Genomic DNA, 124,122 nt, shown 5'->3' with positions numbered 1-124,122 from the left:
AGTTCAAAATGTGTCATAAAGCAGCCGAGACAACTTGCAACATCAAGAACTCATTTGGCCCAGGAACCGCTAATGAATGTATAGTGCAGTGGTGGTTCAAGATGTTTTGAAAACAAGATTAGAACCTTGAAGATGAGGAGCTCAATGGCCAGCCAATGGAAGTTGACAACGACCAATCGAGAGCCATCATTGAAGCTGATCCACTTACATGAGAAGTTACCCAAGAACTCAACAAAACCATTTTATGGTCGTTTGGTATTTGAAGCAAATTAGAAAGCTGAAAAAGCTCTTAAAGTGGGTACCTCATGTTCAGTTCAGTTCAGTTCACTCACTCAGTCATCTCCGACTCCTTGCAACCCCATGAACCACAGCAGACCAGGCCTCCCTGTCCATCACCAACTCCTAGGGTCTACCCAAACTCATGTCCATTGAGTCGGTGATGCCATCCAACCAGCTCATCCTCTGTCGTCCCCTTCTCCTCCCACCCTCAAACTTTCCCAGAATCAGGGTCTTTTTAAAAGAGTCAGCTCTTCATAACAGGTGGCCAAAGTATTGGAGATTCAGCTTCAACATCAGTCCTTCCAATGAACACCCAGAACTGATCTCCTTTAGGATGGACTGGTTGGATCTCCTTGCTGTCCAAGGGACTCTCAAGAGTCTTCTCCAACACCACAGTTCAAAAGCATCAATTCTTCGGTGCTGTCTAGGTTGGTCATAACATTCCTTCCAAGGAGTAAGTGTCTTTTAATTTCATGGCTGCGATCACTATCTGCAGTGATTTTGGAGCCCCCAAAAATAAAGTCTGTCATTGTTTCTACTGTTTCCTCATCTATTTGCCATAAAGTGATGGGACCAGATGCCATGATCTTAGTTTTCTGAATGTCAAGCCTTTAAGCCAAATTTTTCACTCTCCACTTTCACTTTCATCAAGAGGCTTTTGATTTCCTCTTCACTTTCTGCCATAAGGGTGGTGTCATCTGCATATCTGAGGTTATTGATATTTCTCCGGGCAATCTTGATTCCAGCTTGTGCTTCATCCAGCCCAGCCTTTCTCATGATGTACTCTGCATATAAGTTAAATAAGCAATGGGTGACAATATACAGCCTTGACATACTCCTTTTCCTATTTGGAACCAGTCTGTTCTTCCATGTCCAGTTCTAACTGTTGTTTCCTGACCTGCATACAGATTTCTCAAGAGGCAGGTCACGTGGTCTGGTATTCCCATCTCTTTCAGAATTTCCCACAGTTTATTGTGATCCACACAGTCAAAGGCTTTGGCATAGTCAATAAAGCAGAAAGATGTTTTTCTGGAACTCTCTTGCTTTTTCCATGATCCAGCGGATGTTGGCAATTTGATCTCCAGTTCCTCTGCCTTTTCTAAAACCAGCTTGAACATCTGGAAGTTCATGGTTCACGTATTGCTGAAGCCTGGCTTGGAGAATTTTGAGCATTACTTTACTAGCGTGTGAGATGAGTGCAATTGTGCAGTAGTTTTGAGTATTCTTTGGAATTGCCTTTCTTTGGGATTGGAATGAAAACTGACCTTTTCCAGTCCTGTGACCACTGCTGAGTTTTCCAAATTTGCTGGCATAATGAGTGCAGCACTTTCACAGCGTCATCTGTCAGGATTTGAAATAGCTCAACTGGAATTCCATCACCTCCACTAGCTTTGTTCGTAGTGATGCTTTCTAAGGCCCACTTGACTTCATATTCCAGGATGTCTGGCTCTAGGTCAGTGATCACACCATCGTGATTATCTGGGCCGTGAAGATCTTTTTTGTACAGTTCTTCTGTGTATTCTTGCCACCTCTTCTTAATATCTTCTGCTTCTGTTAGGTCCATACCATTTTTGTCCTTTATTGAGCCCATCTTTGCATGAAAAGTTCCCTTGGTATCTCTAATTTTCTTGAAGAGATCTCTAGTCTTTCCCATTCTCTTGTTTTCCTCTATTTCTTTGCATTGATCGCTGAGGAAGGCTTTCTTATCTCTCCTTGCTGTTCTTTGGAACTCTGCATTCAAATGGGTATATCTTTCCTCTCTCCTTAGCTTTTCGCATCTCTTCTTTCATAACTGTTTGTAAGACCTCTTCAGACAACCATTTTGCCTTTTTGCATTTCATTTTCTTGGGGATGATCTTGTTTCCTGTCTTCTGTGCAATGTCATGAACTTCTGTCCATAGTTCTTCAGGCACTCTGTCTATCAGATCTAATCTCTTTAATCTATTTGTCACTTCTGCTGTATAATCGTAAGGGATTTGATTTAGGTCATACCTAAATGGTCTAGTGGTTTTCCCTACTTTCTTCAATTTACATCTGAATTTGGTAATGAGGAGTTCATCATCTGAGCCACAGTCAGCTGCCAGTCTTGTTTTTGCTGACTGTATAGAGCTTCTCCATCTTTGGCTGCAAGAATATAATCAATCTGATTTATATATTGACCATCTGGTGATGTCCATGTGTAGAATCTTTTCTTGTGTTGTTGGAAGAGGGTGTTTGCTATGACCAGCGTGTTCTTTTGGCAAAACTCCTAGTCTTTGCCCTGCTTCATTCTGTACTCCAAGGCCAAATTTGCCTGTTACTCCAGGTGTTTCTGGACTTCCTACTTTTCAGTCCCCTATAATGAAAAGGACATCTTTTGGGGGTGTTAGTTCTAGAAGTTCTTGTAGGTCTTTATAGAACTGTTCAACTTCAGCTCTTCAGCATTACTGGTTGGGGCATAGGCTTGGATTACCATGATATTGAATGGTTTGCCTTGGAAATGAACAGAGATCATTCTGTCATTTTTGAGATTGCTTCCAAGCACTGAATTTTGGACTCTTTTGTTGACTATGATGGCTACTGCTTTTTTTCTAAGGGATTCTTGCCCATAGTAGTAGATATAATGGTAAATTCACCCATTCCAGTCCATTTTCATTCACTGATTCCTAAGTTGTCAATGTTCACTCTTGCCATCTCCCGTTGGGCCACTTCCAATTTTCCTTGATTCTTGGACATAACCTTCCAGGTTCCTATGCAATATTGCTCTTTACAGCATTGGACTTTACTTCCATCGCCAGTCTGAGTGTTGTTTTTGCTTTGGCTCCATCCCTTCATTCTTTCTGGAGTTAGTTCTCCACTGATCTCCAATAGCATATTTGGCATCTACTGACCTGGGGAGTTCATCTTTCAGTGTCCTATCTTTTTGCCTTTTCATACTGTTCATGGGGTTCTCAAGGCAAGAATACTGAAGTGGTTTGCAATTCCCTTCTCCGGTTTTGTCAGAACTCTTCACCGTGACCCGTCTGTCTTGGGTGGCCCTACACAGCATGGCTCATAGTTTCATTGAGTTAGACAAGGCTGTGGCCCATGTAATCAGACTGGTTAGTTTTGTGTGATTGTGGTTTTCATTCTGTCCACTCTCTGATGAAGAAGGATAAGAGGCTTATGGAAGCTTCCTGATGGGAGAGACTGACTGAGGGGGAAACTGGGTCTTGTTCTGATGGGCGGGGCCATGCTCTTTAATCCAATTTTCTGTTGAAGGGTGGGGCTGTGTTCTCTCCCTGTTAATTGATCTGAGGCCAAACTATGGTAGAGGTAATGAAGATAATGGTGACCTCCTTCAAAAGGTCCCATGCAGGCAACCCTACACTCAGTGCCCCCAACCCTGCAGCAAGCCACCACTGACCCATGCCTCCACCAGAGACTCCTTGGACACTCACAGGCAAGTCTGGATCAGTGGCTTTCGGGGTCACTGCTGCTTTCTCCTGGGTCCTAGTGTGCACAAGGTTCTGTTTGTGCCCTCCAAGAGTCCATTTCCCAGTCCTGTGTAAGGTCTGGTGGCTCTGTGATGGGGTTAATGGTGACCTCCTCCAAGAGGACTTGTGCCACACCCAGGTCTACTGCACCCACAGCCCCTTCCCCTGCAGCTGTCCACTGATGACCCGTACCTCCTCGGGAGATACCAAACACAGTTCTGTCTCAGCCTCTGTGGGGTCTTTGGGTCCTGATGCACACAGGTATATTTGAGTCCTCTGAAAATTTCTGGTGGGTATGGGGTTTGATTCTAAACACAATCTTTCCCCTTCTACTATCTTAGTGGAGCTTCTCCTTTGCCCTTGGACATGGGATATCTCCTCAAAGTCGCTCCAGTGCCGCCTAGCCACTGCTCCAGCACCTATCGTCTTGCTGGAGCTTCTCTGCCCTGGGGTGTAGGGATCTCCTCACAGTTGCTGCAGCGCCATGCAGCTGTGCTGCGTTGGTCATTTAACTAGACTGTGAGTCTATTCTTTTTTTTTTAATTTTTATACCTCTAGAGATAGCATCATACATGAAATATTCACTTGTCAACATATATTTATTGAATGCCTACGATGCCAATCTAGGTGCCAATCTAGTTTCTGGAGATCCAGCTCTCATGGATGTTACATGTTAGTAGAGATAGACAATAAACAAAATAAAATTGTAGTATGCAGGTAATAAATGCTATTGTCAAAAATAAAACAAGGAAAAATTAGAGGTGTGAGGAGAGAAATGGAGAGGGTTTGCTACTTTATAAAGGGTGGTGAGGAAAGGCCTCACCTTTAATCTATGCTTTTTTAAATATATTTATTTGGCTGCACCAGGTCTTACTTGCCACTTGCAGAATCTTTGATCTTTGCTGCAGCGTGGGCAAACTCGAAGTTGTGGCATGTGGGATCTAGTTCCCTGACCAGGGATTGAACCCCGGCCCCTACACTGGGAGCACAGAGTCTTAGCCAATGGACCACCAGGGAAGTCCCTGTTAAGGTAGCCTTTGAACAGATATCTGAAGAAGCAAAGCAACATACTGTGCAGGCATGTGGTGGAAAGAGTATTTCAGGCAGTACAAAGGCCCTAGGTGGAGAGCATACGTACAGCCGTAGGATGTATAAAAAGCAGAAAGGAGGCCAGTCTAGCTGGAACGGCAGGGAGAAAATAGTAGAAAATGGGGTCTGAGAGATGGTGGAGAAACTCATCATGGAGGACTTGTAAGCTTCATCCGAACAGACTTTGTTAGTCTGTATGAGATGAGAAACTACAGGGAGGGCTTCAAGAAGTGACATGATCTAATATCTTTTCAAAAAAGCACAAGCTGCTGTGTTGAAGCAATGTGAGGGCTAGGATTAGGAAGAAATCACTTAAGAGTCTATTTTGAAAATTCAAGCAAGATATGATGATGGCTGACATGAAGATAATTGAGATGCTGAGAACTAGATTCTAAGTATATTTTGGAGCTAGAGCCCGTACATCTTGCTAAGGGGTTGAATGTTCATTGTATGAAAAATAAAGAGGAGCCAGGCATAAAGCCAAAGTTTAGGGCAACTGAAAGGATGAAGATGTCACTTAATGAGAAGGAAAAGACTGCAAGAGAATTGTTTTGAAGGTGAGACAAAGAAACTGGGAGTTTTCTTTTTTGATATGTTGAATTTGAGATATTAGTGATCTCCCAAATCTCAGTAATGCTCACATTGCAATGGTTATGGGTTGGTTGTCTTTCTGTTCCATGTGCCTTTTTCATTCAGGAAACCAGATTAAAATAAAACAGCCCCTATCTGGAACATGCCATTCTCAAGAAAGAGGGAAAACAGCTATGGTAGAATCATGCAATAGCTCTTAAAACATCTGCTCAACTAACACAACACTTTAAATCAACTAATCTGCTCAGACATGGCATATACCACTCATGCTCACAATATATTAGCCAAAGCCTGTTGCATGACAAAGCCTGATGTTAATGGAAAGTACTGTAGGTCTTATGGCCATGGGATAATTATTCAACAGGGACGTGTAATGTTCTTTCATAAAGGCAGTGAATAATCAGGACCAATCACCTAATTTACCCAAGTGGAAAGTCAAGCTGGCAACTGGGTGTATGAACCTAGGGTTCAAGATATAAAATTCAGATTTCAATAAACAGTGGTTTTTGAAGGCATAGAATTGAGTCACCAGTGAATGAGTGTGGCCGGAGAAGAGATGTAACCCTGGGACATGCCAATTCTTGGAGGTAAGGGAAGTGAGGAATAACTTGCAGAAGAGACTGGAAAAGAGGCCACTGAGGTAGGAGGAGAACTCAAGAGAGTGGGGTTCAGAAAGTCAAAGATTCAGCATCACATGTTGCTGGGTAGGTCAAGTCAAATGATCACTTAAGACTGACCATCGTATTTAGTAGTATGGAGGTTTAGGAAGGGGTTAGCAGGAAGAATGAAAATGGGAAAAAAGAAGAGCAGCAAATATAGATGACTCCTTTGAGCTTTTTTCCTGTAAAGGGAAACAGAAAATTGGGAAAGTAGTTGAAGGATTTTTTTGTTTTTAGGAATTCATGAGTATGTGTGTGATTGATGTTTGTTTTAGTTCATTTTCTATGATGGGAGACATAAGAGCATTTTGATAAAAATCCAGAAATTTTGTGAAGATTTCATACATTGTCAAACTTAGCAAGACTGGCCAAAAGTTTGCACCGACTAGCCGGGTTGTGAATGCAAAGGAAAAGTCCTTGAAGGAAATCTTAAGTGCTACTCCAATGAACAGATGAATGATAAGAAAACAAAAGTCTTATTGCTTATATGGAGAGAGTTTAGTAGTCTGGCTGGAAGACAAACAAGCCACAACATTCCTTAAGCCTAATCCAATGCAAGGCCCTACCTAACTCTCTCCAACTCTGTGAAGGCTGGGAGAGATGAGGCAGCTGCAGAAGAAAAGTTTGAAGCTAGCAAACGTTGGTTCATGAAGTTTAAGATAAGGAGCCATTTCCATAATATAAAAGTGCTAATATAGAACTTTATATTAGCAAGTGTAATGGAGAAGCTGCAAGTGCTAATGCAGAAGCTGCCACAAGTTATCTAGAAGATCTAGCTCAGATAATAAATGAAGGTGGCTACACTATGTAACAGATTTTCAGTGTTGACAAAGCCTTATATTGGAAGATGCCCTCTAGGACTTTCATAGTTAAAGAGAAGTCAATGCCTGGCTTCAAAGCTTAAAGGGGCAAACTGATTCTTTTGTTAGGAGCTAAGGCAGCTGATGACTTGAAACCAATGCTCTTTTACCATTCCCCAAATCCTAGGGCCCTTAAAAGTTAGGCTCAATTTACTCTACCTGTGCTCTATGAGTGGAAGAGCAAAACCTTCAGAAGACAACATATCTGTTGTTGTCACACACAGCTCAAAAAAAAAAAATTTCCTTTCAAAATATTGCTCTTGTTCTATGATCCAATGGATTTCGGCAATTTGATCTCTGGTTCTTCCGCCTTTTCTAAATCCAGCTTTTATATCTGAAAGTTCTCAGTTCATGTATTGCTGACGCCTAGTTTGAAGGATTTTGACCATTACTTTTCTAGCATATGAAATGAGCACAATTGTGCAGTAGTTTTGAGCATTCTTTGGCATTGCATTTCTTTGCGAATGGAATGAAAACTGACTTTTTCCAGTCCTATGGCCACTGCTGAGTTTTCCAAATTTGATGGCATGTTGAACACAGCATTTTAACAGCATTGTTTTTAGGATTTGAAATAGCTCAGTTGAATTCCATCACCTCCATTAGCTTTGTTCGAAGTAATACTTCCTGAGGCCCACCTGACTTCACACTCCAGAATGTCTGGATCTTGGTAAGTGATCACACCATTGTGGTTATCTGGGTCAGTAAGATCTTTTTTATACAGTTCTGTATATTTTTGCCACCTCATCTTAATTTCTTCTGCTTGTTAGGCTCTTACAGTTTCTGTCCTTTATCGAGCCCATCTTTACATGAAGTGTTTCCTTGGTATCTCTAATTTTAAGACCTCTGGTCTTGCCTATTGTTTCCCTCTATTTCTTTGCACTGTTCACTTAAGAAGGCTTTCTTCTCTCTCTTTGGAACACTACATACCTTTCCCTTTCACTTCTCTTCTCTCAGCTATTTGTAAGGCCTCCTCAGACAACCATTTTGCCTTCTTGCATTTCTTTTTCTTTGGGATGATTTTGGTTACCTCCTCCTGTACAATGTTACGAACCTCCGTCCATAGTTCTTCAGGCACTCTATCAGATCTTATCTCTTAAATCTATTTGTAACGTCCACTGTATAATCGTTAAGGGATTTGATTTAGGTCATACCTAAATGGCCTAGTAGTTTTCCCTACTTTCTTCAATTTCAGTCTGAATATTGCAATGAGCTCATGATCTGAGCCACAGTCAGATACAGGACTTGTTTTTGCTGACTGTATGGAGCTTCTCCATTATTGACAATGTACCTGATCACCCCAGAGCTCTGATGGAGATGTACCACAAAACTACTATTTTCATGCTTGCTAACACAATATCCATTCTGCAGCCCATGGACCAAGACTTTCAAATCTAATTATTTAAGAAATATATTTCATAAAGCTGTAGTGATTCCTCTGATGGATCTGGGTAAAGTCGATTGAAAACCTGGAAAGGATTCACCATTGTAGATGTTATTAAGAACAGAAGTGGTTCACAAAAAGAGGACAAATTATCAACATTAACAGCAGGTTGGAAGATATTGCCTCCAACCCTCATAACTTTGAGGCGTTCAAGAACTTCAGTGGAGGGAGTAACTGCAGATGCGGTGTAAACAGCAAGGAAACTGGAATTTGAAGTGGTGCCTAAAGATGTGACTGAATTACTTCAATCTCATGATAAAACTGTAATAGATGAGGAATTGCTTTTTATGAATGAGCAAAGAAAGTGGTTTCTTGGGGTGGACTGACTCCTGGTGAAGATGCTGTGAAGAATATTGAAATGACAACAAAGTACTGAAAATATAATATAAATTTAATTGATAAAGCAGGGCAGGGTTTGGGAAGATTAACTTCAATTTTCTACTGTATAGAAAATTGGAGGAGAATCTACAAAGTTCTACTGTGGGTAAAATGCTATCAAATGACATAGAAACTGTTCAAGAAAGCAAGTCCAATGATGTAAGGAAACCATTATCTTAAGAAATTGCCACAGCAACTCCCAATCTTCAGCAACTGCCACTACCCTGGTCAGTCAGCAGCCATCAACATGAAGACAAGACTCTCTCTCCATCAGCATGAGGCCTCTCAAAAGGCCCAGATGATGGTTAGCATTTTTTGGCAATAAAGTACTTTTAAATTAAGGTATTTACATCATGCTGTTAGGCATAATTCTAGTGCACACTAAATAGACTACAGTGTAAACAGAACTTTCTTAACATTTCTTTGGCTGTGCTGGGTCTTCATTTTGGGCATGTGCAATCCTTTCTTAATTAAAAAAAATTTTTTTTTTTAAATTTTTAATTTTTTTTTAGCTGCGGCATTGGGGAACTTTAGTTGCAGCACGCAGACTCTTAAGCTGTGGCATGTGGGATCTAGCTCCCTGAACAGGAATCAAACCCAGGCCCCTGCACTGGGAGCACGGAGTCAGCCACTGAACCACCAGGGAAGTCCAACATAACTTTTATATGCAACGGGAAGCCAAAAAATGTGTATGACTTGCTTTAGTGTTTGCTTTATTGCAGTGGTCTGGGACAGAACCTGCAATCTCTGAAGGATGCATGTACATAAAAAATGGTACTTGGCATAAACAGCTCAAATTATCCTGTTGATAGCTGTATTATACAACAGATTTTTTTTTTTAACTTTTGTCTATTTTAAAACTTCTACAAGCTCTTAAAGACACACACATATTTTGTATTTTGCTTCACAAATTCTAAACTGTATTGCTTTTATTTTCAATATGTTTTGATTTGGAGGGAGATATGCCCTCTCAAAATACCAAATTACTTTGAATAACTAATATGGCTCAGTTTCTTGTGAAAAAGGAAACACAGTTGGGCTTCCTGCAGGATTAGTACAGAATTCAACCTGGATCACACTGCAGGCTGGCTCTAGGCTCAATCTTTTGTTGTTTTAATTTTTGTACTTTTTTCCCCCTAAATATACTATATAGGTATATCTCAAAAGACATAAACCAATTAACATGTTCCAATAATCTTATTTTGTTAAAATGTAGTGATACAGTATGTGTCACTAAGAAATATATATGTTTTAATTTTCACCTTACCACGCACATGATATTCTAACAGTATATTAATAATAGTTCTCTTTATACTGAAAATGGATTATAAAACAATTAAGGGTTTTTATATCTTAGTTTTGTAAAACTGAGGACACCCACAAATTAACAACCATGCTCAAGAAATAATAAATTGTTTGGAAACAAAGGTATGATATTTAAGGTTAGCACAAGAAGTATTTAACAAACATTTATTTATCAGGGGGGAAAAATCCCAAACTAAGAAGTAAAACATTCTTATTTACATACAACATTTATTAAGGAAGAATGCATCCTGAGGGACCAGGGAAATCTAACCTGCCACAGAGATCAGCAGATGAAATACAATGTAATAGAAACAAAAATTTTCTCTTTTCCATAAAACCAAGTCTAGAGATGCTAGTAAACTTAAATGCAAATATAAAGGCTGCCAGACCAATCTTCTATATAAATGCTTTCCAAAGTTCCATTTCAGAGACAAAGATGAGGGATTTAGGGGGGACAATCTTTGAATCAACATTTTACCTTCAATTCTTTGCTTCAGTGACTTCTGACAGTTTGGCAAATTGGGGGTCATCACATTTAAAAGAAATGCCAAAGTTTGACAAATGCAATCTAAGAAAAATAGTATAAATTCCAAATGCCTGTGCAATTTTCTGTAGTTTCCAGCATTCTCAAAAAGTTATCAGATTTAAAACTTAAGCCATTTCCTTTAGATGGTATAATTTTACCAAAAAGCATTACCCAAAGTACAGGATAATTAAGGTAACACACTGAAGTCATATACCCAAAATTCAAATCTAAAGCCATTTTGTTGTTCTGGTTTATTTGGTGTGTAGGAGGATGTATGCAGAGTTTATTTTTTTTAAAACTTGAAGGTTTTCCAATCTATCTTACAGTTTCCTAAGTATATGTTCAGGAATCTCCCTCTTTGGAACTGAGTATTACTAACATAATAAGTGGACACTAACATAGTCCACTTAAAAACAGATCTCTACTCCTCATCCTCTGCTGTGGTCTGAGAGACATGCCACCTTCCATAGTCTGAGGCCTGTTACTAACAAGTACATTTCACCTTTGCTACTTTCCAGATTTCAGCTTAATACAAAGAGAAGTAGTGGCCTTAACTGACCTCTTCTCTGTCCAACATTAGATATCATCTTATTTTTAAAGAAAGGGGATCAAATTCCCTGATTTCAAAATTCAAATTTGACTCTCATTTAAAAGAAAAAAAACAAAACAAAACAAAAAAAGGACCAGTGTTGTTATACATTAAATTCCTAGACAGGCTGTACTTCTTTATGTCAGATTTCACTTAAAGTATCAGTGCAGGACAAGACCAGGAAGAAAGGACAGAAACATAACCTTCAATTAGGTATTACTTCAATCAAAATCAGATTAGAAAAGTCAAAGAAGTATCAGGAATTGGCTTCTTTCAGGGAGTCCTTTAAACAAAATCTACCACTTGGAATAACTATTGCACATCAACTTGAGATTTTTTTTAATAAGTTAATATTCTTGTCTAGCTATGTGATATTTTTCCGAGTAATTTTACTAGGAGGAAACTGGATATAATTTGGTACCTTTCCATATGGCATTGACATGGAATAACAAAATGGCAGGTGGGAAAGGGGAGGGAGGAAGACATAGAAAATATAGAGTGAATTATAATGGGTAAAAAAAGTTTCTTAAAAAGGGTGAAGAATTTGAAACTGTAAGAACAAATTGTGGGTGTATACAGGTATATGTATAAAAGAGTTTAATATCTTAAAAAATAAAATTGGAATGTTATTTTTCTTAAAATATACAGCATGCAAAATGCTACAATTGTAATGGTAAAAAATGTACAGAAAACTAGATTTTCACAATTTTCCAGTAAATGACAATTCTGGGTCAAAAAATTACCACTACAAACCCTTTAATCAAATGTTTATTTTTTGTTTCTGGCATTACAATTTGCTATAATTGGTAAACTTCAATCTAAATAAGTTTATAGACACTGACCTAGGTCCTTAAACACCCCCTTATCCAGCAAAGAGATTATTCACCAGCTATCCCTCTTGCGTGGACAACGCTCACCGGTACCTGAACAACTTAAAGTGCGTGTGAACTGGTTTGATGAATGGAGAGACACAGCTGTAGTTTTGCACTCAGTTTTTAATTACTGAATTATGTTTTTTCACCTTGATACTTTATGATCATCAGAAAGCTACTTACATAATTTATAATCATACTTTATGCTAAATGCCCATTTGTAACTGCAAGAAACTCATGTTACACTATTGACTATGATATTAAACAAAGTCATGGTCACAAGTTTTTGTATAAGAGGTTTATGTCTCTATCTCTTAAAGCAAGAAATATCACACAGTTCAGATTTACATAAGTAGTGCCTCTTTTAAAATAAATTAAAAATAAAATGCTGTGGTGTCTGTAAAATTATAAATATTTCTAGTCCACTTTACAGAATGTTAAAATACTTATAAATGCATTATCTCCTAGTAAATACACATGGCAGCATTGGAGCCAGTTAAAAAAAACAAAAACTAAAAACCAGTCATCACACTGGCCCATGGAAACATCTAGGGTTATTTTATATTTCCTACCATTAGGAAAATTAAACTAAATAAGGAAAAAAACAAAGGAGAGAAAAGAAATTTTACAAAATGGCAACTAGCATGACCTAAAAGAGTGTACTGAAGTTATCTTCCTTCAATTCAGTAACAGAGTCCTATTGGAATGAACATTTATGGATAACCAAGTTATTACGACAGTGTTCCTCTTAGTGCTCAGGTTTGACAACCTATGTCAAAATAATTTCTACATTCTGTAAGGAAAGACAGACTTTGAAAATGGAGTGACTGTTTCAAAAACCAGAATACAAGATTTAGCCAGAATGTTCAAGATTGACAGGTTTTGATGGAGTGAAATCTTCACTGGCCACAAAATAAAAAATCATAATCTTACGGATGCTGCTTATTTTTACCCATGTGAAGGAAGGAAACATGATTGCAGGTACAATACACACTGACAGGCTAAAGTAAGAAATTATGAACAATTTAAGTAACTAAAACGTTTCCATTGAAACATAAAAACATGATTTCCAAATTGATTCAACTTGTAATAGGTCTCTTAGAAGAAGCTGTTTTAGTTCTATGGACTGTTGAATTGCCCTTTTCATATAAATACTTCCTCCATCTTCAAATAAACGGCTTCTGAATGGCATTGACTCCCTCAGGGTGGGAAAGTAGTCTTGGCAAACTTGGTTCCAAGGCTCCCTCCAAGGTGATTCATCCCATCAAGTTTATAAAATCTCTAAATCTACATGTCGAACTTCAGGATTTCGTTTCTGGAAGGAAAAAAATCACCGTTACGTTATTAACAGCAAAAGACAATCTTCTATTTCCTTTATTCCTTTTTAAAAATTTTATTTATTTTTAAATTTAAATTTATTTATTTTAATTGGAGGCTAATTACTTTACAATACTGTATCGGTTCTGCCACACACCAACATGAATCCGCCACGGGCGTACACGTGTTCCCCATCCTGAACCCCCCTCCCACATCCCTCCCCGTTCCTTTTTATCAACTTTACTTTATTTACGTAGATGCACCATATGGCATGTGGGATCTTAGTTCCCCAACCAGGGATCATACCCATGTGCCTCCAGCATTGGAAGCTCAGAGTCTGAACCACTGGACTGCCAGGAGAGTTGCTCTTTTTATTTCTTTTGCTCCCTAAAGCCAATGAAAACTTTTGATCAAACTATTTCGCTGTAGCATAGTATCAAGAGAAATATTTACATAGGGAAAAACACAAGATCAATAGATAATGACCAATTATACACTATAAACAGTAACAGTAAGTAGTCCAACCTCCCTGAGTTTTGTCCATATGTTCATTAACACAATAATGAATTAAGAATCTAGTACATGCAAAGTATTGCAAAGCAGTGCAAATACTCATTTGTGGTGAAAATCACTGCAGAACAATAATAATCAGAATTAAGCTGATATTAACTTATTTTACATATTCCAGTAACGGTCCATATAGTCTTGATCTAAGACTGTTCTAGAAAGTAGAGCTATGGTTATTAAATAAGACTCTGCTTCTAACCCTGAGGGACTTAGTTTACTCAGAGGCAAGTATATGAATAACCTTTATGAGTTAAAGCATTATAACTAATAATAATAATCAGTTAACCTTTAATGAGCAGTTACTCTTGTGTCAAACACTGTGTAAGAGGCTTCATGGAATAGTATGCACTTTAAAACTGTCATAATAACCAATTATTTCCATTTTACATATGGGAAAACTGAAGGTTAAAGAAATTAACTAACCATCCAAAGTCACACAGCTAGTAAGTGATGGAGGCAAGACAGATTCCAGGCCTGACTCCAGACCCCAAAGCTCCTAACTATTTTTATGTACTAAATAATGATTCTGGTTATAATAACATGAGATCTATTACTTTCATTCACGAGATCCAGAAAGAATTCACTGAGGATATAATATCTAACCAAGGTTTGAATACAGTGAGTTTTCCAGACAGATGAGGAAAAGGGTCTAGACAGAAGAAACATGAGCAAAGTCAGACAGCCTGCGAACTCTGCACTGGCAACACGGTGTGATCAGCACAGAAACTGCAAAAGGGCGGGTTAGTGATAAGGCTGGAAAGATAAGCAGAAGTCAGACTGTAGAAAAATCTAAAGAAATTTCAACAACAAAAATTATTATAGGCCTAGACTGTAGCAAGCACTGAAGTATACAACAATGAACAAGAAACAAACAGCACTTGACCGGAAAGAACTTATCTTTAGTGAGGAAACACACGTTAAGTAAGCAGACATTATAACGTTATGCTACTACAGAGCAAGTTAAGATTTGGGAGGATTTTCCCACTATGGATATGATACGTAATGCAAGAACTTTTCCTTTGACTTGAGATTAATTGTACCTTATGACCACCTTCTCCTCCTCTCCTCCTACAGGAGGAGAAGGGGACAACAGAGGATGAGATGGTTGGATGGCACCACCAACTCAATAGACAAGAGTCTGAGTAAACTCCAAGAGTTGATGATGGACAGGGAGGCCGGGCATGTTGCTGTCCATGGTGTCACAAGCAGTCGGACACGACTGAGCGACTGAACTGAACTGATGACCACCTTAGTAGCTATGCTTCCCTCATAGCTCAGTCTGTAAAGAATCTGCCTGCACTGCAGGAGACCTGGGTTTGGTTTCTGGGTTGGGAAGATCCCCTGGAGAAGGAAATGGCAACCCACTCCAGTATTCTTGCCTGGAGAATCTCATGCACAAAGGAGCCTAGGAGGCTGCAGTCCATGGGTTGGCAAGAGTTGGACACAATTTAAGGGACTAAACCACCACAACCACATTAGTCAGGGATATCTGCACCTAAAAGGGTAGGCAAAATGTGGCATCTTGGTTTGAAAGACTTACATAACTCAAAAACATGAGATAATTCAGTCTACTAATGATTTCAGTTCGGTTCAGTCGCTCAGAGTGTCCAACTCTTTAAGACCCCATGGACTGCAGCATGCCAGGCTTCCTTGTTCATCACCAATTCCCAGAGCTTGCTCAAACTCATGTCCATCGAGCTGGTGATGCCATCCAACCATCTTATCCTCTGTTGTCCCCCTCTCCTCCTGCCTTCAATCTTTCCCAGCATCAGGGTCTTTTCAAATGAGTCAGTTCTTCGCATCAGGTGACCAAAGTATTAGAGTTTCAGCTTCAGCATCAGTCCTTCCAAAGAATAATCAGGACTGATTTCCTTCAGGATTGAATGGTTTGATCTCCTTGAAGTCCAAGGGACTCTCAAGAGTCTTCTCCAACACCACAGTTCAAAAGCATCAATTCTTCAGCACTCAGATTTCTCTACAGTCCAACTTTCACATCCATACATGACCACTGAAAAAACCATAGCTTTGACTACACAGACCTTTGTCAGCAAAGTAATGTCTCTGCTTTTTAATATGCTATCTAGGTTGGTCATAGTTTTTCCTCCAAGAAACAACGGTCTTTTAATTTCATGGCTGTAGTCACCATCTGCAGTGATTTGGAGGCCAAAAAAATAAAGTCTATCACTGTTTCCCCATCTATTTGCCATGAAGTGATGGGACCAGATGCCATGATCTTAGTTTTCTGACGTTGAGTTTCAAGCCAACTTTTTGACTCTCCTCTTTCACTTTCATCAAGAGGCTCTCTAGTTCTTCTTCACTTTCTGCCATAAGGGTGGTGTCATCTGCATATCGGAGAAGGCAATGGCACCCCACTCCAGTACTCTTGCCTGGAAAATCCCATGGACGGAGGAGGCTGGTGGACTGCAGTCCCTGGGGTCGAGAAGAGTCGGACACAACTGAGTGACTTCCCTTTCACTTTTCACTTTCATGCATTGGAGAAGGAAATGGCAACCCACTCCAGTGTTCTTGCCTGGAGAATCCCAAGGACGGTGGAGCCTGGTGGGCTGCCATCTACAGGGTCCCACAGAGTCGGACACGACTGAAGCGACTTAGCAGCAGCAGCATCTGCATACCTGAGGTTATAGATATTTCTCCTGGCAATCTTAATACCAGCTTGTGCTTCATCCAGTCCTGCATTTTGCATGATGTACTCTGCATATAAGTTAAATAAGCAGGGTAATAATATACAGCCTTGACATACTCCTTTCCTGATTTGGAATTAGTCTGTTGTTCCATGTCCAGTTGTAACTGCTGGTTCCTGACCTGCATACAGATTTCTAAGGAGGCAGGTCAGGTGGTCTGGTATTCCCGTATCTTTCAGAATTTTCCACAATTTGTTGTGATCCACACAAAGGCTTTGGTGTAGTCAATAAAGCAAAAGTAGATGTTTTTCTGGAACTCTCTTGCTTTTTCCATGATCCAACAGATGTTGGCAATTTGATCTCTGCTTTCTCTGCCTTTTCTAAATCCAGCTTGAACATCTGGAAGTTCATCATTCACGTACTGTTGAAGATTGGCTTGGAGAATTTTAAGCATTACTTTGCTGGCATGTGAGATGAGTGCAATCGTGCAGTACTTTGAGCATTCTTTGGCATTGCCTTTCTTTGGGATTGGAATGAAAACGGACCTTTTCCAGTCCTGTGGCCACTGCTGAGTTTTCCAAATTTGCTGACATATGGAGTGCAGCACTTTCACAGCATCATCTCTGACAGTTTGAAATAGCTCAACTGGAATTCCATCACCTCCACTAGCTTTGTTCATAGTGATACTTCCTAAGGCCCACTTAACTTTGCATTCCAGGATGTCTGGCTCTAGGTGAGTGATCACACCATCGTGATTATCTGGGCCGTGAAGATCTTTTTTGTATAGTTCTTCTGTGTATTCTTGCCACCTCTTCTTAATATCTTCTGCTTCTGTTAGGTCCATACCATTTCTGTCCTTTACTGAGCCCATCTCTGCATGAAATGTTCCCTTGGTATCTCTTAATTTTCTTGAAGAGATCTCTAGTCTTTCCCATTCTATTGTTTCCCTCTATTTTTTTGCATTGATCACTGAGGAAGGCTTTCTTATTGCTCCTTGCTATTCTTTGGAACTCTGCATTCAGATGGGTGTATCTTTCCTTTTCTGCTTTGCCTTTAGCTTCTCTTCTTTTCTCAGCTATTTGGAAAGCCTTCTCAGACAACCATTTTGCCTTCTTCCATTTCTTTTTCTTGGTGATGGTCTTGATCACTGCCTCCTGTACAATGTCATGAACCTCCATCCATAGTTCTTCAGGCACTCTATCTATCAGATCTAATCCCTTGAATCTATTTGTCACTTCCACTGTAAGGGATTTTATTTAGGTCATACCCAAATAGTCTAGTGGTTTTCCCTACTTTCGTCAATTGAAGTCTGAATTTGGCAATAAGGAGTTCATGATCTGAGCCACAGTCAGCTCCCGGTCTTGTTTCTGCTGACTGTATAGAGCTTCTCCATCTTTGGCTGCAAAGACTATAATTAATGATTTAATGGCTTCTAATTAAATCACGTGCACCGTCAGTTGCATCCAACTCTTTGTGACCCCATGGACTACAGCCCATCAGGGTCCTCCGTCCATGGAATTTTCCAGGCAAGAATACTGGAGCAGGTTGTCATTTCCTACTCCAGGGGATCTCCTGATACAGGGATTAAAACTGCATCTCCTGCACTGGCAGGTGGATTCTTTACCACTGAGCCACCTGGGATGTCCCAATTAAAGCAAAATAAGCTTAAAAATAATAAGCTTATATGATTATGATAAGAATAAATACACTTAAGAATGGCCAACTTGTTAAGTATTCTCCAGTCCATACTGTGATGTGCTGTTTCCAATAAGAGTAAAGCCAAAATTAAAAATTAGTTTTAAAAATCCATTATTTTCCTTGCCAGGGACATAAAAGCAGATAGAACGGAAATGTAACATATATTCATTCACCAATTACCCAGCATAAAAAGAATCATCTCACATTTTATTAAGAACAATGGTTTTCAAAGTTTGGTCCAAGGATTACTGGGTTACGGAGATATTTTCAGGGGTGACTCCAAGGTCAAACTATTTTCCTAATTACATAAGATGCTTTTTGCCTTTTGTATTATGCTGACATTTCCTCCAATGGCATAAAAGCAATGGTGGATAAAACTGCTGGGACCTTCATACAACTCAAGACAACTTACACCAAACTATACTGACATTCATTTTGCTTCTTTACTGCCACTCCATTGGTTTTTTTTTTAAGCCAGTTTCACTCTGAAATGTCCTTCATGAAGCAGTAAAAAGTACTAATTTATTAAACTGAAATTGTGAATACAATTTTTAAAAAATGTTTTGTGATAAAATGGGAAATATGTATAAAGCCCTCTAGTGCCACACAGAAGTCTGATGTCACAAGGAAAGGAACCCCCATGACTGCTTGAATTATGAGCTCAATCAGATGCTTTTTATCTGAACACCATTTTTACTTGAAAAAATAACTAACAAACCATGGTTATTAAAATCTGGTTATTTGGTAGGCACCCTCTTGGGAAATAAACAAAATGAGTCTACTTCAAGAAAAACAACTAATAGTATTTTGTTGCTAATAATAAAATGCAAGCTTTCAGGTCAAAATTAGGATGCTGAAAAACTCATATCCACCATGATGAGTCTGACAGTTTCCCAATATTTAGAAATGTATCAACATTTGAATGATGTGCATAAATTCAATGAGCCAGTATTTTCCAAATGACCAATTCATAATGCTAAAGAATTATGCATGGGTTAAAAGATCCCATCAGACAGAGAACAAAGACAGGCTAACAGATTTTAATATAATAATGTATAGGACAGAACTTATTGTACCCAAAGAGAGGTCTGACAGTTGCTCTTGGCTACTGGGAGATAATCTTCAGGCCCTTGGAAATCCTGCCTGATAATTATGTTTTTATCTTTGGCCACATGGTGGCTGCTGTATCTCCAGAAAGGGGTGGAGACTAGAGGTGTCAGCTCTTCCTTAGAGGGGCTGGAGATGAGAGATAGGCTACTCAAGCAGTCAACTACAGAGCCCCGAGAAAACTCCTGGATACCAAAGCTCAGCTGAGCTTCTCTGGTTGGCAGCACTCCATGCAAATTGTCACACATCATTACCATGAATGTAACACTGTCCATGACTCCCCGGGGAGAGGACAGAGAAACTCCAGGTTCAGAACTCTGCTCTATACACCTCTTTCTTTGACTAGCTTTAATCTGTATCCTTTCACTGTAACAAACCATTCAGTGAGTTCTGTGAGTCCTCCTAGTGAATTATCAAACCTGAGGATAGTCTTAGAAACTCCTTGAACTTTGCAACTGGTATCACAAATGAAGATGGTCTCCTGGACTGTGCCCTCTAACTTCAAACACTGTATGAAAAGTTCATTGAATGGTTTCATATTTCGCATCACAACTAAGCTTTAAGAGGTTACCAATTGCCAGGTTTTGATATAATATTAAAAGAGAATATAACAATTTAGCTTTTTAAGTGAATGCTGCTGCTGCTAAGTCACTTCAGTTGTGTCCGACTCTGCGACCCCATAGATGGCAGCCCACCAGGCTCCCCCGTCCCTGGGATTCTCCAGGAAAGAACACTGGAGTGGGTTGCCATTTCCTTCTCCAATGCATGAAAGTGAAAAGTGAAATGGAAGTCGCTCAGTCGTGTCCAACTCTTCGCAACCCCATGGACTGCAGCCTACCAGGCTCCTCCATCCATGGGATTTTCCAGGCAAGAGTACTGGAGTGGGGTGCCATTGCCTTTTCCGTTTTAAGTGAATAAATATTCTTAAATTTCTCAATTGTAATTTATAATTTGCTAAGTATCAATAAATATAACCTACCAAAAAAAGCTCAAGTCCTCAATAATATTTAAGACAGTAGAATCCTAATATCAAAATATGTGACAATTACTCATCCAGAAGTTCTGAAAATCATGCCTGATAGAGCTCATGAACTATAATATTAACATTAACAAAATCATCAAAATTAAAACAAATACATTAACAAAATCATCTTTTTTTGAAGTGCTTTGATCACATACGTAGATTCTAAAAGATAGTAAAATAGTGATAAAAATGTTTCCCTTCAATTTGTCATTCCTCATCAACTTTTAACAATATTAAAGATTGATCAACATCAACTGAAGAAAATTCACTGCCTTCAACAAGCTATAGATGTTAACAATCATTTACAAGTTTTCTTCATTGCAAAGGATTAGAACTCCAATGTCAACAAATGACAATTTCAGAACACAGAGGTATTTTTAAAGGCAGTCTGGTTACGTAATATTTTAGTTAAAAAAACGATAGGTTGTAATGCTATCCAACTGAACAGAAACAAACAGAAAATATAAATTAATGTCAGACAGATTAAAGAAAGATGTATATACTTAAAGTCATTTTCTTTAAACTTTTGAACAGAATCTAAGGTTTCCCCTTTACCTTTCTCTAAAAATATTAGAGACCACTTCTTAAAGACAAACCTCTGACTATTTTAGAAACTAAGCAATCAGTATAGAACAGGGGTTAAAAATACTGAATCTTAAACTAAACAATAAAGGTTCAAATCCCAAGTCCCCTGTTTCCTTGAGTATATTATCTAACTTCTCTAACCTGGTCATTTTGTTGACCGTAACTACTGATACGTTATGAGGTTACTGAAAAGATAAAAGCACACAAGTAATGCAATTAGCAAAGTGCCTGACACACATAAATATTCAAAAAATAGGTGACACTGTTAGCATATTATTATTATGAATATATCTTACTTTCAGTTCCTTCTCAAGTCTATCTACTTCAGCTCCTAAAGTATCAATAATATTTTCTCCATGTTTAAGCATAAAGGTCTCTAGTTCTTCAGGAGTCTTCACTTCTTGAATTTCCTATAAAAGAAAATGATAGGATAAAAACAAAATAAATTCTTAAAAAAAATCATAGTCATACATTGATAATTTCTTCTAAAAATTATAACAAATACCATTGAGTTTTATGAAATATGGAAAACTTTCAAGCCATAAGCAATGGACCATCTATTTCTAAAAAAAAAAAAAATCAATCTCAGAAAAATTGAATACAATGCCCCACAGAGGTAATACTGCAAAATCAGTGAGAAATAAATGGACAAATGAGTAAGTAGTGCTGAGAAAATTATTTTTTAATAAGAAAAAAAGCCTAAATCCCTTAGACTAATAAATAATTCCAAGTGGACTGAAAACCAAATGTACAAAAGTAAACCATAAAATTTTTAGAAGAAAAGAATATTTTATGATAATGGGATACAGAAAGGTTTCTCAATCAAGATAATAAAAAGCATTTCAAATTTGACATAAAATTAAAAACTGCATTAAATCTTCTGTAAAACAACAAAGTGGAATGATAAGTTACAAACTAGGAAGTTATCCACATATACGTAACTGAGGAACGATTAGTACTCAGCGTATTAAAAATAAAACATTTACAAATCTGTCAAAATAAGAGAAAGTAAATGAACAATGAAGTAAGTAGAGGGAATTCCAATGGTCAATAAATTTCTATGCTTATTATCCTTACTACTATCACGGAAATATCAACTAAATCAACAGGATAGTATTTTATATCTATCATAATGACAAAATTTTTTAAACTCTGTCAATACAGTCTACTGAAAATGTAGCAATAGAAACTTTGCTACATTGATGATGGAAGTTAAACTGACATACTTTGGAGAACAATTTGCCAATATCTAAGGAAGCTGAAGATATGTTCAGCCCATTGCTCACATATTTTAAATCGAGCTATATAATAATGCCCTAAATTTCTTGCACATGTGCCCTAAAGTTTTGCACATGCAAACAAGGAAACATGTATAAAAATGCCATCGTAGTGTTGTTTCCAATAGTTTAACACTGAGGCCAATATAATTTCCCATCAAATGGGGACTGGATAAATAAACTGCAGTATGTTCATTTATACAATGAAATACTATATAGCAAGTAAAAGTAAATTAATAGGGTATATATTACCATAAAACACACTGCTAAACAAATTATAGAGATAATCATATTATACCATTTATAACAATTTTCAAACATCTAAAATGTTATTCTATCTTGTGCTAAGAAAAATATCTTGAAAAATATAAAAATCTGAATGGAAATCACAAGTACTAAATTCAAGATAATTGTTAGTTCTTGGAATGGAAAAAAGAGAATGAGATCTAGAAGGAGAAACAAGGACTGTAACTATTTTTGTAATGATTTCTTTTCGTTTTTTACAATCTTAAGCAAATACAGTATGGTAAATGTTAATATTAGACAAAGGCAAGTGGTAACCTCTGCTCTCGGAGAAGGCAATGCACCCCACTCCAGTACTCGTGCCTGGAAAATCCCAAGGATGGAGGAGCCTGGTGGGCTGCAGTCCATGGGGTCACTATCAGAATGACACGACTGAGCGACTTTCCTTTCACTTTTCACTTTCATGCATTGGAGAAGGAAATGGCAACCCGCTCCAGTGTTCTTGCCTGGAGAATCCCAGGGATGGCGAAGCCTGGTGGGCTGCCGTCTATGGGGTTGCACAGAGTCGGACACGACTGAAGCGACTTAGCAGCACCAGCAACCTCTGCTCTATTCATTATACTATCGTCTATAAATTTTCTTTTAAAGTACTCCTAATAAAAAAGCATGGATTCTGGAGTTACAGATATCTAAATGAATATCTGACTCCATATTACGGCTCTGAAATTTAGGCAAGTTATCTAATCTTTCTGTGTCTGAATTTGCCTATATATAAAAATTAAGGGGCTTCCTTTGTGGCTCAGTGGTAAAGAATCTGCCTGCCAAAGCAAGAGATATGGGTTTGATCCTTGGTCCAGGAGGATCCCACATGACATGGAACAACTAGGCCCTTGGGCCGCAACTATTAAGCCTGTGCTTTGGGCTTCCCTGGTGGCTCAGAGGTTAAAGCGTCTGCCTGCAATGCGGAGACCCAGGTTCAATCCCTGGGTTGGGAAAATCACCTGGAGAAGGAAATGGCAACCCTCTCCAGTATTCTTGCCTGGAGAATCCCATGGACGGAGGAGCCTGGTAGGCTACAGTCCACAGGGTCGCAAAGAGTCGGACATGACTGAGCGACTTCACTTCACTTTGGAGCCCAGGAGCTGCAATTACTGAGCCACTTGCTCCAACAGCCAAAGACCACACACCTTAGAGTCCGTGCTCCGTAAGAGAAGCCACCACAATCAGAAGCCCATGCACCACAACTAGAGTAGACCCTGATGCTGCAACAGGAGGAAAGCCCACATAGCAATGAAGACCCACTACACCTAAATTAAATAAATATGAATTATTAAAAATAAATAAAATAAAAATGAAAATATTAATTCTTCACCTCACAGGTTGTTGAGAGTAAATAAAATAACATATATAAAATGTGTGGCACCAACAAGCACTTTAATAATAAATTACCTTTTCTGCTGTCTCCTTTGAAACACTCTTACACTAAGTAAAAAGGTCTTTGTCAAATTTTAGAACCCTAAGAAGCTGAAACTTGAAGTGACTTTAAGACTTACAAAGAAAAGCTTTTATTTTATTTACTCAGGAAGTAACTCTTCAACCCTTGGCTATATTAGAAAAAAAATTAAAAAATACATAAACTTACTTGTAGCATTTGGTCAAAATCTTGTTTTTCCAAATATGATCTCGTAACAACTCGTCCATCGAAATCTACTTCTGCCTTAAATCTCACTTTCCCTAATCCCAGGTCTGTGGCTTTAACATCATGAATTGCCCTGTAATCAATAACAATGCATACAAATTTATACACACACACACACGTTTTAGTGGCAAAAGTCTAGAATTCTTTTTTTTCCACCAGTGATGAAAATGGACTAAGATGGCTTCCAGAGTGCTCACCATTAAGCACCACCTACCATTTTCCAAAAAATTGCTCGTTAAGTTTTTTTTTTTTGTATAATGCCATACAAAGGTGCAAACAATACTATTTTACAGTAATTTTAATATACATTAATTACATAGTTTGTAGATTAAAAAATCAACTCTAAATTGCTTTTTACAATACTGTCATTTTATCTCATAATCTTTTTTTCAATAGCTCCTTTTTCACACAATGCCCAGAAGTACTGTATTAGAATGAGCTTAATAATAACTACCTAACAGGACGGATTATAGAGTTTTGCCAAGAAAACGCACTGGTCATAGCAAACACCCTCTTACAACAACACAAGAGAAGACTCTACACATGGACATCACCAGATGGCCAACACCAAAATCAGATATATTATATTCTTTGCATGCAAAGATGGAGAAGCTCTATACAGTCAGCAAAAGCAAGACAGAGAGCTGACTCTGGATCAGATCATGAACTCCTTATTGTCAAATTCACTTAAATTGAAGAAAGTGGGGGAAACCACTAGACCACTGAGGTATGACGTAAATCAAATCCCTTACGATTATACAATGGAAGTGAGAAATAGATTCAAGGGACTAGATCTGATAGATAGAGTGCCTGATGAACTATGGATGTTATACATAGTTTGTGACGTTATACAGGAGACAGGGATCAAGACCATCACCAAGAAAAAGAAATGCAAAAAAGCAAAATGGCTGTCTGAGGAGTCCTTACAAATAGCTGTGGAAAGAAGAGAAGCGAAAAGGAGAGGAGGAAAGGAACGATATACCTGTTTGAACGAAGAGTTCCAAAGAATAGCAAGGAGAGATAAGAAAGCATTCCTCAGCGATCAATGCAAACAAATAGAGGGAAACAATAGAATGGGAAAGATTAGAGATCTCTTCAAGAAAATTAGAGATACCAAGGGAACATTTCATGCAAACATGGGCTCAATAAAGGACAGAAATTGTAGGGACTTATCAGAAGCAGAAGATAGAGGTGTCAAGAATACATAGAAGAACTGTACAAAAAAGATCTTCATGACCCAGATAATCACGATGGTGTGATCACTGACCTAGAGCCAGACATCCCGGGATGTGAAGTCAAGTGGGCCTTAGAAAGCATCACTACGAACAAAGCTAGTGGAGGTGATGGAGTTCCAGTTGAGCTATTTCAAACTCTGAAAGATGATGCTGTGAAAGTGCCACACTCAATATGTCAGAAAATTTGGAAAACTCAGCAGTGGCCACAGGACTGGAAAAAGGTCCGTTTTCATTCCAATCCCAAAGAAAGGCAGTGCCAAAGAATGCTCAAACTACCGCACAATTGCACTCATCTCACATGCTAGTAAAGTAATGCTCAAAATTCTCCAAGCCGGGCTTCAGCAATACATGAACCATGAACTTCCAGATGTTCAAGCTGGATTTAGAAAAGGCAGAGGAGCCAGAGATCCAATTGCCAACATCCACTGGATCATGGAAAAAGCAAGAGAGTTCCAGAAAACATCTATTTCTGCTTTATTGACTATGCCAAAGCCTTTGACTGTGTGGATCACAATAAACTGTGGAAAATTCTGAAAGAGATGGGAATACCAGACCACCTGACCTGCCTCTTGAGAAACCTGTATGCAGGTCAGGAAGCAACAGTTAGAACTGGACATGGAACAACAGACTGGTTCCAAATAGGAAAAGGAGTAAGCACATCAAGGCTGTATATTGTCACCCTGCTTATTTAACTTATATGCAGAGTACATCATGAGAAAGGCTGGGCTGGAAGAAGCACAAGCTGGAATCAAGACTGCCGGGAGAAATATCAATAACTTCAGATATGCAGATGATATCACCCTTATGGCAGAAAGTGAAGAAGAACTAAAGAGCTTCTTGATGAAAGTGAAAGAGGAGAGTGAAAAAGTTGGCTTAAAGCTCGACATTCAGAAAACTAAGATCAGTCTACGGCCATACCACCCTGAACGCGCCCGATCTCGTCTGATCTCGGAAGCTAAGCAGGGTCGGGCCTGGTTAGTACTTGGATGGGAGAAAACTAAGATCATGGCATCTGGCCCCATTACTTTATGGCAAATAGATGGGCAAACAGTGGCTGACTTTATTTTTCTGGGCTCCAAAATCACCACAGATGGTGACTGCAGCCATGAAATTAAAAGATGCTTACTCCTTGGAAGGAAAGTTATGACCAACCTAGACAGCATATTAAAAAGCAGAGACATTACTTTGCCAACAAAGGTCCGTCTAGTCAAAGCCATGGTTTTTCCAGGAGTCATGTATGGATGTGAGAGTTGGACTATAAAGAAAGCTGAGCACAGTAGAATTGATGCTTTTGAACTGTGGTGTTGGAGAAGACTCTTGAGAGTCCCTTGGACTGCAAGGAGATCCAACCAGTTCATCCTAAAGGAGATCAGTCCTGGGTGTTCATTGGAGGGCCTGATGTTGAAGCTGAAACTCCAATACTTTGGCCACCTGATGCGAAGAGCTGACTCATTTGAAAAGACCCTGATTCTGGGGAAGCCTGTGAGCAGGAGGGGAAGGGGACAACAGAGGATGAGATGGTTGGATGACATCACCGACTCAATGGACATGAGTTTGTGTAAACTCCGGGAGTTGGTGATGGACAGGGAGGCCTGGCATGCTGTGGTTCACGGAGTTGCAGAGAGTCAGACCCGACTGAGAGACTGAACTGAACTGAACAGGATGGATGTGGGAAATAATGAACCAAAATACATAAAATGTTTAATATGGCACCAATTACACAGCAGGCTTTTAATCAATGACATTCGCAAAGTAGATTAAGATGGCATGTTTAATTTATAGATAAAAGAATCCCAGAGGGATATGAGAGACCTAAGGTAATTTATCTAGTCAACAGGAGAGCCAGGCCTCACCCCAGATCTTTCGATATCCAAACCTAGTGGCCTTCCCATTATACCATTCTGCCTTCCAGAAAAGGAAGCAGACGCTCAAGCATAACTGATTTTTATCCTTCCTGCCCTAATCCTAGGCATCAATCTTCCCTGGAACACTACTGATAAATTCCCTTCTTTTTATGGTAATCACTATAATATCTTTTGTTTACAGGATACATAAGAAAACTAAAACCCCTCTGAATTCTAAGGACATTGAGATTTTCTACTGGGAAAACAAGCCTAAATGAGGCACCAAGTACTCTTAAAACATCTGCCTGAGAGATCTTAAGCAAGTTACTATGGAGTCTAAAATTCTTTATCCATATGAATATAGATTTATAGATGAAAATAAGAATTAGTGGCTGAATATTTATAAAGTTATATATGTCCAAATTGAAACAGAACTTGTCCAGATTTGTAAGAGGCTATATAATTTATTCATTTTAGAAAAGTGTATCTAACTCAGTCTTAACAAATTATTTAAAATACTCATGACTTGACTAAAATTAAACAGCAGTTAAAAATATTGATATACTTTCCCCTTATACTCTTAGTTAATTTATATATCTTAACTGCAGATAGAAAACTGTGATAGGCAGTGTTTATCATGGTTCCAGCGATCCTCTCCTCTTGTGTTCAGGCCCTTGTATAACCCTGTCTCTTTCAATGCAGGCTACCCCTGGTGATTTGCTCCTAACCAAAGAATATGGCAAGATGATGAGGTGTCATTTCAAGATCAGGTGACTGATCTGTGACTTTTATCTTGTCCACACTCAATATCTATTGTCTTCTCTATTTGCATACTTTGATTAAGCAAACTGCCATGTTGGAGAGTTCCACATGGCAAGGGAACTAAATTCTGTTGATAATTGTGGGAGTAAGCTTAGAAGCTGATCCTTCCCCAGGAGATGACTGAAGTCTCAGTCAATACCTTAACTGCAATATGTGAGAAACCCTGGAGTGGAGACCCAGGTAAACTGTGCTCAGATTCCTGACCCATAGAAGCTGTGAGGCAATAAATGGTGTATTAAATCACAAAGTTTTGGGGTAATTTGTAACAGACCAATAGAGGTAACTAATACACTGCTTTAAAAACTGTATAAACTTTCTGAAATAACTAACATTTATTTTTCCAACAATTTAATATATAGATCTTCACTATTTCAGTTCAGTTCAGTTCAGTCTCTCAGTCGTCTCTGACTCTTTGTGACCCCATGAACCGCAGCACGCCAGGCCTCCCTGTCCATCACCAACTCCAGGAGTCCACCCAAACCCATGTCCATTGTGTAGATGATGCCATCCAACCATCTCATCCTCTGTCGTCCCCTTCTCTTCCCGCCCTCAATCTTTCCCAGCATCAGGGTCTTTTCAAATGAATCAGCTCTCCACATCAGGTGGCCAAAGTATTGGAGTTTCAGCTTCAACATCAGGCCCTCCAATGAACACCTAGGACTGATCTCCTTTAGGATGGACTGGTTGGATCTCCTTGCAGTCCAAGGAACTCTCAAGAGTCTTCTCCAACACCACAGTTCAAAAGCATCAATTCTTCAGCACTCAGCTTTCTTTTATAGTCCAACTCTCACATCCATACATGACTCCTGGAAAAACCAGGGCTTTGACTAGACGGACCTTTGTTGGCAAAGTAATGTCTCTGTTTTTTAATATGCTGTCTAGGTTGGTCATAACTTTCCTTCCAAGGAGTAAGCGCCTTTTAATTTCATGGCTGCAATCACTATCTGCAGTGATTTTGGAGACCCCAAAAAATAAAGTCTGCCACTGTTTCCCCATCTATTTGCCATGAAGTGATGGGACCAGATGCCATGATCTTAGTTTTCTGAATGTCGAGCTTTAAGCCAACTTTTTCACTCTCTTCTTTCACTTTGATCAAGAGGCTCTTTAGTTCTTCACTTTCTGCCATAAGGATGATATCATCTGCATATCTGAAGTTATTGATATTTCTCCCGGCAATCTTGATTCCAGCTTGTGCTTCTTCCAGGCCAGCCTTTCTCATGATGTACTCTGCATATAAGTTAAATAAGCAGGGTGACAATATACAGCCTTGATGTACTTACTCCTTTTCCTATTTGGAACCAGTCTGTTGTTCCATGTCCAGTTCTAACTGTTGCTTCCTGACCTGCATACAGGTTTCTCAAGAGGCAGGTCAGGTGGTCGGTCTGGTATTCCCATCTCTTTCAGAATTTCCCAGTTTATCGTGATCCACACAGTCAAAGGCTTTGGCATAGTCAATAAAGCAGAAATAGATGTTTTCTGGAACTCTCTTGCTTTTTCCATGATCCAGTGGATGTTGGCAATTGGATCTCTGGCTCCTCTGCCTTTTCTAAATCCAGCTTGAACATCTGGAAGTTCACGGTTCACATATTGCTGAAGCCCGGCTTGGAGAATTTTGAGCATTACTTTACTAGCATGTGAGATGAGTGCAATTGTGCGGTAGTTTGAGCATTCTTTGGCACTGCCTTTCTTTAGGATTGGAATGAAACAGACCTTTTCCAGTCCTGTGGCCACTGCTGAGTTTTCCAAATTTGCTGACATATTGAGTGTAGCACTTTTCAGGAAATTTCAAATTTGTCACCATCTTTCCTTTTACAGTTCTTCCCTAGAGTTTAATTATAAACAACATATACAAATTATAAACACATTATTCCTAACAAATGGGTGCCAAAATACATGAAGTAAAAACTGACAGAAATGAAAGGAGAAATGGGCAATTCAACAACAATAACAGGTGACTTCAATATTCTACTTTCACTAATGGAGAAAACAATGAGGCAAGAGGATCAATAAGGAAACAGAAAACTTGAGCAGTATAAACCAACCAAATCTAATAGACATCTACACAACACTCCTTACAATAGCAGAATAAACATCCTCAAGTACACATGGAACATTATCCAGGATAGATCATGTTAGGCTATAAACTAAAGCTCAGTAAATTCAAAAGGACAGAAATAATAAAAAGAGTGCTTGACAACCATAATGGAATGAAATAAGAATTAATGAAGACATTTGAGAAATTAAACCACACACTACTAACCAACCAATGGTCAAAGAAGAAATCTAAAGTGAAATTAGAAAATACTTTGAAGTAAATGAAAACGAAGACATAACATAATAAAATTTATAGGATGAAGTGAAAGCAGTACTTAGAAGGAAATTTATAACTGTAAAAGCCTATATTAAGAAAAGAAGATGGGTATCAGATAAAAAATGTAACGTATCATCTTAAGACACTGAAACAAGAGCAAACGTAAATCAATACTAAACGTAAACCAAGCAGAAGGACAGATATAATATAGATTAGACCAGGATTCAAGAAATAGAAAAAACTACAGAAAATCAATTAAACCAAAAGCTAGTCCTCTGAAAAGATCAACAAAATTGATAAATCTTTAGCTGGACTGACCAAGGAAAAAAAAAAAAAAAAACCAACACTTAAATTAGCAGAATCAGAAATGAAAGAGGAGACATTACTACCAATCCTAAAGAAATACAAAGGAAAACCACGAACAGCTGTACCAACAAATTAGATAACTTCGAAGTAATGGACAAATTTCTATAAAGACACAAACTGCTGAAACTGACACAAGATGAAACAGACAATCCGAATAAATGTGTAAAAAGAGATAGAGCAAGTAATCAAAAACTAACCAAGCAGAAAGCCCATCCCCAGATGGCATCACTGCTGAATTGCACCAAACATTTAAAGAAGAAATTATAACAAGTTTTTTTACAAACTCATTAAAAAATTAGAAGAGGAGGAGAGGAAACACTTCCCAACTCATTTTATAAAGTCAATACTACCATGATACTAAAAGTAGAAAAAGAAATCACAAAAGAAATCACAAGAAAAGGATATTAACATGGAGAATCTCACATGAAGTCACTAAGCCTAGTATTGATTCTAAAAATGCTCAACTTCTAATCTTGATCTAGCAGGTAAGTACTTTTTAAGAATAAACATGTAGGGCTTAGAATATAAATATAGTAATCACATACTCATTTGTTTTAGTGATGTAGATACAGAGGTCATTCTTAAAAGACTGAACTTAAAGATTTTAATTATAACACAAGAAAAACACATTCTTAGAGTTAAATATGTGTGTGTGTGTGTGTGTGTGTAGATTAGTAGAAAATTAGAATTTTAAAGGATTGTTCCTTTCCCTTCACTCTGAAACTACACTACTGCTTAAGTTCACTAAGTTCTATTAGAACACTTTATCTCTTCTGATTATCTATTAAATCTTCAACTCTTTATCATTTAATGATAAAGATTATAAGGAAAAACATTTAAAATAAGCTAAAATAAGATGTTTATACTAAAAAAAGTATAAATTATATTCAATTTGGTAGTCATATCCCAATGAATAAAAATCTTTTAGGTTCAATATATTCAATTTGTGGGGACTTCGCTGGTGGTCCAGCAGCTAAGACTCCAAGCTCCCAATGCAGGGGTCCCAGGTTCAGTTCTGGTCTGGGAACTAGACCTGACATGCTGTAACTAAGACCCAGTGTAGTCATATAAATTTTTAAAAATACATATTCAATTTGTAATTATAAATATAAGGCAAATATAAATACGAAGATTTCATATAAGTGGTTCCACATTGAAGAGGCAAATACTTAGCAAACTTCTGTTCCCATTATATGATCTAACTGTTCCTTATTTTTAGAAAAATTAAAGATATAAAAAATTTAAAAGGAAATTCAGGGAGTTTGCTAAATGCTTTCACTTGCTTTCTTGTAAGGTTGCAATGCTGCAAAGTAATAGATTAAAAAGTTCTGAAGGGTAGGGATTCAAAACCTCTTTTGGAAGAACTTATAAAACAAGCATTTCTATTTCTCTAAACTTTAACAGCATCACTGGAATAAGCTGACCTTACTGACGGATCGTTCTCCAGGAGCTCAGTAAGCCGTTGTACTTGCTCTGGCTGGATGGATCGCCCTAAGAGTGCTTCCGTGTTAGTGTAGATGAGGAATGCTGAGACCACGCCTAATAGGGTGCCCACACCCAAAGAACCGAGGCTGTCATACAGTGGGTTGCCTAAATAAAAGCACATAAGAAGTCAGTAAATTAACATGTTCTATTTCAATGAGCTTTAGGGAGCAAAGAACCTGAATTAGTAAATCAAGGGACCTGAAATTCATTCCTAATTCCTTTAATGACTTTCTCCTAATAGTTTTACTATTCTACAAAATAAGAATGCTACAACTTGCTGCATATTACATAAAGAGTATTATGCAGTTTAATTACTTATGATCCATTACTTGCACGTGGTTACATGGGTTAGGGTTCAGAGCATTTTCAAATTAGAGACATGATATATATACGAAAGTAATAAGAGTCCATTTCTTTTTTGATATGTCGGTAGCACTTTTCCTAGTTGACAAAATAATTGTAGGATCAACAGCTAAAAAAAATTTTTGTGTTTTGTCTTATAAAGATTCTGTGAAAGATTTAAGCCATATAAAAAAATACATATGAGACACTTTTATCTCTTTCAACCAAGAATGATAACATAGGTAGTAACATTCTTAGATACACAAAAAGAAAGCAGAAAGCAAATGGAAGTTCATTTGCATCTAACGGCTACCTTAAAGCAGTGGTTCTCAAAATGCAGTCCTATGACCGGCAGCAGCCGCAGCATCACTGGATAACGTGGCAGTGATGCAAATTCTCAGGTCTCGCTCAAGACCTTCCAAACCAGAAATCTGCAGCAGGGGCCTAGCATTCTATGCCTTCCCAATCCCTCCAGATGATTCTGATTGTAAAGTTTGCCTTAGGCTGTTAGGGCTTTATTCTCTTCCAGAACCTGTAAGAGTTGACTTATTACCTATGAATGTATCAATAAATATTATACTTTAAATCTTTAAAATAAATTTTACACACAAGGTTTTTATAATTAAGCATTTATTCCATAGATCAAATGTCAGTATTAAATTTAACTACCTTAATGCTTGATAAAATATGCATGTTTTACTAAAAAAAAAAATCTCAATTTACATTAGTTTTATTAACATATGGTCAAAATATAACACTAAAAAGGGATGACTTATTTTGTACTACTAAAGTATACAAATATGATCCATTTGTAAAACATAATCCATTAGGAAGTTTGTAATTATAGAGTTTCAAATCAAATACTGTTCTTCTTTAGAAATCTAAACTTAATTATTTTTATTTTCAAATATACATTTTTAATAACTGAATGACAATAAAAATGAACAGAATTATTAGCTGGAAAATATTTTATTTCCTGGCATGTCATTTAATGTAAATGACTTAAGTAATTAAATAAAAATTAAGGTGAAACTTTAATAATACATACTTGGTAGAAAGAGATCTTTATCTTGATTTTTTTTCAACCTTGTTTTTTTTTAATTTATTTTTAACTGGAGGAAAATTGCTTTACAATGTTGTATTGGTTTCTGCCATACAATAACATGAATTAGCCGTAAGTGTAAATATGCCCTCCCTCATGAACCTCCCTCCCACCTCTGATCCCATCCTACCCCTCTATTAAAAGTTGACCTATTCATCAAGTCATACTTTCCTTAAGCCTTACATTTTGCTAAGAAATTATTTATGTCTGCTGCTGCTGCTGGTGCAGAGTCGCTTCAGTCGTGTCCGACTCTGTGGGACCCCAGAGACGGCAGCCCACCAGGCTCCCCCGTCCCTGGGATTCTCCAGGCAAGAACACTGGAGTGGGTTGCCATTTCCTTCTCCAGTGCATGAAAGTGAAAAGTGAAAGTGAAGTTGCTCAGTTGTGTCCGACTCAGAGACCCCATGGACTACAGCCTACCAGGCTCCTCTGTCCATGGGATTTTCCAGGCAAGAGTACTGGAGTGGGTCACCATTGCCTTCTCCGTATTTATGTCTACAAAGTGTCTAAAATGGTAAGGTCAACTAGAAAAACAATCAAAACATTTAGGAATATTTTGGATCACAGTGAAAATCAGAAAATGATGGTTTAGTCTCAATATGCACATTCAAAATGAGAAAAATCTATTCATACTTCAGACTATGTTAATACTGCAGAACGGTGGAAGCTCATTACCTAAAATTATTTTAAATATGCTAGGACAAACAGGAAAGAATGGAAATACCATTCCAAGAGAATTCCAACCTCAGAAATTTAGTTTCTTCATAATAATTGGTTCATTTATTTTAGAAAATAAAAATAAAATGGTTTATCTGTCTTATTCACCTGTGCTGCACTGGCCTTCAAAACATTTAACTAGCTGCCAGAATAAGGATGGAAGCAACTAAAGAATCAAGGAAACAGGAAAGCAAAAGCAGTTATTATTGGCACTAACAGTGGAGAAAGACAAATGAATGAGCCACAATGTATATTTATTTTAAACTTTAGAGTTTATTAAAGTTCTCTGTCGTATATTATCTCAAACCTGTAAGGTCACTAGGACAAGTATCACCAATATCTACACATAAAGAACTTAAAAGCTCTGAATAGTTGTGTAATTTACTAAGTCACAGCTAGAAACATTTAGAGCATTATAGAAATGCTCTATTAGCAGCTTTCTTTATTTCTAAGAGAAATTTCTAACTCAGAAATCTGAATACTTTTACTATCTTGTCTTATACAAACAATTAGTATGAAATTCACATTTAACAATCTATTGATTTAAACTTTTTCAATGATATAAAGGAAAATTCCCACATATTAAAGGATTATTTAAGTAGTACAAATAAATCACCCATAATCCGAGAAATATTTACCTGTTATGGAGGTAAGGCCCATACAAGTGGCTGCTATTGTCACTCCCAACACAGCTGCAGTATCCTCCAGTAATATAACATTTGTACTAGGATCACGACTTTCCATTACTTAGTCATTGGGGTAGAGACAAGAAAAGAAAATTTTGAAATCTTAATTTGATGTTTTCAGGTAACATAAAATGTCCATTAATTTAACTTAATTTAATTTGAATTAAAAGGGAGTTCCCTAGTGGCCTAGTGGTTAGGATTACAGGTTTTCACTGCTATGGCCCAGGTTAAATCCCTTGCTGGGGAACTTAAATCCCATAAGTTGTGCCCAATGGCCATTAAAAAAATTTTTTTTAATGTATGCCATCCTGACTTTTAAAACTGTTCAATATAAATATAGTTACTTGATTTAAATGTTAACAATAACTGATATGTAAAGTCAAATTACTTTCTCAAGTTACATAAGCATACACAGAAATATCCAAATATAAAGCACTCCTATTCAAATTACACTACATTTTTCTTTTTAAAAGAGCTAATATATAACAGCCATAGGGAAGACACTGAGATATATTTTGTACACATCTATGTGGAACAAAGCAACAGTACTCGGTGATTTTAGGCAAATAACGATGATGATATAATACACCTACATTTCTAAAATACATACCATACTTGTAAAATGACATTCCTTTGGCCCGAGCACTCCTACGAAGCTCATTTACAGCAACAAGAAGTGTTGCTGAAAGAAAAGCACTCATATCAGATGGAAGAAACTTCATGCCTCCAAACTTTAAAGATGGCATCTCAAAAGATAAATAAATAGGCACAATGCTTTAATGCTAAGAGCTGTCAATAGGAAAAGTTCTATATTAAACTAGCCATTATCAAGAACCCCAGTTAATCATTATAATAAAATGAATCCCATATTTTTAGCTACCATAATTTAAATATCATTACCATCACAACAGCCTTAATTTATTAGAAAACGATTAGTTGTCAGGTACCACACTAAGCACAATCATTTTTGAGACTCCCAACCTTTTGAGGCAGGTGGTATTATCAACATTTTACAAGACTGTCAAAGATGAAGTGATAATGCATAGAAAACGACAATGTTTCAAAAGTAAACATACTATAAGTAGAGCAGCAGATAAGGCAGTTTCATGCATGGTACTAGCACTTCTCTGTCATATTACTTCTATAGCTGAAACTTTCAAAAACTTAAAAATACTTGTTCTGCAAAAAGGGACAGCCTTCCCAGGTTAACATTACTAAAGCCTGATTCTTAAAAACTCGCTATACAGTTATGTATTTATACTCCATTTAAAATGTTCTGAGCTTAAAAATACTTGTTCTGCAAAAAGGGACAGTCTTCCCAGGTTAACATTACTAAAGCCTGATTCTTAAAAACTCACTATATAGTTATGTATTTATACTCCATTTCAAATGCTCTGATACTTAAGAACAAGAACAAAAAAAGCTTTTCCAAATTTGGCCTCATCCATTACAGGAATCAACATAGTACATTATACAAAGAATTTCCTCCCTCAAAGGAGACAAAACTTTATTCTTATTTCTACAGTTTTCTTTAACCAAGAGAACTTATTATTAATAGCAAACTACAAAAATGGAGTATAGATTATTAAGAATAACAAAATTCTGGGATAGTACGTACCTCCTTCAGATACTAATGATCCCGCTAAAATACAGTATGCCTAGGAAATAAATATTAAAATAAAGCATAAGTTAATATTTCACTAAAGAATTATAAAAGTCCATGCATAAGCTTAATGGAAGGAAACATCAATTCAATCCTAATCAGATAAGGATTTTGATGGGAAATAGTTCAAGTGAGGACAATGAGACACATGGTGTCTTCATAAGAAGAAACAAGAGTTAAAATTTCATGACCATCTCATTTTTTAATACCTGGAAGAGTAATATATACACACACAGTAGAATGTTATACCATGACCTAAGTTAATTCATGATATAAAAGAATTATTACTTAACTGGTAAAAAAAGTTTTTGAACTTCAAAATGAACACAAACATTTGAAATCTAGGGTTGTGGATACAGTATGATCCACAACCATACCCAGTTATATCTTAATTTTCTTTGGACGCCCAGTACCAAGAGAATTCTTTCTCGGTCCTGATTCAGATGGATCAGCAGTTATACACAGTAATCAATTTGGGGGAGGAAGACAATACCATTTTCCTTACAAGCCCAGACACTCTTGAATTAGATAAAAATATCAAGAGGTATCACTAAGAACAAAGCTAGTGGAGGTGATGGAATTCCCAGTTGAGCTATTTCAAATCCTAAAAGATGATGCTGTGAAAGTGCTGCACTCAATACGTCAACAAATTTGAACTCAGCAGTGGCCACAGGACTGGAAAAGGTCAGTTTTCATTCCAATCCCAAAGAAAGGCAATGCAAAGAATGCTCAAACTACCACACAATTGCACTCATCTCATATGCTAGTAAAGTAATGCTCAAAATTCCCCAAGCCAGGCTTCAGCAATATGTGAACCGTGAACTTCCAAATATTCAAGCTGATTTTAGAAATGGCAGAGGAACCAGAGATCCAATTGCCAACATCTGCTGGATCATCAAAAAAGCAAGAGAGTTCCAGAAAAACATCTATTTCTGCTTTATTGACTATGCCAAAGCCTTTGACTGTGTGGATCACAATAAACTGTGGAAAATTCTGAAAGAGATGGGACTACCACTCTACCTGACCTGCTTCATTAGAAATCTGTATGCAGGTCAGGAAGCAACAGTTAGAACTGGACATGGAACAGTGGACTGGTTCCAAATTGGGAAAGGAGTACATCAAGGCTGTATATTATTACCCTGCTTATTTAACTTATGTGCAGAGTACATCATGCAAAATGCAGGACTGGATGAAGCACAAGCTGGTATCAAGATTGACAGGAGAAATATCTATAACCTCAGATATGCAGATGACACTACCCTTATGGCAGAAAGTGAAGAAGAACTAAAGAGCCTCTTGATCAAAGTGCAAGAGGAGAGTCAAAAAGTTGGCTTGAAACTCAACATTCAGAAAACTAAGATCATGGCATCTGGTCCCATCACTTCATGGCAAACAGATGGGAGAACAATGGAAACAGTGACAGACTTTATTTTTGGGGGCTCCAAAATCACTGCAGATGGTGACTGCAGCGATGAAATTAAAAGACGATTACTCCTTGGAAGGAAAGTTATGGCCAACCTAGATAATATATTAAAAAGAAGAGACATTACTTTTCTAACAAAGGTCTGTCTAGTCAAAGCCATGTTTTTTCCAGGAGGCATGTATGGATGTAAGAGTTGGGACTATAAAAGAAAGCTGAGCGCCGAACAATTGATGCTTTTGAACTGTGGTGTTGGAGAAGACTGTTGAGAATCCCTTGGACTGCAAGGAGATCCAACCAGTCCATCCTAAAGGAGATCAGTCCTAGGTGTTCATTGGAGGGCCTGATGTTGAAGCTGAAACTCCAATACTTTGGCCACCTGATGTGGAGAGCTGATTCATTTGAAAAGACCCTGATGCTGGGAAAGATTGAGGGCAGGAGGAGAAGGGGACAACAGATGATGAGATGGTTGGATGGCATCACCGACTCAATGGACATGAGTTTGGGTAAACTCTGGGAGTTGGTGATGGACAGGGAGGCCTGGCGTGCTGCAGTTCATGGGGTCACAAAGAGTCAGACATGACTGAGCGACTGAACTGAACTATCAAGAACACATTTGTGCTTTAGTCCAAGACATACAGAAAGAAATAACAGATTTTAAAAAAGTTTTATATGAAATTCAAATGATAAATTTTATATGAAATTTAAAAATTCAAATATAGAATTTTTGGAACCCCAGCCTTCCCTGAAATAGAGGTTTAAAAAATTTGAACCCACTTCAACTTTCTCCTCATCCTGTTAAGGAAAGTTAACATTTCCCAAAGCTACGTGATTTGCTTGAGTATATGGAAAGGTTATTGAAATAAGAACTAGAATACAGGTTTTCCTATCTCAATTTTAGGCTCCTTCCACTGAATCTTACTGGCAACATCAGCAGAAATAGTCTGGAACTACACCATGAGATACAAAAGCTGACAGGGGTGCCACATGACCACTTTGCACTTCTCAAGGGAGCTATGGTCACAGCTGCCAAGCAGGGTAATCTCCAAGAAGTTCCCATGAGAAGAAAAAAGACAGCTTTAGGTACCTATGAAGGCCAGCGGATACCAGTGCAAGGTGATGCTGGTACCCGCTGCTGCTGCTAAGTCACTTCAGTCATGTCCGACTCTGAGTGACCCCATAGATGGCAGCCCACCAGGCTCCCCCATCCCTGGGATTCTCCAGGCAAGAACACTGGAGTGGGTTGCCATTTCCTTCTCCAATGCATGAAAGTGAAAAGTGAAAGTGAAGTCGCTCAGTTGTGTCTGACCCTCAGCGACCCCATGGACTGCAGCCTTCCATGCTCCTCCGTCCATGGGATTTTCCAGGCAAGAGTACTGGAGTGGGGTGCCACTGCCTTCTCCCACTGGTACCCACAGAGCAGTACTTTTCTGCTCCCTATCTCTACCTTCAGTGCCGCCAGAGGCAGCCTAGGGAGCAGGAGAGAAGAGTACAGGCCCTGAGGTGAAAAAACACAGAAGGGAACCACACTCCCATTCTCCCAATGTAGGCTTCCGACCAGAATGTGGGAAAAGAAGATGCTTTAAGAAAAATTCTAATATATGACTGTTACAAGGGAATGGATATTTTAACTACTGACAGATTATTCTTAGTACTAAAACTGAACAGAGGTCTTCTGGCCTTTCTGCTTTTAGTAACAGCAGAAATTAATAGAACTGTCCAAAATTTTAGCCAAGGATGCAGTGCTTAACAACTGTACCTAAAGAGATACTCTTGCTCAACATCATTGAATCACATGGATCTAGAGGTCAGGTTCAGTCACATCCTAAAAAACACATACAGGTGTTTTTATGTGTAATATAATCCTATATTACCGTCAAGAAGGTATATTTAGTCCCAATCATTAACATTAATATAACAAAGGTATTCTACTGTACTTAATTGTTATTTCATATTACTTTAAAACTGAGGAGGGAAGGAAGGAGAAAATTACCCATAGAAGAGATTCTATTGGTTGAGGATTGAGCAATCCCATGATTCCATGGTACCAAGATAATCCTGCACCCATCATGAAAATACCAACACCACTAATCAGTGAAGCAATATAGCGCATATTTGAAAATCCATACCTGAAAAATTAAAAACAGTTTACAAGAAATACAAATTATTTCCTCCCAAAATATGTTTAATAGTTCAATGAAGAAAAACCTCTTACAATATCAAGATGTTATGATTTTATAGTTAAGTAAAAAGTAAGTGCCAAACTCAAATCTAATCAGAAAATAACATATAAAGTGGTAAAAACTGCAAGATCTTTGAAACTATATAAAAATAAAGTGAATATGATTTAATTCAGGTTTTTGCTAATCCCTCTTTCTTATAATTTGCTTTGATTTACTACAGCGACTTTACTCTTAAATACCACAAACACAGATAAAATTTATTTTTTTAATGTATTCAAATGTTTAATGAAGAGTGTAACATTTCAGTTTCCTTGTAATGAAGTTTCTAATTAAATACTGTCTTACATAATTTATATTACCTATAATTTGATGCTAGATACTTTTTGTGGATTCTGTAGAATTTAACACACAGTGACTGACTACGATTATTAAAAGACTAAGAGCTTCAGTTTTCTGGGTGTTTTGATAATTTTTTTGTTAAATTGCAATTATATTTTAACAGTGTTTGGTCAACATGTGCATTACTTTATATTACTGTATGTACCGATAAAATAATGAGTAATAAATTTAAAAATATGAGATAGTGTAAGAGGGAAAGAATCACGCATTGATACAAAAGTTTCTGGGAAATTTACCCCCAAATTCAAACATGGTACCCCTAGAGTAGATGCAACTTTAAATAAGAGTTCTTAATTTAAAAGGGCTTCCCAGGCGGTGCAGTGGTAAAGGATCTGCCTGTCAATACAGGAGATGCAAGAGACACAGATTCAATTCCTGGGTTGGGGAGATCCTCTAGAGTAGGATATGGTAACCCACTCCAGTACTCTTGCTTGGAATCTTAATTAAAATTGTTTTAATTCCTTTTGCAAATATGTAAGCTTACCATAGGAAATTATCAGTTTATAGATGTGACAGTCTTCTATAAGCTTGATTTAGAAAAATTAACATTCTTCTCAAGTTTTTCCCACATAGATAGACTATATATATTTAAGATAATTTAAGATCTAAAGTAAATAGCATTACTTTCATTTTATGTGTTTTCAAGGAACGTGTATATTCTTACTGAAATTTTTAATTATGTAGATCTGCACTATCCAATATGTCACTAGCTACATAAGACTATTTAAATGTAAATTAAGTAAAACTAAATAAAATTTTAACATAATTCTTCAATTGCACCTGCCACATTTCCAGTGCTCAACAGCCACATGTAGCTAGTGACTAGCATATTGAATAGATATACATAAATAGTCCTATTATTATAGAAAATTCTATCAGGCAGCACTAACGCAGACTGTTGAAAATATCTTATGAAAGCTACACACCTAAAAAATTTCAATTTCACCCTGTTTTAAAATTTTTGGTATATAAAGGCTTCCTGACAGTTACAGGATATTCAAAATATGCTATTATTTATAAGAAAACAGGAGTGCCTGGATTTCAAGATATATAAAGCACAGAAGCAGACTCCTATACAGAAATAAAAGTGTACTTCTTTTGCCTTAAGGCAAATTTGATTGCTCAAATTCTATTACTGAAGCTTGTTGAAAAAAGAAAAAAATACATGTAGAATCCAAAAATTTTACCTGGTTATATTAGTAGAAGCAGTAGCAAGTCTTTGTATCAAATAACTAATATAATTCAAAACAATATGTGCTAAAGAGCACATTTCTTTTAAAAATAAGTCATTTTGAAACATTAACAATATTATCTCCAAATGACAAAAAGGGGATTAAAATACATTAAGCATGAATTTAATAGAAAATTATCACTAAAATTTAAGAGTGGCCTATTAGTCCAAATGTGAAATATATGTATTTCCTTTGACCAAATAAAACAACTCCAAGATCAAAATATGTGCTTTGTTATTAATTATCAAATACAAAGAGGACAAGATTTTTATGTTGTATTACAAAGAATAAAAATAATTTGAACTCCATTTTCATATTAGATCTTGACTTTACTTTGACAAAGGAGTTGAATCCTGCATTTTAGATACTACAGCAGAAGAAAGGACCAACTCTTTAACACAAAGCTGCAGGTATATAAAACTTCAGGACATATCGGTAATTCAACGACTTCCTGCCAAAACAAATGAAAACATAATAAAGACAGAGTCCTTACGGATGAGTAGGATCTGGTGTCTGAACAGACTTACTGATGCCCAATGCTAGTAAGGCCTATGGAAGAAAAAAAGTAAATAACCATTAGCAAGACAGGGAGTACAATGAGGTAAAGCCAATCTAGAGGGCACAACCTGACAACAGCAAAGAAACACTTAACACATGTATGTCCAACAACCCAGCAGTTCTGTTCTCTAGTACTTACCATCGAGACATAAAGATGACCAGGAAAGGGTTTAAAAAACACTGCTTATAAAGCTGAGAAATAAGAGAGCAACCTAAACCTTCTTCAGTAAGGAATGGCAAAATAAATCATGGTACAACCAAATAATAAACATCCTCTACCTCAGTGTAAAAGAATAGAGTTGGGATACAGCTCTCTGTGCTGACATGGTGAAAGCTCCAAGACATAACATTCAGTGAAAGGGAAAAAAGCAAGTTTAGAAACGGTATGTATAATACAAAAGAACTTGTGTTTTTTAGTTTTTGTAAACAACATATAATGTAAAGCATAGGAAAAAGCCTGAAAGAACTCACATTTAACCTCTGAGGAGAAAAGTAGGATTAGGGTAGCCTGTAATACCTAATTTTTTTTACAGGAAGAATAGCTTGTATAAACTGAACAAATAAAAGATTTAAAGACTACAAACCGTGTATACACATGATACATTTGGGCTTTGCTGGTGGCTTGGAAGGTAAAGAATCTGCCTGCAATGTAGGAGACCTGGGTTTCATCTTTGGGTCAAGAAGATCTCCTGGAGAAGGGAATGGCTACTCACTTATTTTCTTGCCTGGAGATTTCACGGGCAGAGGAGCCAGGCAGGCTACAGATATGGGGTTGCAAAGAATTGGACATGACTGAGCGACTATTCTATTCTATGACACATTTACATTTTTAGTCAAGCTCCAAACCTATGTGCATGAAGTATACATATCAATGTACACACAGCAGTGACTATCTGGAGTGTGGAAGGAAGAAATAAAGATGGAAGACTAATTACAACAAAAATTTTATTTCTTTAGGGGAAAAAAGTCATGACAAAATGACAAAATTTTGCATGATAAAAATGCAAAAATGTCTTTTATATTGGTTACCATCTTTCTTTCCTTCCTCCTTTGCCTTCATCTTTTCTTCCTTTATTTCTGTTTATTTGATATTTTCGGTCATATCTTTTGTTAAAAAAGACTGATTCACTGGAACTGCTCAGTATTATGTTTGCACTAAGTATCTTTTCTATTAATTTCATGTAAATTTAGAAATCTGAAAAAGATTACCTTATTAAAATTATTTATCTAATAAAAATACAAAGCCTCTGAGTGAATATCCTATGTAATTTTATTCGACTAAGCTGGGGGTTTTCCATATTTTCAGTATGGTATCAAATAGGTAAACTTTCAAGATAACCAAATTCTTTACAGTTGAGGTTTCTCTGTAGGTTACCATGCATTTAATAGAAAACATTTTCTTTTGTAAAATATATGGACATTATACCACCCTGAAAATTACTAAAACACATAAATACCAGACTTAAGTTTTGATATTGGAAATTCCATCCTAAAAACAAAGAACATTTCAACTTTTTTTCCTACTTGATTACAAAGGAAAAGAGGGTCAAACTACCTAAAACAGATGATGGCTTTTCAATAAATTAAGAGAATGAGAGTAAATTAAGAACATACAATTTTAAAACTTGTATACTAAAATTAAAATACTCATTATTGATTCACACTATATATGTCTGTGTTTATAATGTTTACAAAATAGTCAATGAGTGTTCAATCATTTTTAAAATACTTAATGTTCAGGTTGGCTGTGCAATGAAGTGTGAGGTATCAGAAGTTCTATAAATTTAATATGGGCCATATTTATTCTTATAAAAATAAGATATCACTAATGCTGTTCTCCAAAGATTAAAGTCAAAGTTCTAGAATTTAATGTAAATGGAATCATGCAATTACTACTCTTTTGTATTTGCCATCTCTTGTTTAACATACTGTTGGAGATACATATATGCTGTTACAGATAAGAATTTCATTTTTTCTTTTTATTGCTAGGTAATATTCCATTGTATGAATATACCACAATTTGTATATTCCACTGTTGATGAACATTTGTGTTGACTCCAATTTTTTGTCCATTACAGCACCTTCACAGTGCTATAAACATTCTTATACAAGTCTTTGTGGACTTTTGTTCCCACTTCTCTTGGTTAAATATTTAAGAGGGGAATTGCTAAGTCTAACAATAGACACATGTTTACAAGAAACTGACTAATTTAAGAGTGGTTGTAACATTTTACACTCCATCAGCAATATCTAAAAGGTTTGGGTGCTCTACATCTTAACCCAACATTTGACTGTCAGGCTTTTAAATTTTAATCATTATAGGGGATGTGTAGAGAGGCCCTGTTTGGGTGTCAATATACATTTCCTGATGATGAATAGTGCTGAACACCTCCTTGTGTCCATCAACTACATTCATGTATCTTTGTGAAGTACATTTTCAAATCTTCAGCCTTTTTAAAAAAAACTTAGATTTTCTTTTTTAATACTGAGTTATAGCTCAGTACTTTGGCCACCTGATGCGAAGAGCTGACTCACTGGAAGAGACCCTAACACCGGGAAAGATTAAAGGCAAAAGAAGAGGGCAGCAGCAGATGAGATGGTTGAATAGCATCACTGACTCAATGGACATGAATGTTAGCAACTCCGGGAGTTGGTGAAGGACAGGGAAGCCTGGTGTCCTACAGTCGGTGGGGTCACAAAGTCACATGTGACTTAGCAACTGAACAACAATAACAAAATAGAAGTTCCTTATTTACCCTGGATACCAGTCTTTTGTCAGATTATAAGCTTTACCAATATTTTTTCCCTATCTGCAACTTGCCTATTTACTGTCTTAAAAGTGTCCTCAGTAAGAATATTTAATTCTGATGCAGTTTTTCTTATTTTATGGTCCTATTTCTGTGTCCTATTTAAGAAATCTCTGCTTACCCAAAGGCCTAGAAGATATTCTCCTAGGTTTTCTTCCAGTATTTTCATAGAGTTAGCTGGTACTTCTGGGTCCACCTTAAATTTGTATGAGGCATGAAGGCATTTGTATAAGTCGAGGTCCTTTGTTTTTTATCCATGTGAATATCCAATTTTTCCCATACCATTTGTTGAAGAGTTTCTTTTCTTCACTGAACTGCTTTGGTGCCTTTGTCTGTTGGACCCTCTACTCTGTTCTCCTGATTTGTCAGTCCTTGAGCCAATACCTTGAAAGTGTTAGTTCTTCAGTTATGTCCGACTCTGCGATTCCATGGACTATAGCCCACAAGGCTCCTCTGCCCATTGAAATCTCCAGGCAAGAATTCTGGAGGGGGTAGCCATTTCCTTCTCCAGGGAATCTTCTCCACCAAGGGATGGAACCTGTCTCTCCTGACTGCAGGCAGATTCTTATGATCTGAGCCACCAGGGAATTCCCTACTGTCTTAATTATTGTGCTCTGAAATAAGTCTTAAAATCCTCCAAAAATTTTTTTAGATTGCTTTCAATATTCCAGGTTCTTTACATTTGCATATAAGTTATAGAATTTAATGAGTCTGTCAATTTCTAACAAAAAAAAAAGTCTGCTGGATTACATTAAATTTGTAAATTAATTTAGGGAAATCAGACATATTAATGCAGTAATCCAACCCATGATCATAGTATCTTTATCCATTTCCTTAGGTCTCCAGTTATATTTTAAGTTTTCAGTGTTAAAGTCTTACACATCTTTTGTTAAATTTACTGAGTATTTAATATTACAAATGGAATTTATTAAATATTTCATTCTCCATTTGTTTGTTGATAGTAGAAATGCAATAGATTTTTGCATATTAATCTTCTACTGACTTTGAATATTTAAATTTGCATTCCTAGAATATTCACTGGATCATGATCTATTATAATGTTTCTATATTGCTAGATTCAATTTGATTATATCTAAACGAACATGAACTTCCTGATGTTCAAGCTGGTTTTAGAAAAGGCAGAGGAACCAGAGATCAAACTGCCAAAAGCCACTGGATCATGGAAAAAGCAAGACAGTTCCAGAAAAACATCTATTTCTGCTTTATTGACTATGCCAAAGCCTTTGACTGTGTGGATCACAATAAACTGTGGGAAATTCTGAAAGAGATGGGAATACCAGACCACCTGATCTGCCTCTTGAGAAATTTGTATGCAGGTCAGGAAGCAACAGTTAGAACTGGACAAGGAACAACAGACTGGTTCCAAATAGGAAAAGGAGTATGTCAAGGCTGTATATTGTCACCCTGTTTATTTAACTTCTATGCAGAGTACATCATGAGAAACGCTGGGCTGGAAAAAGCACAAGCTGGAATCAAGATTGCCGGGAGAAATATTAATAACCACAGATATGCAGATGACACTACCCTTATGGCAGAAAATGAAGAGGAACTCAAAAGCCTCTTGATGAAAGTGAAAGTGCAGAGTGAAAAAGTTGGCTTAAAGCTCAACATTCAGAAAACGAAGATCATGGCATCTGGTCCCATCACTTCATGGGAAATAGATGGGGAAACAGTGGAAACAGTGTCAGACTTTATTTTGGGGGGCTCCAAAATCACTGCAGATGCTGACTGCAGCCATGAAATTAAAAGACACTTACGCCTTGGAAGGAAAGTTATGACCAACCTAGATAGCATATTCAAAAGCAGAGACATTACTTTGCCAACAAAGGTCCATCTAGTCAAGGCTATGGTTTTTCCTGTGGTCATGTATAGATGTGAGAGTTGGCCTGTGAAGGCTGAGTGCCGAAGAATTGATGCTTTTGAACTGTAGTGTTGCAGAAGACTCTTGAGAGTCCCTTGGACTGCAAGGAGATCCAACCAGTCCATTCTGAAGATCAGACCTGGGATTTCTTTGGAGGGAATGATGCTAAAGCTGAAACTCCAGTACTTTGGCCACCTCATGCGAAGAGTTGACTCATTGGAAAAGACTGTGATGCTGGGAGGGATTGGGGGCAGGAGGAGAAGGGGACGAGAGAGGATGAGATGGCTGGATGGCATCACCGACTCGATGGACGTGAGTCTGGGTGAACTCCGGGAGTTGGTGATGGACAGGGAGGCCTGGTGTGCTGCGATTCATGGGGTCGCAAAGAGTCAGACACGACTGAGAGACTGAACTGAACTAAACTGAACTGAAAGGATATCTTGCTGTTTCGATGATCCAGTGGATGTTGGCAATTTGATCTCTGGTTCCTCTGCCTTTTCTAAAACCAGCTTGAACATCTGGAAGTTCACGGTTCACATATTGCTGAAGCCTGGCTTAGAGAATTTTGAGCATTACTTTACTAGCGTGTGAGATGAGTGCAATTGTGTGATAGTTTCAGCATTCTTTGGCCTTACTTTTTGGGATTGGAATGAAAACTGACCTTTTCCATCCTGTGGCCACTGCTGACTTCTCCAAATTTGGTGATATATTGAGTGCAGCACTTTCACAGCATCATCTTTTAGGATCTGAAACAGCTCAACTGGAATTCCATCACTTCCACTAGCTTTGTTCATAGAGACGCCTACTAAGGCCCACCTGACTTCACATTCCAGGATGTCCGGCTCTAGATGAGTGTGAATGATTACACCTTAGTGATTATCTGGGTCGTGAAGATCTTTCTTGTACAGTTCTGTGTATTCCTGCTACCTTTTCTTAATATCTTCTGCTTCTCTTAGGTCCATACCATTTCTGTCCTTTATCAAGCCCATCTTTGCATGAAGTGTTCCCTTAGTATCTCTAATTTTCTTGAAGAGATCTCTAGTCTTTCCCATTCTATTGTTTTCTTCCATTTCTTTGCATTGATTGCTGAGGAAGGCTTTCTTATCTCTCCTTGCTATTCTTTGGAACTCTGCATTCAAACGGCTATATCTTTCCTTTTCTCCTTTGCTTTTGCTTCTCTCCTTTCCACAGCTATTTGTAAGGCCTCCTCAGACAGCCATTTTGCTTTTTTGCATTTCTTTTTCGTGGGGATGGTCTTGCTCCCTATCTCCTGTACAATGTCATGAACCTCCATCCATAGTTCATCAGGCACTCTGTTTATCAGATCTAGTCCCTAAAACCTATTTCTCACTTCCACTGTATAGTCATAAGGGATTTGATTTAGGTCATACCTGAATGGTCCAGTGGTTTTCCCCACTTTCTTCAATTTAAGTCTGAATTTGGCAATAAGGAGTTCATGATCTGAACCATAGTCCACTCCCAGTCTTGTTTTTGCAGACTGTATAGAGCTTCTCCATCTTTGGCTGCAAAGGATATAATAAATCTGATTTCGGTGTTGACCATCTGGTGATGTCTATGTGTAGAGTCTTCTCTTGTGTTGTTGGAAGAGGGTGTTTGCTATGACCAGTGCGTTCTCTTGGCAGAACTCTGTTAGCCTTTGCCCTGCTTCATTCTGTACTCCAAGGCCAAATTTGCCTGTTACTCCAGGTGTTTCTTGACTTCCTACTTTTGCATTCCAGTCCCCTATAACGAAAAGGACATCTTTTTTGGGTGTTAGTTCTAGAAGGTCTTTTAGGTCCTCATAGAACCGTTCAGCTTCTTCAACATTACATCCGTTGGATCATTGGAAAAGCAAGAGAGTTCCAGAAAAACATCTATTTTTGCTTTATTGATTATGCCAAAGCCTTTGACTGTGTGGATCACAATAAACTGTGGAAAATTCTGAAAGAGATGGGATACCAGACCACCTGATGTGCCTCTTGAGAAACCTATATGCAGGTCAGGAAGCAACAGTTAGAACTGGACATGGAACAACAGACTGGGTCCAAATAGGAAAAGGAGTACATCAAGGCTGTCTATTGTCACCCTGTTTATTTAACTTCTATGCAGAGTACATCATGAGAAATGCTGGGCTGGAGAAAGCACAAGCTGGTATCGAGATTGCCGAGAGAAATATCAATAACCTCAGATATGCAGATGACACTACCCTTATGGCAGAAAGTGAAGAAGAACTAAAGAGCCTCTTGATGAAAGTGAAAGTGGAGAGTGAAAAAGTTGGCTTAAAGCTCAACATTCAGAAAACTAAGATCATGGCATCTGGTCCCATCACTTGATCGCAAATAAATGGGAATTGTGGCTGACTTTATTTTTGGGGGCTCCAAAATCACTGTAGATGGTGACTGCAGCCATGAAATTAAAAAGCGCTTACTCCTTGGAAGGAAAGTTATGACCAACCTAGATAGCATTTTCAAAAGCAGAGACATTACTTTGCCAACAAAGGTCCATCTAGTCAAGGCTATAGTTTTTCCAATGGTCATGTATGGATGTGAGAGTTGGACCATAAAGAAGGCTGAGCACCGAAGAATTGATGCTTTTGAACTGTGGTGTTGGAGAAGACTCTTGAGAGTCCCTTGGACTGCAAGGAGATCCAACCAGTCCATTCTGAAAGAGATCAGTCCTGGGTGTTCACTGGAGGGCCTGATGTTGAAGCTGAAACTCCAATACTTTGGCCATCTAATGCGGAGAGCTGACTTATTGGAAAAGACCCTGATGCTGGGAAAGATTGAGGGCAGGAGGAAAAGGGACGACAGAGGATGAGATGGTTGGATGGCATCACTGACACAATGGACATGGGTTTGGGTGGACTCCGGAAGTTGTTGATGGACAGGGAGGCCTGGTGTGCTGTGGTTCATAGGGTTGCAAAGAGTCAGACACGACTGAGCGACTAAACTGAACTGAAAGGATATCTACATCTATGTTAATGAGAGATATAGGTCCATATTTTTTTCTTGCAGTATCTAAGATTTTAGATCAGGGTTAAGGTGCTCTTCCATAGTGACTGAGTGGTAAAGAATTCACCTGCCAATGTAGGAGATTGGACCATGGGTCGGGAACATCTCCTTCAGAAGGTAATGGCAACCCATTCCAGTATTCTTGCCTGGAAAATCCCAGAGGATTTTGGCAGGCTACAGTCCTTGGGGTTGCAAAGAGTCAGATACAATTTAGCAATTAAACAACAATCAGGGTTCAGTTCAGTTCAGTTGTTCAGTCGTGTCTGACTCTTTGCGACCCCATGAATCACAGCACGCCAGGCCTCCCTGTCCATCACCATCTCCCGGAGTTCACTCAAATTCATGTCCATCAAGTCGGTGATGCACTAGCCTGATTAGAGGAAATGAAAAGTGTTTCCTTCTCGTCTATATCTGAAAATCTTTGTACTACTGGTTATTGTTTCTTCCTTACATGTTTGATGTAATTCTCTTGATAACGTCCCATATGTCTAAGGCTCCCTTCATTTTCTTTTTTTAGTCTTTTTTCACTCTAGTGTTAGTATGAATGCTTTCTACAGTCGTATGTTTACTTGAGTTTAATGATCATGCTTTCCAAAGTCTAATCTGCTCTTAATTCTATACATTGGATTTTTCATATCAGATATTTTTCAGCTCTAAAATTTCCATTTGGTTCGTCTTTCTATCTTCCATTTCTCTTCTCATTATATTCATATTTTCTTTTGATACATAATATGAATGCATCTTTAATAGCCATTTATCCTTGTCTGCTAATTCTATCGTATGTCAATTGAGTCTGTTTCTATTGACTAATTTTTCTCCTCGTTGAATGTCAAATTTTCTGCTTCCTGGTTGTCTAATACAAATTTTTCAAATTAGGTATGGACACCATGAACGTTATACTGCATGTCTAGAATTTGTTGTCTTACTTTTAATAAGCGTAGGGCTTTGTTCTGGCAGGTAATTAAGTTACTTGCAAATCAGTATGATGCTCTAGAGTTTTGTCAGAAAGGTTCTAAAACTTAACAACTAAGATAATTTAGCCCTACTACCAAAGTCTAAGCCTGGGTAATCCGTCAGGACTTTCAACCTTAGAAAGTCAGAACTTAATCCAAGCCCTTTCTGAACTCTAGGGATTACTCAGGTTAATGTTCCCTGCTGGTTCTTTGCCTAGTCTCATGGTGCTTTACCCGACTCATGCGTAACAAAACCTCAGCAAAGATTCAACTCAAGGAAAACCCTATGTAGACTTCTGTAGCTTTTTGTCTGCATAGCTCCCTCCTCTGTGTAATCTACCTTGTAATTTCTAGCCACCTCAGACTCACTGAACCCTAATTTCTACCTTCTCAACTCAATGATGGTAACCCACCCTGCTCCACTATCCCAAAAGTGCCTCCAAGCAAAAAAATCAGTGATCATAATTTAATTCACCTGTTCCCCTTCCTCAAGGATCACAGTCTTGGCACTATTAATGTCCAATGTTTGAAAATACTGTTAAATATACTTTGCATAGTTTTTCAGCTGTTTATAGCAAAAGACTGTGAGTCTAGTCCCCATGTATCCATCATGGCTAGAAACATTACATTATGTACATATGTTTTGCAACTTGATTTTTCAGTCATATGGTTATTATTCCAGATTAATACATAGCTATCTACCATATGCTTTTATTTATCTATTGGCTGTGGCACGTGGCATGCGGCATCTTGGTTCCCCAACCAGGGATCAAATCCACGCCCCCTGCAGCGAAAGCATGGAGTTTTAACCACTGGACTGCAGTGCAAGTCCCCCTACCACCTGCTTTTAAACCCTCAATAGTATATCAGAGTATGGACACTTTAAAATTGTCTTCAGTGTTTTAAGTAACAACTAAAATTAATAATATGCACTATTTTTACATTTTAATTTTCTCATGTTCGCATAAACTTAAAACAAAATAGCTACTGTGTGTTATGTATTTCTCTCTCACCCACCTCTCCCCCACTCAACAGGCAAAATATTATATAAATAGTAGTTATTAAGTAATTACTGAGTATAAAAATTTAAGAAAATGATTGTTAGTACTAATAGCAAGTGTCTGTACTTTTTCCTTATCTTTAAAAAAAGTTGTTTAAATATTTATTTATTTGGCTGCACCAGGTCTTAGGTGCCACTCGTGGGATCTTTGATCTTCTCTGCAGCATGTGGGATCTTTAGCTGTGGTATGATAACTCTTAGTTGTGGCAAGCGGGATCTAGTTTCCTGACCAGGGATTGAACCTGAGCCCCATGCATTGGGAGCGTGGAGTCTTAGCCACTGGACCACCAGGGAAGTCCCTACCTTTTTCTTTACTTTTACAAAAGGTTTAATCTATCTGACAGTGAGTTACATGAGTTCTTAGATTTAATTTTTATTAAAATTGGTCTCCCTGCTCCTTACCATTATTATTTTTAACTTTGTCTTAAATATTCTTACTGTACGTACCTGTGTCTTTTGTTATAAGTTCTCCCAAATCATTCTTATATAATAGGAGGATAAACAAATAAAAACTAAAAAGGTTTTCTTTAATAGGCCACTTTTTTAAAATGTGAAATGATATATAAGTAGAAATGTTGTATTCTTAAAAAAAGGCTTAGATTTGTAGTATTCAAAATTTGAATTAAAGGGAGTCTGGACGGAGGAGCCTGGTAGGCTATAGTCCATGGGGTCTCAAAGACTCGGACACGACTGAGCGACTTCACTTTCACTTTTCACTTTCATGCATTGGAGAAGGAAATGGCAACCCACTCCAGTGTTCTTGCCTGGAGAATCCCAGAGACAGCGGAGCCTGGTGGGCTGCTGTCTATGGGGTCGCAGAGAGTCAGACACGACTGAAGCGACTTAGCAGCAGCAAGAAGGTATTTTAATTTTATAAAAATTATTCTCCATTTGTAAATTCAAGGAAAAAATCAAAATACTAGTTTATTGTGAAAATCATTTTAATTCATCAATCACATATGACTATTTTATATATTTATTCAAACAAATCCACTGGCTCTTATAGTTATAAGAACTAATATTCTTAAATCAAATTTCTATTTAATGTAAGAATCACTTTTGAAAAAGCCTCTGCCCAAATACCTAGTATCTGATAATCTTATACTTCATTGTTAAAAGCTTTTAAAGCATAACAATCAGCTTTCAAATACTATGATCATAATTCTTTGTATGTCATCATTCAAAAGTAAAACACCTTCCATTTTCTTTTACAACCCAACTGTAGGAATCATTCAGTTTTTAAAATGTCAACTTTTAGACTAAAATCTCAAAAAATATTACTTTAAATTAGTAAGAAAGCTTTTACCCCTCACCTGGTTACAAGTATCAGATAAAGAGTGTATCGCTTCTGAAAACATGCTTGCTGAACCCGTATAAATCCAAGCAAGAAATTTGAAGAAGCAGTTTAATCCATTGCTAGGAGAGAAAGAAAAGATAATTTAGCATAGGTTTAGATAAAAATTCCCACCAAAAGCTTATTTATACACATACACACACACACGATTTTGTTCAAAATAAAACAGATTTCTAGTTTATTACACTTTAGGCAAGAGAATACAAATTTGAAGAATATAGATTATCGTTTCACTAAATATTTAAATGAAAGAGGCATGATATGTGCAAACAAATTACTTAAGAACTGATGAGAAAAGAGGGTGTTCTACATTTGGACAAAACGGAATCAGAAAGGAAACTGTGTCTTAGGTAGGTGAAAGAAGATCAGCACGTGATGTAGTTCAGCAGGTCACTGTCAAAGACACGACACTGGTGAAGATCAGGTTGTTTAATTAGACAGATGCTCGAGGTGAAAACAAAGCTAGACCAAGTAGTCTGGGTCATACTAGAAGATCATACATGCTAAAATAAACATGATTATCTCCTGAGGAAGCTAGTTGTGCTCAGATTCGGACAGTAATAACTAGTATAATTTATCTCAGACACTGTACTTAGTCACTTATTATGTTTTACTATAACTATTATACAAATATTAATAAGTAATAACATCCTCATTTTATAAATGAGGAAACGGGGGCAGGGGGCTTCCTGGTGGTCCAGTGGCTGAGACTCTGCACTCCCAATGCAGGAGACCTGGGTTTGACCCCTGGTCAGAGAATCCTATATGCAGCAACTAAGAGTTTGCACGCTGCGCCTAAAAGATCCCACTGCTGCAACTAAGATCCAGTGCAGCCAAATAAATAATTTTTAAGTAAATAAATAAAAATAAATGAGGAGCCTTACTTCCCCTTCCAGCTACCCTTTTCTCCTCTCCTCTTCAGATAATTTCTTCAAAGAACTGTGTCTGCTCTTGCTGTCTCAGTTTTCCTCATTCTGTATTCAGTCTTCAATCCCTAAACAATGGCTTCACCACCAACACCTCATAAGATTGTTCTTAACAATATACTGTTTCTTGCTATTAAATTCCTGAAAACATTTTTAATAGTTTCTTTAATCTTAGAGAGGTATTTGCCACTATCTTCTTAAAACACTGTCTTCTTTGATTTCTACCAGACTCCTGGTTTTTTCCCCACCTTTCTCTTTACTGTTTCTCAGTCTCTTCTGCAGGCTTTTTTTTTTTTTTTCTTCTACCAATTTCTTAAATGTGAGCATTCTTCAAGGCTTATTCAGGAGTGCTTTTCCTTCCTCATACATTATAATGTATATACATATACATTCTCCAGGTGATCTTAACTATTCCTATGACTTTAATTATTCCCTATATCCTAATAACTCTCTAGTCTTTATCTCTTAATTCAGGTCTCCTTCCTGAGCTTCAAACCAATATATATTAACAATAATAACCATCAAGTGTATTATATAACAGTATATATAATATAAGCACTAAGTATATTATATAATAATATATATTATATATAATATATATTATATATTAATATATAATATTATATAACAACCATATTATATAACAGAAACTATGCTAAGCAGTTTACATACCCTGCATCACATTCCTCCAATATAAAAAGCTTTAGCTGCTAATCCCACTTTATTGACAAAAACAATTATTTCTGTTGACCAGCTCTACTTGGGTGCCCTATAAATACCTCAGACTCAAAAAGGAACCCATTATTTTCTTTGCTCCCACCCTGACTCTTCCTTCCAGTGTTCCCTTTTTCTCAGTGATAGTACAGTATCTATCCAATTGTCCAAGTCAGAAACCTGGGCACCATCACTAGTCAGTCCTCCTAAATTCTTTTTGAACCTAACCATGTCTCTCCACCCCTATTGCCACTATCTGTGTTGTATTATTATAAATGACTCTTAGTCTAGTGCCCCTCCAGTCCTTGAAGATAAGAATTACGTATTTTACCTTCATGTTTCCAGACCACATCAAAATTCCTGACACGTGTAGTATATGTATTTGAGAAATAAAAGCACAAACTAATGAACTACGAATTAATGCTCTTAAATAAATATCCTAAAATAGATTACTCAGTACAATAGATTAAAAGGTAGGCAAAATAATAGAGACCAAGAAGACAGAAGAGAAAAGAAAGAGGCAAAAGCATCAGTTATGTTCTACCGGGTTAAATGGCAGAAAAATAAAGAGGGCAGATTCTCTTCAGTAGTCATAATGCAGGTTGGTTTACTCTAAATGTAACTTCGGCCAACTCAACTTTTTAAAAAAGATTTCTATAAACACCAATGAAAATAGAAGAAAAATTTTCATACAGCGCTTTTATCTTTATCTAGATACCAAGTAATAAATTTATATTCATATATATACATTAAAAACAATGTAATTTATTTTTAAAGGTTTATTTTTCAGTACTTACATGCAAATGGCAACCATCACCACTTTCCCTGGCCCCTTTAAAAAAATTGATGCCGTTCTAGAGCGTGGCTATAAAAACAAAACAAAAACAAAAAAATCTCAAACATTTTTCCAAAAGGCACTATGACCATTATATGTGACTCTGACACACCAGAAAATATCTCCCCTATCAATGCCTCTTCACAACTAGATTTACTTAATTCTTTTTCTCTAGACTTTCCTATTTAAATTGTGGGAAAATGGAAATTGAAAGTGCATGTCCAGAATGTTGTTTATTTCCTTGTAATTCATTTCCTATCTACTCCCAGAAAAATTCTGAGTTGTTTACATTAAAAAACAGAAATAAAGTGATAAAAATATACTGAACTGAAATAACCTAAAATTTTCCATTTCTTGAGCAACTTCTTAAATTTTAAAACAAGAACAGCCAAAGCCAGTAAGTCTGTTGCCCCTCATTTAACTCCTGACTATTCTCTAAAGACTGAAGCCCTCAAATAACACTGTGTTTAATTCCAAAACTGAACAAAACAAAAGGAAATCAAACAAGTAGAGAACATATTCAAGGAGAATATTTTTCTTCAGTTAAATATTCTTTGGCTACTCTTTGAATTTATACTTTCTGTGTTTCTTTTCCTGCTCTTTCCTCTCCCGGGAATGCTATCATACGTCACTATAATCTCTCTAAGCTTTACTCATCTTCTTCCATATCTGGCCAAGGGTTACCCTTCTATGTAAAGCCTTCCTTGATCCCCCAGAGAATACTCACACTGCTCCACATTTATGGTTGTACTTTACTTTTCTATTAAAGCAAGTCCTGTATTCTGCCTTATGTAATTTATTCAAGAAATATTTACTGGGCAAGTACTACATACCTGGCACAGTTCTAGATGCTGGAGCACAAGAGTAAACAAAAGAGAGTCCCTGCCTTCATAGATCTCACGGTCTAGCATAGGAAGGGGAGAATGAATCCGTCATATCTGAGTGATAAATAAAGAAACTAAGACAGAGACTGATAGAACAGAGTTGGGGGTATGACACGGAGGGCTATTTTGATTAGAATACTAAGGGAAAGGAGTTCAGTGATGAGAAGGAAGCAACCATGAAAAATCTGGAAGAATGTTTTAGGCCGAGTATACAGCACATTCAAAGATTCTGACAGAAGTAAGTTTTGTGTGAAGAAAGGATAAAAACAAGGCCGATGTGGCATGAGGGGAACAAAATGCTTTTCTTTTTATCTTGCACTCTGATAATGCTTTGCAGTCAGGTCTGCAGGTTAGGGTTTAAAAAGCACCTACTAAGTTCCTGTGGACAACGGAACAAAAGAGGGAGCTGCAAGCTTTAAAGTGATTCATTTATAAAGTCCGACCATGGTTCCACATTTCTGAGTTATGCCATTTACTGATAAACAAAAACCAGTGTATGTGCATTTTACTACAATGAGAATATACCATATCGTTTGCTTAGTACAGGGGGAAAAAATGAAATTGTTATAGGAATAGTAGAAAATGAAAACATGCTACTCAAGGAAGAAGATGAAAAAGATTTCTTTAGAAGAAAGTTTTGAAAACTTATGGAGTAAACAAGACAGATAGGGAAGGAAAATGAGATTTTAAAACGATAACAGAATGTTATAGTAAGGAAAAAGAGATTCATTGAGCACAAATTGCTCTGAAAGAGAGAATTCCCTGGCAGTTCAGTGGTCAGGACTGGGCTCTTCCACTGCTGGAGTCCTGGAGAACTAAGATTATGTAAGCCTCATGGCACAGCCAAAAAGAGAGAGAGAGAGAGAAAGCTGTAGAAAATGCGAAAATATGTTGGTAATAATTAGGTCAGAAATAGCGACAAGGTCCTGGAGAAGGAAATGGCAACCCACTCCAGTACTCTTGCCTGGAAAATCCCATGGATGGAGGAGCCTGGTAGGCTACACAGTCCACGGGATATCGAAAAGTCAGACATGACTGAGCGACTTCACTTTCACTTTTCATTTTCATGCCTTGGAGAAGGAAATGGCAGCCCATTCCAGTGTTCTTGCCTGGAGAATCCCAGGGATGGAGGAGCCTGGTGGGCTGCCATCTATGGAGTCGCACAGAGTTGGACATGACTGAAGTGACTTAGCAGTAGCAGCAGCGACAAGGTCCAAGGAAATCTAGCAGCAAGGGAAGCAAAATCTCAAAAAGCAACAGATCCATAGTAGATGGATAGATTTCAGAGGACTAGGAGGAAAATCAGCATAAAATACTCAAAGAGCTACAAGTAATTTCAAAGTGACACTATCATTTCAATCCCAGGTGGCGCAAGTAGTAATGAATTCACTTGCCAATGCAGTAGATGCAAGAAACTTGGGCTCGATCCCTAGGTTGGGAAGATCCCCTGGAGTAGCAAGTGGCCACCCACTCCAGTATGCTGAAAGACTATCCCAAGAAGTTCGAGAATTAGGATTAGAAGGAAAGGCACAAAGAAGTAGAAATATTAAAGGGAAAATGTATTAAAGGGATAAGAAATAAGATATCAGTTAGAACACTGAACATTGAGAGAGTGCGTGTGCCAAACCTAAAATATAGTGAGTTCATATATTTCACTATTGGAGTTCCCATAAAATGAAGAAGACTATAAAAGAATATAATAAGAGAAGGAAGTGTCTGGATCAGAGAGAAAAAGGATACAAAGTAGGTGGGTGAGAAGGAGGTTTAAGAGGGAGGGGATATGTTTATACATATGGCTGATTCACTCTGTTGTACAGCAGGAGCTGACACATTGAGAAGCAATCATACTCCAATAAAAAATAAATAAATAATAAAAAGACAAAAAAAAAAAAGAAGATATTTTTATTCCAGGCAACATGAATAATCCTGTTATGTTTTAGAGAAGGAAACCAACCATCTTTAGTGAGAGTCTCAAGTGAGTGTTCCTAGAAGGAATATGGAAACAGTAGGAAATTCAATACTAAAGTCTTATTCTATTACTATTTTAAAAAAAAGTATAATAGAAATTTTATTCAAAATCTGTAACATTTCAAGGCTGATGAGTATTAATCTTCAAAAGGGCTCTAAGTGACACAGATTTCAGAAGTCAAACAGCTGCTATTCAATAATCTGGTGCTGATGATCCTCCATGCAAAAAAGATATAAAGCTAGCAGTAAGTCTTCCCAGGAGGCAGATCTCACCAGCCTAAATTACTCCATAGCAAGAGGCAGGGGCGGAGTCTGTCAAGGCATAGAAGTGACTCACACAACATACAAAGGCCCTACCACCGAAGAGAATCCAGGTCTTCAGTGCAGCACTGGGGTGCCAAAAATGCAGGGCTCAAAAGGGAAATGGAAGTTAAGAGGCTTTGAATACGATGAATGGGAAAGAAAAGCATATCAAATAAGGTATGACTACAGTTGTCATCATTGCTAATTTCTAAATTTTCCAAGAAGGAAGCAATGACTCAAATTTAAGTCAGAAGAAAAGAGACAATTTGCAAAGCTAGCCCTTTCTCCAGGTATGGTGCTCACTTCTTGACAAGAGACACCTCCAGCTCAATTTAAAGGCAAGGCTGACTCTGAACATGACTACTTGGCATCGTGGAAGTGTCGGTGGCTTTGACAAGAGCTATTTCAGTGGAGTGGTGGGAATGCAAGTCCAATGAAGGACTCAGGAGAAAATAAGAAGTGGACAGTAAAAGTAAGCTTTCTATACTGGTCCCAATATTAATTTCCTTCTGGTAGGAACGAAAATAAGAGTATTCTGGCACATTTGTAGATAAGGCAGTAAATGTGGTGATGGAAAGATAACGTATTTTTTTTTAGCAGATTAGATCTACCTTGGAATAGGATCACAGACATGCTAGATTTTCATCATGGACAGATTCTAGGATTTTATGTGAAATACATACTCAACATAACATTAAAAGAAAAATATTCTTACCTTGGTATTTCCCAGAAAGTCTCTATATTCCCTCAGTATTTTTTGGTTTCTAAATAGCCCTATAAAAAAAGAATTACGAAATACATTTAGCTCATACATATTCTTATCCTTTCACATTTTAGATTAACACAATTATTCTAAGACTATGTTAAATGGTCTTCTCCCAGATACAAAGAAAAATATCAGGTGATGGTAAGAAATCTGAATTTGCAACTTGATTAAAAAATGGGTTAAGGACGTGGATAGACTTTTCTCCAAAGATGATATACAGCTGGCTAACAAGCATATGAAAAGATGCTCAGATCACTAATCATCAGAGAAATGCAGATCAAAACCACAATGAGGTATCACTTCACAGCCATTAGAATGGCTACTACCACAAAACAAAAAACAAAGAGAAAGAAAAAATAACAAGTGTAGGCAAGGAATGCAGAGAAATTGGAGATCTTGACTATACTGGTAGGATTATAAAATATTGCAACTGTTATCGAAAATAATATAGAGGCTCCTCAAAAAATTAAAAACTATCATATGATTTAGTAATACCACTTCTGGGTATACATCCAAAAAAAAATGAAAGCACTGTCTCAAAGAGGTTATTTTCACACCCTAATTTATCACAGCACCATTCACAATGGGCAAGAAGTGAAAGCAACCAAAACGTCCATGGACAAATAAATGCTGAACCATGTGGTATATACATACAATGGAAATCCTGTCACATGGACGAACCTTGAGGACATTACGCTAAGTGAGGTAACTTAGTCAAAAAGACAAACACTGAATGACTCCATTTATACATGGTATCTATAGGAGTCAGAGTCATAGAAACAGAAAAAAAGAGTAGCTACCAGGAGCTAGAGGGACAGGAGAACTGTAGACAAGTACAGCTTGAGTGCAGCAAGATGAGTTATTTAAGCTTGATATAAGAACCAATTCTCCATCTATAGCTCAAAGTTTAAAAATAAGGAAAAAATATTTTATTAGTGTGCTTTCTCAAATTCTGTACTTTAAGTATGTCCTCTAATATATGTAAAGGCTATTCACAGCATCATTATTTTAACAGTAAAAGACTGGAAACGACCTAGGTGAAAAGGACTGAATAAACTCTGGTGCACCCCCAAAATGGAGTGTTATAAAAGAAATGAAGAAACCTCTCTGTTTCCTGCTATGGAATGTTCTCTGGGACACATAATCAAGTTAAAAAAAAACAAGCACAGAAAGTACACAGACTATGCCTTATTTATGAAAAGGAGGGTCTAAATTACCAGTATGTATGCTATGTTAGTAAAAATAACACTCAAACTAATTTTTTAAACAATTACCTATGCTAGAGGGAGGGAAAAGGGTGGAAAAGACAGGGATGGAAGCTAAACTTCTCTAAAGTATTTTGTCTTTAAAGTATTTGAGGTGACTTTGGAACCATATAAATGTTTTACAAAATTATAAAATAAAAATAAATCAAATTTCTTAAAATCAGAAGCAGAACGAAACAAACGAACCTATTTTTATATCTAGTAGATGGTTTATCCATACAGTGAGAAATTACAAGTGACTTTAAAACACAGGCATTTGACTGTACATCCCCAGTGAGATATACAGTAAAGACAAAAAGAAAAATAGAAATCTTAAATCACCTTACTAGCAAGAATACTGATACTAATAGTTTGAAACAACACTGTATTCTGTCTATATGTGTGTGTACATACATAAAGAACAAATAAAAAATGTAATTAATGATGTTAATGAATTAAGAAATAAGATTTTCAGAGTAAGAGATACAAAGGAAAAAACGGAGGGAATAAGTTTATCAAAATAACCTACATGTTTTCTCTTAAGAAACAAAAAGTATGTCCTAACTCTGTCCACTGAAATACCTTAAAAATATATCAACCTATTAAAAAAAACTGAGTACCCCTAATGCCCACAGAAAAAATGGAGTAGCCATCATGGTCAACAAAAGAATTCGAAATGCAGTACTTGGATGCAATCTCAAAAATGACAGAATGATCTCTGTTCGTTTCCAAGCCAAACCATTCAATATCACAGTAATCCAAGTCTATGCCCCAACCAGTAACACTGAAGAAGCTGAAGTTAAACGGTTCTATGAAGACCTACAAGACCTTTTAGAACTAACACCCAAAAAAGATGTCCTTTGCATTACAGGGGACTGCAATGCAAAAGTAGGAAGTCAAGAAACACCTGGAGTTAACAGGCAAATTTGGCCTTGGAATATGGAATGAAGCAGGGCAAAGACTAATAGAGTTTAGCCAAGAAAATGCACTGGTCATAACAAACACCCTCTTCCAACAACACAAGACTCTACACATGTACATCACCAGATGGTCAACAATGAAATCAGATTGATTATATTCTTTGCAGCCAAAGATGGAGAAGCTCTATACAGTCAACAAAAACAAGACCAGGAGCAGACTGTGGCTCAGATCATGAACTCCTTACTGCCAAATTCAGACTTAAATAGAAGAAAGTAGGGAAAACCACTAGACCATTCAGGTATGACCTAAATCAAATCCCTTATGATTATACAGTGGAAGTGAGAAATTAGACTTAAGGGCCTAGATCTGATAGAGTGCCTGATGAACTATGGACTGAGGTTGGTGACATTGTACAGGAGAAAGGGATCAAGACCATCCCCATGGAAAAGAAATGCAAAAAAGCAAAATGGCTGTCTGGGGAGGCCTTACTGAGCTGTGGAAAGAAGAGAAGCAAAAAGCAAAGGAGAAAAGGAAAGATATAAGCATCTGAACGCAGAGTTCCAAAGAATAACAAGAAGAAATAAGAAAGGCTTCCTCAGCGATCAATGCAAAGAAACAGAGGAAAACAACACAATGGGAAAGACTAGAGATCTCTTCAAGAAAATTAGAGATACCAAGGGAACATTTCATGCAAAGATGGGCTCGATAAAGGACAGAAATGGTATGGACCTAACAGAAGTAGAAGATATTAAGAGGTGGCAAGAATACACAGAAGAACTGTACAAAAAAGATCTTCACGGCCCAGATAATCACGATGGTGTGATCACTGACCTAGAGCCAGACATCCTGGAATGTGAAGTCAAGTGGGCCTTAGAAAGCATCACTACGAACAAAGCTAGTGGAAGTGATGGAATTCCAGTTGAGCCATTTCAAATCCTGAAAGATGATGCTGTGAAAGTGCTGCACTCAATATGCCAGCAAATTTTGGAAAACTCAGCAGTGGTCACAGGACTGGAAAAGTTCAGTTGTTATTCCAATCCCAAAGAAAGGCAATGCCAAAGAATGTTCAAACTACCACACAATTGCACTCATCTCACACACTAGTAAAGTAATGCTCAAAATTCTCCAAGCCAGGCTTCAGCAATATGTGAACCGTGAACTTCCAATGTTCAAGCTGGTTTTAGAAAAGGCAGAGGAACCAGAGACCAAATTGCCAACATCCGCTGGATCATCAAAAAAGCAAGAGAGTTCCAGAAAAACATCTATTTCTGCCTTTTTTTTTTTTTTTTTTGAGCTCAAACATCCATTTATTTCAAAGCAGTAATAATTTAAAATTATAAAAACCTTTCCGCTGTTGAACATGTAGAGGGTGAGGTCAGAGACAAAGGGGAGGGAAGGTGGGACGCCCGGGCAGTGTGTGCGGGCGCCCGGCCCAGCCAGGTTGTCCCTGGGGAGGCCGAGCTCCCTCCGCAGCTTGGAAGAGTGGGTCCTCCGAGCCTCCTCCGCGGCGGGCCCGGTGGCGCTGCAGTCCGTGGGCGCGTGGGCTGTCTGCTGTTGCCCTGGGGGCTGGTTAGCCGGTTTGCTCAGGAGCTGCTGGCCGGGTTCTCATTGCCAGGTGAGCTGGAGGACGAGGAGGAGGAGGAGGAGGAGGAGCTCACCACAGCCAGGCCCGGGGGGTCAGTGGCCGTGTTCTGTCCTGTGAGGCTTTTTCGGCAGACGGGGCAGCTGTCGTGCTGCTCCAGCCAGGGCACGATGCAGCCATTGTGGAAGAAGTGGTTGCAGGGCAGCTGCCGCACATGCTCACCCAGCCCATAGTCATCCTTGCACACGGGGCACTCCAGCCCCGAGCCAACGTGCTCCTCAGTCACGGGCACGGTGGGGAGGGCCTGGATTTTCTCTTTGTCTGCGGGTGGGGGACCCGAGTTTTCAAACTGATTAAGGAGCTGCGTGATGATGGCGTCCAGGCTGTTGGCCCCCCAGGTGTAGTCCATCGGGTTTGAATGCAGGACGCCCCAGGGACCCAGGCCCAGGTTGGGGATGGTGGCCGGGGTGATGATGCCGTTGACCAGCTGCTGGATGATCCCTTCCAGCGTGGGGTCGCCTTCGTGCCGGCCGGTGGCCCGCCGCGCGGTGAGGCGGGCGCAGGGCTGCCGGGGGTCGTACGGGTGCCAGGAGTCCTGCTCTCGCTCCCGCCGGCTCTCGGGGTCCCTGCTATCATCAGCCTGTGCCCCAGCGGGGAACGTGGGGATCTCAAAGCTGTCGTCAAAGATGCCGAAAGCAAAGTGCCCATAGCCCTGCGGCAGCGTGAACAGGGGCTGGTCCACATTCTCGAACGGTTGCTGCCGGCTCTGGTCCGCAGAGGCTGTGGAGGGGGCTGAACCATTCTCTGCACTCCTGTTCTCTTCTGGAAGCTCCTCGATAAACCCAGACTCGCATCTTGGGCAGATGTAATCCGGCAGGCGCGGCACGATCTCGACTGAGCAGCAGTGGCAGAAGTACCGTCCGGGCTGCGGCGACGCCTCGGCCATGGCCACCGCCGCCTCCTCCGCGGCGCCCGCCACCGGCTGTTTGCTGCTCCCTCGCCGGTTGTTTGATTATATCTAAACGATCATGAACTTCCTGATGTTCAAGCTGGTTTTAGAAAAGGCAGAGGAACCAGAGATCAAATTGCCAACAGCCAGTGGATCATGGAAAAACCAAGAGAGTTCCAGAAAAACATCTATTTCTGCTTTATTGACTATGCCAAAGCCTTTGACTCTGTGGATCACAATAAACTGTGGAAAATTCTGAAAGAGATGGAAATACCAGACCACCTGACCTGCCTCTTGAGAAATCTGTATGCAGGTCAGGAAGCAACAGTTAGAACTGGACAAGGAACAACAGACTGGTTCCAGATAGGAAAAGGAGTACGTCAAGGCTGTATATTGTCACCCTGTTTATTTAACTTACATGCAGAGTACATCATGAGAAATGCTGGGCTGGAAGAAGCACAAGCTGGAATCAAGATTGCTGGGAGAAATATCAATAAGCTCAGATATGTAGATGACACCACCCTTATGGCAGAAAGTGCAGAGGAACTCAAAAGCCTCTTGATGAAGATCAAAGAGGAGAGTGAAAAAGTTGGCTTAAAACTCAACATTCAGAAAATGAAGATCATAGCATCCGGCCCCATCACTTCATGGGAAATAGATGGGGAACAGTGGAAATAGTGTCAGACTTTATTTTGGGGGGCTCCAAAATCACTGTAGATGGTGACTGCAGCCATGAAATTAAAAGACACTTACTCCTTGAAAGAAAAGTTATGACCAACCTAGATAGCATATTGAAAAGCAGAGACATTACTTTGCCAACAAAGGTCCATCTAGTCAAGGCTATGGTTTTTCCAGTGGTCATGTATGAATGGGAGAGTTGGACTGTGAAGAAAGCTGAGCGCCGAAGAATTGATGCTTTTGAACTGTGGTATGGGAGAAGACTCTTGAGAGTCCCTTGGACTGCAAGGAGATCCAACCAGTCCATTCTGAAGGAGATCAGCCCTGGGATTTCTTTGGAAGGACTGATGCTAGAGCTGAAACTCCAGTTCTTTGGCCACCTCATGCAAAGAGCTGACTCATTGGAAAAGACTCTGATGCTGGGAGGGGTTGGGGGCAGGAGGAGAAGGGGATGACAGAGGATGAGATGGCTGGATGGCATCACTGACTCTATGGACGTGAGTCTGAGTGAACTCCGGGAGTTGGTGATGGACAGGGAGGCCTGGGGTGCTGCAGTTCATGGGGTCGCAAATAGTCGGACACGACTGAGTGAGTGAACTGAACTGAATGCCCAGAGGTCTCTAAATTTTATTTCCTATTAAGAGGAAAAGGGGCTCCTACTATAAATGCTGATTACCAATCTGGGGCAGGGTAGTGGTTACTGGAGGGGAAGGGGCAAGGTTGAGGGAAAAATGGGTAAAATGAATCAACTGTGTGGTATCAGCTGGAAACTAAATTTTTGGTGGTAATCAAGTTGTAGGGTAAACAGAAATAGAACATAAATGTTATGTAAACCAGTGTTACCTCAGGAAAAAGTAAATTAAGAAAGTAAACATTTCATTCCTGTAGATTTAAATGCAGGTCTGTTTAGCTTATCTGTGAATATAAAGATACTAAACAGCTGTTTGCTTCTTCTGAGAGGCCAAAACCCCTTAGAAACTAGGATTCACTTTTACAACAGGTACAATCTTCAAATCGGACCCTGAGTTTTAACATTCATATGTCTTATAGAAACGACAAATTAGCTTTCCTTGCTCTCATGATCTTTAAAAAGCTATAGAGAGAAAAACAAACATATTGTTTTTATAAAATAATTAAACCCCAAAATGAAAACTGGCATTTGCTAGAACCAACAAAGCCAAACACAAGAGGTAGGCAACCACTAGGGAGGACACAGTTATTATAGACACAGGTCTCATTTACAAGTTGCTTTTCAGTTAACTCGGCTTTAAACTGAATATACTTACTTTCTCTATATTCTATTTCTGCTTCCTTACGAAGTTTTTTCTCTCTGGCAAGAGCTTCAGGACTTCCCCAAACTTCCAAAGATCTATGTACATACACATGGCCACCATTCAGTAATATAATTTTAATGACTTCATGAAAATCATATTTAAATCTAGACAACTGAAAACTATATGAAAATTTAACAAATCATAGGTCCTTTAGGAAAAATATAAAGCACTTAAGAAAGTTTTCTAAATTAAATCTACACAATAAGAATAAATTCAACAGCAAATTTTCTTTAAAAAAATCTAATTTTTTTTGCTAATTAATATATACTAGTAACTCTCAAACAAATCTGCAAATGCAAAAATATTCTGCTTTTGGATTTTCCTGGTGGTCCAATGGCTACAACTCCGTGTGCTCCCAATGCAGGCGGCCTGGGTTTGATCCCTCGTTGGGGAACTAGATCCCTCGTGCTGCAACAAAGAGCTCATATGCCACAACTAAAGAGTTTGCATGTTGCAACTAAAGATTCTGCATGCTACAACTAAAGATCCTGCATGCCACAAAGAAGATCAAAGATCCTGCGTGTCACAATTAAGACCTGGTGCAGCCAAATAAATAAATAAAAGTAAATACTTTTATTTAAATACTTTTTTAAAAAAAAAGTATTTTTTAAAGTATTTTATTTAAAAAAAGTATTTTTTAAATACTTTTTTAAAAATATGTATATATTCTGCTTTTAAAACATATCATTTTAAAAATTCTGAGTCTATCTAAAATGGATTTTTATTAATCCCAAATTCAGCTTGTATTTTATCCTAAAAGAACTATGTTCTTACTTTGCCTCCACATCTGATCTCAAGTATACAGTAAAGGACTCAGTATCTTCATGAGGACTTCGTCGTCTGATTTTTCGAAGCTGTTCCAGATCACTGAAGAAAGAAATATGTTGAATTTACTCAGAGAAGGTTCATATAGTTCAGGATTATTAAGGGCAGATAAAAACCACTAAGCCTCATTTTCGGAGAAGGCAATGGCACCCCACTCCAGTACTCTTGCCTGGAAAATCCCATGGATGGAGGAACCTGGTGGGCTGCAGTCCATGGGGTCGCTAAGAGTAGGACAAGACTCAGTGACTTCACTTTCACTTTTCACTTTCATGCATTGGAGAAGGAAATGGCAACCCACTCCAGTGTTCTTGCCTGGAGAATCCCAGGGACAGGGGAGCCTGGTGGGCTGCCATCTCTGGGGTCGCACAGAGTCGGACACAACTGAAGTGACTTAGCAGCAGCAGCAGCACCTCATTTTAAAAGCTAAAGGTGGATAGCCTGTAAAAATCAGTTTAAAGATGATATTTTGTACATAAAACTGGTTTAGAAAGAGTTGAAAACCTAAGAATTACTCTTGACTCAATATAGATACCATAATATAATAGGTAGTGAGTCAAATCCTTAAACAGTGCTTGTCCTTTATCTGCTATGGATATACCACTGCAATATCTGAAGTATGAATAAAAAAAAAAGTAGAAAGAACACAGATTAGAGTATTACTCCTCTATTTGAGAATGTAAACTTAATATTCACAGTCATTTGTTTACATCCAGATTAATTGTCATTGTTCAGTCGCTAAGTCGTATCTGACTCTTTGCAAGCCCATGAACTGCAGCATGCCAGGCTTCCCTGTCCTTCACTATCTCCCTGAGTTTGCTCAAATTCATGTCCAGACTAATACTAAGTGGTAATATCATTCATAGGTATCAATTTATAAAGAGTATATGTCAATTTCATGCCATTTAATTATTTTCCTTTCTCTTAAATTCTGAAAGGTTGATACATGCATCAAGTCACTCTGCTAAACAGTCATTCTAAATTTGATCATTGGTCTTCCTAAGGAAATTTTGTAATAGCAATAAAAGACCTATAAACAAAAATCTGAGGAATTCCCTAGTGGCCTAGTGGTTAGGATCCCGGCTTTCTTGCTGTGGCCTAGGATCAATCCCTAGCCAGGGAACTAAAATGTTTTAAGCCGTGTGCTGCAGCCAAAAAATAAAAAAGTAAAGGTCTAGATCAGGTAGCAAAAGATACGTATTCTGATTCCCACTCTGTCACTGACTCACTAAATGAACCAGGTCATTGCTAACATCTTTATTATATTTCCTGGCCTATAATATGGAGATACCTATACCTAACCTACTTTACTCACAAAGTTTTTGTATGGGAAACAAAATATAGTTTTATAGCATTATTACAATTGGTTATTGTTTCAATATTTATAGAAGTTATAAAACTGATTATAGGAATCCTTATTTACTGATATTATACCATATGCTACCCACTCCAGTATTCTGGCCTGGAGAATTCCAGTCCATGGGATCACAAAGAGTCAGACGCGATTAAGGGACTTTCACTTTATACTCTAGAAGATGTACCATGGTGGGGGTGGTGGAGGGAGAGCCTAGATCATCTGATGTCTAAATTGCCAAGAAATCTTCCACTTAAATATATAGCTTTCCTAGACAAAAGAGGGGAAAACATTTAAATTTGTAAAAAAATATACCTCAATAAATCTCTTCAGTTAGAAGAAAATAATAAGATACCAGAAAGAAGTAAAATAATTTACACTCAACACAAACCACAGCTGGAATGTGAACATAATAAAATTGCTCTACCAAAAAAACCCCAAATTTTAAAGCTATATTAATATACAAATACTCTTATTGATAATTCTGCTACATGTTAACAATAGAACTCCTAAGGTTCTTATGTAACACATAGATTTTTGAAGAACCTACTTTTTTGAGTTAAAGGAGCCAAGAAAGACTGGAATTGCTCAAGCTGGAGCAGTCTTCAGTTTAATAAGCTAACAATTTTAACATTTAAAAAAAAATATTTTTAACTGAATAAAAATATTTCTTCAATTTAGGAAGGAACCACAGTAAAGTTTCCAAATGGATGGTATCTGGTAACAAATTCTATGAAGTAACTGGTTATTTAGATTAGATAGAACAAACCACTACATTTAAAAAAAAATTACCATACCTGGATTTGAGGCAGAACTCATTCATCGCTCTGACTCCAGTGATGAAATTATTCTGAGTATACTTTGGTCCATATTCCCTCTTTTTAAGAACTGCTTTGACTAAAACCAAAGAAAAGGAAAACATACTAAATATGCACACTGGAAGTCACATTTGAAGATAAACATATACTAATTTTTAAGTGGGGTCACTAGTGAGGTCCATAGAAAACAGGTTTTTCCTGATGCACTGGATGGCATCTGGGGAAAATAAAGTCTACTTCAAGTACAGAATGCTGCTGCTGCTGCTGCTAAGTCGCTTCAGTCGTGTCCGACTCTGTGTGACCCCACAGACGGCAGCCCACCAGACTCCCCCGTCCCTGGGATTCTCCAGGCAAGGACACTGGAGTGGGTTGCCATTTCCTTCTCCGATTCATGAAAGTGAAAAGTGAAAGTGAAGTCGCTAAGTCGTATCTGACTCTTTGAGACCCCATGGACTGCAGCCTACCAGGCTCCTCCGTCCATGGGATTTTCCATGCAAGAGTACTGGAGTGGGGTGCCATTGCCTTCTCCGCAAGTATAGAATAGGACAGAATTAAACTCGCAACCACCCAGCTTTTAACTCCATAGTTCATCAGTGCATGCTTGCATGCCAAGTCTCTTAGGTCATGTCCGACCCTTTGTGACCCACCAGATTCCTCTGTCCATGGGATTCTTCAGACAAGAATACTAGAGTGGGTCAGGGGATCTTTCCAACTGATGCCAAAAGATCAACCCTTTGTCTAAAGGACACCTTGCAAAGGTATCACTGGTCTGTTAAATCGTACTAGTACAATTTAAATTGCTTGGAAAATCTAAGTGAAAGTGAACTGAAGTTTCAATTAAAAAATTACATGCTGGTTCAGTGTTTTATAAACACCGGTGAAACCAGCATTAAAAAAAAAAAAACAGAAAGTAATCAAGGAGTATTGCATATAATGAAGAATCAGCAGTTTTTGTGAAAACTTTTGTTTCAGTTACATATAATAATCTATATATATACTAAATCATTAGTACTTCCTATGTGGGTTGCAGTCAAAAAACTCTGAAATTCACTGAACGATTTCACATAAAGTAACAAAGGTGAAATAAATATATGTAACATTTTTATTAGTTAAAAATTATAGGAAGTTAATTATAGATTATAGGTAAAACACTGCCTTCTATTAAAATATTCCCCTATTATCAAGCATCAAACTGTTCATAAAAAATGACACATCAATAACAAAATACCAATTTGGCATCAGTTATACCCTGTGGATTAAAAATTACAGCCAACATTGGTCTGTTCATTTTTATAAAGTTAGACTTTTAGTCACATGATATAGATAAATAGCATAAGCATATCTTGGAAAAGCAGGAGAAATACAGCAGAAACTCATGTGTTCTGTTTCAAATTGTCGCCAAGTTACTTCATATTCTATTCTCATATCTAGTAACTACTAAGTCTTCTGTTGTACTTGCAAACTGAAAGAATAAATTAAGACTAAATTATCCACCACTGAAGAAGGTAAAAAGACTCTTAAAACATAAACTATGAAAGTCAAAATTCACAAATCATAGTTAATAAGAACATTTCAAAAATAAAGTTCAATAAAAAAATCAAAACTTTATTTGAAAAAAGTATATAAGGAAGTTCAGGTTTCTTTTTGCATAAGTTTAAGTCTCTGAACTACCTTATTGTAATAATCCTAAAATATTAAATTCAAATAAGCTTCTCAGAGAGGAGAAATACATCTCTCTTCAAAAAGATTAATTTTTTCTAATTACTTTTTAATAATTTCTTCAAAGTATCTAGAAATCCCTGTTGGCCTGTCCTGGCCCAGATTATTGATGGTAACACAACATTAAGTATTCTTAATTGTGACCATACAGTATATATCATCTCCAAAGTTATCCTATAAAAAAGAAGTCCCATTCTCAGCACCACCATAGAGGAGAAAACTATGACTCAGAAAAATCAAGTGAACTGCTCAAAGCCATAAAGCTGGTACATGCTAAAGCTACAAACTGAATTTACTTTTGTCTGACGCCAAAGCCATGGTGATCCTACTCACAGAATTAGTACCTCCATGAAATATGCTACTTTGGACATGGGAGCCATAGCCCAATTATAAAGAAGAGAACTGCAAACAAGAATTCCTTCATTACTTAATCACTCCTAGAAATGGAAATCAAGAATGTCCAAACTATCTCGATTTCAACATGCCACAGGTATTGGCCTCTAGTTCCTTATTAATCACATTACTTTTCTAAAAATGATAAAACCTTTTTTATTTGCCTTTACTCCTTTCTTTGGGCTTTTGAAAATAACAATTACCATAAAATTTATGACCAGAATGCAAATTTCAGTAGAAAATTAGTTTATAAATAGAACAAATCCTTATGGTCAATATATTTTTTTAAAAGTAAAAATGAATACACCTTTATAACCATAAAGATATCTATATAAACTAATTTTATATATTTAATTCAAAACACCTTTATAATAAAAAACAGAATAAAATATATTTACCTCTTACTTGGAGAGGTTCTTGCTTAATAATTGGAGCTTTCAGTTCTGCACCCATATTTTCTGCTGTAAAGATTAAAAGTTATTTTAAGTAGTTGTTTTCATATAAACCCTATAAACTTAATTAACATTTGCTAAAACAATCTGCTGCTGCTGCTGCTAAGTCGCTTCAGTCGTGTCCGACTCTGTGCGACCCCATAGACGGCAGCCCACCAGGCTCCCCGTCCCTAGGATTCTCCAGCCAAGAACACTGAAGTGGGTTGCCATTTCCTTCTCCAATGCATGAAAGTGGAAAGTGAAAGTGAAGTCACTCAGTCATATCAGACTCTTAGCAACCCCATGGACTGCAGCCTACCAGGCTCCTCTGTCCATGGGATTTTCCAATCTGGCAATGTATAAAAAAGATAATATATCACAGACCAAGATAAATCCGAGGATTTATTTTAGGAATGAAAGAGTAGTTAAACATTGTTGTTTAGTTGCTGAGTCACGTCTGACTCTTCTGCAACTCCATGGACTATAGCCCGCCAGGCTCCTCCTCCGTCCAGGGGATCTCCCAGGCAAGAATTCTGGAGCAGATTGCCATTTCCTTCGCCTGAGGGTCTTTCTGACCCAGGGATTGAACCTGCATCTCCTGCACTGGCAGGGAGGGTTCTTTACTACTGAGCTCCCAGGGAAGCCCAGTTAAACATTAGAAAATCTATTAATTCCTCTCATTAACAGATCGAAGGAAAAAAACTGTAGAATCATTTCAGGAGCTAACCAAAAAGCACTTAAAATACAGCACCCATGCAAGTTTCAAACCTTTTTAAGAAAAATTAGCACAAAAGGAATTTCCTTGGAGGGTAAAGCAAACCTGTAACAAACACCGTATTCAATGGTAAAAATTTAGACGCAACCCTTTAAAACAAGGAACAAAACAAGGGCACATGCTGTTGATTTTTCCACCCCTAAACTGTTCTAGAGATGCTCTTCAATGAAGAAAGGATGGCTATTAAATGGTTATTGGAACAACGGTACAACCCTCCCCCACTTCAAAAAACATTTAATAAAATGAAACTGTAATCTACCTCACACCATAACCAATTCCAGGAAAATTAATGATTAAAGACTAAGGTATTTATATGATTAGGTGGCACTAGTGGTAAAAAATCCACCTGCCAGTGCTGGAGACGCAAGGGGTGAAGGTTCAATTTCTAGGTTGGGAAGATCCCCTGGAGGAGGAAATGGCAACCCACTCCAGTATTCTTGCCTGAGAAATCCCATGGACAGAAGAGCCTGGCCGGCTACAGTCCATCGGGTCGCAAAGAATAGGACATGACTGAGGCAACTTAGCATGCATGCATGCATGATTAACAGACAACAATATATAGAGAAAAGCAAGCTGCAAACCGGGCGACTGTATTTCCAACAAATACAATCAACAAAGGATAAGTATGAAGAATACTTAAGAATTCCTCCAAATGTGTTAAGAGAAAGACAGAAAGGGGCAGAATACAAGAACAAACTTGCACAGGAAATGCAAATAACTAATAAACATGTGAAGAGATGATAGCCTCGTTATTAACAGAATCCAAATGAAATCACAAGATGCCATTTAACAACCACTGGATTACGAAATATGAGAAATATGACAACCCTAACGTTGGCAAGGGTATGGAGCAATGGCAAGTAATACACTACTGGCTGAAAGACAAACAGGGATAACCAAACTGGCATTATCTAAAGTGGCTCAGACGGTAAAGCGTCTGCTACAATGCGGGAGATCTGGGTTCGATCCCTGGGTCAGGAAGTTCCCTGGAGAAGGAAATGGCAACCCACTCCAGTACTCTTGCCTAGAAAATCCCATGGATGGAGGAGCCTGGTGTCCATGGGGTCACAAAGAGTCGGACACAACTGAGCGACTTCACTTTCACTTTCAATGTAGCTGAACACAAGCATAACCTACAACTTAGCAATTCTATTTCTAGGTCAACATACTCGGCACACAGAAACTTGTACAAGGGCATAAAAAGATGAGCATTCAAAGCAGTGCTGTGTTCTGCTGTTTCAAACTGGAAACAACCCAAACGTCCACAGGCATGAGAACAAATAAAGAGACCATGTTATATTCATTCAGCAGCATTTTGTACATCAATAAAGAAGAAAAAACGTAATAATGGCTATCTTTCTTTGCACCTTTACTATTAAGGTAACTGCAAGCATTATTTAAGCACTTAATGTGCATCAACTCATTTAATTCACACAAGAGCCCCCAAAAGTATATGCTGTAATTATCTCAATGAAAATTAATGAACCAGACACATATACAATTAAGATAAATCATGGCAAAAAATTTTAATGAAAAAATAAATCACAGAAGCATACAATAAACTATCACAATAAACTAAGCTAAACAATTAAGGACATATACAATTGTCTAAATCTATTCCTTTTTTCTTACTCAAGAGACGGAAACACAAAATTCAGGACAGTCACATGGATACAAAGGGTGAAAGGAACTATGAAAAGAAGTATTAAGGATAACAAGAATGTGATCAAAAATGCAAGGTCAGGTTAGGTGGTAAATTACAAGGTTAGGTGGTAAATTATAGGTGTTGATTACATATATTCTTATACATGTATCAAGTAGTTTGTAATAAAAACCTCATCCTTAAAATATCTTCCCTTATTATATTTATACCCTCATTCAATAATAAAATAACATTTTTGAGCCTATTAACAGCTTACATTTACTAACTACTTACCATGTGCCATACACAGTACTATGTCCTTGACATGCATTATTTCGCTTAATCCTCATAAAGCTGCTCTGAGGTAAGTACTATTATTATCTTCATCTTATTTATCTTATTTGGAACTTGCCTCAAAGTCACATAGCTAGTATTTTAAATATGGAAGCACAGTCAGGATTAAAACCCAAGTCATTTTATTAGTCTATTCTTTTAACCACTTTCCTACACTGCCTCTATATTTAAAATAATATTTGGTTTATAAGTTGATATTTGTATGTTTTCAGGAAAAGAGGACAGAAGTGAAAACTGGATCAGCAATGTGGAGATCACTGGTAACCTTTTGACAACAGCAGTTTCAGCAGAAAGAGTAGTGATGGAAGCAACAGGTAGAGGTGAGAAAGGGAGATGAGACAGTGAAAGCAGTATCTGGACTTTCAGTAAGAGCTGGAAAAGAGAACGGAATCAAGGAATCATTATTTATCAAAAATAAAATAATGATTTTATTTTTATAGAGGTAGAAGTAATGAAATAGGGAAAATAATCGTTTCTACATATTTAGAATATGCATCTATATAAATGATAGGCAACACCAGACTTCTGCCACCTTACTGTCTGTCTTGTTTACCATCCTTTTTTTTTTCTTGCCTTTATTTTTGCCTTTCTGGCCATCTGTTAGATTGATAAAATTGATAAAATTTTCTATATTCTCCTCTCACCCCACCTGCTGGTTTTTGAATTTACAAGATTAAAGTTCTACTGTTTTCATGATTCCATTTAGAAACTTAACATACATGCTTTCCTGTCAATCTCTCTAATCATCTGTAAGGTTATTCACCATCTCTACCTTCCTCTGAACAAGAAAAGTATCTGTAACCACTGAAATTTCTTTTATCTTACTACTCTAAAATTTCAGCATTTAATATAAAGTTTACTTTTACTATCAATAACTTTACTAACACATTTAAACTATTTCTTGCTCTTCATTGTCCCAACCCTTCTTTGCCTGAGTTTACTCTGCAATCTGTAAGAAACATGTATTTGAATAGTTGTGTTTTTTTTTAATATGGGTGGTTTAGTAGTAAATGATAAGTCATCTTTACATGTGAAATGTTATTTTGCCTTTCCCCTGGAATGATTATTTGCGCGCTCAGTTGCGTCCAACTCTTCGTGACCGCATGAACTGTAGTCTGCCAGGATTCTCTGTCTGTGGAATTCTCCAGGCAAGAATACTGGAGTGGGTAGCCATTTCCTTCCCCAGGGGATCTTCCCAACCCAGGGACTGAACCTTCATCTCCTGCATTGGCAGGTGGATTCTTTACCACTAGTGCTACCTGGGAAGCCCAAGAGCCCATAAGATTGAACTTATAGATGATATAATCCTTCTAAAGCCCCAGTGATTATTTAGACCATGTAAAATTCTAGGGAACACTTATTTTTCCTCTGACCATTTCATGGACAGTACTTCAAATCATTCCTCCTTTATTTTCTGCATATTGTTGCAGATAAAAAGTCTACGTAGGAAACGAGTTGCCAGTCCAGGTTCGATGCACGATGCTGGATGCTTGGGGCTGGTGCACTGGGACGGCCCAGAGGGATGGTATGGGGAGGGAGGAGGGAGGAGGGTTCGGGATGGGGAACACATGTATACCTGTGGCGGATTCATTTTGATATTTGGCAAAACTAATACAATTATGTAAAGTTTAAATATAAAATAAAATTAGAAAAAAAAAAAAAAGTCTACTTCAAAAGAGTAATAACAATTGTACTAACAACAGCCTGACTTTTTGAAAGCTAAGTTAGGTTGTTTCTTTTTCCGTTTTGAAATCTATGGATTTCTTTTCATTTATCCTGTTTAGTACTAAAAGTGTACTTTTGATCTGAAGATTGATTTTCTCAAATTCTGAAAAATTCTCATCCATTATCTCTTTATATATAATTTCTCCATCCTCTCTCTGAAATGCCTGTTGAATATAGGCTAAAGCTTCATGCCTTTCAAAAGCTTTTTCATTTTTTTGGAAAATCTTTTTACTTTCCTATGCACGTTCAGAATGAATTTCAATTTACTAATTTTCTACTTGACTATAGCCATTCAATATACTATATTCTTATTTTAATGACCACACTTTCATTTCTAGGCATTCTCATTGGCTCGTCCAGATCTACTTCTTATGCTTTTATTTCTGTCAGTTTGTATTTCAAAATATGAGTACTTCATTTATTCTTTTGAGGACATTAAACTTATTTGAAGCAATTTGTGCTGTTATTTTAAAATTATCTGGAGTTAATTCATATTTGATTGTTGATTTTGTTGGCTTTCTTGTGTTAGAATTCTTTGTGCATTTTTTACCGAGATATATTGACATAAAGTTAAGGTGTATATAATACATTGATTTCATTAACTTATATATTACAATATGACCCTTCCTGTACTTCTAAATTTTGGAATTTGCAGTCTTATTCTGAATAGGATATATTGTTTCACTCTCCTCTTCATGATCTATTGTCCAAAACTCAATCCGACCCTTCTGTCCTGAACCAGACCTCACACTGCCACTGTGAAATAACTATGCTCCAGTTTAGTATGCCAGCCAGCAAAAAGGTTTAAGTTCCTGTTCTTTCTGCTGCCTCCACCTACCCTACAGCCTCCTATAACACAGAGCCCCAGATGACAAATAGAAGAGGCTAGCTTCAGCCTCCTATAGGAGGATGGATGGGTAAATTCACAGTCTGAGTCTGGCTATGCATGTAGCACTTACAGATCCATTATCACAAATGAGCCAAACTTCTGGCTGCCAGTGCCTGCTTACAAACCCAGAGGCCAGTATCTTCTGTTTCAATTCCTGGACATATCTTTTTTTGAGTCCACTTACTTCTTCAGTTTTCTCTTTGTATATTCAGTCTATCACACCAGTAAGTGAGAAGTTGAATGGTTACCTCAGAGTATTCTTTCAACAATGCTATTGCTATCTGATCCAAATTTCTGCCAATCCATTGATTTACCTTCTTTTAACGCTCTTATGTATAAATTAAATATCAACAGAATAGGCACTTATTCTATTGTGCCTATTTATTTATTTATCAAAAACAAAACTCTCTTCTAAATATAAGCAAAAAAATCTTACCTGTAATATTTAGTATATTTCTCAATTATTTTTCAGGGAAAGCCACTGGGGAAATGACTTACATGGTATATTATGTTTTCATAACTAAAACATATACAGAAAATCCAAAAAGGCTTTATTTTTTACTGTTCATCAGATTCTAAGTAAGTTATAATGACACACTGGTTAAAAACAAACAAAAAAGAGGCCTAAAAACACTTCTATTTAATTAGTAACTATGGCTTCCAATATTTGACACTGATCAGTTAAATGACTGATATTTTATTTCTGTCTGGCTATACAGCAAACAAATTCTAAAGCATCTTTATCTACAGAATCTACGTTTATCAATTACTTAAAATTTTGTTTTGGGGAATAGAGCCCTGGGCAGATAAAAGTGAAGGGGTGGGGTAGTGGAATATTAAGCTTTCAACACTCATCTAGTGTATGAACAACTGAAATCTACTATTTAAAATTTCACAGACAGCCGTTCTTTCTACAATGATGAAAGTCATTCAAACAAATCACATAAAATGAGGTGCTCTAATACTGATATTTTTGGATATTCTTCTTAGCACAAACTGTCTAGATATTACTAAATATATAGTGTTAAGACTCACAAACAAGAAATGCTAGTAAAAAGCTCAAACACATGTAGGAATACTTTTTTTACATACCACATCTTAATAAATTTACACTGGATCCCTGGAGTAGAGTCTTGATGATTTCAATAAGCAACGAGACATGCTATCCATGAATATCTCCAGACATTTTGTTTTAAGCTCAAGCCCTGGCTGTTTGCCACACATCTGCTGTCATTAGCAAAATTAAAACTGATTTTACTAAAATTTAAAACATCTGAATGCTCCTTAAAAACTTAACGATTCCTTAGCAAGTCTCTGCCTCTTAATGAGCTGTTTCTGACTTTATCATGTGATTTGAATTATTCAAAAGTCAATCTCAAACTCTTAAATATACAAATTATCTTTCAATCAAGCAATTACTTGCTGTCTATCTGATGGTTGGTAGTTTAGTCGCAAAGCTGTGTCCAACTCTTGCAACCCCATGGACTGCAGCCTGCCAGGCTTCTCTGTCCATGGGATTCTCCAGGTAAGAATACTGGACTGGGTTGCCATTTCCTTCTCCAATCTGATGCCTAACAAGGTCTAATCTGGCCTAAGAAGATTCTGAAAAATTAAGCCCAAAATAAAACCATCAGTAAACAATGTAGTCCTAATATAATAGAATAAACTAATATTTAAATTTCACAAGTCAGCAGAGAAAAAATAAACTGAGTCACAGATTTCAATTTCAAGCATTCTGTAAAGTAGAACCAACATTAAATATCTTTGCCTGAGTCAATGTTCACCTCACAATAGCATTATAACATGTTTTACCTTTAATTACATTATTCCACGACCCGTTTCTTCTCAATGTTCTAAATAAATATGCTTATTTCTTGAACTTAGGGACTCATGATCCTCTCCATTCCTTCATCCTCTAATACCAGACTCTCAATATTTACCCCAGCAGTTCTTCATCACAAGGAAAAGAGAAGAAACTCACTAAAACTGGATAATAAGCCCAAAAAGAGGATGCGGCTTGGGGAAAAGGATGAAGAACAGGCATGATAAACTGTCCTGCAGTATCTCACCGTGCACACTGTTCACTGAACCCAGGGTAGGTAAGGTGTGAGCTAAGAGGCTGGAAGAAAACTAGAAGAGCCGTAGAAACTGCAGATGTGTTTATTCTCTCCGGGCTGGCACAGCAGCCGTAGCAGCAGCAGACACACTGTGTTCTCTCCTCTCGTGATTGACCCAGCGTACACAGCTGTGGGTCTGTGAGGGTCCTCACAGCCTCACCACCATATTGCAACCATAACGTAGCCCCAAGGGCTTTTTCAGCTGGAGCTTATATATACGTGCATACAAAACAAAAGCATGGTAGCCTGTGGCCAAGTGGTTACCTTGTCACGTGCATGCACAGTGCTATAAGTGATCTCAGCTGTTACATAATCATTATTTACAAAACGTGGGGCAAGAGTGAGAGGGTATGGGGGTGAGAGAGCCTGACCACCGCCCTCTTGGCTAATTTGCTCTTTCCCTGCTGCTGCTGCTGCTAAGTCGCTTCCGGCATGTCAGACTCTGTGCGACCCCACTGACGGCAGCCCACCAGGCTCCCCCGTCCCTGGGATTCTCCAGGCAAGAACACTGGAGTGGGTTGCCATTTCCTTCTCCAATGCATGAAAGTGAAAAGTGAAAGTGAAGCCACTCAGTTGTGTCCAACTCTTCGAGACCCCATGGACTGCAGCCTACCAGGCTCCTCCGTACATGGGATTCTCCAGACAAGAGTACTGGAGTTGGGTGCCACTGCCTTCTCTGGCTCTTTCCCTAGATAAACATAAACACAGATTTCTCAAGGAATCTGTAAAATCTTTCCTGTGAAAGACATCCAACTAAAGGAAAGATGGTCTTGAAATGTTTATTATTCTTCAAACACTCTTCTCCTAACACCATCCTCTCCTTGGCTTTTCTCCTACCTCTCCAGGCTGTTCCTCCTCAACTATTCTTTGCAAGCTTCTCCTCTTCCACCTGTCCCTTACTCACTGAGGATTTCAGACTAGCTCTTACCTCCCCAATCTAAACTATCCCCCTGTACTGTCTCAAACACACTTATGACTTCAGTTACCACCTGGATATAGCTAAAAACTCCTAAATCTTTATCCCCAGGTTAGAACTCTATGCATTTACTCATTTACAAAATTTATTAAACCCCTACTAAAAGCAGACATTACTTTGCCAACAAAGGTCCATCTAGTCAAGGCTATGGTTTTTCCAGTGGTCATGTATGGATGTGAGAGTTGGGACTATAAAGAAAGCTGAGCACAGAAGAATTGATGCTTTTGAACTGTGGTGTTGGAGAAGACTCTTGAGAGTCCCTTGGACTGCAAGAAGATCCAACCAGTCCTTTCTGAAAGAGATCAGTCCTGGGTGTTAATTGGAAGGACTGATGTTGAAGCTGAAACTCCAATACTTGGGCCACCTCATGTGGAGAGCTGACTCATAGGAAAAGACCCTGATGCTGGGAAAGATTGAGGGCAGGAGGAGAAGGGGACGACAGAGGATGAGATGGTTGGATGGCATCACCAACTCAATGGACATGGGTTTGGGTGGACTCTGGGAGTTGGTGATGGACAGGGAGGCCTGGCGTGCTGCGGTTCATGGGGTCGCAAAGAGTCAGACATGACTGAGCAACTGCAATGAACTGAACTATAAGCAAAGTACTCTAAGCACTGACAGAGAAGGCAACCACACCCCACTCCAGTACTCTTGCCTGGAAAATCCCAAGGATGGAGGAGCCTGGTGGGCTGTAGTCAATGGGGTCGCTAAGAGTCGGACACAACTGACAGACTTCCCTTTCACTTTTCACTTTCATGCACTGGAGAAGGAAATGGCAACCCATTCCAGTGTTCTTGCCTGGAGAATCCCAGGGATGGGGGAGCCTCCTGGGCTGCCGTCTATGGGGTCGCACAGAGTAGGACACAACTGAAGCAACTTAGCAGCAGCTAAGCACTGAAGTTCCTGCTATGATGAGGTTTGGAAACAAGGGGAAAAAATAAATAATACAGATACTGAAAATATCAGTTAGTAATAAGTGATGTCCACACAGAGAATTAAAATTACTGTAATATCAAGGACTGACTGGGTGTGCAGAGTTGACATGTCATGTAAGATATAAATTACCAAAAGGGGTCAGCCAGATGAAGAAGGGCATCATGGAAAGTTAAAGCAACTAGAACAAACACCCTGTAACAAGAACAAGCTTGGTATTTTCTTGTTTTCTAAGAACCAAAAGAAAAATGGTTTGACTAAAATACAGTGATAAATGAGAGTGGAACCAAGGAGCCCAGAGAGGCTACTGCAGCAATCCAGCCAAAGAGATGATGTCTCACAGTAGAAAAGTAGTACAACCACTGCCTACTAGTCGTCATCTGTTAGAATGCCCCAGAGGCACCTACAGTTCAGATGTCCAAGACTGAGCCCTCAACTTCTCATTAATACACATTCCAGCCTTGGTATTTCTACTTTTAGAAGTCAATGAAATCACCAATACAAAAGCCCAGTCAAATCCAATAACCATGCACTGTCCTTTACTGACTCTCTCTTTTAGTCCACCAAATTCAGTCAAGTCAATTATTCAGCTCCTAAATTTCTTGCACTCGCCTACCCCCTTAAGAAACTCATTGCCATTAGCCTAGTCTAGAGCCTGATTCACATCCGTTTTCAGTTCCTTCCTCTGCAATCTATTTTCCAGTCTGCATCTAGTTATCTTTCTAAAATCTTAAATATGATTAAGTGCTTCCTATTCTCAAAATATTCCAACAGATTCCCACTGCCTCTGAAACAGTCCACACTCCTGAACAAAACCCTGATCTGATTACTGTTTACCTCTTGAGTTTCACCCCTTTCAAAACTACCAACCCCACCATGAGGTGCTCTACTCACTAGTCTGATCACAATGAACTACTTGCAGTGTTATCTTTTCTTCCCACCATTCATCACACCAATACCTACTCTCAGGTCACTAATCAGATAGCACTTCCCTATGGAAACCGTCCCCAGCCACTCAAGACCCAGGTGTCCCTCCAGCACACAGCACTTCTTCCACCACAGTACTTACTATACTTTTTTTGCTTAATTTTCTGTTTCAGTAATAAAAAATATAAACTCATTCTCATGTGCTGCTATATAAAAAGTGCTCAATAAATACTTCTTCAATAAATTAATGAATAAATACAGACTTCTTTTTAATGCCGCAAAGTGGACTAGATATCCTGAAAATGTATCTTTTCAAATGCATTCCTAAGCTAGCAAAATGATCTGAAGGGGGCAAAAATGAAGGGAAAGCAGGATCTCTATAGAATAAGAGAGCACACCAAAGTTTCTTCCCTGATGATTTCTGTTGACCCTTACACTCTTTGAGGTTCTATTTCTACAGTTATGCCAAGTGTCTAGCTTTGTTTCTAGGTATCTCCTGTTAGAGTCTCCATCTCTAGCAGAATTCTCTAGAATTCTGGTAACAGGAGATATCCAGAAACAAAGGTAGACAAGGCATAACTGTGACCTATAAAACACATATGGGGCTTCCCTGATGGCTCAGTGGTAAAGAATCTGCCTGCCAATGTAGGAGATGCCTAGGGTTTGATACCTGGGTTGGGAAGATCCCCTGAAGAAGAAAATGGCAACCCACTCCAGTATTCTTGCCTGGAGAATCCCATGAACAGAGGAGGCTGGCAGGCTACATTCCATGGGGTTGCAAAGAGTCAGACACAACTGAGAGATTACACAACAACAAGAAAAAACACAGAAAAGGAGTCAGCAAGGAAGTAAGCCTGCCCTGACTTGTGTGTTAAGTAGTGGAGAAGAAAAAACTCCACTGGATATCTTAGGGATAAGGCAGCTCACACAAATTTACAGTCTGAATTCATACTGCTAACATGGTCCAAAAATCTTAAGCTGACGATTTAATTTAATGTGGTCCCAAGTTGTATCCCCAGCAGCTAAGAGAGGCAAATGCAAACTCTCTATGCAGGAACACATTCTCAATCAGAGACATCAAATAGTTCAAAGATATTAAACCACATGGAAAATGAACAATTCTCAGTTTAAAAACAGATCATCATGAATGAAAGCTGGAAATGAAGGAAAAAGGTAATACAATAAAACCAAAATATTTCAGATAGCAGAATTTTCAGTCATAGAATATAAAAATAGCTATGTTTAATGTCTAATAAAAGACAAGTTTGAAAACACACAAGAGACCAACCAAGCAAGCTGAAAAATAAAAATACACTATTTCTAGAAATGAAAAATACAATCATTAGAAATAAAAAGCCCAACATGGTACCAGCCAGCAGATTAGAGGCAACTACTCAGAGAAAATTAGTATACTACGTAGACTTAAGAAAATAATCCAGGAGTCAGGCCAGAAAGATAAAGAAATACAAAGTATGTCAGAGAGGTTTAGAGACATGAAAAATTATGCAGTAAACATTTCAGATTTCTTAATAGAGTTCCAAAGGCCAAGAGAGAGTTGAGAAGCAGTAATAATACACACCTCAAGGGACGCATGCTAAGTCAGTTCATCTGTGTCAGACTGCTTGCAACCCTATGGACCGAGGCCCACCAGGCTCCTCTGTCCATAGTGTTCTCCAGGCAAGAATACTGGAGTGGGCTGCCATGCCCTCCTCCAGGGGATCTTCCTGACATAGGAATGGAACCCAGATCTCCTATGGCTCTTGCACTGTAGGCAGATTCTTTACCGCTGAGCCACTGGGGAAGCCCAGCAACAGTGACAGAGAACTGCAGAATTCCAGAATTGTAGAAAAACAATTCTCAGATCCAGGAAGCCCAACAAATCTCAGGCAAGGTAATATACCTCACTCATTTCATAGTAAAACTAAACTTTACACCAAAGAAAAAGACTTTCAAAATAAAGTTAAATTTTAAAAGCAAACAGAAAAGACATGAAAACAAAGGCATGATATCTGACTTCTCAGCACTAACAGTGTCAGCCAAAAGACAATGGAATAAGCTATGTATTAAATGTGCCTTTACCATGAAAGAGTCTCACCTAAAGAAATTTCTATAGGATGTATCGACACATCAGATAGAAAAGCAGAGACATAAGAAAAGATGGTTAACAAAGATATTAGATTAAAAATTTAAACAAATAATGGTATAAATTTTAGAGAAGGAAAAGAGAGGAGAACAGATACAAGCTACCAGCCAGCAAATAACATGTAAGTTGAGAATGGGCGACCACAGTGAACATTCCAAACCCTTTGTATGTTTCAGAAGGAAAGTAAACTTTTCAATTACCCTTAGACTTAACACATACATAAAGCATATACCTCCCAAGCAAGCGTGTGTACGTTGCGTATATGAGGGTAAGAGGATAATGGAATAAGAAAACTAAGATTTTATTAGGAGGCAAAAAAAATTAAACACACACACACACACAGGGAAGCACATGATATAATGGCAGAAATATGTCCAAATATATCAACGACTGTAGTAAATGTAATCAGACCAAACCTTCCATTAAAAGACAAAGATTATCAAACTAGGACAAAAAAGCTTGAAGTCAAAGGACAGGAAAACTGGGAGACTGGAATTGACATATATATATTACTATATAGTATTACATATAATACTATATTAGATAACTAATGAGGATCTAAAACAATTTAAAAATTAAAGATTAATGAGCAAAACAGCTAACTGGTCATTAAAAATGATTAACAGGGGACTTCCCTGGTGGTCAGTGGCTAAGACTCCAAGCTCCAGTGCAGGGGCCCAGGTCTGATCCCAGGTCAAAAAACTAGATCACATGCTACAACTAAGAGTCTGCATGCAACACCTAAAAGACACATGCTGCAACCAGCAATCTCGCATGCCACAACTAAGACCCAGCCCAGCCAAATAAATACTTTTTCTTAAAAATGAATAACAGAATAAATACAAAGGAAGCAGAAAGGAAAATATAATTAAGTAAGAGTAGAAATTAATGAAATAGGAAACAAAAATACAATATAAAGATTGAAAGTAAAAAAATTATCACTTAGTAAAAATAATAAAATTGACAAAGCTCAGGCAAAATTAATCAAGTAAACAACCACCACCAGGAATGAAATTAAAAAGAATACATATGCTATTTTAAAATGTATATAGAGAATATAATGAACTTTATATCAATAAATTAAAAATTTAGTTGAAGTGGATAAATCACTGGAAAAAAAATGGAACTTACCGAGTCAAAAAGAAATAGAAAAATTAAAAGAAATTAAGTTAGCTCCTCATGAAAAACACACTAGTTCAGATGGTTTTACTTATAAGTTCTATCAAACATTCAAGGAACAATCTCATGCAAACTATTCCCATATACAGGGGGAAAAAAACTTTTTTAAAAGATTTATACATACCTGCTTCATCAAATGAAGGTACTTTTTCCATTTTCTGAGATTGTGATCCCTGTCCTTCTTTCTGAACATTTGTGGAATACAACTTTACTTGATTCAGTGTACAGCATGGAACACTGTTTGAAAAGCTTCCAAATGTTACTAAACTCTGCCATTCTAAAAGAAAAAAATTTAAATTTCAAACAAACTAGTAATAAGGATTTTTATACCCAATAAAGCCTACCTATGATTAGAAAGAGAACAAAATAACAGTAAAATCTGTACTCTGTTAAATACCCAAATGCACAACGTTAAGCCACCCTTTCCGTACAGGTGTTTCACCGGCCCTTAGGTATACAGCGTCCATATTCTGTAAAGGAAACATAAAGATAACATTGCTTCTTTTCTCACTTGCAAATTTATATAGAAATTTTTTAATTACATAAAGTCAAATAAACATTTATATTATTCAGCTATTCTGAAAGGTCTTTGGCATATAAAAGGTACTCTTTATTTTGTATGTTGGTTGCATGCTAAAAGAAAATGGCATAATATACCTTTCAAAATAAGAACTCTGAAAGGAGAAAGGTCATGAGGGCTTTCTACTCAAAATTACATTGCGTCTTCCCTCTGCTAGCTGAAACTCGGTCCTCTTCCATTTCACATTCACTATGTGAATTATATGAATCAGTCAGTCATACTGTCACTGATTTTTTAAAATCAGATAAATAAATCAACATTTGGAGAGATTCCTCAGTATATGAGGAATAATGATGATGAGTATATATTGAGGGAAGAATAGAAGTCTAATTACAAAGCACGTTAGCTGCTACATCTGGGTTGATTGTGGGCTTTGGAGGGCTGAAATAGAAAAATGTAGTCCACATTTGCATCAAAGTGGTAGAAAAGTAAATCTGTCTCTACTCTTGGGTGACCCTGTCTCCCTGTTACTTTTTATGCTTAGGACTGAAACTTGAAAACCTTGTTTAGGTGCAATTTATACATTTTCTAAAATTTAGGTAAAATAGTGAAATTATATCATTAGAAACAGTCAAGTTAAACATTTAAGAGTTCAAACTTTTCTAACTGCTTAATAATGATCTTCCCAAAACGTTAATTCATGTACTTGCATGTGCAGATTGCCTTCTGAAATCAAAGAAAATAAATATTTTTTTAATGGCTCAGAGAATTCATCAGGAACATCAATTACTGTGAATATCAAAGGTAATCTGAAAAGCATGAGGGACATAAGGCAGCCTTAAGTATTCACTCAAATTTCAGGCTTAGAACTTGTTTTCTTGAAAAACTTCCTGATGCCAACTTAAATCTTTCATTTGGCAAATATTTGTTGAAGGCCCAGTATGGTTTTTTTTTTTTTTTTTGTCATTTGATGCTACTTATTAAAGGCTGAGTAAAGCAAATATAACAATGTATCTTCTTTCATATTAAAATAAATATGTCACTAAAGGCTAAAGCAAACCCTCCCTGGAAAACCACCCTCCAGGAAAGCATCTTCACCACCACCACCACTGGTGTTCTGACTTGTCAGCCCTATTCAAAGTATCTTTTGTGATTATTACCAAACAAAAACAATATACCACTAACATTTTTTTAATCCACTGATGAAATACTTCTATAGACATTGTGCTAAGGTGTTTAAAGAGGGATTACTAATCTAAAAGTCTTGCCTCAGAAGATGACAATATATTCGTAACTTGATCCTCGATCTTGTTCAAAGTTCTCCTGAATTTTAAAAATATTTTATTATAAAAAATTTTAAATATATACAAAGGTAGAAAAAAACAGTACAATAAACATACATGTACTTCTTACCTAGCTTCAACAATTATCAATTCATGGACAACTTCATTGTATCTCTACCTCACCAATATCTCATCTACATATTAATTTGATGCAAATCTCAGACATAAAATAATTTCACTCATAAAACTTTCAGTATGCATTCTAAAAGATAAAACATAGCTATACCACCATTGCAAGTAAAAAAAAAAAATCTTAATATCATGAAAATAGCCTCAACTTCCAATAATCTCAATTTTCTCAATTTTCTCAATTTCCAGTGTTGTAATTTTTATATATCTGTGAACAGATCTTAATTCAGTCCACATACCATAAACTGAGTGCAATTGTGCGGTAGTTTGAGCATTCTTTGGCATTGCCTTTCTTTGGGATTAGAATGAAAACTGACCTTTTCCAGTCCTGTGGCCACTGCTGAGTTTTCCAAATTTGCTGGCATATTGAGTGCAGCACTTTCACAGCATCATCTTTCAGGATTTGAAATAGCTCAACTGGAACTCCATCACCTCCACTAGCTTTGTTCATAGTGATGCTTTCTAAGGCCCACTTGACTTCACATTCCAGGATGTCTGGCTCTAGGTCAGTGATCACACCATCGTGATTATCTGGGTCGTGAAGATCTTTTTTGTACAATTCCTCTGTGTATTCTTGCCACCTCTTCTTAATATCTTCTGCTTCTCTTAGGTCCATACCATTTCTGTCCTTTATTGAGCCCATCTTTCCATGAAATGTTCCCTTGGTATCTCTAATTTTCTTGAGATCTCTAATCTTTCCCATTCTCTTGTTTTCCTCTATTTCTCTGCATTGATCACTGAGGAAGGCTTTCTCATCTCTCCTTGCTATTCTTTGGAACTCTGTATTCAAATGGGTGTATCTTTCCTTTTCTCCTTCACTTTTTTGCTTCTCTTCTTTTCACAGCAGTTTGTAAGACCTCCTCAGACAACCATTTTGCCTTTTTGCATTTCTTTTTTTGGGGATGGTCTTGATCCGTCTCCTGTACAATGTCACGAACCTCCGTCCATAGTTCATGAGGCACTCTGTTTATCAGATCTAGTCCCTTAAGTCTATTTCTCACTTCCACTGTTTAATCGTAAGAGATTTTATTTAGGTCATACCTGAATGATCTAGTGATTTTCCCTACTTTCTTCAATTTAAGTCTGAATTTGGCAATAAGAATGCTCAAACTACCACACAATTGCACTCATCTCACACACTAGTAAAGGAATGCTCAAAATTCTCCAAGCCAGGCTTCAGCAATACATGAACCATGAACTTCCAGATGTTCAAGCTGGTTTTAGAAAAGGCAGAGGAACCAGAGATCAAACTGCCAACATCTGCTGGATCATCAAAAAAGCAAAAGCGTTTCAGAAAAACATCTATTTCTGCTTTATTGACTATGCCAAAGCCTTTGACTGTGTGGATCACAATAAACTGTGGAAAATTCTGAAAGAGATGGGAATACCAGACCACTTGACCTCCCTCTTGAAAAATTTGTATGCAGGTCAAGAAGCAACAGTTAGAACAGGACATGGAACAGACTAGTTCCAAATAGGAAAAGGAGTACGTCAAAGCTGTATATTGTCACCCTGCTTATTTAACTTATATGCAGAGAACATTATGAGACATGCTGGGCTGGATGAAGCACAAGCTAGAATCAAGACTGTGGGGAGAAATATCAATAACCTCAGATATGCAGATGACATCACCCTTATGGCAGAAAATGAAGAAGAACTAAAGAGCCTTTTGATGAAAGTGAAAGAAGAGAGTGAAAAAGTTGGTTTAATGCTCAATATTCAGAAAACTTAAGATCATGGTATCTGGTCCCATCACTTACAGATGGGAAACAGTGGAAACAGTGTCAGACTCTATTTTTTGGGGCTCCAAAATCACTGCAGATGGTGACTGCAGCCATGAAATTAAAAGACAGACACTTCTTGGAAAGAAAGTTATGACCAACCTAGACAGCATATTAAAAAGCAGAGACACTACTTTGCCAACAAAGGTCCGTCTAGTCAAGGCTATGGTTTTTCCAGTAGTCATGTATGGGTGTGAGAGTTGGACTATAAAGAAAGCTGAGTGCCAAAGAACTGATATTTTTGAACTGTGGTGTTGGAGAAGACTCGAGAGTCCCTTAGACTGCAAGGAGATCCAACCAGTCCATCCTAAAGGAGATCAGTCCTGAATATTCATTGGAAGGACTGATGCTAAAGCTGAAACTACAATACTTTGGCCACCTGATGTGAAGAACTAACTCATATGAAAAGACCCTGATGCTGCGAAGATTGAAGGCAGGAGAAGGGGATGACAGAGGATGAGATGGTTGGATGGCATCACCGACTAAATGGACATGAGTTTGGGTAAACTCTGGGAGCTGGTGATGGACAGGGAGGCCTGTCATTGTGCGATCCATGGGGTCACAGAGTCGGACGTGACTGAGCGACTGAACTGAACCATAACTGAGGGGTTTTTTAATATTTATTTATTTGGCTGTGTCGGGCTTTAGTTGCATCACACAGGATCTTTCACTGCCACATAGGCTATCTAGTTGGGCACACGGGCTCCAGAGCTCACCAGCTTACTTGCTCCAAGGCATGGGGATCTTAGTTTCATCAGGGATCAGACCCTCACTCTCGATAGTGAAAGTGAATAATCCTAGCCTCTGGACCACCAGGGAATTCCCAACTCCTGTGTCCTTGTGATACTACCCTAGTAATCTTGTTAGCTTCCTTGTTCACTGTTTCAAAAAATTATTAAATTTTAACTTTAGAAGAATTTCAGATATCAGCAACTTTCAACGTACATATTTGGCATAATACAAGACAAACTGCAAGGAAACTGCAGAATATATAGGACAACATTTGACTCAATAAAATACACAGAATACCTAAAATTCAGCAGTAGAAACTCAACTGTTGAATAAATTACTGAATTTGTTAATTAATTCTGGGAGGCAAAAAGATAGTAAAAAAAATATTACCCATCATTTATACACTCTCTTCAAGATGACTTCTAAAATAAGCTACGTTAAGCTACAGATCCGTCTTTAGTTCAGTGCTCACTACTCTATGGGCGTGGAAAAGGAACTTCTTATTGCTGTATATACAAGGGTTGTTTTTTCATCAAGACTGCAGAGCTAGGTATCTTATCTGTCTAACCGCAACAATCACTTTTCTCTGCTTTTATTTTACTGTTACTGTCTCTGCAGCTGCTAATGACATTGGTACTGATCACCCCTTGTCCTCTCCAATCTGCTTTGTCACCTACCACTTACTCTGGCTTTTGGAGGAAATTTGGCCTTCTTTTTCAGACTACAATACAAAAAGCTCTCTTTCTGCCAGGCAAACTGACAATTCTATCTACCATGTGTGTTGCTTCTGCAATAACAATAACTAAAAAACAAAAAGATTTCTTAATGGTTTGAAGTATTTTACTTTAGGCTAGTTTCAGGACAAGAGATAAACATGTACCTAAGTCTTTCAGAGATCAGTCTCTATACTTGAGACCACTGCAGATGGATGGACCTGGACATTATCATACTGCGTGAAGTAAGTCAAAGAGAGAAAGACAAATATCATATTGCTTATGTGTGGAATCTAAAAAGATGACGAAAATAAACTTATTTACAAAGCAGAAACAGACTAACAGATATAGAAAACAAACCTGTAGTTACCAAAGTGAAAGTGAAAGTCACTCAGTCGTGTCCAACTCTTTGTGACCCCATGGACTATACAGTGGATGGGATTCTCCAGGCCAGAATACTGGAGTGGGTAGCCTTTCCCTTCTCCAGGGTATCTTCCCAACCCAGGGGTCGAACCCAGGTCTCCTGCACTGCAGGTGGATTCTTTACCAGCTGAACCACAAGGGAAGCTCTAGTTACCAAAGGAGGCAAATTAGGACCTTGGGATTAACATACACACCTGGTGTGTCAGACAGTAAAGAATCTGCCTGCAAAGCAAGAAATCCACCCAGGTTCGATCCCTAGGTCAGGAAGATCCCCTGGAAATGACAACACACTCCAGTATTCCTGCATGGAGATTCCCACGACAGAGGAGCCTGGTGGGCTACAGTCCATGGGGTCATAAACAGTCAGACCTGAGCGACTAACTTTTTATACATAAAATAAACAAGGACCTACCGTATAAGACAGGGAACTATATTCAATAACTTGTAATAACATACAATGGGAAAGAATCTGATAATATATGTGTGTGTGTATAACTGAACCATGATGCTGCATTTTTAAAAACAAGCAAAATACAGGTTGATTTCAACTATTAAATGGATTATGCATCTGGATTATGCATAATTTTTACTCTATATCTTAATACTTTTCTGTATTTTCCCCAACACCTAAAATTTTAAATTAAAAATATATGCACTGTTAAATCACTTCTAACATTATTTCTGCTAATAGGAGCACACTGATTGTCTCTAGTTTACTTTTATACTTTCAGCGAGCAAAATAAAATGCAGGAAAATCCCTTTCAGGTCTAATCATCAGGCAAGCAAAAGGACTGCCTGGTGACTTACACCAGTTAGCTCAACCTTCAGGACTAGTGCTGATGATTTTTCACCAGAACAGACTAAGCAACGAGGAATCCTTTTTTTTTTTTTTTTTTGCGTATGTAAAGAATATGCAACTTTCTGCACTGCATCTTGGCATACAACTCTACTTCCTTGCTTAATTCTTAATATTTTCTTAGAAAAGGGGGGGGAATATTTAATATATTAAGGATTCACCAAGTGCCACTGTCCTAAATGCTCTACCTGTATTATCACACTATAATTTATACCCCAAAGTATGCCTCAAAATCATCTGCATCTCTCCATCTCCACTGCCTTTTCATACTGTTCATGGGGTTCTCAGAATATTCATCGGAAAGACCGATGCTAAAGCCAAAACTCCAATACTTTGGCCACCTGATGTGAAGAACTGACTCACTGGAAAAGACCCTGATGCTGGGAAAGATTGAAGGCAGAAGGAGAAGGGGACGACAGAGGATGAGATGGTTGGATGGCATCACTGACTCAATGAACATGAGTTTAAGCAAGCTCCAGGAGCTGGTGATGTACAGAAAAGCCTGGCATGCTTCAGTCCATGGGGTTGCAAAGAGTCAGACATACTGAGCAACTGAACTGATCTCCATTACTAAGTACCATGGCCCAACTACAATCTTCTTTGTGTGGCTAACTCTAATAACCCTCTACTGATCTCCTTATTCCTTTCCCCTTTCCAATCCAACAGTAGTCAGAATGATATTTTTAAAACATTTCCTTTTCTGGCCCCTTAAACCTATGGCCCAAAAGGCTATGAAAGTGAAAGTTGCTCCGTCATATCCGACTCTTGCGACCCCATGGATTACAGTCCATGACCTTCTCCAAGCCAGAATACTGGAATGGGTAGCCTTTCCCTTCTCCAGGGGATCTTCCCAACCCAGGCATTGAACCCAGGTATCCAGCATTGCAGGCGGATTCTTTACCAACTGAGCCACCAGGGATGCCCAAGTATATTGGAGTAGGTAGTCGATCCCTTCTCCAGCAGATCTTCCTGACCCAGGAATCGAACCAGGGTCTCCCTGATACCTCTCAAATCTCACTTCACACATCCCTCCCTTTCCAACCACACTCCAGCCAAAGCATGTTTCTTTCTGCTCCTGAATACTACAAGTCTGGTCTTCTCTGCCTGGATTGCTCTTTGCCCCAGATCTTCACCTGGCTTGCTGATTTTCATTTGTCATGACTTGGTTCAGTCACCACCTCCTTAGAAAAGCTGGAGTCCCAGGCCAGCATAACTGATAAAATGGCCCCTGCAGGCTTCTAGACTGCCACTCGGCTTATTTCTTTTACAATGTTTAGGTATGTTTCTCATTCCTCATTTCCAAAAAAGGTGGAAAGTCTGTCTTGTTCAGCACAACACAATCAGCGGCTACAATGCCTGATACCTCTTCCTGAATGATCCTCACTCACAAAAACCCTACGCATGAAACACATGCTGTGGCTAACCTCACTCCACAGGCAACCTTATCACTAACCTGAACTACACAGAATCCTGCTGCCACTCTGCCAAAACGGTCTTTTACAACTGTCAATGTTCCTGTTGCTTATTTAAGGGATTCAATCCCCACTCTACTTTTCATGTGGTAGTACCAGCACGTTACAGACAAAAATCTAAAAATACAAAGGTTAATTTCTATCTTTTTATGTAAAAACTATACTTTTATTAATCTTGGATTTCAGCAAAAGCCTGCATCTATTGATTTGTAGTCGTTAAGGGAGTATCCCCCCACCTCAAATCCCTGTCAATGAGGCAAGGTACAAATACATGAAAAACAGGTGAGACATATACATCAAGAACATTTTCCCAAGTCACTAAATATTCTTCTAAATTATATTTTTTTAACAGCTGCATCTATCACCAGCCCTTAATAAATACACCATAATATGGTGTATTTATTATACCATATATTTTTCATAACTGTAATATACTCTTCATAACTGTTACCTATTTATTACTATTAATAATAAACTTGTGTGCACACTTTAGTATGTATCTGGTTATTTCTTGAAAGCAAATCCCTTTAAGTAGAACTGCTGGGTAAGAAGGCACAGAACTTTAAGGTTCTTTTTAGTACAAGGAATAACTGACCTCCAAAACACTGACCAACTAACTACGTGTCCCAGTTAGTAGTAAGAGTTTCTGCTTTCCTGCACACTCAATATGGAGTATCACTATGAAAAACTTAGCTAATGTGAAAGCAATTAGTAGTAAACCCTTTAGATTTGTATTTCTATACTTATTAGTAAATATGGAACATTTTTGCATTTTTATTGGTCACTCGAATGCCCTTATGAATGCATTCATCTCCTTTGCCCATTTTTCTACTGGGCTTGTAAAAATTCTTTATAAATTAGGAATACTAATTCTATAACTGCACTGCCCAGAAGTCACTGTTCACTGAGTACCTTAAATGTGGATAGTCTGAACATGTGCTGTAAGTGTAAAATACACACTGGACTCCAGAAACAGTTCAAAAAGATAAAGTAAAATACCTCAATAATTTTTATACTGATCATAATATTGAAATACTTTGAATATACTGGATAAACTATATTAACAAAATTTCATCTGTTTTTACTTTTTAAAATACGGCTATCAAAATTACATACATGATACACATTATATTTCTTTCAGACAGAACCGCCCTCGAATATTGTTCTCCTTGTTGCCTTTAAATGTTTACGATGCTGGGAGCCGGCATATTGCATACTGAGTGCATATTGCATACTGAGTGCAGCACTTTCCACAGCATCATCTTTCAGGATCTGGAATAGCTCAACTGGAATTCTATCACTGCCAGGAGCCAGCGTGAGGAGCTCCACCCATGACAAAGGTCATGAGGAAGGAGGCTCGGCGTAATCGAGCCTCAGGAGTCCCCCTGGAAATTCTCGAGCATCTACCCCCAAAACCAGAGTCTGCCTACTTTCTGCTTTGTGCTTTCACCTACACCTCTGACTTTACAGGGGGCTGTCCCCCACTACCTCTCTCTGAAAAAAGAGTTAGCTTACAGCTCCAGTTAATAATTCCTGGGTGTGACAGTGTTTCAACCTACAAACTCCTTTGGAAGTCCTCTAGCCTGCCTGAATAGGTTTTTCCAGCCACATGTGATTGCTCAGAGCCTCCCAACTGTGAGAGGCATGAGATGTTCTAAACTGTCTAAATACAGATTCCTTTGAGCAGTTAAAAGATTGATTAGAAATTGTATTGGTGAAGGGATTTTCACTTGTCGGGCCAATGTTCGCTGCTAAGTTTCCATATCCCTTACCTGCTGTGTCCCTGGCAATGTATTGATTAATATAATTGGTGTAAGTAGTAGCTTTAATGGTTGTAACCTGGGACCCTTGAGTTAATTCTTTTTCTTGTTATAGCCCACCACACGTTTGCTCTGTAGGAATGCAACTTTATCTACTGCTTTTGGAGGGTGGCTCCTGACCAATCACCTTTAGAGAAAAATAAGTTTTCTGAAGAAAGGGTCTCAAAGTGTTAACAGGCCTCCGAGCCAGAAGATGATGCAAATCACCTAAGCTTTTGCATATGATAAGTTTGCAGGAAGAAAGCTTGGCTTGCTGCATGACTCTACCCCTTCCCCCATTATCCTCTATGCATAACTTAAGGTATAAAAACTACTTTGGAAAATAAAGTGCGGGCCTTGTTCACCGAAACTTGGTCTCCCCAGGTCGTTCTTTCTCTCACCTTCTGGCTGAATTATTCAGCCTCTTTTCTCCACTGAATTTCCTCACTGAGCTAGCCTTATTTCAGCCTCTTTTCTCCACTGAATTTCCTCACTGAGCTATCCTTATTCTATTACTCTTTATATCCTTAATTAACGTTTAATTAAGCAGTTGTTTCCTGATCCTCGCCGATGCCATCCCCGCTTCGAATTCCCTGGATCCACCGGGGCTGGACCCCGGCAGTTTACAGTGTTAATTTGACCCACCAGCATTTCTCATCTTTGAGCATGTATAAGAAGCAGTTTGGAGAAGGAAATGGCAACCCACTCCCATATTCTTGCCTAGAGAATCCCGTGGACAGAGAAGCCTGATGGGCTGCTGTCCATAGGGTTGCAAAGAGTCGGACACGACTGAAGCGCCTGAGCATGCATGGACGCACTGGAGAAGGAAATGGCAACCCACTCCAGTATTCTTGTCTGGAGAATCCCAGGGACAGAGGAGCCTGGTGGGCTGCCGTCTATGGGGTCGCACAGAGTTGGACACGACTGAAGCAACTTAGCAGCAGCAGCAGCAAGAAGCAGTTGTTTCCCTTAAGATTCTTCCTCTACTACTCTTTTTAAATTTACACAGGGCTTTCAGAAGCACAAACTAAACTTTATTTCTTGACAAAGTAAAAACATTTATTTTTAGAAATTTCTCTCCAGAAGTTCTTCCAATATTTCTTTCTTAGGTGCAACCAACTTGATTAGTACTTTTTCTAAATAATCCCTTTGAAGTTTTATAACAATTATGGTCACCCCTTTAAAAACTGTTTAGGTATTATTGAAACTAAATTTTCACCAACAAGGTTATTTTTCAATCTACTATTTTTAAGTATGAGAACACATTTTAATTTTTTGGTAATAAATACTGTAAACAACTTTGCAGTCATTGTGACTGGTGAAGACAGGCGATTCTTATCACAGAGGGATGAGAGAAGAGCACATAAATTTCAACAGAGAATAATGAATTACAAATTACACTATTTCACCTCCTTTTACCAACACTTAAAGGCAGTTTAGACTAAATTTAGCTACAGTCCACTGGGTTGCAGAGTGGGACTTCGCGACCAAGCAACAACAAACAGCCACTCCACCTAATTTAAGTGTAAAATGCCAAAACTACTTGGTCAATAGAAGCAATCATGCTAGAAAGCTTAGATGAGGATTTTGGAGTATGGTAGAACTAGATGATTCATCTTGTTCACAAGAGAATCAGGTGTATTTCCCATTACAGGAAAACTCCACAGTTACACGTTTTTATCACTACCGAAGTCTCCAAAACAGCTCTTTTAAAATGAACCCTTCTGAAATTTTAAGAGCCAGTTTCTACATTTACTACAAATCAAAAATAGGACCATATGCCAAAATACCTGCACAGTAAAGAGCTTCTAAAGCTTATGTTACTTAGAAACTTGAATGACTACAACTTCCAACTTTTATTGCAAAGTCACAAACATGCTACAAGATTTTTCAAACATAAACTTTGGGGAAATGTTTCTTTAAATTCTCTTTTCACCCACAAGAATCTGGGGGATTAGGTTAGGAGTGGATTTGATTCTGTCTCTCCCTCATTGTTCCTCTCGGCCTACTAGGGACTATTGGTATGGCAAAAACGGAGGTAAGCTTGACTCAGACTTGCAAGTTCAATGATATTTTGCAAACTGCCAACTGAAATTTGAGTCAGAAAAGATTGTTGGATAAGAATTATAAAAACAGTAAACCAGTAAACATTTCTTCACCAAAAAGAGTCTTCAACCGAACTGAGTTCATTCAATTAATTGCGGGACTGTCAGAGTCTCATATTAAATAATTATTCGTAAATGTTAAGTAGTAACTCCCAACTTCCTCTCAGAAAATTTAATAAAACAAGCTGGGCATATGAGAAAAGCAATAGGGTAAGAAAATCCACTGAGTCACAAGTGCTCAATAAAGGTAAGGCGGTGAGCTTAAAACACCCTGGAACTTGGAGTCAGCAATTTCCTATTGACTGGGGGAGGAGGCGGGCCGTCACCGCCATGCACTAAGATGCTCACGTAACCTTTCATCTGAAACGAAGTAGTCGGTTTCATGGATGCCACCGGACCGCGAAATGCCCCAAATTCCCGCGGGAGCCGTGCTAGAACTGTACGCGAGACCAGATCAAGGAGGCCTGTCAGGGGCCACGGCAGGGTGGGTAGCCTGAACTGCGAAGACGGAGGGCCAAAAGGAAGGTTCTTTGGCTGGGGAAGGGCAAGGCGGCGTACTGCCCGAGGCGAGGCACCCGGCTCCGAGCCCGGCCTTGTCTTCAAGTCCGGCTTCCGCGGAGTCAGTGGTCGGCGCGGGACACTCACCCTGGCGGTCGCTGGAGCCCCGGGCCGCCGCCCTGCAGCGCAGACGGAGCCGGCACAGGGAAGACCAGCTACATCTGTGGGCCGCAGCGGCGGCGGCCAAGCCCGGTAACATCCTGGCGGGGCAAAGGCCCCCACTCGGACACCGCCTGCTGCCTCCGCGCCGCCGCCGCCACCAACTGACTCCATAGACCGGACACTACCGAACACCGACCCTTGCGCCGCCTGAGGCGGCTTCAGCGAACCCGGAAATGGTAACATCATTTAGAGACCTAGCTGCGGAGACAGCGGAAGTGGCGTGCGCGAGCAGGACCAATCGCGAGACCTTGCCAGACCCTGACCACTTGGGGAAGGCGTGGCTGCGCAGGAACTTTGGCGTTTTCCCTGTCTTCCGCGCTTTTACTGTGGCGCTTTGTTTGAATGTCTGGAATCAAGATTGCCGGGAGAAATATCAGTAACCTCAGATATGCAGATGACACCACACTTATGGCAGAAAGCGAAGAATAGCTAAAGAGCCTCTTGATGAAAGTGAAAGAGGAGAGTAAAAAAGTTGGATTGAAACTCAACATTCAGAAAACTAAGATCATGGCATCCGGTCCCATCACTTAATGGTAAATAGATGGGGAAACAACGGAAACAGTGATAGACTTTATTTTGGGGAGCTCCAAAGTCACTGCAGATGGTGACTGCAGCCATGAACTTAAAAGACGCTTACTCCTTGGAGGAAAAACTATGACCAACCTAGACAGCATATTAAAAAGCAGAGACATTACTTTGCCAACAAAGATCCATCTAGTCAAAGCTATAGTTTTTCCAATAGTTATGTATGGATGTGAGAGTTGGACTATAAAGAAAGCTGAGCGCTGAAGAATTGATGCTTTTGCACTGTGGTGTTGGAGAAGACTCTTGAGAGTCCCTTGGAATGCAAGGAGATCAAACCATTCAATCCTAAAGAAAATCAGTCCTGAATATTCTTAGGAAGGACTGATGCTGAAGCTGAAACTCTAATACTTTGGCCACCTGATGCGAAGAACTGACTCCTTTGAAAGGACCCTGATGCTGGGAAAGATTTAAGACAGGAGGAAAGGGGTCAACAGAGGATGAGATGGTTGGATGGCATCACCAGCTTGATGGACATGTTTCACCAAGCTCCAGGAGTTGGTGATGAACAGGGGAGTCTGGCATGCTGCAGTCCATGGGGTCTCAAAAGAGTTGGACACTTCTGAGCGACTGAACTGAACTGAAATCATTAATAGACTGAATTATCTCGTGTTTTTTAGTTATATAAGTCTTTTAAACCAAGAAGCCACATTTTGCCTACACTTTTAGGTGAAAACATCCCTGACTAACATGGTTGCGGTGGTTCAGTCACTTAAATTGTGTCCTGACTCGATGGACATGAGTTTGAGTAAGGTCCGAGAGTTGGTGATGGACAGGGAGACCTGGCATGCTGCAGTCCATGGGGTCACAAAGAGTCGGACATGACTGAGCAACTGAACTGAACTGTCTTCCTTGCTTCTACTGTGGCACTTTGCTTGGATGTCTACACGTGAATTATTTGCTTCTTAACAGCCCATGAAAACTTGGGCAGAAGTGACAGCTTTGGGGGGCTCTGCCTACTCTCCTTTTTTCTGGGCTCAGATCCTGGGCCATGCTGTTGGAACAGGATGGAAGATGGGAAGGAAGGACAATGGCCTTCTGAGCCTCTCCTTCTCCTGAGCCTTATTGGATAAGCCCAAGACTAGGCTAATTGGTCCTCAGTGCTCTCAGAACCTGTTCCACAGTATGTCACAACACTGCTGTGTAGCCATTACCATGAGGGCAAGTACCCACAGAATCAGAACTTGCCTTACTAACCTCTGAACCTGGGACTCCTGTCTGTAATATAAGACTTACATGCTCAGGATTTATGTGGGTAGAGCAGGTGTGCAGACAAGTAAATAGGAGTCAGTGTGGTCCCAGGGAGAAAGCAATCAACAATATTCACCAAGCATTAACTGTGATGTTTATCTGACATGCTCTCAGGTCTTAGCTCAAAAGAGCGACACCTGCCTTGACCGCCCTAGCTATAGTATGGGAGCAAGATTTTCCACCCCAAAGTGAGTTTCTTTGGCATGTGTATTAGTTTAGGCTGATTTTTTTTTTAAGGTCAAAGACTCATTACCTTTGACCTTTCCCCGACCTGCTTAAAAGAATGTGGAAGATGTGTCTGCCAAGGGTGATACCACCATAGATAACCATAGTACAAACTAGATGTGTAGACTCAGAGGAACCTAGCAAAGTCTGCTAAAATTCCCCTCTGTGTCCCATTGTGTTTGCTGACCCATCAAACATTTGTTTACCAAACGTCTGCTGTTTTTGTCTCCTTTTCAGTTGCCTTCCTCCCCTTAGAAGTCCCAAACTACCACCCCTAACATCCTCTTTTTTCTTTAACTGAAGGTGGTATTCAAGTTGGCCATTTTGGAGAGTTACTCAGTTTTCCTGGGTCTCTCCTATGTATACATGTTGTTGAACTTTTGTTTGATTTTATCCTGTAATCCATCTGATGTAAGTTTAACTCTTAGACCAACTAGAACTTAGAAGGTGTAGACTTAAAAAATATTGAGAGTTATGTTTTATTCCGCAGGAATTTTTAGGACTTCAAGCCAGGGAAGCAGCATCTCAAGTAACCTGGAGAGAACTGCTCTGAGGTGAGGGGAGAATCAGGTTATATAGTTTTGCTACAAAGGGCAGGTAGTTTGAACATCAAAAGGTTATTGTTGCTCTCTTTCCCTGCTGCTGCGGAGGCGGAGGCTCGGGTGCATTCAAGATTGGGCTCCACCCATAACCCACTGCCGTGGCCGAGGAAGGCATTGCTGCTGGAGGTGTAATAGACGTCAATACTGCTCTGCAAGAGGTGCTGAAGACTGCGCTCATCCACGATGGCTTAGCACGTGGAATTGGCGAAGCTGTGAAAGCTTTAGACAAGCGCCAAGCCCATCTACGTGTGCTTGCATCCAACCGTGATGAGCCCATGTATGTCAAGTTGGTGGAGGCCCTTTGTGCTGAGCATCAAATCAACCTGATTAAGGTAGATGACAACAAGAAACTAGGGGAATGGGTAGGCCTCTGAAAAATTGACAGAGAGGGAAAACCCCGTAAAGTGGTTTGGTTGCAGTTGTTTGGTGGTTAAGGACTATGGCAAAGAATCTCAGGCCAAGGATGTCATCGAGGAGTACTTCAAATGCAAGAAATGATGAAATTAAAAACTGAGTTCTTGGTTTAAAAAAAAAAAGATTATTGTTAATTAAAGGGATACAAGATACCTCATTTAGCACCTGTCTATGTATGGGAAGATGCAAGAGTCTGTGCTCACTGAAATCATACCCTTGATACATGCCTCAGCTATCTGGGACCAGTGTCCTATAGGTTCATACAATGTCCTGTATGTCCTGAGGAATCCTGAGGTTCCCCAGGGCTCACCAGCTCACCATTGATGGTGACTGCAATCAGTAGTGATTGCAATCGCTGATGACTGGGATATCCTTTATTTACTGGTATGGCAGGAAATAGTCTATTTCTCAAAAGGTAGAGGAAAATTTCTTCCTCCCTGATGCTATAATAGGCTTGTTTATTCTCTACCCCTTTGCCCTGTATGCTTTTCTTCAAAATGCCTGTATATACTTGAAATTATCTATGCATTTATTATAATTTTCTGTCTCTCAGAATGAAAAATAAGCATCATGATGCTGGAGTCTTGTGTTTTGCCCATTGCTGGTTCCCAGGGGTAAAACAGCGCCTGACACAAATAAATTAATTGAATGGAATACATGATTTTAAAATTAATGAGTCATTTGACTATAGTGCTACTGAGGCAGGAATAGGTGAGCTCCAGTTTAGGCATTTACAACCAGCCTCCTGTTTGCTCTCCGAAATGGAAATAACAACTGAAACAGGGTAAGTAGTCAGACTGTCTCCTATTGACACCTTCACATAACAGTCATGACAGGAGCAGAGAGGGGCTAAGCATTGTTTGAGTAAAGGATCAAGAGGTCATGTATTTCCTCTCCATGGGACAAGGGAGACATTTCACATGCTCAGAAAGACTCCTGGGGGATAAAAAGGAGGGGCAGACCCCAGCATATGTGATTCCATAGGCCTCTGGGCTGAAATCCATCTTGGAAAGTTGCACACGCATGTTGGGGAGGGTCCTAGGGCAGGTCAGGTGGGGAAAAAGAAACCAGACAATTAGCCAAAGGTAAGCAAAGAACTATCCTATATAAATGACTTAACTGCCTCTTTACTGCCCTTCTCCTCACTCAGGGGGATGCCCGCACCCTTTCTCTCCAAGTGTGTGCATCTCTGCCTTGCTCCTCTCTTAACTGAACAAACTGTTTCTTTGTGTGCTCTCCCTCGTGTTGTAACGCTGTGTCTAATAATAAACTTTGTACCTGCATTTACAGTTTTTGCCTCTGTGAGAAATGAATTTTTCACTGGGAGTAAGAGCCAGTGAAAATTAGCTTCCAGTCTCTAGCCCTTGCTAGTCTGGTGGCTAGGATTCCTGTGTTTCCATCCAGGCTACCCAGGTTCAATTCCTGGGCAGGGAATTAAGATCTTGCTTCATGTCACTGGTCACCGCTGCCTCTCAGAGGTCACTACCGTTGTTGAACCCAAGTTCATGTGCCTGATGCATTGTGAATCCTAACAAATCAAAACATCAGCATTTAGAGCAGATTTATTTGCAGGGCCAAACAAGGGCAACAGGTGGTTCATGATCAGTAAGCTCAAACTCTCAGAAGGGTTTCAAGGAAGAGTTTTTATGGGCAAAATTTGGAGAAAAGTCTACAGGGTTGTGACCTTTCTCTGACTGGTTGATGGTAAGCAAATGGAGTGATGTTCCATGAATCTCAATCATCAGCCTTTTGGTTCCAACCAGCCCAGGCTGCAGTTACCTTCTTTCACCTGGTGGGGGCCTTAGTTCCTGTAAAAGAACAAAGAGCTATATTGTTATGTATGTCTTATTGTATTTATCTGAAGAGATACATTGTTATGTATATCCTGGGGCTTCCAGGGTGGTGCCAGTGGTAAATAACCCACCTGTTAATGCAGGACAAGTAAGAGACACGGGTTCAATTCCTGGGTCAGGAAGATCCCCTGGAGGAGGGCATGACAACCACTCCATGACAATCCACTCTAGTAATCTTGCCTGGAGAATCCCATGCACAGGGAAGGTTTTAGAGGCTACAGCCTTTTTCCTGGGCTTCTCTGGTGGCTCAGAATGTAAAGAATCTGCCTGCAATGTGGGAGATTGGGTTCTATCCCTGAGTTGGGAAGATCCCCTGGAGAGGGAATGGCAACCCAATCCAGTATTCTTGCCCGGAGAATCCCCATGGACAGAGGAGCTTGGCGGGCTGCAGTCCATGGGGTGGCAGAGAGTCAGACACCACTGAGCCTTTTCCTACAAATGAGAAACGGGAATACTGAAAGGCCCCACAGGGCTCTCAGTTTCACTACAACATAACTAATTCAAGGGGAAATAAATTAGTATGTTACCAATTTTAAGAGAATCAACAGTCTTTTATGATAATTGAAAAAGTACAACCAGATTAGTGAGGTCATAGTGATTAAATTATCACAAGAATGGTAAGCAAATTTAACTTTCTATGACATAGATTAAAACATTAAGTGGTTAAACATTAAAAAATGCTGCTCCATAAATATTTATAACCTCAAGATTACTCAGAAATCTGAATATTACTGTAAAGTTTTTATCCTTTCCTTGTAAATAGATTTTAGCAGTAATCCAGTTTTTATGATCTAAAACACCTAAAGATTTAACTCTAATTTTTCTGGTTCAGTTCAGTTCAGTTGCTCAGTCGTGTCCAACTCTTTGCAACCCCGTGAATCACAGCATGCCTGGCCTCCCTGTCCATCACCAACTCCCAAAGTTCACCCAAACTCACATGCATCGAGTTGGTGATGCCATCCAGCCATCTCATCCTCTGTTGTCCCCTTCTTCTCCTGCCCCCACTCCCTCCCAGCATCAGGGTCTTTTCCAATGAGTCAACTTTTTGCATGAGGTGGCCAAAGTATTCGAGTTTCAGCCTCAACATCAGTCTTTCTAATGAACACCCAGGACTGGTCTCCTTTAGGATGAACTGGTTGAATCTCCTTGTAGTTCAAGGGACTCTCAAGAGTCTTCTCCAACACCACAGTTCAAAAGCATCAGTTCTTCGGCGTTCAGCTTTCTTCACAGTCCAACACTCACATCCATACATAACCAGTGGAAAAACCATAGCCTTGACTAGATGGACCTTTGTTGGCAAAGTAATGTCTCTGCTTTTTGTCACGCGAGTGTATGTTCCTCAGTTCTTTGTCTCATCACAACAAAGATTTGGAGCAACGGACATTAAAGCCCTCGGCGCATCACAGCTCTCGGGTCTTGGACAAACCGTGTTACAGCTCTTAGGCAAATCAGTGTTACAGCTCCATTTTATTTAGAAGATAGCAGGAGAGAGAGAGAGAGAAAGAGAGAGAAAGAAAGAAAAGAGCACGCACACGTCGGGGAGAGAGAGAGAGTCTGAGAGAAAGCGCTTTGGCTCCTCCTTTTATATGTTTTTTCCTCCACCTGGGCCTGCTCTATGCAAATTGGGCTTAGCCAGGAGTGCTGTTTGTTCTGCCTGAAGTCTTCACTCTGGTCCTTGGACCTTCCTTTGACCTTCCTTGTCTTTTACCCATTGCCATTTTGGACTCCTTTTCCCTATTCTACCTACCTAACATTTTGAATATGCTATCTAGGTTGGTCATAACTTTCCTTCCAAGGAGTAAGTGTCTTTTAATTTCATGGCTGCAGTCACCATCTGCAGTGATTTTGGAGCCCCCAAAAATAAAGTCTGACACTGTTTCCACAGTTTCCCCATCTATTTCCTATGAAGTGGTGGGACCAGATTTTTCTGGTAACTATATGTAAATAATCATGAACTTTTATTATATTGCTAACTTAAATGCTTTGGATTCTTAAAGTTGACCCCTAGTTTCAACTATCATTTTAATCAAGACTGGTCAAAGTCCAGTGGTTAAGAACCTGCCTTCAAATGCAAGGGACATGGGTTAGATCCCTGGTCAGGTAACTAAGATCGGATTTGCTCTGGAGCCCAAACACTGTAACAAAGATCCTATATGCCACAGCTTACATCCAATGCAGCCAAAAATAAATAAAAAAATATCCTTAAAAAAAAGTTTCCATCATTAAATTAAAAGTCAAAACTTCATAGCACTGTATAACTTGACTTAGACACTGTATTAATTTTAATAAGCCTACAAAAGCCTTGACTTGCCTAAAAGTTTGAATAAGATAAATCATGCTGTTTCGTCTTTTTTAACCCTCACAATGCTGTATCACATACGTTGTCCATGGACTTGGATTAAAATACTTCTGCAGTTGTCTTGGTGTTTATACCTATATTGTCATCATATATTTGTCCTGGTGGATGCACTCCAAAATTTCCCCAAGTGCTGAAAATTGAAGTAATGCTGTAAGCACATAGGGTAGACCCCCACCTCAGAGAAAGAGAGCCAGGCGTGGCTTTCTTGATATAAGGTAAGCTATTTTGGGCCCGAAGCCATCTTGTGCTCTAAGTCTGGCCACAGTGCGTGCCCTTGAACAGGTCTCTGTAGTTAGTGATCTTGAGGAAATGCAGAAACAAAACAAAAGTAGTCAAAAAATAGTAGTTCAGTGATAAAACAGAATCCTAGTTCCTCCTTAAGGGAGATACATAGCAACCTGACACCTATCTGAGTTCTGCACGCACAAAGGCCCCCACCCAGATGGAGGATGGAATGGTGATGTTGAACTTTCCTGACCCTCATAACTTCAATCAGCTAAAGTCTGGACTCTGTGGATCTCTGCCCCAATTCAATGCTAAATTCTCCTCTGCTCAAGCCCCTTCACCAATACGCATGTGCCCTTAGCTAAAAAATTCCCCAATTTTGCTGTTCAGGGAGACACTGCTTTGGAAATGATCCCTGGTGTTCTTATTTGCTGCAAGTAAAAAATCCTTCTCTCTCTTCCTCTTTGGCTTGGTTGTATCTCTTGGGTGGACACTCACCAAGAAGCAAACACAGTTTTGGGGTAACAGTGTCAGCTTTAGAGTTTCTTAGGGGAAAGTTCCATTGACCTTAAATTCTTTGAGAAATCTCATCCTTCCTTTACTTATTGCTGAAATTGAGACACATTCAGCAGATGCCTGTGTGTACTACACAGGTAAGATTCCAGCATCATGGAGCTTATTTTTTATTGGGAGAGACAGAAAATTCAAAAATAAACACATATAATTTCAAATGATGATAGTCGTCGTAGTAATACTGATTATTTACACTAATTGTCATGCCCTCTATGTGCATTATCTCATTCATACCTTACCAAGTTATAGCCCTGGTGACTCAGAGGTTAAAGCGTCTGCCTGGAATGCAGGAGACCAGGGTTTGATCCCTGAGTTGGGAAGATCCCCTGGGGAAGGAAATGGCAACCCACTCTAGTATTCTTGCCTGGAGAATCCCATGGACGGAGGAGCCTGGAAGGCTACAGTCCATGGGGTCGCAAAGAGTAGGACACGACTGAGCAACTTCACTTCACCAAGTTATAGATGAAGAAACTGAGGCACAAAGATCTCTCAACCACTAGAGTACTTTCTAAGCCAGTGGGTTTTGTCCTTTGGAAGAAAATATGTCTTTCACTGTTTTCTTTTTTAAAAAATCATTATCTCATTTTTTTCTTTTCTTCCCGCTGTTGTCTAAAATGTAGGTCAAGAGATCATTTCCCCAGATTTTGTATCTATTTTGTGTGAGCAACATTATATTAATTTGTCTGTTTCATGAGGTTTTTTTTTTTTTTTTTTTTTGGCTGCACTGCTCAGTATGTGGGATTTTAGTTCCTGGCCCAGGGATTGAACCCACTCCCCTTGCATTGAAAGCATGGAGTCTTAACCACTGGACCACCAGGAAATTCTCAAGAATTTTTTATATAAACAAATACCCTAATAAAAGGAATATCAGGGCTTCTCTGGTGGCTCAGATGGTAAAGAATCCACCTGCAATGTGGGAGACCTGGGTTCAATCCCTGTGTTGGAAAGATCCCCTGGAGGAGGGCATGGCAACCCACTCCAGTATTTTTGCCTGGAGAATTCCCATGGACAGACGATCCTGGCAGGCTACAGTCCATGGGGTCCCAAAGAGTCTGACACGACTGAGTGACTAAGCACACACAGGGAATATTAAGTCAGACAGATAGAAATAGAAGTAGGTAATGGGTGAAGTGTCATGAATATTACCATTAACCTTAACTCTGAAGAAGTTCCACATCTTGCAGAAATTTGCCTCTGTAGTTGAGCAGACTGTTCCTCAGTTTCATCCTGTCTTTAGCTTTGGGAAAATAGTAATTCTGATCATGAGACAAACTTGGCTGCTTATTTGGAAAACTAACTTAGATAATCTTTTATGAGACAGTCAGTGGCTTTATCCTGAGTCTTAACAAGAACACAAATTTAATTTTGATCACAGATATATTTGTTGGCATCATGTTGTTTTTCCTCTGTGGGATTAGAAAAGGAGAGAGCTTGCCCACCTGAACGCTTCAGAAAGAAAAGGACCACACCAAGGATGTCGCTACCTGGTGTACAAGCAAGGGCAGAAGCAGTGTGGGTGTGCACAGACTCATTGTGTGTACAGGCAAAGCCATCCTGCCGAAGCAAAGGAAATGAAATGTGAAATTGGCATGTATACATTCCACCCCACCACCTCCTTTCCTGAGAGGTCAGGGAACAAGATTGGGATTACAGTTGTTACAGTAGGGAAAGTCAAGTTACTAAATACTCCAGAGGGCAAAAGAGAATGAAACGTGTGGTTAACTTTTATCCTTGAGAGAAATAATCTGTGGACCGAAAGCATGTGGACTGTAGATTTGATGTTCTGGGGGAAAGCAGCATTTGTAAAGAGTTCATTTCTTCCCCAAAGCCACAAGTGGTGACGCCAAAGGAAACTCTCCTTAAGTTTTTCAAAACTTAGCTTTTTATGGAAGTATAATACACAGAAAACAGCACAAGTCTTGAGGGCAGAGCTCTAAAAATTCTAAGCAGTGAGCAAAGCTGTAACCAGCACCCAGCATGACCGGCTTTCCAGAAGACCTCTCTTCTCATCAGGATCTTCCCAACCATCAAGTGTGCCACTAATCCTGTCTTATAACAACATAGGTTAGTTTTGACTGTTTAGGGACTCTGTATGCGTGGATTATATATGATGGACTCTCATGATACGTATGCAAGAGTCTGGTTTCTTCATCTCAACATTATATTTGTAGGATTCATCCATGTTGCTGTGTTCATTCCTGTCACTATATAGCATCCCACTGTTGTGAGTATCCATAGTTTATCCATTCCATTGCTGAATAATATTTGAGTTCCAGTTAGGGACCATTGGAGAAGGCAATGGCAACCCACTCCAGCACTCTTGCCTGGAAAATCCCATGGACAGAGGAGCCTGGTAGGCTGCAGTCCATGGGGTTGCTAAGAGTCGGGCATGACTGAGCGACTTCACTTTCACTTTTCACTTTCAAGCATTCGAGAAGGAAATAGCAACCCACTCCAGTATTCTTGCCTGGAGAATCCCAGGGATGGGGGAGCCTAGTGGGCTGCCATCTATGGGGTCGCACAGAGTCGGACATGACTGAAGTGACTTAGCAGTAGCAGCAGCACACAGAATAGGTGAGAAGCTCCGAGGTGGCCTACTATTTCACACCCATGCTGTTTTTTCAATAATGGGCTCACACTTATTCCTTATTCTTATACCTTTTCCATAAGTGAAACATCATTGTTCACTCACTCCACCTCCCAGCCAAGGGAATACAAGCCCCTGACATACTCCAGCCAGTAGATTTTGGCTATTATTCACCAGGATGTAAAAATATGATGCAACTGCAAAGGTTAGAAGCAAGGTCAGGTATTCAGGTATAAAGAAAAGTAAATTTGAAAGCAGACAATTTAACAGTTGCTTTTGAAACAAATTCTAACAAACTAAGTTGTTTTTGAGTTAAATTTATGTCTCCTGAACTGGATTTTTTTTTCAAGCAATAATAGAACTCAATGCCAGTGAAGGACATTTATATTTTCTGGCTGCCCAGCATATTTTGAATACTTTCAGTGTCTGGAGAATCTCCCACCTTGTGGATTTATCTCCCCAAGGTAGAAGACTGACCCTTGATTTCTCAGGCTCTTTCCCAGTGAGGGCCCACAGATGCGACAGAAGCTCCAATCAACCATCAGAAATCTGTGAAAGGCCTCAATTTGCAAGAAAATGGGAAAAGCAAGGCATCTCATGCAACATATTTTGATGAGGGAAGAGATGTGAGGCCTAAATACACAAATTCAGAGGCAATAGGGACAAGAGTCCAGGAGAGTGTCCCAGCAAGAGTGACAACAATAGGAAGCTCCTTCATTCTGTTTCAGAGCTCCCAAGCCTGAACCTTCCCACCTTTTAAAAAAATGTTGTTAGCCAAGCTAATGGTTGTTAGCCAAGTCCTTGTCTGCTTAATTAACTAGGCTGGATTGTGTCCACATTTTTATATTAAAGTCCTACCCCTACTGTGATTGTGGAGATAGGGAGATAATTAAGGTTACAGGAAGTCATAAGGGTAGAGCCCTAAGCCAATAGGTGGCTTTATAAGAGGAGGAAGAGAGAAATCTCCTCTCTCTCCAAGTACACACATCAAAGAAAGGCCACCTGACCATAAAGTGAGATGGCAACTACTTATAAGCCAAGAGTCCTCAGAATGAAATCTACTTTCCTGGCATCTTGACCTTGGAATTCTCAACCTCCAGAACTGTGAGGAAATAAAATTCCTGTTAACTTACCCAGTTTACAAGATTTTGTTATGGCAACCTGAGCAGACGAATACACCAGATAATGGAAGAGAAGGTGGTCTATATTATAGTGAGCATGTGCAATAAGTCATTTCAGTCAGGTCCAACTCTTTGTGACCCCATGAACTGTAGCCCATCAGGCTCCTCTGTCCATGGGATTCTCCAGGCAAGAATACTGAAGTGGGTTGCCATTTCCTTCTCCAGGGTATGTTCCCGACCCAGGGATTGAACCTGTGTCTCTTAAGTCTCCTGTATTGCAGGCAGGTTCTTTACCACTAGTGCCACCTGAGAAGCCCTTACTCTGTAATAAAGCAGTCTTCAGTTCAGTTCAGTCACTCAGTAGTGTCCGACTCCTTGCGACCCCATGAATTGTAGCACACCAGGCCTCCCTGTCCATCACCAATTCCCTGAGTCCACCCAAATTCATGTCCATCAAGTCGGTGATGCCATCCAGCCATCTCATCCTCTGTCGTCCCCTTCTCCTCCTGCCCCCAATCCCTCTCAGCATCAGAGTCTTTTCCAATGAGTCATATCTTCCCATGAGGTGGCCAAAGTACTGGAGTTTCAGCTTTAGCATCAGTCCTTCCAAAGAACACCCAGGACTTATCTCCTTTAGTATGGACTGGTTGGATATCCTTGCAGTCCAAGGGATTCTCAGGAGTCTTCTCCAACACCACAGTTCAAAAGCATCAATTCTTCGGTGCTCAGCTTTCTTTATAGTCCAACTCTCACATCCATACATGATCACTGGAAAAACCATAGCCTTGACTAGATGGACCTTGTTGGCAAAGTAATGTCTCTGCTTTTGAATATGCTGTCTAGGTTGGTCATAACTTTCCTTCCAAGGAGTAAGTGTCTTTTAATTTCATGGCTGCAGTCACCATCTGCAGTGATTTTGGAGCCCCCCAAAATAAAGTCAGCACTGTTTCCACTGTTTCCCCATCTATTTCCCATGAAGTGATGGGACCAGATGCCATGATCTTTGTTTTCTGAATGTTGAGCTTTAAGCCAACTTTTTCACTCTCCTCTTTCACTTTCATCAAGAGGCTTTTTAGTTCCTCTTCACTTTCTGCCATAAGGGTGGTGTCATCTGTATATCTGAGGTTATTGATATTCCTCCCAGCAATCTTGATTCCAGCTTGTGCTTCTTCCAGCCCAGTGTTTCTCATGATGTACTCTGCATAGAAGTTAAACAAGCAGGCTGACAGTATACAGCCTTGACGTACTCTTTTTCCTATTTGGAACCAGTCTGTTGTTCCTTGTCCAGTTCTAACTGTTGCTTCCTGACCTGCATACAGATTTCTCAAGAGGCAGGTCAGGTGGTCTGGTATTTCCATCTCTTTCAGAATTTTCCACAGTTTATTGTGATCCACAGAGTCAAAGGCTTTGGCATAGTCAATAAAGCAGAAATAGATGTTTTTCTGGAACTTTCTTGCTTTTTCCATGATCCAGCAGATGTTGGCAATTTGATCTCTGGTTCCTCTGCCTTTTCTAAAACCAGCTTGAACATCTGGAAGTTCATGGTTCATGTATTGCTGAAGCCTGGCTTGGAGAATTTTGAGCATTACTTTACTAGCGTATGAGATGAGTGCAACTGTGAGGTAGTTTAAGCATTCTTTAGCATTGCCTTTCTTTGGGATTGGAATGAAACTGACCTTTTCCAGTCCTGTGGCCACTGCTGAGTTTTCCAAATTTGCTTGCATACTCAGTGCAGCACCTTCACAGTCTTAATGTTACACAATTTAATATACATACAAAATTGCAAAGAATGTTCAATTGCAGCTTCATTTTCAGGCCATGTCATCCAAACCACACGAAGTCCACAAGTCCACCAGCCAGCAGAGAGTATTTTATTCTATTCAAGTTGCTTCTAAGCTCCATTCACAGCCATGGAGTCTTAGTCCTAGACTCTGGGGGAACAGCATGTGATAATGCCAATGTCACCAGAGAATCTCAGACAGTCTCCTTCATACCTTCCATATCTGTGTTGTTCAACACATTAGCCACTAACCATATGTGAAGAGTGAGCATTTGATATATGGCAAGTCTGAATTGAGATGTGCTGGAAGAATAAAATATATATTGAAGGCTTGATATAAAAAAATATAAAATTAATAGTTAATAACTATTGATAGTGGGTTATATAAAACATATTACAAAAATTAATTTCACCTGTTGCTTTTTACTTTTTTTTTTTTGGAAACAGTGACAAACTTTATTATCTTGGGTTCCAAAATCACTGCAGATGGTGACTGCAGCCAGGGAATTAAAAGACACTTGCTCCTTGGGAGAAAAGCTACGATCAACCTAGACAGCATATTAAAACACAGAGATAATACTTTGCCAACAAAGGTCCATCTAGTCAAAGCTATGGTTTTTCCAGTAGTCACATATGGATGTGAGAGTTGGACCGTGAAGAAAGCTGCTATGCTATGCTAAGTCACTTCAGTCGTGTCCAACTCTGTGTGACCCCTAGACGGCAGCCCACTAGGCTTCCCGTCCCTGGGATTCTCCAGGCAAGAACACTGGAGTGGGTTGCCATTTCCTTCTCCATGCTTTTTACTTTTTAAAAAATATTTATTTATTCACTTGGCTGCACTGGATCTTATTGTGGCATGTGGGATCTTCCGTCTTTCCTGAGGGATGCAGGATTTTCTAGTTGTGGCACGTGGAATCTTTTTTTAGTTGTAGGTTTCAAGTTCTTGGGGCTTCCCTGGTAGCTCAGCAGTAGAGAACCCGCCTGCCAATGCAGGAGATGTGGGTTCGAGCCCTGGGTCAGGAAAATCCCCTGGAGGAGGAAATAGCAGCCCATTCCAGTATTCTTGCCTGGAGAATCCCATGGACAGAGGAGCCTGCCGGGCTACAGTCCATGGGGTCGCAAAGAGTCAGACACAACTTAGCGACTAAAACAACAGCAATGCAAGCTCTTGGTTGAGGCATGTGGGATATGACCAGGGATTGAACCTGGGCCCCCTGTATTGGGAGCTTGGCGTATTAGGCACTGGACCACAGGGAAGTCCCTCTTTTTGCTGTTTTAATATGCTACCAGAACATTTTAAATTACGTATGTGGATCGCATGTGTGCCTTACATTATGTTACTGTTGGACAGTGCTGCTCTATAGACATACGCAGTCCCTTCGTCCTTTTGATACACTCACTTCTTCCTTCCAGGAAAGTCTCAGCTCCAGTTCTTCCTGGGTCTTGCTTCCAAAGGACGTTGTCAGTCTTTCTTTGCTCCAACTGGTTCTACTTTTGATAGTGAGCAGTTTTCAAAACTTGAGTATGCTTGAGGCAGTGGGGGAAACTCCTCATGGGGGTCTGACCCCCAGATAGAATATCTAATTCAATTAGATCTTTCCTCATTGCACTGATACTTTTTCTCCTTCACTGCATTAAGTAATACTGTTTTAAACACACCTTTTATAGAAGAAATGGTGAATTTTATTTGGGAAAATAACAAAAAACTCCTGAGCCTTCTATTAATGTAGCTTTTAGAATGCAACATTCTAGAAAATGGAAAGAAGTGGTAGGGAAGAAAACCCTATTCCATCATACATACATTAGCAATCTGGATCCTCTATTACTCTTTTTCTTAAAAAAAGTCTGGCTGCGCAGGTCTTCCCTGCAGCACTTGGACTTTCTTTAGTTGTGGTGCACAGGCTCTCTAGTTGCTCCACAGGCTTACTTGCCCAACCAGGGGCTGAACCCATATCCCCTGCTTTGGAAGGCATATTCTTAATCATTGGACTACCAGGGAAGTCCCATGGATCCTATATTACTCTTTATTCTTCAAAACAGGAATACATGTGAGGAATGGTTAAATGGATTACCCCAGGTCACAGATCTGTACGAAGTAGTTACTACTGAAACCTGGTTCTGATCCTTATTCTGTTCCCTTACTATTATATCACAATATCATGTAATGTCCAAAATTTAAACTTTCTTTGACAATTCTAAATTTTACAGTACCTGGGTAGGAGAGAAAATGGGAGGTGGTCATTGTTACAAACATCAATTATTACTAAAGAGTACCCGAAAAATAAATACAGTTATTGTCTGGCTATTTGGGATAAAAATAACTGGCAAATTATGTTAACAACTACTCAATTTATTCAATATAGCACTCCATAGAATTGTTCTAAATTATAGATGATGAAGATGATGACAGCCAAAATGTTTAGAGCCCTTTATGTGAAGCACTATGCTAAACACTCTATATGCTTGAGCTCATTTTATCATTTCACAATTGATAGCATATTATTATCCCCATTTTACAGGGAGAAGCAGAGATCACACAGCTCAGAAGTGACTGGAACCAGGTCTGTTAGACTTCAGAGTCCTAGAACCTGGCTGTGCTCTACTGCCTTCCAATGATCTTTTGAAATTTTTTTAATATACATTTTTTGTTGATGTTATTATAGGAAATAAATCAGAGCTTAGCTTTATTTAGGGTTGTTTAGTTGCTAAGTCACGTCCGACTCTTTGCGGCCCCATGGACCGTAGCTTGCCAGGCTCCTCTGTTCATGGGATTTCCCAGGCAAGAATACTAGAGTGGGTTGCCATTTCCTCTCCAGGGGTCTTCCCAACCCAGGGACTGAACTCATGTCTCCTGCATTAGCAGGTGGGTTCCTTACCACTGAACCATCAGGGAAGCCCCCAGTGATCTTGTCTCTGCTACTTCCTACATGTCTCAGGTCATACCCAATTTCTGCCAGACTCTCTCAAGACAGAATTGTTAATTCTGAATGTCATTCTCTGTACATTGCAGATAAATTTAGTTTTGAGCATTTCTTAGACTATTTTTGCATCCTTATTAATTCATTTGGGATAGTTAGAGCATGTTCTGGAGAGGACTTTCAATCATTTACTGATTTTGAAGAAGTACTTCTGGAGAGAGCTCTTGCAATTAGAGAGGCTGATCTGATTTTTCCAAGTAATAGCACCTTTATGTCCCTGGAATTATGAGAATTATAAAATCTACCTATCAACATACATAAGGCTTTGTACTTTAATATGAGGAAAAGAAAAACATTCTTTTAAAGTGTCCAAAGTTTCTTTTTTGCCCTGAAAGATGTTGACTTAAAACATGGTAACAGAAGTTTTTTGTTTTTGGTTTTTTGTTTTTGTGAAGTAAGCCAGAAAGAAAAACACCAATACAGTATACTAACGCATATATATGGAATTTAGAAAGATGCTAACAATAACCCTGTGTACGAGACAGCAAAAGAGACAATGATGTATAGAACAGTCTTATGAACTCTGTTGCAGAGGGAGAGGGTGGGAAGATTTGGGAGAATGGCATTGAAACATGTATAATATCATGTATGAAACGAGATGCCAGTCCGGGTTCGATGCACGATACTGGATGCTTGGGGCTAGTGCACTGGGACGACCCAGAGGGATGGTATGGGGAGGGAGGAGGGAGGAGGGATCAGGATGGGGAACACATGTATACCTGTGGCGGATTCATTTTGATATTTGGCAAAACTAATACAATTTGTAAAGTTTAAAAATAAAAAAATTTTTTTAAAAAGTTTTAACCATTACTGACCCATCAAGTAGAATTCTGAAGGAAGTTCTTTATTTCCAGGAGCCCCAGAAGCTCCTAAGGTACAATGAAATGAGAAGCATAATATAAAATGTTGCTATCTGTACAAAATTTCACAGTGTACAAATATGTTCAACTCAAACAATCCTCAAAATAATTCTCAACTGGCCACATTCTACAAACGAGGAAACTGAGGGCCAAGGAAATTAAAAGAATGTCTATAAAGATTGGAGCTACTGTCTATGGACTTTTTAACACGTGCTGCAATTCATGGGGTCGAAAAGAGTGGGACACAACTGAGCGACTGAACTGAACATTATTTCTGATGTTATATGTATAAAACTCCTTGATCATGTTTTAATGTGAGCTAGTATATCAGCTGAATCCATCACCAAAAAGAAAACCAGAAAAACCCTGAATAAAAAAGAGCCCAGAGTATAGAGCAAAACATTTATTTACTTCTCCCATGGAGTCTTTTATCCTATCATATCACAGATTCCACCTCCCCACCATCTCTTTCCCTCTATTCATCCCTTCTCCCAAGTCTTTCCCTGTCTCCTGCCTCCTCTGATCTTGAACTGGCAATAAAGGACCCTTTAGTTCCCATCTATCTGGGATGGAGGCTGGGTCCTTCAGATTTTTCAGAATGAAACACCACCAAGTGAACCTTTCTCTTGTTAATGCTGACTGGTTCTCAAGTCAACCTAAAAAAAACCAGGTTAAACAGGAAAATGCTACTCCCTCACACACAGCTTAAAAGTAACCCCCAAATGGCAAAATGTAAAGAATTTTCAGAATGAGTGAACACACATGTTCAGAATGAGTGAATCTATTCTAGCTCCTGGTAAACTTAGGGTAAGGGGTGGGAGCCAGAACAGGATACTGAAGGCAGGAGATAAAGAAGAGGCCCCACCCAAGGAGGGGGTTCTAACAGGAAAGTGAAAGTGAAGTCGCTCAGTCATATCCGACTCTTTGTGACCCGGTGGACTGTAGCCTACTAGCCACCTCCTTCCATGGGATTTCCCAGGCAAAAGTATTGGAGTGGGTTGCCATTTCCTTCATCAGAAGAGCTTCCCGACCCAGAGATTGAACCCAGGTCTCCCGCGTTGTAGGCAGACGCTTTACCATCTGAGTCCCCAGGGAAGGTGGCTTCTAACAGAAGTTTGCAAAATGATGACTGCATCTGAAATCTAAAGAGACAGCTAGCAAAGTTGCCTTTTTCTACCTTGGTGTCAGGTGGAGGGAAGAAAAATCTCCCCTAAGAATTCAATAACTACAAGCCAGAACTTCTGCCCTGAATTCACACTTCCTGTGTGGGAAAAAAAACCTAGAGCTAAGAATTCAGTTTAAAGTGGTCCCAGTTTGGTAGTGCCCCAAGGCACTTGGCAAAAGCAAATTTAAATCCTTTTAACTCAAAACTTTGTTAAGTATGCATGTTTAAATTTCTAAAGCTTAGTGGGGAAAAAAAGGCAGCAAGTGTGTATAAATTCCAAAATGGTAGAGTGGAGGAAATGAGTTTTAAAAAAAAGTCCAGGGGAAATAAACACACACACACAAAAGGCATAAACAATGAAAAAAGAAACAGAAAAGGCAGAGAACAAAAATAAGACACTAGAAATAAACCCAGATATATCAGTGCTCAGTTGCTTCAGTTGTGTCCAACTCTTTGTGAACTCGTGACTGTAGTCTTTCAAGCTCCTTTGTCCATGGGATTCTCCAACCAAGAACAATGCAGTGGGTTGCCAAGCCCTTTTCCAACATATATCAGTATTAACAGTAATTATAAGTGGACTAAATGATGCACTTAAAAAAAAAAACAAAAAAACAACGAAGTTATCAGTTTGCTATAAGAAACTTACCAGATTAACCACCATTAGCATCTGTATCTACTCTGTGTTTAAAAATCAGCTGGTAATTCTGAAATTACCACTGTAGAATGGATAGAAATTATTTGGTGATCATAACTCTGTTGAATTAAGAGTATTTTTGCAGCATTCCTTGTCATCAGAAACACTGTTAAAGTTTAAAACTAGAAGCAGCAGAAAACTAGCTTGTAAAATTTATGCAAGTAGAGTACAGGCCAGGCTGTCTTGGGGAACTAAACATCAAAACTGAAAGCAATGTTTTACACTGAGAAAAAAGAGTTATCACACCATTTTTTAAAATGTAGTTATACATTACTGCTAGTCAAGTTTCAGGCAGAGAAATGGAACTTTGTGTTATGAGACAAAAAATTTATATTTAAAGTAGATTTTATAAAATTGTGTGAGGAGGTAGAGACCTGAACATCCAAAAGGAAGAGAAGAGAATCAAAGACACTGTCTAGTGCTCCTGAGCACTCACATGAGTGTTGAGGACTGGAGGGAAAAAATGAAAAAGGCTTAGCCCATTCATCTGCAAACAACAGGAATTTGGGAATGTATTGCCCTAGTGGGGCTACCTTCTCTGTGGGTACACAGACAAGCAGTAGAAGCCGACCTGGAGCAGCCCTCGGGAGGAAGAAGCACAAAAAGAACACACTGGACCTTACTGGGCATTTACTGCAGTTATCCATCTCCCTGTCTGCTGCTGCTAAGTCCCATCAGTCGTGTCTGACTCTGTGTGACCCCATAGACGGCAGCCACCAGGCTCCTCTGTCCCTGGGATTCTCCAGGCAAGAACACTGGAGTGGGTTGCCATTTCCTTCTCCAATGCATGAAAGTGAAAAGTGAAAGTGAAGTCGCTCAGTCGTGTCCGACTCTTCGAGACCCCATGGACTGTAGCCTAGCAGGCTCCTCCGTCCATGGGATTTTCCAGGCAAGAGAACGGAGTGGGGTGCCATCGCCTTCTCCGATGTCTACATATCCTCAATTCTACACGAATGTGAAGGTACAAACCTTCACATCTACCACTCAACTCTCACACAAATTTGTTTTTGGAGCCAACTCTAACCCAGAAAGAGAAATCCTGGGAAAATACAGTTCCCAGCTTAAGTGAGCTGACAATCCAGAATAACAGTTTATAGGAGACACATCTAAAACAGAAAGGACAAGAGTGGGAAGAGACATATCAGGCAAAAACTAAGCAAAAGAAACCTGGTGTACTTGATTAAAATCAGACAAAACAGATTTTAAAGCAAAAATTGTTTTCTAGAGTTAGAGGGCTATTATATAAAGTATTCAACCAGAAGACAAAAGTCTAAAGTTGCTTACACCTAGTAATACAGCCTTAAAATACATAAGGCAAAAATTGAGAGGATTTCCAGGAGAAATTGACAAACCTCTTATCACAGTGAGACTCTGGCATACCTTTCTGAGTATTCAGTAATAAAAGAAATAAGAAAGGACATACAAGATTTGACTCTAACAAAAAGTGTAAAGGAAAAATAGCATGCTGTGCAAGAAAAGCTCAGGAGGTATTAGGTATGACTTTAGAGGTTGAGTGAAAAAATTGGCTTGAAACTCAACATTCAGAAAACTAAGATCATGGTACCTGGTCCCATCATTGCATGGCAAATAGATGGGGAAACAGTGGAAACAGTGGCTGACTTTATTTTTGGGGGCTCCAAAATCACTGCAGATGGTGATTGCAGCCATGAAATTAAGATGCTTACTCCTTGGAAGGAAAGTTATGACCAACCTAGACAGCATATTAAAAAGCAGAGACAAAAAAAAAGTAGAGACATTACTTTGCTAACAAAGGTCCATCTAGTCAAGGCTATGGTTTTTCCAGTGGTCATGTATGGATGTGAGGGGGACTATAAAGAAAGCTGAGCACAGAATTGATGCTTTTGAACTGTGTTGTTGGAGAAGACTCCTGAGAGTCCCTTGGACTGCAAGGAGATCCAACCAGTCTATCCTAAAGGAAATCAGTCCTGGGTGTTCATTGGAAGGACTGATACTGAGGTTGAAACTCCAATAGCCACCTGATGCTAACAGCTGACTAATTTGAAAAGACCCTAATGGTGGGAAAGATCGAGGGCAGGAGGAGAAGGGGACGACAGAGGATGAGATGGTTAGATGGCATCACCAACTCAATGAACATGAGTTTGGGTAAACTCCAAGAGTTGGTGATGGACAGGGAGGCCTGGCGTGCTGCAGTCCATGGGGTCGCAAAGAGTCAGACACGACTGAGCAAATGAACTGAACTTAGAGGCTGAGGTTTATTTTTGGCTGTGCTAGGTCTTTGTTGCTGTGTGAGGGCTTCTCTCTAGTCGTGGTGAGCGAGCCTCTCACTGTGGTGGCTCCTCTTGCTGCAGAACACAGGCTGGGCACACTGGCTTCAGTAGTTGCAGCACGGGGGCTCAGCAGTTGTGGAGTGAGGGCTTAGTTGCCCCACAGCATGTGGGATCTTCCTCAGACCAGGGATCCAACCTGTGTCCCCTGCATTGGCAGACGGATTCTTAACCACTGGATCACCAGGGAAGTCTTTAGAGGTTGAGGTTTTGCCAGGTGGCTGCAATAGGACCCTGGGTAAATGCTGAGGTCACTGCCAAAAGAAAGATTCAAACGACATCTTGAGGCCGTTGGAGAAAAAGGAAATGAAGACAAGGATAAGGCGAGAAAGCAGGAGTGTCTGTGGAATGATGGTTCGCCCATTGGCCTTCCAAGGCTGCTGGTGGGGTTTCACCTCAGCAGAGCTTTGGGGTTAGAGTTCTTTTTCCTAGATTTGCCTTTCAATACCTCAGAGCAGAGGGCAAGGCTGTCAGTGAGCCATGCAGCTAAGCCTTAGGCCACAGGGACCTGAGGATTCCCTTTCCTTGAGATGTGCCTGGTTTCCTTTCCCTTCCTCTGCTCTCTCTGGTAAAAACTGAAAATTGCTGGCAAGAGTATGAATAAAATTGAAGCACTGTCGGGTTAAAACTTGGGTATTTTCTTGCACAAAAGGCATCTGAGCCAGAAGGTTTGTGACAAAGGAGCACAGAGATCTTTAAGATGTTAGTATTTTTTCTGTTAAGAAAGAAAGTCAGTCAGTCCTCTAGTGGGTTCTAATTATAAGGGTAAATGTTTACTCACTTTGAAAGAATATTTTATTCTCAGCAATATATCTATATAACTAAAGTTAATTATAGTTTATATAATTTATAACTAAAATTATAAACTATATCCAAGTGCCCAAATTAAAATATTTTTCTAAAAATTATTCCAGTATTTTTGTAAGAAATGTTCTGCTTTCATTTTTAAATTGAGGATTGTCAAGAAAGGAAAACAAAGTTCATATTATAAACATATTATAAACATCAGTTCAGAATAGGCCCAATAATACAGTTATATCCTAAAAGGAAGCTTAGTTTTTCAGATAAAGTGGTAAAAAGGGTAAGTTCTAAACACTTCAAAAGATAAACTATACATTTTGGATATTACTAAATTGAATTGTAAAACATGAACTTGATAATTCTCAAGTTATCAGAGTCAGTTGTTTCAGATCAGAGAAACCTCCATATACAACTGTAATACAACTGTATTTTTTTTAATGAGTTAATGACAAAAAAAGATATCCATTTTATTCTGGGGCTTTTGGGGCTTTCCAGGTGGCTCAGTGGTAAAGAATTCACCTGCCAAAGCAGGAGAAGCAGGAGACGAGGTTTCGATCTTTGAGGTGGGAAGATCCCCTGGAGAAGGAAATGGCAACACACTCCAGTATCCTTGCCTGGAAATCTCACGGACAGAGGAGCCTGGCGGGCTGCAGTCCATGGGGTCACAAAGAATCGGACACGACTGAGCACACACACAATCATAATTATATAATCAATTACATACAAGTACATATACATATGTTTATGATTCCTAGAATGAGATCTAGAATGAGCACGCATGCACCACAAGTTTCATCTGTCTTGAGGGTTTACTACTTCAATGAAATGGCCTATTACTCTTGGAAGTCTACGAATGATTAGAGTTCTAAATTGAAAGAATTTAATGCCAAGTTATTTACCTCCATGTTTGGTTAACAGTAAGTACTCTCTTCATTTGAAGCACTGACCTAGCCCGTTTCCAGTAAGCCTACCAAAGCCCCACACTCTGTGTTCAAGGAAAAAAATCTTTGGATACACTGTCTCTTTTAGGAGGGAGAAAGTGAAGTGGGAAGGCAAAATCTTTCTTACCACTTTCCCTTAAAGGTGGTGGTCTTTTATCTTTCTCTGAGGACAACAATTCAGGGGGAAAAGTCTTTCTTTTACAGAAAGACACTAGAATTTTCCCTTCCCTTCATGTTATATTTATTGTTATAAAATTGTTAAGCCTTTTTCATGTCCAGGCCTTACTGTTAGTCAACCATTTCTAGTCACTCAGTCAAAAAGACCCATGTTAACTATTGTTAATTTAATACCAATCTTTAAAAGGATCCTCATCCCAGGGATGGGGGAGCCTGGCGGGCTGCCGTCTATGGGGTCACACAGAGTTGGACAGGACTGAAGTGACTTAGCAGTAGCATCTTTTAGGAACATAATTTTTACTAAGTGGAAAAGAATAGTGTGCGTTGTTTAAACTAGAAGAAAAAGTAAACAGAGGTAAAAACAGGGACGACCATGGCAGAGGATTCTGAGGGCTGGATGATGATAATATGGAAGTCATCATACTGTTCTAATTTTATGTATGTTCAAAACTCACCAGGGACTTACTTCCCTGATGGTCCAGTGGTTAAGTCTCCAAGCTTCCTTGCCAGGGGACACAGGTTGATACCTGGTTGGGAAAGTAAGATCCCCGCGCATCTTGAAGCAAGGCCAAATCCCCCAAAAACGAACAAAAAACCACCTCACCATAAAAGGTTAAAAAAAAACAGACAAAAACTTGCTGACAAATCATCTGTTTAGACTGGTGACTCTCAAGGTTCTTGGATGACCATTTCTTTGAGGAGTCTCTTCATTCAACCAAGCTTGAAGAATGAGATGACCTTTCCCTTTCCAAAGCTCAGAATTACTTCTTAAACAGTTTCAAATATTCCCATATGCTAAAGGAAAGAGCATTATGAACTAACAATGTTTTAGTTTCTAAGACCTTATCACTAAATCTTGAGGAAATCAATTCTCCTAAAACTGTTTACCTATCAAAATCGCCTTTATACAGCTGATTTCCATTATGTGCCTTAGATTATAATCTCTAAGTGGACAAAGATTTAACTCACCTTAACAGTGTGTTGCTTGCTGCTGCTGCTGCTAAGTCGCTTCAGTTGTGTCTGACTCTTGTGCGACCCCATAGACGTCAGCCCACCAGGCTCCCCTGTCCCTGGGATTCTCCAGGCAAGAACACTGGAGTGGGTTGCCGTTTCCTTCTCCAATGCATGAAAGTGAAAAATGAAAGTGAAGTCACTCAGTCATGTCCGACTCTTAGCGACCCCATGGACGGAAGCCCACCAGGCTCCTCGGTCCATGGGATTTTCCAGGCAAGAGTATGGAGTGGGGTGCCATTGCTTGGTAAGTTATTAAAATTGCCACAGAAAGTATCTGCCAACTCCAAACACTTCCCTCGAAGGGAGATACTGAGTATCTTCTATGTTATCCTGTGTTGACTTACGACTCTGAATATATTGTATATTGTGAATCATTTTAGGGTTACAAATAACTCATCCATTAGGCTGTAAATTTCACTAGATAAAAAAGTACAGGGGAGCAAGCAAGCCAATAGCTAAGAGATACAACTATAATTTTTCTTTTTTTTCTAGTCTCACCTTAGGCCACATTTTTTATCCAGCTTCATACTAGATCACAAAATTATACCAGTCTTATTTGTGATGAGCTGAAGAAAACAGAAGAGTTCAAATTCACCTTATTCTAACAATAAGGCAATGAAGCACAATAGAAAACTAAATTCTAATTGTAAATGTTTTTTTGCAACATAACATTTTCAAATCAGCTTAAATTCAGAGAGATTTTTTATTACACAATTTGATTTTTACATCAATAAAATCTTAGATATAACAATACAGATGAAGAATAACAATTTAATTTGTATTGAAATAAATATGAGATACACAAAGCACATACAGTGGAAAAGGGTCACAATAAATTACAAGTGGAGACATTATTTTGCTCAATCACCAGAGAAAGCCCTTGACACTTCCAATTTCACACCATCAAATTTATCATTCTTGCTGATTTAAGCAGAACACAAAACAAATATGGATCCCAGGGCTTACTTTCACAGGTACCAGCATAGATAATTCACTACAGTGATCCAATTTGGAAATCAGTAGGGACCAGTAAATCACTGCATAAAAGAAAGAGTGAATGAGGTCCTTTTTCCTTAGTGTCAGCA

At 38.8% G+C, this 124,122-nt stretch overlaps 2 protein-coding genes and 2 pseudogenes across 4 annotated transcripts in view; 1 reads left to right on the top strand and 3 right to left on the bottom strand.

Moving 5' to 3' along the window:
* Positions 1 to 10,208: 10,208 nt before the first annotated feature.
* On the bottom strand, positions 10,209 to 98,718 carry SLC30A9 (solute carrier family 30 member 9). The gene is made up of 18 exons (XM_027544386.1): positions 98,455 to 98,718; positions 86,061 to 86,213; positions 72,244 to 72,306; positions 69,713 to 69,812; positions 67,514 to 67,606; positions 66,692 to 66,774; positions 59,981 to 60,039; positions 56,073 to 56,140; positions 53,595 to 53,697; positions 42,504 to 42,559; positions 40,190 to 40,325; positions 36,732 to 36,771; positions 35,724 to 35,795; positions 35,066 to 35,173; positions 32,206 to 32,371; positions 24,147 to 24,276; positions 21,281 to 21,394; positions 10,209 to 13,359 (listed from the first exon to the last, which is right to left on the bottom strand). Exons 1-18 carry the CDS (start codon positions 98,564 to 98,566, stop codon positions 13,315 to 13,317), a joined length of 1,701 nt encoding a protein of 566 aa, XP_027400187.1. The 5' UTR covers positions 98,567 to 98,718; the 3' UTR covers positions 10,209 to 13,314.
* On the bottom strand, positions 63,472 to 64,834 carry LOC113894242 (annotated as a pseudogene). The gene has a single exon (XR_003511522.1). The product of XR_003511522.1 is annotated as an E3 ubiquitin-protein ligase RNF126 pseudogene (transcript).
* Positions 98,719 to 101,281: 2,563 nt separating the features above from the next.
* LOC113894615 lies at positions 101,282 to 102,892 on the top strand (annotated as a pseudogene).
* Positions 102,893 to 123,721: 20,829 nt separating this feature from the next.
* TMEM33 (transmembrane protein 33) overlaps positions 123,722 to 124,122 on the bottom strand; it is a 19,680-nt gene continuing 19,279 nt past the window's right edge. For both annotated transcript variants that reach the window (XM_027544385.1, XM_027544384.1), the window contains one exon: positions 123,722 to 124,122. This exon is cut by the window's right edge and continues 5,051 nt beyond it. The gene's annotated coding sequence lies outside the window, so the exon portion shown is untranslated.

This window comes from Bos indicus x Bos taurus, chromosome 6 (assembly GCF_003369695.1).
Source record: "Bos indicus x Bos taurus breed Angus x Brahman F1 hybrid chromosome 6, Bos_hybrid_MaternalHap_v2.0, whole genome shotgun sequence".
NCBI lineage: Eukaryota > Metazoa > Chordata > Mammalia > Artiodactyla > Bovidae > Bos > Bos indicus x Bos taurus.
The sequence above is the reverse complement of the archived record's forward strand: the minus strand, read 5'-3'. Positions and strand labels throughout refer to the sequence as shown.

Bases quoted from the DNA above. Each gene is read 5' to 3' on its own strand.
- SLC30A9 (XM_027544386.1), bottom strand. From the start codon at position 98,566: ATGTTACCGGGCTTGGCCGCCGCCGCTGCGGCCCACAGATGTAGCTGG. The intron at 72,307-86,060 runs GTATGTATAAAT...TAATCTTTACAG, and splicing joins ACCTTCATTTGATGAAGCAG to CAGAAAATATGGGTGCAGAA. The intron at 35,796-36,731 runs GTACGTACTATC...CTTTTCTTTCAG, and splicing joins ATCATTAGTATCTGAAGGAG to CAACACTTCTTGTTGCTGTA.